The 144179-nt window shown below is 39.1% G+C and overlaps 1 protein-coding gene across 3 annotated transcripts; it reads left to right on the forward strand.

Moving 5' to 3' along the window:
• The first annotated feature begins 8292 nt into the window (after positions 1–8292).
• Positions 8293–97072, forward strand: GALNT1 (polypeptide N-acetylgalactosaminyltransferase 1). 3 transcript variants are annotated; one of them, XM_065830952.2, is made up of 13 exons: positions 8293–8883; positions 33080–33253; positions 51882–52113; positions 59402–59576; positions 73256–73422; positions 79051–79258; positions 80866–81036; positions 82448–82565; positions 83578–83758; positions 90726–90865; positions 91972–92070; positions 92811–92945; positions 95419–97072. In XM_065830952.2, the coding sequence occupies exons 3-13, from the start codon at positions 51975–51977 to the stop codon at positions 95563–95565; spliced, it is 1680 nt and encodes a 559-aa protein (XP_065687024.1). In that variant the 5' UTR covers positions 8293–8883; positions 33080–33253; positions 51882–51974; the 3' UTR covers positions 95566–97072. The 3 variants fall into 3 exon arrangements, with proteins under 3 accessions (XP_065687024.1, XP_071660492.1, XP_065687025.1); XM_071804391.1 differs by having other exon boundaries at positions 33085–33253; XM_065830953.2 differs by lacking the exon at positions 33080–33253.
• Positions 97073–144179: the final 47107 nt, after the last annotated feature.

Below are 144179 nucleotides of genomic sequence, written 5' to 3' on the forward strand. Positions count from 1 at the left end.
TGTAATAGGCATGAAAAGAGTCTTTATCCTAGATCCATGACATTACTCTCCAGGTAGAATTATTTACACGGTGCAAAGGAAGAGTTAAAAAATGCAGGCAAGCCACGAGGTGAGAAGAAGAACTAGATCAACAGTTCAGGTAGAGCTTCCTTATTTTGTCCATTCCAAGCAATGCTGCTCTGGCTGCAGCAGCTGCTGTAGCTCTAGGGCAGAAACAGCAGCTGCCAAGTACTACCTTGAGGTGCTGGATTTTTCTTCTGTAATCCCTCTCTGCTGGGCTCATGCTCAGCCACGGTGTTCTCAGTTCCAGTGCAGGATTTAGGAATCAGCCAGTAAGCATTAAAACAGGTCCAGATTGAGTGATTTTAACCACCTTGTCTAAAATCAGTGCATCCCTGGAAGAAAGGCAGTGAATGTAGTAATATCAAAGATCATTGCTACAGAGTAAGACAGACGAAAACTTGTTTGAATGCCCTCATTACTCAAATGTACCCTGGGTAAAATATTTTATGCTTGCATATACTTAGAGACCGTGGGTTAGAAGGATTTAAGAATAAGAACGGAGCTGTAAGAATGTTAGACAATTTCCTAATACTTGAAATTTGTTAACAAAGAAGTCTGAGTGACTATACTTGTGATAAATTTATACTTTGGATAAATTATTTGACCTCACGCAGATGTTGTCCACTGGTTCCAGAAATCAAAACCCCAGGGAAAGTATGTCCGGGCCAGATCATAAGGGAGAAACTGAATTAAGACATAGAGCTGATACTTGCCTTTTGCTTTTGCCAGCAGCTCACGTCTCCAAAGCTGACCTGCAGCAATTAAGCATTGCCAGCACATTTAAATTAAGCACGTACTTAAGGGGAGAGGTAACTGAGGATGATCTTCAGCATTATTGCCTCTGCAGACTTCTGCAAGTTGTAGAAGATAAGTGAACTGCAAATCACCTTTGTATTGAAAAGAGAAACTAAGCCCAAGTTCAGGTGGAAGTTGGACAGGTGCCACCATGTGTTTGCAGTAGCCCTTGTAATCTTTTCCTGGGTACCCACTTTGGGGGACGCGACGTCAGAGTGAGGAGCTGAAGCTAGACAGATCTTTGGTCTGACCCAAACCATTCATTCGTGCAGGCGTAGCTCAATTACAGTGTAATTTGCGTAAATGTAGTTAAATCATTGAATTGCAGTGGGTGTTGACCATTTTAAAACCTTAATTGGGCAATAAAACCGGGTGGAGTCCTTTGACTGGAAATAACATGTGGAAATGCTAATCAGTGCACACTTTACTGTAGGAATGCCAGACTAACAGGGGAAAACCTACCAAATACTTATTAAGGGCTTGTCCTACCTGAAAAGTGAGTGGTAAGTAATGTATTTTACCATATCAGTCCACATCCTTTACCTGCCAGTAATTTCTTCTGATGCTTGTAACTAAAAAGAAATGTTCCTGCTTTCTTTTGTTGCTGTGCTTCAAAAGCCATATATTTAACAAATAGTGCTTTTCTAACACAACTGTTTATTAAGTTCCAATCACTGCCTCCACTAGAAACCTGCTGAAGGCAAATGAACTATTCAGTTGTCACTGAAGGCATAATTTAGTGATGTAGCATCTCTCTAGACTGATGAATTCAGCCTTTTTGTTGTGGTTAATCTATGATGTGTGGAGCAGACAGTACCTGCATTTTGCAGAGCTGTCTGTGGGAAGCCCACTTCCTCTTCTGTATATGATAAACAGAGCCTATTTATTGTAGAAGCCATCAAGGTACGAAGTTGAAGCCCTCAAGTGCCACTTATACAGTCCCTATTCAGAAGATACCTCCGTCTTCAAACAATTGGTTTCCAAGTGGCCTCCGACATCCTCTATGAAATTGCCTTGTTTCACATTTGGCAAAAATTTATATTGCTGACCCACTGTGTTAACAGTGATGGTAAATAGTGAAGGATACATAGAAGCATCTGGGTGAGAAATCTGTGACAGGCTTTTATGTGAAAACATTCAATATCTGCTCTCACTTTAATCACTTATTGTTTTTAAGTCAGTGACAAAAACATCCTGCTGAAATTGGAACAGTGGGATCCCATCTGCAGGGAGAACAAATAGTGTTAGACAGGCCTTACTATCATGTAGACATGACAATATATCAGGCAAGCATAGTAGTTGCTAGTTTTACTGTTGTTTTTAAAACTTCTGGAGAAAAGTTGCTTTAACCAGGCTTATGAACTTCCAAATGGCTACATAAAATTATATCTTGTCCTTGTTTCTCCAGAACGTAAAGATACTCTGGTAAAAATAAAATAGAGACTTCATCTTTTAGAGGTTTACTATACCTTTATGTTGCTCTCAGGCCGTTTCTATTTTTCTTGGGAGAAAGCTCATTCATATTTCTTCCAGAATAGGACCAGTCACTTTCACTTTGTAAAGGCTAGAGCTGCTTGTGATAAATCATCAGTCCTTTCGGTTACGTGTATATTTGAATGAAGTGTAATAGTTGTTTTTCTTTCATGGTTTAAACATCCATGTTTTGTAGTTGGGGATGTTCTTGCTGGATTAAGTATTTCGTAACATATTGAAACATGTCGTTGCTGTGACAGAACTTAAAAATAAGTATCAAAACACATTATGACATATGGAATAACAACAGGCTGTGTAAGAATGATGAATATGCTCCAAGTTTAATGTACATGGAAGTGGAAGCACATTCATACCTGCCAAAGCCTTTTAACAATGTTTTGAAAACTGGTACTTACATTCTTTGAAATGTTTATATCTAGAAGCAACCTCCTCCTTTGGCAAACTTGGTTTAAATCATCTTGGACCTCTGACAACTGAAATAACGAATCTACCGATATGCTCTGATGTTGTCCTAAAGCTTGTTTTCAATAGGAGAGTTAACAGAAGTAAAAAATTAAGGACTGGGATTTGAGAAACTAGTGCCCAATGAGAAACTAACACTCTGAAAATGTTAGCCTCTAGTGGTTTGCTCCAGTAGGCTCAGTAGGAAAAATATACTGTTGGTTAAGATGAATTTTAAGAATATTGAGGAAAAAGGAAGTGCAAGGGATGCCAACAGCATTCTCTTTTACCAAACGCTTTCCATAATGATTCCTGGTCTCCTGCAACTCCTGACCCTTTTGTGGTACAATATCGCAGCATAGATGGCAGCAGCACAGTGTGGCTGCTATTTGGCTTGCACGTGATAGCAAATGGTTCAATAATGATTAGGTTGTCAAACTCAAATTATATCTTTGAGGCTAGGCTTACCCAGTAGTTTTGCCAGTCCAGTCTCATTGTTTTTCTGTCCTTAACTTTCTCCTCAGATGCAGGGCAGCATCTTACTGGCAGTCCAATACAGAGGCAGGAATGGGGTGAAGGAGACCTGTTCTCTCTCTTACGTCTCCCCAGCAAAGGAGCACAGTGCACAAGAGCCATGCACTCATGGGCTCTGGGAGTGTCCATGGGATGTGAGAGTGCTGAGGCCCCTGCACCCTGCGACATGAGAAGGTGCTCTCCCATCCCCTCCAGGGCACCAGTACAGATCCCAGCTGTTCCCTCCTCCCACCCTTACAAGTGAGGCAAGATCTGATCAGCTGGAGGGGTGGGATTGGGTTGATGAAAGAAAGACATATTCTTGTGGTGCTCTCTCTTTCTTACATGCCATTTGCCCAAAAGGGTATTTTTGTTGTTATCAAGAAAAATTCACCCAGTACAGCCACAGCTTTCTTGCAGCAAATCAGTGGCACGGGTGAGGAACACAGAGCTTACCTGCTCCTGTTTGCTTGGTTTAAGTAAACAAGAATTACCCATCTTTATTCACTGCATGTCAACAGAACAAAGGAGGACATAAAGCGTTTTGTTCTTGCCCAGGCTGGAGGGAAAATAAACAAACAAACAAACAAACAAACAAAGAAGTTGCATTTAATAGACAGAAGTCTTGGATTCTGGAGTAGAAGCTGTGCGTGACTACCTCTCAGATGACACGCTAATTCAGGAGAAGTGGTGAAAGGATATCTGTTGGCAAATTGCCTTTTTGGGTTATTGAGAGGAGCAAGTTGAAAAACAGAAGAGATGAGGATATGTAGGATCCCAGTTGACCATAAGAAATCAAATTGTACTCTTTAAAAGAAAACTGATTACCAGACATATTAAAGCTTTAATCTTATTTGCAGTTAGTAGCCCCAAAGAGAATGCTTTGTTGGAGACCTTCCAAGAACAGCTATTGCAGCCAGCTTGTAAAACAAAGACAATGTGATGGAAATAATGCAAATACGGTTCAACATTTGCTATAATAAAGTTAGTTTATGCGCCCTTTGTAACAACCTCAACAATAAGCACCAATTTCTTCATTGGCAATTAGCTCTGGTGGGACAAACACTTCCCCAACGTTGACATGAAGACAGTATTTACGTATTTCTTTTTAGAAAGTGGATTGTATCTGGCTAAATATGCTTTTTATTTCTAAGGTTTTCTTTTAAAAACACCATTTAAACACTGAATGAGTGTAAAATGACCTCCATTAAGGTACTGCTTGTTTGCATTCGGTTCAAATTGGATGCTGCTCCAGATTCCAGTGCAGCAAATTGCCAAACCCTGACACAGTGACCTGCTTCAGCTGGGGAACATTTTAATCCCCGTTCTGTGAGGATTCTTTGGCAAGGCTGCTCCTGGCTCTTGTCCTCACAACACTAAGCTGTGCTGCTGACGTGAATTATGGTTACGTGTACCCTGTCTGTGGGAACTGGCCCCTGGTGCCTCTGTTTACCTTGCAGGTAGCCTGGGCTTGAGTCCCTCATCTGCCCTGAGCCTGGTGGCTTTGGGATTTGCCTTGGTCAGTTTGCCTCCCCGCAGCTGTAGGTGGGCCACATGTAGGACGGAGACCTATGCAGGCAACTGTGCCCATTAGTGCCTTCTCCAGCACAAATTACCCAGGAGGTTCCCCTCTGCAGTGTACCAGCTGCTTGCCCCAGACCTGGTATTTTGTGGGGTTCTGGGCACATCAGAGGAGTGGCACAGCTTGGACACACATGTAACCAAACAAAGAAAAATACTCTTTTTTTTTTTTTTTTTCCTTTACTTTTAGACATTCTGCAGTGTGTATGTTATGATAACTTGAGTCTTACGAAATCAGGAGGACAGCATTGACTATACATTGACTATAATTACAAACCAGCACAAAGATTTTTAAAATGTATTTATTTGTTCTCATGACTTCAAGATACACATATTTTAAAAGATCACTGCAATAATAATTTTACAAAGTTGACTTAGTAGCATTCCACAATCCATAAACCTGAATCTCGATATACTTTTCTTAATACAAACACCATCAACCCAGTCCTTAAATTACAGACTACATTTTTGAATGTTCACTTACTCCAAAATTACATCTTTTTATTTACAAGGTTTAGTGAATTCATATAACTTCTTAAAGTGTCTTTGGCTGCATCTAGACATCTCATGCTGACTTCTTTTTCATGAAATTGATAACGTTTTTGTTAAGTAAGTTTCCTGGACTCAGTTGCAATGCAATAGAATAGATAATTGAGATGTCATAAAGCCATTCCACCAGAGGGATTTGGGATATATCCTACAGCATCATCAATCATAGCAAAACACGTTAAGCTCCTTGCATATGGTAAACTGCTTACATAAAACAGATCATTCTTGATAAAACTTTTTAGCATAAAATGAAGACGCTCATTTTTGGCACAAGAAAGCCCCATGCTTCTTATATTATCTGCCTGTGTATAAAAACACACATATTCAATCCCCAGCCTATAAATGCTAAATGGTTTTTTGCAGTGGTGTGCATTACCTCTCACAGGGAAGCTGTCTCTCATAGTACACGATCCCTGGTGAATGTATCAGCTGAGCAACACAGAAGAGCTCAGACATTTAAGTTGTTTGAGCACACAAGGAATCCCATTCAGCTCATTGAAGGTGAACATATGCACGAGTCCTGCACTGGGTAAAGAATGCCTCCTTGTCCTGCTGTTTATGTGTTGGCTACCTTGGTATTTTTATATGTATGTTTACTCTATCACCTGACTACAGTTTTAAGCATTTTTCAAAATGCTTTTTTTATTCAAACCATTTCAGTCGACATTAGTCAATGCCACTTTTAGTCTAATCCTCAGCTTACCCTGGCTAGATGTCTCCTCTCCTCAGGAATCTGTCACCCAATTTTGGTTGTCCCCAGCTGAGGGGAGAACAGGCAACTGGAGTCCAAGTGTAACCACTGAGCTGCTGCGTGCCCTCTCCTGCTTACAGAGGCTGCGCCTGAAATATCTTCTTTAAAGCTTGCAAAAGTAGGCAAGTATACGGCTGTCAAAATAAGCATATATCAAACTGCACAGAGAATTCTGTATGCTCTCTACCCAGCAAACTAAGTGCTCATCCTCAACAGCTCTGTGGGGCCAGAGAAAGATTCTGAACTCAGCAGTTTTACCTGAAGAAAAAGTATCACAAATAAATGATTGGGAAAACTAACTGCATTTAAGAAAGGCCTGAGTTGCTTTCAAGGGAGGTGAGAGTGAGTAGCACCTGCATATGTGGCAAAGAGAATACTAAAAAAAAAATCTTAGACAAAATAAAATACCACAGGGCTAATGGCAGCTGCAAGTGTGTGGTAGGTAAAGGACTAGAATCAGTCTGCCTGAACAGAGAAATCTTTTAAGAGACACATAAATGGAAGCACAAGCAAAATTCCCCACAAAGTTGTGGGCCATCAGTATGGCAGTGTTCAGCACTCACCGAACTTTGCTTTCCTGTTTAAATTCTATTTAGAATATCGGGTTTCTGCCAAGGAACTTGTTACATATGTTAATAATGAGTACAGCATGTTTTGGGGGTTCTGCAAACAAAAACCTCTTTAAAGTTATACATCACTTCAGAGACTAAGATCCACTCATCAAGGAAACTCAGTGTTTTCTTCACTGAAACTTTGCTAGTTATACTTTTAAAAGCGGGCATACGAACTTTGATCTATAAACTTTAAAAAGCTGGATTTAGGAGTAGGGAAAGATAAAACACTTCCCAGAATTCAAGCGTCAAAATAAATTTTTTTTTGGGGGGGGGGCTGAAGTAATTTTCTAGCTGCATTAAACAGTCTTAGTACACAGGCATTGTTACAGGGTGCATGTCTAACATTTTGATGCTGCAACGGGCCCAATATCCACGGCCTGCTGCCTTGCTCAGCAGCCACTGCTAGGAGGCTTGTTACAGCCTAATGACCCAATGCAACATTTCTTTCACACAGAATCACAAAATGTTAGGGATTGGAAGGGACCTTGAAAGATCATCTAGTCCAATCCCCCTGCCGGAGCAGGAACACCTAGATGAGGTTACACAGGAAGGCATCCAGGCAGGTTTTGGATGTCTCTGGATTAGTAGACTCCACAAGCCCCCTGGGCAGCCTGTTCCAGTGCTCTGTCACCCCCACTGTGAAGAAGTTTCTTCTCATACTTAAGTGGAGCCTTCTGTGTTCCAGTTTGTACCTATTGTCCCTTGTCTTATCGTTGGTTCTCACCAAGAAGAGCCTGGCTCCATTGTCCTGACACTCACCCTTTATATATTTATAAACGTTAAACGCTTCAACCATGGTTCCTCAAATCATGGCCAGCACATAGTGCTGGCAATACACAAGCCATGCCAAAGCCATCCGTGGCCCATCAAGGAGCTGGGAACTGCTGCTGCTGGCAGCACCCCATCAAAAGGTGTAGGAAGAGGAGTTTGGTAGGTCATGCAATTTTTGTTCGTCCTCGTGGACCAGACCTACTTTTAAGGCCGATGTCACTGCGGGTGTGGCAGGTGCCAGCGCAGCAGGCATGACACAGGAGAACGCCGCACCTGAAAACTGACTACAGACCCCGTAACGCCACACAGAGCCGCGACCCCTGCTTGCAGCCACGCGTTAAGCCCGCAGGGCCATACAGGAAGCCCAGGCGCCGCACACCCCACCCCAGTCACCGGGCTGGCGTGGGGGGCGCAGCCCAGCGGCGGTCGCGTTTGACTGGAAGCAGCCAAAACGAGCAGACTCCCGGGAAACAGACGCGTACCGAGGGGACAGGCGCCTGCGAGCTCTGCTGTACCGGGAGACGCAGCAGCTACAACACCACAGGTCCAACCGCTCCCCAACCCGGAGCCGTTGGACTCGCGCACTCCCCGCACATCCGGGGTAGCGGCGGGGTGGGACGAGACGCGCGAGCTCCGCCCAGGGGGCGCGGGCGCGCGGGGGACGTGTCCGCGCGCCGGGACGGTCACCGCCCCTTTCCCTGCGCCCGCCCCCTCCCCCCAACCTCCCGCGCCGCCGCCGCCCCCGCGCCGGTGATGGAGGCGCGGCGCTGAGGAGCGCTCGGGCGGCAGAGGCGAGCGCGGGAGAGTGGGGCCGCCGCCGGCGGTGGTTGTTGCGTGGAGGCCGGGGCATGCGGAGCGGGCGCTGCTGCGGGGCTGCAGCTGCGGGTTCCGAGGCGCTGAGGAAGGCAGCGGCGGTTCCTCCGCGGGGCTCAGTGTGACCGCGCCGCTGCGCCCGGAGCGCGGCTCCCGGCAGCCGCAGGAAGAGGGGGGCCGAGGCGGCCGTGGCGGCGCGGCGCTCGTTCCCCGGCCGCGGAGCGAGGCGGCGAGCGGAGGCGCCGGTTCCCCGCGGCTGTAGCGGCAGCCGCCGGCAGCCCGGCTGCGTGACGGTAACGACGGCCGCGCCTCAACTTGGTGCGAGGCAGCGGCCGCCGCGACGAGCGGGTGGTGCGCGGCTCGTCCCCGCCGCCGCCCCGAGGATCTACCCTGCGGGACTCTCCTACCCGGGCGCCCGGTGACAGGCGCGGCGGGGCCGGCGGCGCCCGGTGCTTCTCCCCAACCGCCGGCTGCCCCGCGGCGACAGAGAGGGCCGAGGTGAGTGCGGGCTCCGGGCGCCTCGGGTTCCGCTTCCCCCTCGCGCTGGGGCTCGGGGAAAGGGAAGCACCGAGTTCAGGCAGCGCCGGGCTTCTCCCCCCTCCGGCCACCGGCGGGGCAGCCACCGCTTCGGCCGATCGCCACTTCCTCCCGTGGGGCGGCCTCGCCGCGGTGCTGCTCGGGGGGCAGCCGCCGGGGAGGGTCGGGCGGGGGGAGCGGGCACACGCAGCCTTGCGAGCTGCCTGCCAGCGGCTCCCCGAGTTGCTCCGTGCCGTGGAAAGGGGCGGGCAAGGGAAGCTCTGGAGACGTCCTGTTGCTGCTCCTAGGCTGCTCGGTGTCCACAGGGGGGGAGCAGCGGGGCAGCATCCCCGGGCCTGCCGCTGCACTGCTGTCACTCCGAGTTCGATCAGTTAATGGTCATTACATAACCTGTGACTAATATTTTAGACTTTTATCTGCTGGAATCCGGATCAGCCTCATTTTATTCCCTTTTAATTCATAAAGCTGAAGAGGTTCGGGGAAACTGGGGTTCTCAGTCCAAGTAGTTGCCTAGAGCAATCTAGTTTCCATGTGACTTTACCCGTGTTAACAGGGTTACTACCTCCTTCCACTCCAAGAAAGCAGAAGTGAGTGTCGTTCATCTGTCCTTCCCCACCCCCCGTCCCCACAACCCCGTTTATTATTAAGTACGGCCAAGTTTCTTTAGGTCGTACTTGTTTTTAGCAGTCTTTAGAACCTGCCACTTTGTGAACTTGCAGGGTGAGATACTGAAATAGAAACTGATTTTTGTGCAGCAGCTGCTGAGAGAAATAACTTTTATGGTGATGAACAGGAGTGAACCAGCCTCTTTTGTCTATACAGATGATGTTGGCACTACATGAACTGTAAATGAACATAGCCGACAGCTGTTCAAACCAAAACTATGTAATAACCATGTATTTTATACACTGCTACTCTCAACTTGACTCCTTTGCAAAGGCAATGAAGATCATGCTCCTCTGAACATTTGGAACACCACAGATCTCGTTTTTCTTGTAAATACAAAAGATTGCTTATATTGGAGAAAGCATTTAACTTTCTAGTGCCAGCTTCGTTTTCTGTGACTTGGGATTTTGTCTGTGTCCTCCTGTGATGTTGGTCTTTTTAAGTGGTATTGCTAGCACTTGGAATGTGAATTTTCTGCGTTTTATCAGACTTACCTTATCTGTAAAATGTGAATGAACATCAGAGCTGAAGGTTCTTCAAATGATTGTCAATATGCAGATTGTGGAAGCATGGTCATCTTCAGAAAAATGATACAAACGGTACCTGGCAAGGACACTACATGCAAGCCACCCTTGAGATCAAGGTGATAGTGATAACACTTGGACTGGTATTGGATGCTGCCTGGCTTTTCAGAATTGTAAGCTACGTGAATGAGGATACCTTACTCCTCGTATAACTTGTTCCTGTAGGAATAGGGCAGTTCAAAGACACTAATGAAAGTAATGGAAATGTTTTAAAAATACAATGTGACAGTCTTTGCATATCCTAGTGGTGAGGTGGTACTGTTTCACTTTTACACAAAAATTCCACCCCCCCCCCCCCCCCCCACTCATCATCTCAAACTGGATTTATACAAACGAGTTCAGGAATAAGCTATACAGAGAAAGAACGGAGGTAATTTAGAATGAATTTCAATGCCATATTGCTGCTTTAGCAGAATAGTACCCTGCTGTCCGTCCTTTGTTGCATACATGTTGGTAAAATATATATTAGTTGTAAACTTATTAGGTATTATTCTTTCTTCTATCAGAGAAAGAGCATGCTGCTAGTCTTTTGAGATGAGAACAAAAAGTAGCTCCAGGGACACTCATCTAAAAATAGGATACTTCCAAATACTTAAATCACTTGAATGCAATTTACATTATGTTTAGTTCAAGAGACATGAGATTCTTGACAGAGTTTGCATTTTATATTTTTAGTGGTGTTTGTTTTGTGTTTTTTTTTTTTTTCGTGTGTGGTGTTTTGGTTTGTTTTTTTGTTTAGTGCATATGCTAAGTCTCAGACTGTCCACCTGAGACAAAAGTTTGATTCCCGGGTCCCAAATGGTATGTTCTTTGGCTCTGCAGTCCTCCCCAGTCTCTTTCTTTAGGTGTCTTCTATATGGAAGTTCAGGAACCATCTCTAGATGTAAGGTGACCTGTGTTGGGAACTTTCAGTGCTTACAAGGACTGGCTTACAAATTGAAATAGTTTTTTTTTTTTAATTTTTTGTAAGATTCATTTAAACACTTTTTAGCAGTTGGAGTGGTGCTTTTGAGAATGGTGCTGTTTCCTACCTATAAACCAATCATTTTATCAAGAATTTTGGAGTTATTTTATTTGTCTTAAATTACTAACCAAAGTCTGGAAGTCTGTAGTTCTGTCCGTTAGGCCAAGTTATAGTGCATGTTTTGCATTCTAGGATTGCTCTTAATGATTTTGATTTTTAAAGTCTGTTTGGAAAGTGGTACTTTTGGTGTGTGTCTCCTTCCCTTGCAGGGCCGACATGGTGATTTTCGCATTGAAATTGTGGCAGTGGAACTTAGTTAACTTAGTTGGAGTTCATCTAGATGAACAGCTTGTGGCAGATAAAAGAAATGTTACAGGTGGCAGATGTTGAATATTTTTGTTATGGTATGGGTCTCACAACAATATTTCGTAGAAGTACACTTGGGTCCTTAAATGTGATGTTCCTCATCCCAGTCCAGTTTTCTGTCCTTTGGCTATGAGCAGATTCTTTATTATAAAGATGTACTAAAAATTAGTATTTAATTATGTGTTGTATCAAGAAAGCATACCTCTGAACTATATGCTTCCCGCTTCCACTGAGCAGTATCTTATTTTTTGAAATTTAAATTATTTCCCTTCATTTTTCATTGTTTAGTCTACTTATGGCTAGGTATTTTTTTTTCATATCCTGCTTTGTGATTCTTTGTATTAGCAGTAATATCTTTATACAATTTACAATTGTAACAATTTGTACAATCTCTTTATACATGTTTCTTCGGACACTCTATCTAATACTGCAGCAGTCTTTTTGAGGTAATGGTTAACAAAGAAGCACTACTTTTCTACGATGATACCACAGTTTTACTTGTGCTTGCCACTGCTGCTTTTGAATCCTGATACTTTTAATTTTCAACAGCTATGCTCTCACATTGAACAGGTATCTTCCCTGAGTTCCACAGGGATGCTTGTAATCCTCTTGTTTATGGTAGGTCTACTTAATTTAGAAGGTTGCTGGCTATACTAAGAATTGCGTCTTTAGCTTTCAGTGACACTGCTTCTGCATTTATTAATATTGAATTTTATCTGCCAGTGTGTTACCTGTACATTGTGGTTGATTAGCTCCCAGTTGGTTACATTTTTTTGGTCTTCTGTGCTTGACTAACCTACATAACTGTTAACTTTTCTACTTTATTTTCTAGATCATTAATTAGTGCCTTTAAATGTTGCTTGCTATATGGATCCTTGAAGCATCCTGCTGTTAGCCTTTTGCTGTGTTGAAGTTTGACTAGGTATTCATAGTGCAAGCTTTGTGTTTCTTAGCTACTAATAAACCAAAATATTTAAAGCAAAATATAGCTGAAATCTGCAAAATATATCTGCAGGGTTGTAACCATGGCTTTTACTCAGCTTTTAGGACCAAATTTATTCTTGACAGTAGTATTCTAAATCTAACATCTCCAAATAAAATGTTTTAACTATATGCTTGTTGTAAAAGCATTTTGACACCATCTTCCACTAATTCTGGCAAAGCATTTTTTTCCTTCTACAGCGTTTCTAGCGGCCCTAGTCCATTATGTGAAATCAGCCCATCATAAAAATCAATGGAATTGATATACTTTTAGCTAATGTATTAAAGAGCTGGCTAACTGCTCTATTATTCACTTTTTGATTGCTTGAATATGGTTTTACACTATGAAATATCAAGATTCTTAGAGGGCATTTACTTTTGTCTAAATTAGAAGCTTGTGACTTTGAGTACTGCATAAATATCTTGTGCATGTACTGTTGTAGTAACTCCCAACCCATTGAGGCATTTTTATCGTCGCGTTCACATAAAGGTCTGGTTATAATCTGGTAAGGAGAAATAATTAGAATTCTAAAGCCCCAGACTATGCAGGTTACTCAGTGGTGGGCTGCAGTTTCTTGTAGGAAATATGATTTTGATTCCTTGTGTCTTTGGTTGAAGGGCAAATGGAACCAAGCACTCAACATACAAAGGTCTGTTCAGTTATTACAACCTTAGTTGTCACTGGAAACAAATGTGCTTGGAGACTTGGTTAGTTAAGAAAAGGTATCCTTGGCAAGGTGCTTGTCATATATTGTCTCTTGATATCACTTACCACTCTTGCTTGTTATTCAAGGCTTTATTTTCAAACATTAAAAAAAAAATCCAACTTTTTTATCTTCTCTTCTGCCTCTAAGTGGTAGGTAAGTATGATAGGGTACTTGGTTGTGAAGTGGCTTCAGGACTTTTTTTTTTTTTTTGCCAAGGTATTTGATTTTGGTGTTGGAGTGATCAGCTTCATTTCTGTGAAATTAAAAAGTTATCCTTGAGAGTCAGAGGTTTGTAATGGTGCCTTTTTACTGTAATCAGTGTTGAATGACTACTCTCATTGGTAGATTCAGCTGGTGTATTTTTCCTTTATTATCAGATCTTTTCAAGCATTTAGAAGAGATATATAGGTAGGGCTATTGAGCACTGTTTGTGCTGTGGACTGCTGTTTGCATAATCTGATAGTCCTTAAGGTGTTTGTGTGTGTTCTCCTGTGAGAAGCTACTACTAGTGAATAGCAGTATAAAGCAGTAGCAGTTTGCTGCTGTGTAAGTTTAGACTGTGGGACCAGCCGATGTACAGCTGCTGCGAAATTCATTCCTAATTAAAGAGGGAAGTGTTTTCATACTTTTTTTTTTTTTTCCTCTTGTGCCATGCTGGTATCAACTTTCAGAAACTTTACTCAGGCAGAAAACTTAACGCAAGAGATAAACCAGTTCAGTATTCTGCAAGAGCGTTAGCATCCTTTGGAGGCAGAACTTGTGAACTGCTCTTTCGTTCCATAAGGCTAGTCCTGCTTTTTGAAACTTTGTCCTGTCAATTTTAAGCCAGTGTAATATTGGAAATGTTTTGGAAAATCTGCTTTATTTTCACTAGTGCTGATATTGGTTAAGCTGAGAATCTCCAGGTGGTTGGGATTTTTTTATCTTTTTTTTTTGTTTGGGGTTTTTTGTTTGTTTGTTTTGGTGGAATTTCTCACTGTGGATAAACTCTTGCCACTTCTTGTATAAATAGCATTTCTTTGTAGTGGGCTATGGCACTATTTTCATGTTGAGTTCAAATATTTCTTCATGTAAGAGAATTCCTAATGTGTAAGTGAAGTCATGTGACAAAATTTGTCATCCCAGTTATGTGGAACAATTGAATTGGGATGATATTAGACATCCAAGTTTCCTGTGAAAACTTGTTATAGGCCAGCAAGAGGGTATGTCATACTTTTTGACAGTGCATTAGGATAGACTTCAGAGCTTCAGCTGGTGCTTCCTGTCAGCCACAGGAATTACGATCATATCACAGTGCGTAACTATCTCACATCAAGTTGTTCTACAGGAGACAGGAATGCTAGCCTCATTTTACAACCACAACATGATGAAGGCCAAAAGAGCCTGAAGAACTTGAATCCGGATCTGCTTATTTTTCTATAGCTACAAGTCATCGTTATCTTTTTCCATGCCATTTAAACCTACACTATGTATGCTAGCAATGCTTTAGTGCAAATTGTGAATGATAACCAGAATTGCACTAAAAATTAGAAGGGAAGTGATAACGCCAGGATTCATCTAGGGAGAGGGAAACAAGATGTGGTGTGGTTTGGTGTTTGTTTGTTTTTCTCAGGGTTCTGTGAGGAACAAACCAGGGGATGGGAATATTGGTAGTGAGTTGGAATCAGTTGTTACCGTGTAGAGAGATTTTGAAGTGCTCATTAAATATCTGAATGAAGAAGGTGATTGAAAAACAGAATGAAAAATACATCAAATGACCATGGACCTCCATAAAGAGAAAGAGGTCTTAGGCAGATGTCCTCACAACAGTGTTCTCAAATGAGTTTGACTAGAGTGGCCAGGATGAGGAAGAACTAAGAACAAGTATAAAGCAGTCACTCACATCAGCCAAAAGTGGATGACAAGAATATGAAGTTTCATGTGGTCAGTTCCCAACTATGCTAGGTATTGCAAACAGCAAAACCAACCCACAGCTACAGTAGGCTTCTGAATCTTCAGATGGCTCAAGTGGAAATGAGCTATACATGAAGAAGTGGGATTGGTTGGAGTTGTGCTGTCCCTCAGTGTGACATTCATCAGTTTGATTACCATTATGAATAATTTAGCCTTAACAATAACCTGGCCTCTTATGTGCATATCCTGTTCATGATGTTTCTGCATTAAATACATAGAAGAGAGAACATTCACTGATGGGGCATTTTTAAAGTATCTTTAAGGATTCGTTTATATTAAGGTTAAGCTAATGGATTTATTTAATTTTCAGTTCATTGTGTACTCAGGGTAATTGGGATTGATATACTTTTCAAACACAGAAGGTGAATCCTAATTCTAGATGCGAAATTCAGCTTTGACTGTTGTCTCTAGACAGTCCTCCTGTAAGAAATTACTTCAGTTTCTGCTGATTGGAATGCTACTTTGAATGTCCAGTTTGTGAGTTAATGACTGTTGTAAAGAAGTTAAGGATGTATTTCCACAGAAACCCTTTTTTTTAAAATTTTCTTTAAAGACAACTTTGCGGTTTTAAACTCTGTCTGTGGTATCATGTGTGTGAAGTGAATGTCTGCTATCTTTACATTTGGAAAATTGTTGAAGACAGCATACCAGAGCAGTGCTGTTCCAAAGAAGTACTTGGAATAACAGGTATACTTAGAATAGCCAAAAAAACCCACCCCTGCAAGCAGTATGTGACTTCGTTTCTCCCTCTTCCAGTATACTCCTGCACTTTTTCTTCAGGCCTCACTGATCAGAAGTTTAAGAAATATAGGTACTTAAATTAGTAATAGTTTAGGAAACCTATTTTGTTTTCAGTTTTCAAATTCTGAAGACAGTGCCAACAAGTACACTTGTAATACAAATGCTAAGCTTCCTAAAGTGCAGCAGAGGTAGTACAGTTTAAATACATCTATTTGAAATACATATTTCAAGAAAAATTATATGCACCCCTAAGGCCCTCTGTCTGCAAAGAGAGGTTTGTGTATAGAACAGGTTACAGATAGGATAGGAAAGTCCAGTAAGTTAAACTTGCATTTGCTTGGAACTTAGCATTAATATAAGTATCTGTCCTCTTTAAAGAACAGACTGGTAATGTTTTGGAAGTGTGGTCTAAGATAGCTGTGGGAAAACAACTCCAAGCTGCTCAGCGGTCCCTTTTCTTCAACTACTAACTGGACACTGAAGTGAGCAGCGAGAATAATGTGACAGGAAGGATGCACAGGAATTCTTTATTCTTTGTAAAAGCTCAAGTTTCTTGCTAAAGCAGAATGGAATAGGGCAGCTGCTGCTATGTTACATGGCATACTCATAAAAAATGAAAATATTTTGTGTGGTGTGGTTTTTTTTAGGTTTGTTTTTGTTTTTTTCTGCTTCAAATCTGTTTTAATCTGTGGCATCATGGGGTTTAGGAACATTGGAATAAAATATTTACATGGGAATAAAATCTTTTTGGAGTATCAGCCTTAAGGACTGCTCCAGTTGTGCAGAGTTCCGGAAGGAAATGGTCAATAATATAACCTTGAAAATACCTCTGATGTACCGAGAGCTTAAAAAGTATTGGTAGTATAGCTTTAGAAAAACTAATATTTGTTACAGGTTTTACAAGCTTTAAAATCTGTATTTGATGCTCAGCTGTGAAGGGATACATTGAATTGCTAGGAGCTGCATTAATATTTTATCAAGTCTAAAATAATGTGTATGTTGTTGAAATATACTACTTTGTACAAAATATTAAAGAATCAGGCAGCATTCCATACTGTGACTGTCCAGTAGCACTGGCAGACTCCTGCAGTGAATATTAAACAATCCATCAACTCTTGTAAAAATGTAGTTGGTATAAAGCAGAATCAAAGTTACTCTGACAAAAGCATCTGAAAAATCTTAACGTATATATGTTCAAAAGGTGTATGGTACAGTTGTTGAAAGCTTTTTTTTTTTTTTTTGTATTATACATTAAAGTACTATTTCATAATATTATTCTCATTATTCTGCTATGGTGTCATCTCTTAGAAAGAGAAAGTGTTTAAAAAACATTATGAACAATTCTGGGAGTCTAGTGAGTAACCAGAACTGGCTAAAACACTTTGTGTAAGCAAACCCGACACAAAACTTTTTTCTCTATCAAACCGTGCTTGTCAGGCTACGTATCTGATTTTGCACTGCAGTTCTAAATCATAAGAACTTTGTATCTGCAATAATTAACTTCAAAAAATGTAAGGTACCCAATACCCAAAATAAACCGAGCAATCTTGCATATTGAATTTAATTAGTTCTTTAAAAAAGAAGCCCTATAAAACCCAGAAACCAAGTCCTTCATTTCTAGAAGTTTCCTTTGTTCTGGTTCCTTCTGGTTCCTTCTAGTTCCTTTTAGGTTTTGCAGAGTTGTCAAATCACATCTTTTGTCTTTCCATGTCCAGGAAAACTAATCACTCTTCTGCAACCACTTAATGCTTGAAATCTGCTGCATGCAAGAAACCAATTGTCCCAATCTCAGCTGTGATGTGATTCACAGAAATACAATAATATGTAATTTTCTTGCTTTGGATTGTATCAAAGCTTTCTTTTGCAGTTTTAGGCTATCATGACTGTGCCCTTTTTCCCCAAAAAATTGTGCTTTCCCAAATACAGCAAGAACTTCTTAGGGCTCAAGAAGTATAGAAAAGCTATTGTTTGAGTGTTGTGTATATTTGAAAGATATCTAAGAACTCCTTTAAACTGCATTTTCCTCTTTGTCTAAAACTTAATAAAATAACTCAGCTTCTACTAGGAAAACAGTGCCTTTTTTTTTTATAGCATACTTCATGTTGTATGCACTACAGTCGAACAGCCCGGAGTTATGGTCAGTAGTTTGCACTGATCTACTAGTTTATATCACTAGTGTTTTTAAACAAAGAAACTACAATGGGATGGTTTTTAAAATGAGCTGGCTTGCTTTATTGTCACTTTTGTGCAGAAGAGCCCAGACTTAAATAGCATTCAAGTCAGGTACTGATTTCCTAATCAAATGTTTGACCTTGGGATCTTCATAGCTAAATTTTCAACTCCGAGGCTGTAAAAATATATGATACCAACTTTCTTCTAATCGAGCCATTTTTTGTTGAGGAGACTAGTGAAATTATGATTCACTAGTGCTTCCATCTGCAGGGATGAACTGTACCATCTATTTCTATGGAGCAGAAACAAGAACAATTTATTGATTTTTCTAAGAGATGATGTCTGCTTCTGTATCTGTCACTTATAACGTGCTGGCTGTTAGTTTAAAATATCTCTCATCGTTTACTGTTGTAACATACCCTCTTAACAGTTTGCCATAATTTGTGATTTCTTCATCTTTTCCATTTGTTTGGGTGTGTAATGACACGTTGGGTGTATCATTAATTTTTATTCAGAAGGCTGTGATAATGATTCAAGAATGGGAGTAGAGAAACGTATCTGAAATAAGAGGAAATAATAGAAATTGCTAGTAATTTGGATTTTTTGATCTCTAGTTTGACATATCTTAGAGACTTGGCTGTCTGAAATTCAACCTTTTTCAAAAAATAATCCCTTTTTTTAAGTGTAACTCAAGTATTTCAGAAAAAAAAAAAAAGAAAATTACCTCGAAGTCAGCTTACTGAGAATGTTCATTTTACCTTAACTGGTCCTTGGAGAGTATTCAGAAAAGACACGAGGTCTTGTATTTTCCTTTGCATGCGAGTTCTTGACATAATTTAATTTACCAGAGATATTTCAGTGTATTTTGAATAAATGAGTTCCTTTGTGTTGCAACAATGTACTAAGCTGTTAGATAAAAGGTAAACTATGATACGTCAGGAGAGGGAGACAATACTTTAAGAGAAGTGATGACTGGCATCTTTGAAGTAAATGGAAGTCTATTTATGGCCAGGCATATTGAAGAGGAAATGAACACAGTGGCCTAAGTGACATACAATGTGTTTAAAGTTTTCCAAATCTGAGTCCTCTGGTGTGGAAAAAAGGGGATTAGTTTGGTTCTTTTGTTGGCAACTGGAACTGCTACCACTCTCGGCATCATGAAACTTGTTGTGGGCTGAGCAGTCCTGTTCAGAGAGAAGGAGAAAGTTTAGCGAGTCTTACGCAAACAGTTGTTGAAGAATTATCTTCCTTTTCTGAAAGGGATTTGGTTTAGATGGAGGGGTGGTGGAAAAAAGTGTTTATTTGTAAAAGCTTGAATGCTTATGGAGGAACATTACTGCAAAACTTCCAAGCTTATGAAGCCAGCTCTATGTAGATCAGGGAAATTTTAAGGGACTTCTATCTTAAAAACTGCATGTATGTCTGAAAAACTTGGTATCTGCTGCCAGTGAAGTTTTATGGGAGAAATACTATGTTCAGCTTCAAAAATAAGGCTTTCCAGTTATAAATAAGCATATTTTTGTAGCTGTTAGATGAGACTTTAATACACAAAAAGTTTGAGAGACATTTGAAAGACATTTGGAAAAACTTGCTTTGGCTGCATCTGCATGGATAAAATGTCCAGTCTTCAAGTGATGCGAGGGCTATTTCCTGGCTGCACCAGCGCTGGTTGGGGTTCTGTTCTCTGCCTGCAGTCTCTGTTCTCATTGTACATCAGTGGGAACATCATGCCCTGTGGTAGTCCTTGTTGTAAAAGCTAATAGTGTTTTTATGTGAATGCATACCCCAGCTAGGCAACAAAAATTGCTTTGGCAGGAGAGGAAGAGTTGCTTTTTGACACAGTAATACCTCCTACTCCGTTCACCTTCAGTCCTCCATTGCTCTTCGCCTGTGTGCACTCCCCAAAATTTGTAGGCTATTTTTAGTCACACTCAGTGGGCAAAGTCCTCAAAATATTAAGTTAGCAGAAGTTTTGAGAAAATTTATGCTGAGGAAGAAGAAAGACAACTAAATAGTTGCCTGTTCTTTTTCTAGCCTGCCGATTCCCCAATGACCTGTGTTTTTGACTGACCAGATGGCGTACCTAAAGCTTGGAACAAACCCTAGCATGGGATATCTCTTGCTGCTTTGGTAATTAAGAGACACAGGGAAGATAGACTAGTATCATGTGGGCATGGAGGTTTTGGGAGTGGAGGAATGAAGAAGAGCTTGTAAGGGGCAGCAGCGTCAGGGTGCTGAGGTTATTGCTGTCCTGGGAGATCAATTCTGCTTTTCACAAGGCAGGATAACTTGTTTTAGCAAGGGCTGTGTGCAGGTGGACTGTAATTTATTTCTAAGCGTCAACATTCAGGTATTTTTTCAGTGTGCCACTGCTTCTGCTGCAGCTGGTCCTTTTAAAATATAAAAAAGTAGCCAGCTGCTGCTGTAGGGCAGTTTTTGGGAAAGTTAAACCATTTTGCTTGCATTAATGAGTAGTTGGTCATGTTTCTTGTCCCTGACACAAGGTTTCCAGAGTTTGCATATGAACATTTCAATACTGATTGTATTTTTTTTTTTTTAACTGGGAATAGTTTGAAATATGTTCACAGAAGAGATACTTAGCTTACAAAATTGGTGTTTCATAAGTATGCTATCTCCTGTTCTCTTGAAAAAATGAAGGGGAGAATAGGAGAGCAGACTGCAGACAAGATGAAGTGAAGATTAATGTATTGTTCATACATGTAAAGTACATAAGCTAATGTAGTTGGAGTGATAACCTATTTTATTTACTTTCTGAATAGCATGAGGAAAAGGAATGAAAGAAGCTCAATTCACTGTCTTCATGCTAATGTTTTCTGCACTAAAATTAAACCTTACTGCCTTGGGAAAACTGAGACTTTATTCTTAACTGTGCCAGCTACTTGCACAGAAGGGTGGTATGAGAAAATTAATAAAGCAACTGTCTGCTAAGATTTTCTTCAAATTCAATTGTTGGATATTTAGTTATGACCTAGTTTCTTTGGACATGTGTTCTACACTAATCAACTGTTAGAAGAGACCCCTTATACTACAAATATAGTAAACTGTTTATAATAATATTCTCTCACTTTCTTGAATGACTGCAGCTAAATGAAATGATTTTAAGGGCTTGACTGTTATTGAGGAGTGAAATGTTAGTCTAAGTATGGACGTATTTTTAGTGCTGTCACCTATGCTTTCACTCCAGTTTTTACCTGAATTATCTGCTTTTTTCTACATGTAATATCTAACTTTACAACAACTTTCTTGGCATAAAAAAAAGATACCAAAAGAGTTGGTTGCTTCAAGCTCTGAAATGAATAAATCCTAAGAAAAAGTATAGGTTGTCTTAAGGCGCATTGTAACTATTTTAAAATTTGTTGTTAATGGTATCTGAATTGTGTTTCTGTTGATCTACCTAATGGTGATTGCTCTCTTGTTGTTTCTTTTGTTTGGTTGTGGATTTTTTTTTTTTGTTTTTCTTTTAGCCTATTAATAGAAGTTTGCAAATTACATGTAATATAATCCATTCTGTTACACTTAAACATTTCTTCATTCTGGTAATGTTCATGGGTCACTGATGTTCTTTGCAAAGCATTATAAGTAAATGACAGGATCACAATATTGAAATATTGTACTGTTGGCTCCTCAGCTTGTAATTATTTCAGTAAGTAAGCTGTAAATGGTCAAAGGCTAGACATCTGGTTAAAAAAATAAAATGGTATCTGATAATCAGACATTGCTGTGTTGAAGGCTGTTTCAAAAGATGCAGATTGCCTCAAAGAGCCAATGTTTCAGACTGAGGAAAATTGGGACTGGGTGACATAAGTGATATTACCAAGCATCTTTTAGTGATTAAAAGTAGTTGAAGGTGGGTGAGAATTAGAGGTTTTGGTAGGTTTGAAATCAGAACTCTGGTACAAGATCCTGTTGATCAAACTAAAGCTGTGATCTCCAGCCTTCCGTGAACAACTGCCCTGGGCAATGTGAAGGAAGCAATGACATTTCCCTTTTCAACTTTTGGATTTACTGCAGCGACAAACGCCATTGGAGAGTCTCCTAGCCAATGCTTTGCCTAAAGGAATGTGTTGCAGGCTCCAAGTATAGCCAAAGAGCAGTTGGGCAACCAAAAAACTCATAGGAGACAGGAACAGAAAAAAAAACCAAAGTGTTTGCAAATCCAGAACTATTGAGAGAATATAGAAGTGTTGACTGGGGAGTATCTACCTATTGGCAGGTGAGAGTTTCAACTAGCATGATGAGCCTGTTTAGCCAGTTTCAGGTAGGAAACAATCAGTTTGATCTTCTCCCTTCTCATTCCTCTTGACTAGGGCAAGAGTAAAGTTTACTCTTGACATAGGACTTGGTTTCCTTTTCAGGCTTGCTTGTGCTTTCTGGAAATAGAAACAGAAAAATGGGAAAAACGTGTTAAATGCTAGAGACATTGATACAATTCAGGCAAAAGTGGGTAGCTATGATTAGCAGGAAAATATCAGTGGGATTTTTGTAAGAAATGGGAGGGGTTCTTATACCCCAGTAAAATGTAAAATAGGCACACCATCAGCTTTCATTTACAGCCTAAGGCACACTGTTATAGCCTTGGGGTATGTTGGAATGATTTTTGTGGAAGTAGGCAAGAGAGTTGATGTATTTGGATAAGACATAATGTCTTGAGCAAAAAATTACATGGTAGTAGTACAAACCAGACAGACAAGACAGTCATATAAGATGTTACATTTACATGTTGTCTAAATTCTTGTAGTTTTCTTTCACAAGCATGCTGAAGATGGCACTGAACTTTAAGTTTTTTGCAAACTTTTTTGCCATATTAATTCTTGATGAGTAAGCAGAATATTGTTGCTATGGTATGGAAAATCAAATTGAATTTTCCTTTCTGTATATAATTTTTCAATGACTATGGAAGGTTGTTAAGGCTTTTGCTGAAGGGATCTTATTTAAGTCATCTCTTTTTTTTATTTAGAGTTTATTTAGAACTTTGTTTCTGGAAGCATGGAATTTCTTTTTGGTGCAAATCTAAGAGCAATGCTGACAAATCAGTGGTTTGAACATACTTGGTCTGTAGAACACTTGAGCTTGCAAAGCAAGTAACTGTTCTCAGCATTTGCTCTTCTTTTGAAGCTGATGAAGCACTTGAGCTGCTACTTATAGTTGCTTCTTATTAATTTTATATCAAAGTAATTTGAAGCTAAATATTCATGTATCATACCATGGAAATCCAGCTTAGTTATTTTGAAAAATGGATTGTCTTCTGTTTTGGTGGGAGCCCCATGGGGAGATAATTGCAAACCCCAAGTTTTCAGTTGTGGAGGAAGGTCTTAGAAATACTTTTTCAGCTGGTATTGCTTCTCTAGTTTAGTTACTAATGATGAATTGGATTTGAGTCTTTAAAAACCATAGTACATTTCCTAACATATACAAAAACGTTAGTTGATACTTTCCACATGAGCCAGTGTTAAGAAGTGGTTTGCTAAGTGTGTGCCTTTATCAAACAGTTGAGCTAAAAGCAGAATGAGTTGGGATGCTTGTTTTGGCCTGTCATGAGGTGTGTGTAATAGTGTTGAGAGGTTCCTGTTTGCTTGTCTTGACGTCAAGATAAAGGTTTCAGGTTAAGTGGCTTAAGATAGTACTTCCAAAGATTTTTCCCATCTTTCTAAAGGAATAAGCATAATTCAATACTGATTGAATAAATGTAGTACATTCATATTTTTATCGCTTTTTATTTAACCGTATTTTTAAAAGATGCCTTTCATTTTCGTGCTTGCTGAAGTGTTCTATAGCATAGCCCACCTTAATCTCAAAATGTTCAGATTTTATTCTTCTGTAAGTCATAGTTCTCTCTATATCCTGACCTTTATCTCTAAATAGCAAGTATTTAGCCTACTTGTTCCACTATTTTATCTTTAGTAACTTTCTTGTTATGGATTGATTAGAAACTTCAGAAACATTCTGAGTGTTTTCCTGCTGCTACCTAACTTTTGGTGTACCATAGGATGAGTTTCTATATGGAAGATTCCTGTTTCATCTCTTTCTGGAACATTCAAACAAGAATTATTCCTCAACCTGAACCAGCCAGGTGTTTTAGGAAAGCAAGAGTTCATACAACTGATGTCTTTCCAGTTACTAGAAGTGCTAAATGGTTGAATTTATATCTGAATAGCTGGTGGAGATTTCCAGTAGTGAAAGTTTCTCAGACCCTGAAGCAGTCTGCCAGGTATCAGATTAATAATCCTTCTCCTCATGATGTTATTATGCAATCCACACTGTTCCTGGTCCACAGCAGCTGCTAAAGAGGTGTTTAAATTGAGATAGAAAACAGATACAGAATAACAGAAAAACAAACAATTAGAGAAGATAGAAGACATAATTACCATGTAACAGGCCTGTTGAGATTTAGCCTAACAACAATGGCCAGTCTCAAAATTAATGAATTAGGTGGTTAGCTTCATGAGCATGCCAGTTTGCCACTGCTGCTACAGTAAATAGTCTTTTCCTGGCCATTTTTTCCCTTCTTTAGGCATGTTTTATGATATAAATTGCAAAATTTTAGTACAGAAATGTACTGCAATACAGAAAACAGCTCTAACCTTAGGGACTAGAAGACATTATTATGTATTCCTTGAGCTGCACTGCTGATTTTTAGTGTAGTTGATTTTTTTTTTTTTCCTACTCAATTTTAGGCCTGATGTATACGTAACCTTGCATACCTTGTTCCCTGCATAGTGACGTATCTTCTGGGTTTGTGCTTGTAAAAAGAAAGGCTCTGCAGACAGCTGACTGGCTCAGCAATCAGTAAACTAAGTGGAACAGGGTGTTTCTAGGAAGAAACCTTAAGATTTGCGGTGTGATTTGGAAAACTGCATGCTGGATTGCTGCATTGCCAAAGACTGCATTAAAACAGGAGTGCTTTTTTTAGAAGAGCTAATTCATTAGTTTATTGTTGCAGTTTCCTCACCCGTGTTATGACAGTGTTAATAGCTCTCCGTATTCTTTTTCAACTACCTGTTACTGATTATACAGAAAGGGACAAGAAGGAATTTAGGATAGGTATTACTAACCAAATCCATTGTTTTGGAAACTTGATAACATTGTGCTTCCTGTGTTCCTTTGTGGTAAACAAAACTTCCTGGAAATAGGGACCATTATCTCACCTGAAGTCAGAAAATGTTTGCCTGCCTAATTCTACTTAGAAGAATGAATTTTTTTTTTTTTTTTTTTGTTGTGAAAGTGATCTTCCTACTCTTGCAAATGAGAAATTATAGTAATTTGTCAGCTCAGCCAAATTTCGGATACTGTTGGAAGCAGCAGAGCTTTGCCTGGAGGCAGATGAAGATACCAGAAACTAGAATTTCTGTGGGAGACTTAGCATTTGTGTATGAAGACATATGTTTGCTCAAGCAGCTTGTTGTTTTAGGGTACATACTCTGTTGACACTGACAGACAGTCTTACTGAAATGCTTTAAAACTGGCAGGAGGTAACAAACTATTCCCTCTTCACTTCTATGTTTCTTCCCGCACCACAACATTTTTGTTTTAAATAGAGCATTAATATTTTCAAAGAACTGAGTCCTCAGGCCATAGTTTTTTTTCCTAGGGGAGGTTCTACATGTTACTTATGTGCTTTAGGGTGTTTTTTTCTGAAGGTTTACTTTTATGTGCTGTAAGCTTACTGTTCCCTGAGTTAAAGTCCTCCTAATAAGCAGTGTGTTACTTTGGACTTCGGAGTTACGATATGCTTGTTCACCTCTTAAACAGCTGTCTCTAATATTTTAATTACATACTAAGGGACTAATGTTGTAATGTATGATAATATAGGGCTTCATAAAAGCTTGTAGACAAGAATACCATTTTCTCATTTTACTCTTTGATTAACATGTGCTAATTACATCTTGCAAGAGAATACCTCCTATTTGATTTGTGAGGTTTTTAATGGTTACATTTGGTTTCTAAGTTAGTAAACATATAAACAACCCTTTTAAGCTGTGCATACAGCCATAAATTATTTGGTTTAGAATAAAGACTCCAATATTTATTTTGCTATTAAGGTATAGAGCTGAATAGACAGTAGACTGTCTCTTATGCCAGAGTGCTGGAAGAAATAATTTCTCATTGTCTAAACAGACATAATTAGATGTGTGGAGTAGTGGTTTTACTTTGGGGACTTTCTACCACTTAGCACTTTGTTTATTATCTTCATGAGAAAATATTATATCAAGATATTTTGTAAATGTTGAGAAGCATTGTGTAAATTTGACATTTGCTTTTACAAATTTACTGGCTGATTTATTTCAAATACTGCCTGTTGTGAATGGGAGGTCCTAGGATCTTGCCTGAATACATCCCCCTCTCACTTTTCTCACTCCAAGTAATATGCTATAAGTACACACTATAATAATCTGTTTGATCTTCAAAAAGCCTAAGCCTTTGGTAAGAAGTAGAAGAATTCTGTAGCTCCCTTTATGTATAGGACAGAGTTGCTCTAAAGTTATTATACCAGTCGTCTGTTGCCACTTGCAGACTTGATTTCTTGGCCTCTGGAAGGCTGAAGTTGTGATTTTCTAAACACCATTAAAGTAGCATATTTGTCAATATTTTTGCATGCCTCTGATCATTTCTGAGGTAATGGGAAATATTTGTAGTTATCTCACTCTCTGTTCTATTAAAAATTACCAGTGGAAATGGAGAAACTAGATATGACCACACCTCGGGTACATTTTTTTTCTAAACTCTACTGTCCCATACCCTCCCCCTGTGAGCTTTCCTACTGCATGTGTGTGTTTGGTTTTTATCAGATCAGAAAATGAAAGATTACAGATTATTAGCTGAGTATTATACCTGTAAATAGAGCAGGCAGCTTTCCTGAAGGTCTCTGTTCACTGTTGAAGAAAGCATTGATCGTCATAGGGCATGCAATTTTACTGAACGTTTATGAGGGCAGCTGTGATTGCTTTTTAATGTAGCTATGCATTTAACTATTTTGTATTCATAATTAAATAGGAGTTTTTCCTCAGTAGATCTGGGAGCTTTTTGCCTGATGAGGCAGGGAAGACTAGAACAGGTTAAACAGGAAGGATCATGTTTCTCAGTTGAAGGGATACTATGTTTGTTTTCCAGTGTTAATGTCACCTATGCTTTTTCTAGTGAAGAACAGTACTCTGAAAGTGGACATTGAGTCATATTCATAACAACTGAATGAAGAAATCCACTTTGTGTGCATACCTATGTACATGTCTATATAGGTAGCTGAGGTTAATGCCAACTGGTATACTGGAGGGAGTTGATGATTTTGCCTAGTTGCTGCTGCTTGGTTTAAGGCTGTTGCCACACTCACATTTTTTGAGGAAGATGACTACTTGATCTCTTACACCAAGTGATAATTATCTGATGTCTCCTGAACTTGATGTGACTCATGGTGAAGAATTGCCAGTGAGGTCTAAAGTCAGTGCTTTGTATGCAGGAAATGTGTTACCTGTAATGTCAGGGGTGTGCATCTGCTGCTGGTCCCACCTGAGAGCTCGCAAGTAGGGGGAGAAAAGACAAGACTGTTGTTTGAAACTGTTGTGGAATAGGATAGGAAGGTGGAGATTTTGAGAACAAGTACAGCTCAGTCTAAGTTTTCGATAGCCTATTATAATAGAAATATTACAGAAAAACTAAATCACCCACTCTTTATAAACAAACAAAGCAAACAGAAAACTTGTAGTTGACACTTGATCTTATTTTCTTGACTTCTGTGTTCCTTCATAGTGAATGCTTTGTCCATTGAAAGGGCAGAGAGGTGTCCAATGCATTTTGCACTGTGGCTCACATCCTCCACACGAATTGCGCTGTTTGCTTTGCATACTTGTGAAACAATGAGGGTAGTGTTTCCTGGTGGCTGAAGAGAATGTGCAGAGCGTGTCTGCCAGCTCGTGGCAGTCAACACACAACTCTTTGTTGATAGTCCCTCTGAAGGCAAACATGCCCGGCCCATTGATGCTCTGTGCTCATACTTGAGGCTGGTGTACATTAGTGCTTTCGAAACAAACTGGTTTTGGTGATTGCTTTACTAATGTTTTTGAATCATGATAGATAGAAAGACTTCCAGCATCTCTACAGACCTGTAGTGCTGCTCCTGATTTGCAAATAATCTGTTTTTTGTCTTTCTGGAGAACAGTTGTGAGGTTATGAAAGGTACCTTTTATCTTTTTTTTTTTTTGAGTTGTGCAATTCTGTGTAGGTTGTATGAATTATGAAAAAACTATTTTTTATAGTCTAGAGAGATTTGGTGATGATGCTGAATATGATAGTAGACACTTTACTGATGAGAGCAGTAGCTTGTCTGGTAATTATTTTTTTTTCTTACGCTTTCTAGCAGTGTAGTACTCTCAAGCAAAGTGAAAACAAGCTTTGCTGTAGTCTTGATTTGAGAACAGGGGAGGAGGAAGCATTTTACAATTGACTTCTAAAAATAATATTTACTTTAAAAAAACCCCTATGGGTTCAATCACTCTTGGTCTCTTTCATACAGTGCTAGTTTTGGCTTGTGTTGGTTAGAATCAGTGTCCCCAGAAGACAGAAGGCCTGTGAGAGGAAGGCGCTGCTGCGTTGTTTGCATGGATGTATTTGCCAGAATTGTTGCTTGGTTGGTGAACAACCTATTGTCTATTTTCTGACAAACTGCATGCAGGAAAAAAAATCTTTGGATTGTCTCCATGAAGAAAGATTTATTCAAATTGTTATTTTCCTTGCTGTTTTTCTGTATAACAAAAAGCCATGGAGAACTACAGAATAAATCTCTGGTGGTGCATGGGTTGGGGTTTTTTTGGGGGGTGTGTGTTTGTTTGGGGTTTTGCTTGTTTTTTTAAATATATACTTGGTCATTTCAGGACCAACAGGTAGCAGATGTGTCTTTCTCAGTGTTATAAATCTGTTTTCTCTGGAAATTCATGACAGGCTAACAATTTTCTGTCCTTTTCATGTGTTCCTGTTCACTCACTTGCTCTGATGTTTTTGACCATGTGCAGGGTCATACCACTGGACTGAGCTGGTAGGAAAATTAAGCTGATGAAATAGAGTTGGCTGCATACTTCATGACAGCTGTGTGATTTTGTGTGTGTGGGGAGGTGTGTCACTGAATAAACAGAAATGGGAAGATAATGCATGACTAAAAAGGAAGAGGTGAAGTGGTAAGTGGGGTAGAGAGTGACAATAAGGAATAGGTTCTTCATTGTACGTAAGTAGCTCTGCATGATTGCTGTTATTAACATTAAATATGTCAGGAGGAAGTTCTCCGAATAATGGCAATGCAAATATTGAGGCTGTTCAGTCTAGACACTTACTTGAATATGAGACAATTATATTTTGCACTCTACAAACACTGTGGCTATGAGTCTGGGCAGCATATCAGAGTGGCTGGCTAAAATTGGTTTAGGTTTAAATAAAAGCTCAGGGTATTGGATTCCCCTGAAAAGGCAATTTTCAAAAAAAAACCTTTTTGTTGTTATGTGCCACTTACAAAAGCTGGGGCACCCACTGTGCAGAGGGTCTGGTGCATGTGACAACAGAACATTTATCTCGTGGTAATGGAGTACAAAATGGGGCAGTCAAAATTACTGGCAAGGGAGATATCTGTCTAGAATCATCCTGAGCTAGCATTAATCCTGTAAAATACTTGGAGTTGATGTGAGAACTTATTAACAGAAGCTGCCTGGATTCCAAATTCCCAAGTCGCAGCTCCAACAAGTTCATTTGAAGTCTTGTAGGCTATTTGGATGCACAGTTTAAAGCACAAGTACTCTTCCGCCTAAATAGTGTAGCAGTGTAACATGGTTTGGAGCACTGAAAGGTAATATCTAGTGGTAGCCTTAATCTAAGTATTCAAAACTGCTATTGCAGCAGATGCTTTCTTGTTTTTCTTTACCTACATGTTGTCTTATTGGTATCCAACTCTCCTAACCCATTTGCCTGTCTACGTCAGCAGTGTCCATAGATTATTACTTCTTTTTTCTGTGTTACATCAAGAAAAGAAAGGGCACAGTGCATCATCTTCACCTTGATTTCTTTTGCTTGTTTCTGGCCAAAATGGCTTTTGTTTTGAGTTGGAACCATGAGAAAATCACCAACCAGTTCTATGTGCATACTGTGTCTTAATTTTTGTTCTTGACAGGATGTAATGGAAAATCCAGCTAGAGTAGAAACATACAGAAGTGATGTAGTTACAGGTAAGACAGTCCTCTCTTTGAGCATGTAGTATAGGGGAACAAATTTGGAAGCCTTATTGTGGAGATCAGAAATGCGTAATCAGGCCAATCTAACTTCCTTTACAACAGGAAGCTTGTGGACTGGAGAAAGCCACACGTGATAATCTTGCAGAGCAAGCTAAGGAAACATGGCTTAGATAAAAAAAAGGCTATTTTAGGATCTGTGTAAAATCATTAGGTTAACAGTAGCCAGAGTTTTATTTTTCAGTAGTTCACCTTCAGCAAAGGAAAACATATTGTATGGGATTTTGTGAAGTTCTTTTAGGTTATTGTTCTTGTTCATGAACTGGGTAATGGCATACTAGATTATTATAAAATCTGAAGATACTAGGTGTTTGGGAATAAACATAGGTACACAAAGCTGGAATTGCAATTCAGAGGAGTCTTGAATGCTGGAAAGACGTCCTGAAAGAATAGGATGTGATTTAGAAGAATAAGTGAAATGCTTTACATTTAGGTCAAAATAACATAAAAATAAAAGATGGACAAAATCTGTTTAAGTTGTTCCTGCCACCTCATTCCTCACCCTGATCGAGGACAAGCCATGAATTATAAAATGGAAGTTAACAATGCAGCATTTTGCAGAAAGAAGTGTGTGTATGTATTGGCATGAATAAACAGTGGCATAATGTAGAGGATATGTGGAGTTGAACTTTCTGCTCTGTTCTGTGTTGTAAGGTTAAAATACTGTGTCAGTTTTGGCTATTGTACTTCAAGAAAGATGAAGGCACAGTTAATTTGCCTCGCGAGGGTAATGGTAATGGCTGGTGATTTAGAAAAATGGTATGTGCAGAAAGAATGATTGAATTGGCATTTTGTAACCCAAAGAAAAGATCAAGGGAAATGATAAGCTTTTAAGTGTGTGGGAGTTCACTACAAAATAGCAAACATCTGCCCTTGGTAGATGTGCCTTGCTTACTAATGGCAACATGTGTGTGTCCTGCTCTCATTGTTTGCATTTTGTTTGTGTGTTTTAAAAGACCTATTTTTGTCCAGTTTCTGAATAACACTGAACAAGGAGCCTGTTGTTTTAGGATCCTTTGAAGAAAAATATAAATTAGCAAAATAACTTAAAATCAGTTAATCACTTCATCTAACCAGATAGATGTATAGATAGATACTAGTTAAAATTCTTGAACAGATAGAAGAAAAGTTGCTCCCAGATTTGCCAGCCACTTATCCAGAAATGTACTAGTTTCCCCATCTGTAAAAATGGATTGTGTTCTCCACCTCCATAAAGCACTTGAGTTTTACTGAAGAAGGATGTGTGAGTCATTTGATTGGGTAAAGGCGATTGGATCTCTTCAGAATTGTCATGATCTCTTAAAATTTAACACTTTGAGAAAGGTAACAATTATGTAATTTATGTTGGATGTCCTGCTGGGTATGTCTTGAGTCATCCTGTGAATCTGTATTTTTCTTACCCCTTTGAAACGTCACTATTTTTTTAGATTTGGTAAAAATTGATATTATTGTGGGAGATCCTTAGCCAGCTCTTGTAAAATTCAGACTGTAAACCATTTCTGTGGATATAAAACTGGTTGCTATCCCTATTGTATTAGTATGCTTTATGAGTATTTTGGTAATCTATCTTCAAATGTAGAACAAAATTAGGAGTTGAGATACTTTTCCCTTTCTACAAAAAATGGGGAGCTGCCACAGTACTGGGATAATAATGTGTTTCAGAGTAAGTGGTTGACAAACATCTTTCCTATCACTGCCAATCTTGGCTTTCCTTACCATGTGTTTCCTCTGTACTGTCATGTTATGGTGTCATCATCTTATTTCTTTTTTCTCCCTTTTACATAACTTAATCTGGACAGACAATATATAAAGCTAACAGTTTAAACAGCTAGAGCGATAAACCTGAATAGTTTAGTAGGCTCATATATAATATGGCAAATACAACACATAAGCTCATAACATATGGCTAAATATTAAGTGTAGGCAAGTTACAATTGCATTAAAAATGAAAAAGTCTGCTTTTTTATCTGCTAAGATATTTTATTTACTTTTCAGCTGCTTAGAATTTTCTTCAGATGTTGCTGTATTAACTAGGTAAAGGAACAGATTTAAAGGAATTAATTCAATATTGCTAAAATTTTAACATATAACTCTTGGAAACCCTCAGGCATAGTTTTTCAGGTGTCACTTTTTTTTTAGAAGTGAAAAAAACATTACTTAAGCATCAGGTCTGTGTTAGTTTAATAACACCTTTTTATTACAAAAGCTGTCATAAATGCTAATGTTTAACTTGTGGGTGAGAGGAAAGAATGTGAAAAAACCTACATCTATGAACTAGAATATGTATGGGAAAATTTAGTCTGAAAGAATGATCATCTGGGGAGCTGCTCATGTGAACATGTGCTATTGAGAAGGCTGTTTTCTAGCCTTATCAAGAGCAATTCATTGTTGTTTGTGCTAAGTGCTCATGATTGGATAGAGGGCGACATATATAGAACTCAAAAATAGATAAATGCTTATTTGAGAGGACAGGCAGTCCTCCCACTTAAATCATATCATCTGAAAGGCTAAAAAATTTTGATGACTTGTTCCACCTCTCCACTCTACCCTACATATGTTGTTTTCCTCACAGGCTCAGTTCACTGCCTCTTCTCAGAAGCAGTCTTTTGGCTCCTTCTCCCTTGCATAGGATTTTGGATTTTGAACTCTTAAATGCTGGATAACTTTCCTTCTCTTCCTCTTTACCTCAAAATCTGCCAGAATTGAGTCTGGAACTTATCTGAATTTCTGTTCTTCTTCTAGGACAGCCTTAAGACCTTGTGGATGGAAGACCTCTTTTGCTTCTACGTTCATGTCAGAATGGCCTAGGCCAGTCTGTTACTCTATGGTTCCTACCACAGGCGCTCTACAGCAATGTATTGGGATTTTGCCACCAGTGCTAGTGGACTTGCAGATGGCTGTAAACCTGCAGAGGAGGTTAGTACAAAATGTGATCCAGGAGTTTTATGCTTTGATGAGGTCCATCTGCTTTGGATATATCTGAGAGCAAAGAGAGTGCTTAGAGTCTGCCTATATGCTACTACTTTGCATATTCCGTATGTTTCTGTTCCTTCAGGGTCCTGGGGGACCAATTCAGTTGTCTGCAGCTCATAAACAGGTGTCCATAAGAATCCCTTTAGATATGAGTAGAAGCCTAATTTATCAGCTACTGCACTTGTGTCTTGGTATTGAAAAGTACAATATCCAAGTGGGTAAAGTACCTCGTTTTTGGTTCTCCTAAACTTAACTTTACTCTCTTAGTATGATATCATCTTGAAAAGAGTGATCTAGGCCAATGAGCTGGAATTCAGATAAATTTTCCATCCAGCTGAACTAAAAAAAGCCTGTTTTTTATTATCTGTGTTGTTACAGTAAACACAGTTCCCTTAAAGTATCCTTGTCAGACAAGAGAGGACTTATTAAACTACCACTGTGTAGTCACTAGCTGCACAGTGAGGGGTTTAACAACTAATTTCTTCTTAAGCCTTCTTTCTGTGTATGTCTCCCACTTGCTACTGGTGTTTTAAGCTTGATTGAAAGAAGATGGACAGCCATAGTTTAGTGAAACAGACGGGCAAAGCCGTGGTACAAGTCTGTTTCCTTTGGCAGAAAAGATTAACCGCTTCAGTTGTAGTAATATTTAGTATGCCGCATATTGTCCTCCACTTTATAACCTTGGCATTGGCATTTTGTGCTTATTTTCCGCCTTGATTTTTTTTCTTTCCTGGAAACCTGTTAGCACCTCTCATAAGATTAGTTTTCACAGACTGAGTTCTGAAGAACTCATTGGGGCGAACTTTGAAGTTCAGGTTCAGTTAGGTACAAAGGAAAAAGCCTGGTTCGGGGTTAAGTGGATCCTTTTCCAGTCAGCTTCAGAATATCTTAACCTGGCACGTACTCTTAATTTCAGTGCTTAAAAAGTATAGCTTGAACAAGCATCAGTTTAGCGGGGAGGGAAAAATAGATCCAAAATTACTACCTAGTACCTTTAAATAATAGCTGAAGCTACTCAGAATTAAAAAATCAGGGTGAAAAAAAAAAAAAAGCTGAGACACCACTTCTGTGGTTGTAGACTCTTATCATGAGTTTAACAAAGGAACAGATTTGCATGAAAGTAGCCGCTGTTGGGTGTGATACCTGCCTGGTCTGGGTCTGCACTGGGGGACTAGTGTGGTTGAAAAAACACAATTGTTCTTGGTTATTCTTCAGTTGTATCAGTTCCCTGATTGAGTTTCTTCGTTGGTGTGTAAATTTTTGCTGGCAAAGCTGAAGGCTGGCATGTTGGAATGAGAGAGAAGATGGAATAGACAATACTCATGCAGTAGTGTGTTGGTGAATCTTTAACCATGATCTAACCGAGTAGTATTGCCTCTCAGGCATGTCTGCTCTCTGTTGTAAAGATTCTAGTATCTTCAGAGAAGTTGAATATCTTTCAGAAAAGTTACTGAAAAGTAATTTTAAATTAATTGAAGCACGAAAGAGGATTTAAAACTATCTGATTTAAATTAAGTTTTTAAAAAGTGATTGTATTACTCAAATGCTGTGGTCTCCAATTTACGTATAGCTGAGTTTGCAAATGTTCCATCATATTCCCTTTTCTAATGTTTTCTGACACATTAGCCTTTTGACCTGTTTCTCTTTTGGCTTGTAGTCAGGTATGAATTTTGAATTGTAAAAAAGCTTAAGTCGCTACCAGCTTCATACCTTCAAAAAATGTGTCAAATACATTAGCTGTTTTCCAGAAGTTGTAAGGCACTTTGTAAAAAAAAAAAAAAAAAGTGCAAAGTAATAAACACCTGACTATTTGAAGGAACTTGAGTAATTTAGTGATGCTTAATACATATCTGCTATATCTAATGCTATACTGATTGTTTTCACTATGCAACTATGCAGAAAATTGTTAGCATCAGTCTTACCGATACCTAGGAAAAAAGTGAACTCTTTCAATAAATAATCTTTCTGACTTAAATTGCATATCACACTCCAGATTTCTCTGGACTGCTGCACAGTGTAACAGATAACAAATTCTAAATTTTATTTACTTTTTTTCCCTTACTGATGCAATACTTATCTCTTGATATGGCTATTTCATTTAAATTTGCCAAACTTTTTTCATATTAGTATGGAAACTTACAAGTTAAACTAGATAGAAGACCTTTTTTGAAATCACTAGCTGTGAGACTATAGTATTGAAATTTAGCATGTGAGTGAATCTACCATTTTTCTTCTAGAGAATTAAGAAATACAATACAGCAACACTGAAAAAGTGTTTGTTACAGATTGCTGAAAATGTAGCATTTTCCTGTGAAAATGACTTTGTTTAAATACTTTCTATGATGTAGGTGAAAACTTTTTTTTTTTCCAATGTTATTGTTTGTTTTTTTTTTTTCTTTTTTCTAGTACTTTCACAAAAGAGCTCAAAATATGGTAGGTTTGTTCTTGTTTAAAAAAAGTGTATTTTTGAAGCTGTTGATAAAACACGATTGCTTTTTTCTATAGAACTCAGCTTGTTTCCATACTACTGCTTTTGATCAAATGTGAACATAAATGTCAATTTTTATTTTTTGATGAAGCTAGAAGTTGGGAGAAGTGCTCAGTGGTTCTCTTTAGCCTTCGGAAATCCAAACTGGAATTCCCTGCACAAATTTAAGGGAGTGGAGCATCTCCCTTATGAGGAAAGGCTGAGGGAGCTGGGTCTCTTTAGTTTGGAGAAGAGGTGACTGAGGGATGACCTTACTAATGTTTACAAATATATAAAGGGTGAGTGTCATGATGATGGAGCCAGGCTCTTCTTGGTGACAACCAATGATAGGACAAGGGGTAATGGGTTCAAACTGGGACACAAGGGATTCCACTTAAATTTGAGAAGAAACTTCTCAGTGAGGGTAACAGAACACTGGAATAAACTGCCCAGGGGGTTGTGGAATCTCCTGCTCTGCAGACGTTCAAAACCCACCTGGACACGTTCCTGTGTAACCTCATCTAAGTGTTCCTGCTCTGGCAGGGGGGATTGGACTAGATGATCTTTTGAGGTCCCTTCCAATCCCTAACATTCTGTGATTCTGTGATTACAGCAACTTGATACAAGTACGCAAGAACTGCTTTAAATTTATATCCACCTGTTTGATATAGACCTTTTTCCTTCTTGTTGTATCTCATTAATCCTGGTATGCCTTTTATAATGGTGTGTCCCAAGTGCAGAAGAAAGTTCATTCTGAAAAAACTATAAAACCAAGATGTTCTTTGTCACACTTGGCTGGATTTAAATGCAACATGTTCTTCAGCTCAATGTTCATATTTTGTGTTTTTAAGTTTCAGTAAACCAAGTCTACCTGGTGGATTAATTTTATTTTTTTGGTTAATTGGAAGTACTACTTTAGTGACCATGAAGATGTTTAAAATATTTACTGTAGTATTGGAGATGAGTCTGAGAAAAGGTGTACCCAGCATTTAGTTTGTTTGAGAATACTGACAAATTGGCTTCTAAGTATTTTTATAGAGTTACCTAATATATCTAGCTTGGGGCAGGAGGGAGAGGACAAAGTTGTTCACAAAGAAATTAAGAGACTGGATTTCTTGTCCTTTTTAGTCTTTTTTTTTTTTCCTATATATAATTGTAGTATTCTGCAATTGAAATTCATTCTGCTGCATATATTGCCTTGTTTTTCCCATCAAATTTCTGCCAGTCTTTCATTGACTATTCAATTGTGCTTTTTGGATTTTTTTTTTTTTTTTTTTGGTATACCGATCTAACTTTTTCATGTATTCATATTTTCTGGGGACTTCTACTGTAAAAATGGTTTCATCTGTTTGTATTAAGACTGGCACATGACCTGGGTGGGTCAAATTGAGTTTTTTCCCTACCACCTGATAGAATGTGGAAGCTCTGCCTGCTGATGACTTATAATAAGCTAGATGTATGTTTGTGGTCAACTACAATTTCTATGCTTAGGTCCATAATTTATAACTGTCTGCTTTTACAGTTACAGAAAGACATATTTGTTGGATAGGTGAATATTGTGTGCTTCAGGTTTTTTGAATGATATGGGCAGCTGAATATTTCTTAGACAGGTGGGGTTTTAACTATTACTTCTCCTCTTTCCTCTTCCTTTTCTTAAATAGTCTTGATTGCTGCAGCAACAGAAGATGACTTTTTTGGATTGTCTCTACTTCACCTGTTGTCTGCATTATTGTTTGCTTGGTAGCAACCTAGGAGATGTAGACATAACAGTGGGGGAACGAGGGTGCATCTGGTGCACAGAACAGAATTGGTTAGAGTTGCTGCCTGCCTGAGAGTTAAGGAGAGTTTGCTTGCTTGAATATCCAAGGGAAGAGTGCAGTGGAAAGGAAAAGGAGAGTAGGCTTCTGTTGTGAGAATTTCCCAAAATGTGAAACTAGCCTTTCAACATTTCAAAGTAGACAGTACTGATACCTCTGTAAATTCTCTTGTATTGTTAGTCATCACAGGTGCTTTGGCATATAAACCTCTAGCTCACCCGAAGTCTGAACTCCAGAGTTTAAGCTCTGGTCTTGTGGAAATATCAGTGTCAGTGCTGGAGACCAAGATTCCATGGGGACAAAGAAAGTATCCAATCCTTTAGTCTGGAAGTGGAGCCATTCCTGTATTGGGCTGTTTGCAAAATACTGTACCAAATTCTTCTTTCCTTGTTCTGTCTTGAAAATGATCCCAAATTCTTTTCTTCTGGTTTATCTCTCCAAAGAAAAACCCAAAATATAAGCATTGTCTACCTTAGAAATAGATTTTACATGGACAAATTTATGGATAGTTGAAGAAAATCTCATGATAGTTCTTTTTATACCATATATACACTCATATGGGTTGACAATGGCAATAAAGAACTTAAAGCATGGCATTTCTCAAGCTTATTTTGTCAGGGATATCTGGGAAGACAGAATTAAGAAAAACTAAAACAATTGAGTATAAGTAAGAGGGAAAATGAAAGATAGATGTGAAGAATCTTATCCTTAATGCAATACTCTGTGTGTTAATACAAAATAGTTGTTAGCAGCCAAAGTTACCTGCTGAGCAGACAGCTCTACGATGTGAAAACAAACTTCATGTGTGACTGTATGCCTAATAGCTATATGGCCTGTCTGTATAAATACAGCCATTTGCTTTCTGTGTAGAATTTATATTTGCTATATTTCATAGCAAAGGGACACAAGTTTTTGTGAGAAACATTGCAATAATTTTCATGAAGGTGTCATGAAATTAGACAATGCTAGCTTGTCTTTTTATTTGTTTTCATATCTGATCAGCCTTTTCTTTCTAGTGAAAAAGAAGCAAACATATATTCTGATTTTTTTGGGGGTGCTTTTCTTTTTTTGATAGAGATCAGATGTTTTCTCTATAATTAAGAAAGTATTTAGTCTTGAAAAACTGCTGAGCTACTTTTGGTTAGAATTTTTGTGTTTCCCTAGGCATGGTAGGTTGTGGTTTTTTGTTGTTGGGGTTTTGTGTGTGTGGTGGGTTTTTAGTTTTTAAATATATAGATATATATAAAAACAACAATCTGCAGCATCTTTGTTAAAGGACTGTCAAGCAAAACTTGTTAACAAAACCTTTGAGTTCTTTACCCTTTTTTTTTTTTTTACCTGAGACAGTATAGCCCACCATGTGTTAAATGATTGTCATCCTCATTTTGTCAAATTATATTTCCTAATTCTTTAAGTCTTCATGTTCAGTCACATGCATTATCCTATTCAGCAGTTTTTCACTTGATATCTGCCTGTATTTGATTTGTCAGCAGGTTCTGCAGTTATTCCAGGCAGAATTCAGCCAGCTTCTGTAGGATTAACACCATGTGGCCCCAGCACATACTATCAATTTTTCTTTACCTGTATTGTTTTCAGAGCTTTTCTTCTAAAACACTTATAATTTTTGTAATATTTTCCACATATATTGAAGGCAGAGAGAAAATGCTCTTTGAGTGTATTTATTTAGTATTTATTCAAGTTCCCATTCTGAATTTTTAATCTGCAACAGAAAGTTTTCAAGATTAGAGGTTTCTGCAGTTACTCACATAAGGAGTTTACTACTATTTGCCCTACGTTTCCGGAAGTCTCCTTTATAATCTTTTTTTTTTTTTTTTTTTTCGTAATTAGCCAGTTCTGTTTTTCTTTAATTCAAATTCTTGGCCATTAGTGATTCATCCTTAATGATGACTTATTTGCCTATGTAATTTTGTGCTGTCCTTAAAAGTGTTTGAGGAATTAATGAACAATTTTATTCCACTCTAACTTTTCACTTTGATACATATCTAAATAATAATTAGAAGCTTTATGGAGATTGGATGTTTTGGAACATTTGAGGCTTAGCTTGCACAATTTAACAGTTTCTCCTAACATGAGGAAATATCCAAAATGGTTTTATAAAAGATTTATTCACTTGACTGTTCATAGTCTGCTTAAGTCTTTGTCTGTGAAAAATATGTAACCAACTTGGTGATGGTGAATTCTTCTGACCTTTAAGTAGTCAAAAATTTCTCATTGAAATTTGTGATACTTTAATACTGACATCTGAGTTGCTAGTTTTCTTCGCTTCTATCTTAAGACCAGAGCAGAGAGTAAATTCCAAACCCCTTTGTCTGTATCTATCAGTGTTTTCAGGAAGAATCTGCTTATTTCTGCAAAATACTTCAAAAGCAAATGCAACCTGATGTTTGTAACTGTTGACATGTGCAGACTGAAGAAAGTATCATCTGCAGAAAATTCTATTGAGTATTTGACACATCTGTATGAAGAGTGATCTTTTGAGAAGTATAGTATTCAAAAAACTGAGTTTGCAGTTTGACATTTTAATGTAGAACTTTAAAAAAAAATGGAAGTAAATTTGATTTTCTGGACTATGCAGAAACATTATAAAGGAAGATGAAAAATATGAGCATTGAGAATATGGAACAGCTTACTTTGGTTTTACTTCCATGTAGTCTAATCTAGTGCATATGATTTTTTAAACAGATTGCTCGCAATAGTAAATCTATTTATCTTCAGCAGGAATTTTAACTTTAGAAGAAGTCATGTAGGTTGGTCTGTTCTGCTTATAGCTTATGCATCTTGCACCTGTCAGGTGATTTAAACTAGTCATTGGAATGTGTGACTTCTTGATTATTAGAAATTCTTGACTGATTGTATGCATTTAGTCTTAGTGAACATATGTCTTGTAAGGCCAAGTAATGCTGCTTTTGGCTGGAAGCCTTCATGCTGTGTTACATCATGTCACAAGCCTGAGTATCTAAAATACGTGGAAGTGTTTACAGGTTTTTGTTGCAGACAGCAAATAGTATAGTAATAGCCTAATCACTACTGTGGCACTATCCCCTTGTAATATAAATTTTAGTTAGTGCAGATTTTATTTCTTAAAAGAGCCTTGGAACCAGCATTTAGCTCTTATAGGGAAGCTTAAATTACTTGATTAAAAAAAAAAAAAAGTTTTGTCTGAGTAATGGTGAGCTTGCAAGATCTGTAGCTCACACAACAGAGTTGTTTTTCTTCAGGAAATGGAGATTTTTCATCTAGAACACCTGTACCAATGAGACCTGGATTTTCCTCTTCCAGTCCCGTAGTGCTGGGATTGAAAGACCAGCCAGCACACAGCTCTTCAGGTTTTTATTGAAGATCCAAGTCAGTTTATAGCTCTGGGATGCTGGTTGACAGGAGTGTTGCTGTCCTGAAAAGCTAAGTGCTGGGTCACCAACTGTGAATCTTCCAGAAAGAAAAACCAAAGAAAATCCCACTGCAGGTCTCTGTGAAGGATAGCAGAGGCTCAGCAGAGGCTCAAATATGTCTTACTGCTGCATCTTCGGGCATTAATTATCGTACGTTGGGGATTTATGAGCTTGGTGCATTGCTAGCACTGACATTAAAATCCTCTCTTGCTGCTGTTAATAACAAAAGCTCTTCACTCATGAATTGCTCATTGTTTTCATGCTGCCTCTGGTACTCACTGATGAAAATGCTGTCTGTATTCTCTCACTGGCTGTTACTCCAAGTCAAGTACACTCGGTAGCCCTCCTGGAGCGTGCAAGTGAAGTAGCTGTGGCTTGGAAGAGGAATGTTTGCTCCATGTCAGCATCTGAAGGTGTCAGTAGCCCAATTTAAGACTGCAGTTTTTTCGGGAAAAGAAATAACTGTCTGTGGGCTTATAAATCTGCTTTCCTGAAAGGATTGCCTATTGTGTAGTTGTCAGGAGAGGCAATATCTGCTGTTCAATGTAAGAAGGAAAAGGTTTGAATAATGGTGGTTTGAACTCACCTGCTGCTACTGTAATACCCGAGAACTGAATGCCTATGCAAAAACTTACTGCTGTTAGCTTCAAGGTGATATATATATATATGTATCTATCTATCTGTGTATTCATTTTGTTATATGTTGTAATTAAATTGAACTAATGATATACACCTAATTTTTGAATCAGTACTGTAAGATGATGTATAGGCCTTTTTGTGTAGGATTTACAATATTAAATAATATATACTGATTGTTCACTAGGCATAATAAAAGCATATTTAAAATCTCAAAGCAGTTGAGAGAACAGAAATGTGTGAAGGATCCCTGAATAAATCTGTCTGGTTTTAGATATTTTTAATTAAACCTGGAGAACAGACAGAAAAATGAAATTGTTGCCTCAGTCATTTGAAAGCTACTTAAAAGTCATGGATAGGAGTCAAGTGGATCTCATCTCTTGATATATCGACAGCAGTAGTCTTTGTACTCTTATTCTATTCTTGGTTTCCAAGTTTTAGCTATCCTCTTGAGCTCTTGTAATATTTACAGCGGTATTCTGATAGGGAGTGTTTTATCTCCCTCCTGGATCTATTTATTCTTTTTCATGTATAGCAAAAACTATTGCAAAAAGGAATGTAAATCCAAAATCTGTGGAGTAAATTGGTTTTAATATTTTGTTATTTGATTAAAATATTTTTCATCTGGTCCTTTGAAACCTTCCCCATTGCATTTTCTTCCTTCAAGCAAGATAGGGCTTTCTTAAAGTCAGTCTAAAAAGTATTGGTTATGGTTGGGGAAAAGAAGTAACTTAAGAAAGCCTTTCAAAGATTTTAATTTGAGGAGTTCTGTAAATAATCCTTTATTTTCTTTCCAAAGGCAATCCATTGGGAAAATTTGGGTTTAGGGGAATCTGTGAGTGTGGATTTTTTTTTTTTCCTTCTCCTAAAAGACCAACTTAAACACAACTCCCACACACCTGCCCAACTCAGAGCTGGTATGGAGGGGTTTTGTGACAAAGGTCTGGCATCTGCATTTGCTTCTGGGAGCAATTAATTTAGGCCTTTGTGTTGTTTGCTCCTATATAAGTTCCAGGCTGGAAGACTGGGAGTAGAAAGGATCACTTGGATCATTGTGTCCAGGCCCCTGCAGTGGACTCTTACAAATCCCCAGGGTTCTGCTTTGAAACATCTTGTTTGCTAATACATAGCTCTCCCTCTGCCCTTCCCTTGTGTCATACTGGTGTGTGATACAATGGTTTCTGGTTTTATACCTAGGGAAAATACTTAAATGATGCATTCAAAAATCTCATTGGCCTTTTATCCATGACTGGGTGACAGTGGCAGCTCAGAGTGTCACCCTTCTGAGCATTTGCTTTATTGAAACTCTTTGGCTGACAGCAAAGTTACATACTCCATTGCATACTATTGTGTGTATTCTGTTGTGTCATCTCGATCTTGTTATTCCAGTTCACAAAACCATCTTTATTTCTACCTTATCACTTGAGACCTGTTGCCATTAAAAAGTAATAAGATTGTCAATCTAGATCTTGCACCAAGATTACTAAAGAAAATAGTTGCCAGATTATCAAAAGTGCATTCTTGTCAGCCTACTAAGTTTTTTTCAGTAAGTCTTTACAGTCTTTCTTGCAATCATCTTGTTTTTCCACATTATTTTTTTGTATTAATTCTGATCTCACCTTAAATAAGGTTTCCATGTCAGAGCTATATTTAAAATGTTTTGCACTATCTGACAGCAGTAACTTTGAAGTCAGTTGTAGATTGAATGAAATTTACGCTGTTCTAATTTTATAAAAATGGTATTGCTTCTTATTCAGCTTCTGATCTACTTACATCTCTGATCATTTACTCAGTCTGTTCTAGAAACATTTGCAGTATTTATATACTATATACTGTATTAATTACTGAACTAATGTATACTATGTTAATGCAGTATTAACATAATTTATTGTATTAAACTAACTACATGTCTGGATGGCTTGCTGTCCTTCTGAATTCCATTTATGCCTGTTTCAGGTAGTATATGTAGTAAATTACTAGACCTGTCTACTATCGTGCTTTGAAAGTTCACATGGCAGGTCTTTCTGGACCTTACAGAAGGGATCGTACCGGCCATCCTGTTTTTACCAGAGTAGGTAATCTTAGTTGGTTTTATTTTGTCTCGGGTTTGATCATTTCTATTTCCTTGTCCCTCCTGCAGTTGTTTTTCACATATTTAATCTTTGTTAAATGGGGGTAAACTATATTTCTAGGATAATTAACGTTGGGCCCATACTAAGTAGTTATTAAACTGCAAATTATAATTTTTATTTGAATAGTGCTAATTAGGAAGAGAATCAGGAAGGATTGTGAAGTAGTGGGAACTCCTTGAAAGTGATGACCAAATGTTTGCGAGATTTCTTGGAAAGTTTTGAGGAGACTTTATCAAGATAATACATGCTGCTTACAAACTCGTTGGAGAAACTCTTAAGTACTCCAACTTGCAAAATGAACTACAATCATTTAACTTTTGGAAACAGTTTTTAAGATCTTTCTGAAAAATATAGGCACCAAAATAAGAATGTCCTTTGATTTTCTTGCAGTAGCTGGAAGAAGAGCTTGCTTTTTAAAGCATTTCTACACAGTTTGGAAATGTTATTTCCTTACTATAGATCTTAGAAGTAATTAGAATTAATCATAGAAGTGTAAAGGTTAAGTAAAGACTATTTAGGTAAGTAAATCAATAGAATCAGGGGTTCCAAGTGCACAGTGACTTAGTTCCGTACAGCTGTAAATAGTTCGACAAAACTGGGTGGAGTACATACCTGTTGTTCCATTGTTGGCATTGCTTTTCTGTGTGATGAGCCAGATGTTTGTCTCACAAGAGCTTCTACTTTTGTAAGTGTATTTATGCATTCTAGTTTAACTGTAGGAAAGCCTTTAGGAGCTCCTAACTTCTGTTTTTCTGTATTAAGTTCATCCTTGTCTTTTCAAGTATAGTCAGCTACTCCTATGTTTCTATTTTATTCTTCCTTCATTCCAAGTTCTACCAGTTTTAGAAACAAAATTGATAGGGTTTTTTTCAAATGGTCAATTTAAAACGTTGACTTCTGTATTGGAAATTCACTTCTGATGAATTGAAAGCGTAGTCTTTCTGCACAGAGCAAGAAAAATAGAAATGGATTTTACTGACCCACATTTCTCAGATTTTTCTGAAGAGTAGGTTTACATTTATTGAATTGTTCTCATACTGCTTCAAACTAGAATGAGCAGTTTTCTCTCATCATTTCTTCAGAACTTCCTGTTGCTGGATTATACTGAACAGGTGCCTTTTGAATACTGAAACCTTTGAAAATCTGTCACACAAGTGTAGCTCCATGAAGAGTACTACTCTTATGTTAACTTCCAAGCAGAAGAGAGTACTGGCATCCTTGAACTTGTGAATATTTTTTTGCCTGGTGAAGTTTACCAGATGTGTCTATGTTTCGGTGAAGATGATGTGCCATACACCTGTTTTCCACAGATTGACCTTCTGATTAGAATGTTTTTTAGAATGCTTTTTATAACATTAGAATTAGAATGCTTTTTATAACATTGAAACTAGGTAAGACTTTGTTTATCCTCAAACTGACCTATTTACTGAAGAGCTGATGGTGATGAGCTTCCTGGAAGCAAGTACTAAAAACAATTTAACAGAGCGTGGGCCAGTAAAAACACACAAAAAAAATACACCAGCAGAGTAGCAAAAGTGCTTCGGAAACCTGAGTTTAGTGCTGGCATCACTTCTGTTTTCGAATATAGACATACTCAACTGGATAAGCCTCATTAATAGTTCAGATGTGTGGAGTTTTAAGCAATGCTGATATTGACAGCTTGCATTTGCTTCATTTTTTAGGCATTTGCTCAAAAATCCATACATGTTCCTAATATGTTACTTTAGAGTATGCCAGCTTCTTCTCCCTCGTTACTAAATAGACTGAGAAGCTGAAAATTCAATTTCATGTAGGCCATCAATCTTTCTTTAGATGCTGTTCTGTTAATCACTTCCCATTTGGTTTAAATTGATATTAGTAGTTTAGAAATAGCAAATGTTGTGTCAGGATTTTGATGCGCCCTTTCTTTATGCCAACTTCAATCTATTTATATCGGAAGGTTTGGAAGAGAAACTTTACATCAGCTTTGTCTGTTTAGGTGCCACATCTGGTGTAGAATCCTGATTTAGCCGAATAACAGTGATGAAGTCCTTTGTCGAGTCTGTTAGGAAGTCATATTGAAGACTGATCACTAGCATAAACAAAAATGAAATTGGTCCAAAGATAAAAATGACTGAATGTGTTGTAATGGAAAAATGAAAAAAAATAAGTGTTCTTTCCAATGCCAACTGTGTTAGTAAAAGAGGTGGTAAAGTGAAACAATGTACTTTGTATGAGAAGTAATTTTAAAGATGACCTTTCCTATAGTGTCAAGTGTCTCATTGATTTTTGTCAGGGGGAAAAAAAATTGCTTGACCTTCAGAAGTAACAAGACTTGAACATACCCATTTTTCTTCCTTTCATTTTATTCTTGATAAGTTACAGCCTCCTACTCTTTCCAAGGTGTTTTTAATACTCCTTTTACTTCCATGGCGTAAAGGTTTTGTTCTCTATTATCCAATATTTTGAAGGGAGAAAAAAATACCTGGTTTTGCAAAAATCTTCAGTTTTATTACTTTGCTCAGTAGCAGAGGCAATTATTAAACTTATGCATTTTGGTATTATTGCTGTGGTTACTGGACTTGTTTATAGGTACAGTTGACTTTCTTTGCTCCAAGAACGTACTTCTGTTTCATGGGAAAGTTGCTATCAGACTCCAAAGGTTTCTTTCTGCAGAGCAGCTTCCTATCCTGTTGACACCCAGTCTATACAGATAATAAAGTTATTCCATGCTGAGTACAGGACTTTGTACTTGCATTTGTTGAACTTCTTCAGGCTTTCAGCCTGCCTGCTTTTGTAGCTGTTGGATGTCCCTTGGACTGGCCACCCAGGGCTTTCCCAGGGTATTGTCTCGATGTATAATCTGCATGTTCCACCCCCAGTTGGGTGTCACCAGCAGCTTTGCTGAACATGTGTTCAGTCCATCTGCCAGGTTCTCAGTAAAGACTAACCAGTATCAGCTCCAGTTTTGACCTCTGAAGGACACCACTGGTGAATGTCTTTCAGCTGGACTTTGTACTGCTGGTCAAAATGCATAGAGCCTGGTGGTCCAAGGTAAACAACGCTCACTGCTCTCTTCTTGTTCACCAAACCGGTCCTCACCTTAAAGCAATCTTCCAGGTTGGTCAAGTATGAAATGCCCTTGGTGAATCTGGAGAGTCTGTTCCCAGTTGCCTTTTTTTTGTGTGTGTGTGTCTGTAGGTTTCTGGAGGATTTATTCCATAATCTTCACAAGGGTTGAGGTGAGACTGACTAGCAGATGTCTCTCCAGATACTCTTTTTCCTTCTTGATGGTAGTTTTGGTTTGTTTTTTCTTCCCTAGTCCTGATGCAACACTTGGGATCACCACGACCTTTCAGAGATGATAGAGAATGACCCTGCAGTAAGATCAGTCTGTTCCTTCAGCACTCTCAGATGCCTCCCATCTGATGCCATGGAGTCGCACACATCTGAGTGTCTTAAGAGGTCCCTGACTCAATCTGTCTGTACTGCACATTGATGTTTACTCCCACAGACTCTGCCAGTAGATCAAAATCTGGGACACTCAAGAGTGAACCTTACCAGTAAAACAACGAAGGCAAAAAAAGTCACCAAGTATTGTAGCCTTTTCCACACCTGTTGTTACCAGGTCTACTGTCCCACTGCAGTGGATCTGTGTGATTCTCAGCCTTTCTTTTGCCAGAATCCTTATAGGTGCCTTTTTTTTTTTTTTCTTGTTCTTGTTTCTTCTGAACTTTAACACCAGGGTTCCATGCTCAGGAGATGTTTTTATATTCCTCCGAAGTAGTTGAGCTTCTACCTTCTGTGTATTTTGCAGAAGTACAAGAGCCTCTTCATAAAACTACTTGCCTCAGTTTGTCACACAGATTTTGCTCAGTAGCCCTCTTTCCCCAAAGCAGGTCTGCTGGTCCTAGAGGCCTGCCTTTGACACCAGCCAGGTGTTGGTAGGCTGTCTGCACCCCTGCCTGAATCTTCCCCTCCCACTGGAGCAATTAAGGAGAGCAGTATCGGGGTCCCATGCCTGCTGCCCTCTACCCTCGTGGGCTCTGCAGTCATTGCTTATGTGCTCAGGTTCATACCTGGCAGTATCATCAGTTCATACATGGGTGGATAGCCAAGGGTTGGCTGTCTAAGAGCTGAACTCGGGAAGACTCATCAGTCTTTCAGCAACATCCCAGGCAGTATAACTGTTTCAAAAATGCACATCTGCAGGCTTTCCTTCTGTTGTCACAAGTCACTGATTTCCTGGACCTGTCCATCACCCAGCTCCCATCTTGGGAGTCTCCATCCACCTATTCCTTGAGTGCAGTGCCTAGCTGTTTCTTCTTCCTTGCCTCATGGGGCTTAGATTTGTGGTGCTGCAATGTCTCTATGAAGACCCATTTACCTACTCTTCATTGTTGCTCATGGTGTGCCAGTCTGCCCACTTTGCCCTACAGCCCATTCAACTGAAGAACCAATGCTTCAAGCAGAGCACCCCTCTTGTGGGTGAGGCCACCACCACCCATCCAGCACCAGGAAGAGGTGCCTAGCATTTCTTGCAGCCAAAGCCCTGGATGGTGAAGTCTTCTTCCAGAGCTCTGAGTCAAGACTTTGGTATGCAGAGGGCAGTTGCTTCAGCAGAGTTTCTAGGCCCCTGTGCTTCACTGCTGTACTGCCTGAATTCTGCTGGTACGCACACAGTGGAAGTGCTGTCCTAAAACCAGTGGTAAAAATACAGTGTAATTCATGAGACGGTAAACTGCCCAAGGGAGTGAGAGCCTTTGTGTAAAGGTAGAGGAAAGGACCTTATTGGTGGTAACCACTGTGGGTTGAACTTTTGCATTGCTGTCTCTTAATCACTTTCAAAAACTGACAATGAATTCAAAGTGTTCACAAAGTGTCTCTTTGACATTTCACTAAACTCCCAAAGGAATTTTCTTTCATTAGAGGCAGATACAGTGCCAGCCTGTGCATTTTAAAACACTTGATATAGGTGGTATTTTTATGGACAGAAAGTCTAGATTACAGTTCTCCTGGTGTTTTGTTAATTTGAGGACCCCTAAGCACCGTGTTCCTGTGTGTTCTACTCTTTCTTTTATAGCCTAATATCTCACAAGTCTGAACTTCAAGAAATATGAGATTATTGACAGCTGGCTGATCACAAGCCAGCAGTGTGCCCAGGTGGCCAAAAAGGCCAACAGCGTCTTGGCTTGTGTCAGAAATAGTGTGGCCAGCAGGACTAGAGAAGTGATCATGCCACTGTACTTGGTATTGGTGAGGCTGCACCATGAATACAGTTATGGGGCCTTCATCAGAAGGACAGTGAGGTGCTGGAGAGAGTTCAGAGAAGGGCAATGAAGCTGGTGAGGGGCCTGGAGCACAAGTCTGATGAGGAGCAGCTGAGGGAACTGGGGCTGTTTAGCCTGGAGAAAAGGAGGCTGAGGGGAGACCTTATCGCTGTCTACAACTACCTGAAAGGAGGTTGAAGCATGGAGGTTGTTGGTCTCCTCTCCCAAGTAGCAAGTGATAGGATGAGAGGAAATGGCCTCAGGTTGCACCAGGAGAGGTTTAGATTGGATATTAGGAAAAAAATCTTCATGGAAAGGGTGGTCAGGCATTGGAATAGGCTGCCCAGGGAAGTGGTGCAGTCACCATCCTTAGAGGTGTTTAAAAAAGGCATTTAGACGAGGTTCTTAGGGACATGATTTAGTGCTAAATTTAAGTTAGGGTATGGCTGGACTCAATGATCCTGAACATCTCTTCCAACTGAAATGATTCTACAAGAATTTATTTAGTTTTCTTTTAAATTAACACTTGTTGAAGTCCAAGCAGAGGGTGGTGGTATGACCCGAATCTTTGCCGGATCATTTCTGTGGTGTCCTGAATTAGAACAAAAGAAGAAACCTATTGCATGGAGAGTTTAAGTGCAGTTGTACTGTGTCAGACAAATTTTGTCTGTTTACAGTACTTGTTTCTTCTAGTGGTTGATAGTGTATATCTAGGGAAGAGAATAGGGGAAATTGTAATAATACTTCCTTGTGGTCCGTGGAGTGACTTGGTGGTCACAGTCAGGGACTGCCTGAAGAAGTGAGGACTTAGTATTTAATAGCTAATGAATAGACCTGCAGCACTGCTGGTGTACTGTGGTAGGCTGTTCCCTTCCATAAATACACGGTGTGGGGAATACATTCCTTTTGTTTTTTAACCTGCTGGCTGATTTAGGTTACATCTTTTCCAGCCAGGAAGAATGCTGCTGTCTTCACTCACATCTTATAATGAAGCTGTCCCTTGTTGTCTTTATCCTTTTTGTCCTTTCTAAACTCTCTGTGTTCTTTCTGAAATGACAAGGGTGAATGTTCATAGAGTGCTCAAAATGAGAAGGCAGATACTGTGTAATGGCATAGTGATAGTTTGGTTTCTGTTCTTCTCTTAGTAGTCTGTAACAAATTATTTTTCTTTCACTGCTGCTGATCACCAAGCCGATGGTTTTATGGCACTTTATAGTGCAACTCCAGGATTCAGAGTTCAGGACCATCCTTGTGTCTATTGGAAACAAACAAACTACCCCTAGGTTTTTTCTTAATGTACCTCACTTAATGATTCTCTGTGGTAATTTCATCTGCTATTTTATCATTAAATTGCTAATTACAGATACTTATGCAGTTCTTCATTTTATATAGTTATGCCTGTATACGAAAACTATATAGATGCAAGCTGGGATCATCTTGAACAAAGCACTTTCTTGGCATTTGATGTGTACCTATGCAGGAAGCAGAGGGATACACATACACCCTTCCAGTCATGCGCAAGTGTGTGGATACAGGCTCCTATGTTGCTCTTCCATCCAAACTGATGCCACTTAATTGTATAGGAATGCATGGAGACATCAATGTCTCTTCTACTAATAAGTAGTAAAATGTATTCAGAAGAGGGAATATCATAGTACTTTCTCTTAAGAAGAGAGAAGGAAGACAGGAATCAAATTATGACAATGAAATACTAAAGAAAGGTAGTCTTAGAGATACAGGGTTCTTTTGTGAGGATTTTGCATAATCATGTCTTACAATTAAAGAAACAACATGTGTGTCAGTTTTAAAATTCTAGTGTGTTTTTGAAGTCTTATTTTCCTTTTTTTTTTTTTTTTTAATAAGTAGTTAAGAATATCTGTAATTCTGGTTTTAAATTAGTAAACTAGTCCCACTGGGAAATACTTTGGGAATGCTTTGAAACACATCAGTACTGGTGGGGAACCTGTTGTTGAAAGAAAAAAATACATATATATCATAGAGTAGTATAAGCAAGCAAGTGCAAAGGTGTTCTTGATTCTACCCTACGCAATTATCAGTCATGGAAATAAGCAGTCCTTGTAATAAAACTTCCTTGTAATTTGAGTAGGCCAAAAGAGAATTTCAAAGGTTAATGTTCTAAAATGTTAGAGTATACATGTTGAAAAACATATGAAAGTTTACTCTGTAATCAAACATTAAAGTATAAAAGGTACTTTAAGCATCAAAATGGTTAATTGATACCTTTAGCTTTAAATGCCTAGGAAGGGGTCACAGTGATTTGTTCATACTTTCTTCACGTTGCCTACTGTTTATCTACCAAAAGGGATGTTCATTTTTGGTTCACTGAAGCATTTTTCTTTGTGGCGAAGGTGTAATGTGCTATTGCACTTTATATAAAATACAGGCATTTGTAGATCAGCATTCCTAGTGATGGGCCCAGGAAGTCAGTGTGTGCTACATGACAGGAGCATGAGGAATATTAGCCATAGGCTTCATGCAGCACAGATTGATACCTTGCTTCCTGAGATTTCATTCACTGAGCTTGTTCTGATCTACAGAGGTTCCAGAGAATTTCTTTTAATTTCATTAGATGCGCATATCCTCTTCTCTAGCAGCTCAGCAGAGCACTCTGTTTTGGTCACTTGAAGTTTCCAATGATGATTGTTGACGTCGTAAAAGACTGGAGTAATGCTGCTTTAATATAACGTGTTCCCTAAATCTCTTTGGAGTGCATAAAGCGTTCATTTTGATACATACAGCATTTGGTAAATAAATCATTACCTCTAAAATGTAGTTAAAAATTCTTTTAGCTCCTGTCCTTAGGTAACTTTTTGTGACTTTTTTCTTTTTTTTTTTCCAGATATAGAAGAACGTGGTCTCTCAAACTGGATTAAAGAAACCTGTTGATATTTTTATTTATACTTTTTTATTTTTGTATTTGACTTGAAGTGCCATGAAAAAATTTGCATATTGCAAGGTGGTCCTTGCCACCTCTTTGGTTTGGGTCCTTCTGGATATGTTTCTATTGCTGTACTTCAGTGAATGCAACAGATGTGATGAGCTAAAAGAACGAGGCTTGCCTGCTGGAGATGGTGAGTTTTCTGCCTGAGTAAATCACACTCATTTAAAATTGCACTTCTTTTAAACATGTATTATTTTTTTTTCCCCCGACAATATAGCATTGCATCAGCATTAAGGTATTGCAGAATGTTCGATCTTTCTTTAAATGACTAGTGAATAAGCACGTTGCTTGAGTTCTATCTTGCAGACTTAAATGCTTACTTAAGGTATAGAATTTTAAGCATTGATGTATACGAAAAAAATAATGAAACTATACAGCAAGCAGTTCAGGAATGTAAGCTATGTTAATCTAAAACATGTTCTAAGTTTCCACCAGTAAAGAAACAAAGACACTGTCAGCATCATTAGACTTGGTGGTAAAACAAACCAGAGCAAACCAACAATCAAACTTACTTATCCCCCTGCCCCTGAAAAAAAGACACGAAACAACAAACAAACCAAAACACTCTCCCCAAACAAAGCAACTAACAAAGAAAAACCACAAACAAACTCCACAAAAAACAACCGAGCAAGCAAAACAATAAAACCTAAACCAAAATTTGGCCAGTTACTCTAGCAATAAGGGACAGTGAATGTTTCATTGAAAATAAATTTATGAAAATAACTAGAATAAACTTGGATATAAAAGTAACAAATATGAGAGTGTATGTATGTGTGTGTGTATGTATGTGCACATGCATATGCACATGCAAATGTATGTAACATTTTATTTGAAGGGAGAGCTGTGTTCCTCAGTACTAATGCTCTTCAGATAAGCTTTCAGTTTTGTTGCTGGCATTTTAGTTTTTGGGAACCAGTTTTATGAGCGGAGTGTGGTTTTTTAAAAGCCAGTACCGTTCATGTTGCCAACTCTGATTTAGGGAGGTCACTGTAGTTGATCACATGGGAGAAAGGGTTGGTGCAGGGAGAATTCTCATCCCTGCAATGTCTCAGTGTGGACATTTAGAACTGCAGGCAGCTGTCACATCCCGTTCATTTGTGAAACATGTAATTTTGTGGTATGGTGTCTCTCCCACTGGAAAGCCTGTGTCTGTATGTTTCACTGCTGCTATAGGAAACTTATGCTGTGATGCTCAATGTTAACTGTAATCAGCCAACAGTACTCGAGATTAATTAATGGATTCCATCACAAAAAACTTATTCACCTCTTTACATCTGGTATGGACAAGTTTGACCTGCCTGGGAAATTTCCTGAAAAGTTTTAAGAACAGCATTGCTTTGCTACAGGACAACACTGGGGAGATGTTGGGGCTAAAACCAGTCCGATAAATTTCCAGAAAGAAGAGCAATGTATAGGAATGTCAAATTTCTGTGCTTAGTACCTCGAAACTGTTGTTTCCGTAACTGCATTCAAACATTTTAGAGGGGTTTTAGTTACCTGAGCTTTGCAAAAGATACTTAATTTTTCAGTTGCTTGCATTTCATCCTTTGGGTTTCTTTTTCAATAAGTGGAAAAGAAAGTGATAAAAAATTGAGTTTATGCAGAAAGTATGTCTTCTATAGGAGCTCAGTTTTTTTTCTTTTTTTTGTCTTAAGAAATTGGGAAGTTTTCTTGAGGATAAAATGATGACTGTTATTGTGGTGTTAAAGAATGGATCCATTGTTTGGATTCCCACAAAGGTTTTAAGCAATACCAAGCCTATAACTTTTCTCAGACTTCTTTAGGACTGTCTTGCAAACAGGATTTTTTTTTTTTTTTTTTCTGTTGGCAAACAGCAATTGAAGTCAATATATATCAAACTTGATTTGATATATTGGTGATGTTGAAAGTTCAGATAACTACACATAAAGGCATTGGGGGATCCTTCAGGTGAGGGAAAATCTGCACTTTTTAAAGATTAGTACTTCAATTTTCCCTGTGGAACATTATTTTTACTTAATTTGGTAGCTGAGTACAGTCTTCATTTTGGCTTTTTGCTAGCCTGTGTGTGTATTAAAATCCTTAATAACTTTTTCGTATCTTATTGGCTTGTAAAAAATAAACAAACAAACAAACAAAACAACAACAAAAAACACAAAAGCAAACAAACAAAACCAACCACCCAAAAACCAAACCAACCATCAAAATCTTTGTATATAGTTTTGTACAGTTTTTTTTCTTTTTCTTTTACAGCTGACTTGTGGTAGGGTATCTGCTGAAATATGTCTGCTAGAAACCAGAGTTGTTGTTGACAGTGACACTTCCTTTTAACCTACTTGCATGCCTGATCTTTAATATTCTCATTTGTTCCAGCAGTGTACCGATTTGGAGTCTGTAGTGGCTTTTTTTCACCACTCAGAATGCCTAGAATCTCCTCAGATAACATTGAGGCTATTTTTTCTGTGAAGCTTTTATCAAAATCTGCTTTTTTACTTTTTTCCGCTATTAATTTCCATAATTGATTTCATTTTCTTGATTCAGCATAAATTATGTAAGTGTTCTGAATTTAATGTCCTTTTTGTCCATGTCACTCTGGTATATAGCTTCTCTTTGAAATTCATGGAAGAATTCCATGGCAGTTAATGAACCTACTGGACACACAATCAAATTTTTCTGAAGAGTTTGTAAGTTTGTTTTAGGCTGTTCATGCCTAGTTGGAAAAATTAGTCTTTAGATATTTTCAGCAGGATTTTGAGGATAGTTTTGGACAGTCTAGGCTTTCACGAAGTTAGAAGGATGCTTTCCTTGTTTTTTAATACAGAAAATGGGGGGAGTTTCTTCTTCAGAATAAGATTTAGACCCATGCTCTAAATTGCCTTTGAGAAAAAAAAAATCTTTCTCCTTGGTATTCATGGCATAAGATACTAGCATCTTAAATCACAAGCTTCAGCTTATGTGTCTAATGTTGTATTGTAAAGATTCAGCTGTCCTATTTTACCAGTGGTCCTGTCATGGTTTAACCTGAGCTAGCAATACAACCATGACAGCCGCTCACTCACTCCCCCACCCCTCCAATAGGGGAGAGAATCAAAAGGGAAGGGAGAAACTTGGACTGAGATAAACACAATTTAATAAAATAACAAAATACTAATACACTACTAGAAAATATATCTATAAAATAGAAATAAAAGATACTCACGGCAATTCCTCACGAACACGCTGAGCAACCAGTCCCAGGAAATGGCCCCTGATCCCACAGCCAATCCCAAAGAGAAAAAAAGAGAGGAAAAGGCAGAAAGGCTCAGAGACCTCTCCAAAATGGTAAAAGGCCAAACTAAACGTCCTGACTGAACTGCTCTGGCTCCAACAAAGAAGAGAAAAAAAAACCCAAAATGAAACAAAAACAATGCCCACAAGAGAAAGTGCCCGAGAGAGTGATCGGAAGACCCAACTCTCCTTATATCTGAAGCATGACGCTAATGGGATGGAATACTCTTATTGATCAGTCTGGATGTCAGTCAAGCTCTGCCCCATTCATGCGCCCCTTCCTCCATGCCTCACACCTGTGGGCAGAGTGCTCAGAGTGTCCTAGGCGCTCAGATCAGCACAATTAAAAACATCAACTCTGCTAGGGTGTTATCTTCTTGTTCTCAAACTAAGTCCAAATAATAAGCTTGCTAGTTATGAAAAAGAAAGGTTTCTAACTGCATGAATAAAATTAACGCATTTTCAGTCAAACCAGCACAGGTTCAAAAGTGGCACATCTAGGTGGTGCTTCCCTCTTTGTATTAGTAATTACTGATTGTTGATCAGTTAAATTCACAAAGGCTAATAGCTGACAAGGGAAGGCTGTTGCTGTAAGTTTAACAGCTTTTTAAGAGTTGGAAGAAAAATCACTGAACCTTGGTAAGCATTATCCATGTTATGAAGTAGTTTTTTTCCAACCCTGAAATTCATAGGATATCTAGTGGAGCACTACTGTTTCCAAACAGGGATTCAGAAATTAGATTTCACAGCCTGGAATAGAACTTACTGGTAAGTGTAGACAAGTTCTAGGCTTAAAGAAAAGGTTCAAGCTGTTTTTTAAGAGCTTTTCCTAGAAACAAACAAAACAAAACACAAAAAAGCAGGTAATACTGTGGGTTTACTAATAAAGATTTTTTTGTGTGTGTAGCTCTGTCTTATTTCTGTAAGAAATCCATATGTCAGCTCTGAGGTCTTGACTTAAATGAAGACCAAATGAGTACTTCCTTACTCTCAGTTAGAGGCTTCTTAAAGGTATGACTGCCAAGGAACTTCCAGGTTTGGCACTTGATGCAGTTTCTAAATAAACTTCCAAACTCCTCCTTTTCCTATATTTTTTTATTTTTTCCCTCCAAGGGGCATGCCACTTGTGGAATGATTAGAAGTCCTGCAAAAACAAACAACAACAACAACAAAAACAAAACAAAAAAACACACACACACAAAAAAAAACAAACAAACAACTTTAACACCTAGGACTGGTATTGCAAGAGTCTTGCGATTTCAGCTGCTTGCTGTTTACACTCTTTACTTGAGGCAATGACAAATTTAAACTAGGACCAGTCATTTTTGTCAAGTGCAAATCAAGGCCTGTGTTCTGAATTTTGAGCTTTTGTAAAGATGGAATATCGGGAAGTTGTGACTTGTTCTTGAATATTCATAGCTGCATAAAAAATTCCTAATAAAAATGAGTAGGTCCAAGATATAAAACACAGATCTAATTTTTGAAAATAGGAACTGTTCATCGTAAATCAATCTTGTTCTGTTAAGGCCGAGGTGTATGTAAGAGACAACATTTCTCTAAACTTCTACCGGTTCAAATAGCTTTCTTTTAATTGTGGTAGTTCCTCCAAACATGACTGGACTTGGTGTTTTGGTCAGTTTACCATTGTCGTGGCCCCTAAATACATGCAAGGGAAGAATCCATCCCTTTTTCTGGCTTTAGATGGTCTTAGATTTTGAAGTATCTGGTTTTCATCAGATGTATTTCCTGGTAAAAAGGAATTGTAGTCCATAGACATAAAGAGTTCCTGATTTTTAATGAAGATCTGGAAGAGATCAAGCCCTCTTTGAACTAATGGTTTACTGATACAAACAAGAAATGTCTGGAAAAACATTACGAGATTTCCTGTTGGATCAGGTGATGATTAAGTCATTCATTGAGTTCTGAAACTTGTAGCTGTAAATGAAATTTCTGTTTGTTAGAACTATGTCATCAGTGCATGTCTACAGCCCTTCAAAGGAAACATGTTTTTCATAGTTAACTGACAAAAGAACATTGCGGTTTGAATTTTTAACAATGCATGTTAGTCATTTTGGGAGGGTGTTGTTGGTTTGTGTTTATATGAAAACTACATGCTTTTGTGGGAAAACAGAAACCTGAGAGAAGATGGTTAATTCTTCTTGGAAAGTCATCTCTGTGCCTGCACCACAAACTTGCCTGTCTTTGCATTTAGTGAGTTCTGTAAAACATAGGTGGATTGAGTTAGCTGTTGCTGGATTTTTCTGCACAAGGGAGTACTTTATTTAGGTAAAACTTGTAGTCAAGTAGTATATATTTGCTAATGAAATTTAAAATTCACCTGATGAATCTGTGGAATTTGTGTGCCCACATACAGCTCATTGATACACTAAACTGGCATCTAACAGCAAGATCTGCAAATGGGAAATATAAGTTTTAAGTTAATTTAGCAATTCAGTTTAGCTGCTTTAGTCCAAGTTAAGAAACAACTGAAAGTATAAATGAAACAAGAAATAGCAGATATGATAGGATAAGACGTTGACTCTTGAGAATGCCGAAAAATACGGCGAATATTTTTTTAAGATATATTCAGATATCTGATATGCTAATATCTAAAAGCTATGTTGAACACTCATCATTTAATCATTTTCTAAGCCAACCTATATACTAATTGGTAGGCATTTAATGAAAATAGTTATGTTAGCTCATGTAATAAAATCAAGTAGAATATACAAAATTAAGCCCAAATAATTGTCTTATTGTATACCATAGCTTTATGTTGATTACCTCCCCAAAGGCACAAATTGTAGTTTAAAAGGTTATGCAATTGCAAATGAGCAAGCTTTGATGCGGCTTCAACCACACTTTCTTAGGAGGCAAAGATGCAAAGCAAACTGCTCAGGATCTGCTTGGACATACTTTATCTGTTCGAAGTGTATGGCTGGCTGGCAGCTTCTAGAATTCTATGGCTCAAATGGCAGTCAAGGGGAATTTGGTCAAAAGAGAGCTTGTCTGTGGTGGGAGGATTTTCTCTGTTAAATGTCACCGCATTAACGCAACTAGTGCAATTGCCTCAGGTACTTCAAAATGAAAGTTTCTCAAGGAACACATTGTGCTTGTAACCGATTAATGCTAAAAGCAAACTAGCAAAATGTTTCAGTTATTAGTATATATTTTAAGTCTTAGTGTTTCAGCAAGGATAGGAGGTTTGAGGGTTTTTTTAAAAAAGTATTCTTATTCTTCACGTGGCTCTTTGCTCTTGGCAAAAGCTTTAATTACACTGTGTTGTCCTCAATGCAAATTAAAGATAATTTGAAGCTAGGCTTTTTACTGAGAGCTTTTGGTGCTTTTATTTTAAAATACTTCCTGTTCCTCTGTTTAAATCTTAAATTATTATGTTTTAAATTAAAATTTTTACTAATTTTGATAAGTAATAATGTATTTCAAATTCAGTATTTGAGCATTTGAAACATTTAAATTCAGGAGAAAAGTAAGCAGGACTTTTCAAAGAAAATGTTAGAGGTTTTTTATGTTTTAGTTTTACACTTAAAAAACAAAACAAAAAATACAACCAAACAGAAAATAGTAATTGAAGGGTTGAGCCCCTTTTCTCTTCCCACTCTCCCTCATCAGTTTGATCAGTTATTTGATATTTAAATATGTCAAGTATTACTGTTTCTGTCTGGAGTACTAACATTAAACTAAACATAAACATGTTGACTTCAAATAATGTTACTAAACCCAATAGAAATTATCTATAAACTGTAAATGCCTGTGTCATTCTGTCAAAATAAAAATGTGGAAATAAATGTAAAGTTATAATTTTCCTTTACAGGTATTTTAGTAAAGATTAAATTCAACTTTTACTGAAAAGCTTGTGTGCGCAAGAGTGATCTGGGATATAAATGTCTGTTGTTCAGGAATTTTAACAGTAAAGACAATTAGGACCCAATGATGAATAGATATAAACCTTTACTGTTTTTGCAAATGAACTGTGGTGTCTAAGAGTTGAACTACTTCTGTTTAACTCCCAAATATGAAGATTTGTTTTCACTTCCAGAAGCTGCTGGGTTTAGAACTCTGTTTTAGTTAGGAACACTCCTATAGTATAAAATAAAGTATAGACAAACAAAAGCAAGTGTAAAAGTAGTTACCAACGTTTTATTTATTCTTAGTTCCAGAACCCATACAAAAACCACATGAAGGACCTGGAGAGATGGGGAAGCCTGTGGTCATTCCGAAAGAGGAGCAAGAAAAAATGAAAGAGATGTTTAAAATAAATCAATTTAATTTAATGGCAAGTGAAATAATTGCACTCAACAGATCTTTACCTGATGTCAGGTTAGAAGGGTAAGTGCTTTATGTTGTATTAAAAATGTACTCAAATGAAGAATGTGTAGAGAGTGATCCAAAACAAGAGTTCAGTTCTGTAAGATATTACTGTTGAAGTGAAAAAGTAGGAGGATTTCCAGTACATACAGTACTTATTTGGAAAATAAGATTGAACAGTAGAAACCAGTTTTCTCCAATGTTATTTAACTTTGAATCTGATTACAAGTATGAAGCCTGTTCGGGGAATAGAAATTAATCTGGTTGAAGGAAAACAAAGTTAAGTTAAGACTTGGCATTTCAGGAAAAAATTACTTATTTGAAAAATTCATGCACTGCTTGTAATGAGATAGACTAAAATTCTGCATTATATGAAATAGAAACGATTTGATGATGAGAAAGAAATACTTAAAAAATTTTCTTATCTAATGAAATGTGCAAGAACTCATTTAGATTGCATTATATTTTTTTTTTAATACCAATCTGGTTTGGTTTTGATCTTGCCTCTGAAATATTGATTCTTTCAGAGCTATTTGAGTCATAAGTAATTAAAAAGAAAATTGTAGCCTTGTTTTAAATAAAACTAAGATTGCTTTACCCTCCTGGGGCTACTCTGGCAGGGTAGCTGATGACTCCCCCTACTCCCAACCCCTCTTGTTTATGAGAGGGACACTCAAGTTAAGTAAAGCTCATGAAATAAGATTTTCCTAATCAATTACCTGCATTCTTCTGCAAGAATCAGATACTATAGAAACCTCATTTCTTTAGCAGCTTTGTTGTTGCTTCTGTATACACAAGGCCTAGCTGCTGTATTAATTTGTTTTTGTTTCCTACCTCAGAAAATAATATTAGAAGAACGAGATGAAACTCTGACAGCTTTTCATTTTTAATGAGTGATGAAAGAGCTGGTTTGTAGGTGTTATACCTTCATGTATAGTAATGAATGTGATTTTATGCAGCATGTGAGTTCCTGGTAGTGCTGGTGTTCTTAATAATTGAGCCATACGTTTTTCAACATATTATTTCATAAGTTTGAATTATGTAACTTTTAAATTGATTTTCAGATATATCATTAGTCAGATTTTATGGTCACTATGGTCACTACTTGCCTGTATCTCAATTTAGTGGAAGAATGCAAATCCTGAACTTGCAGGCTTTTCTTTCAAAACCGGTAGATGTTTTGAGGGGCATTGTATCCTTTTCTCTGACGTTATGGCTCTGATCGTGGTTGTAACTTGGCAATGGCATCTCTTGGTACTCTTGCAGATTCATATGTAGTGTCTGCGCCTGTTATCATACTCTCTATAGGATAAGAAATTGCTTCACTTGTAAAGTGCTGACTTCCACCACTTGAGAACTTGTAGTTAGCATTTTCAACTTCCTTTAGTTGTGAGAAAAATAGTAAGTTTTACAGGAGACTTTTGTCAAATCTGGGATGCTAACTTGGTGTGAATTTTGTGTGTGTGTATATATATATATATATTTTTTTTTTTTTCCTGGAAGAGCTGAATGGAAGGAATTAACAAAACTTAGGGGAATTTATATGTACAGTTGGTTATGTGGAAGGTAAATATTGAGTAACTTTCCATTATGACCCTAGAAGTATGGGAGAAACTAAGAAACATAATCGATTTATCAGCATTCTACCATTTTTACAGTGTAAGTACAAAGATAAGAAAATAAATTCGTGGATCTAAAAAATTGACTTACCTGTAAGCTTTATGAAGTCTAGACTTTGAATTCATCAAAAATAGGGTATTTCTTAAAAACTATGAAATGCATTATCTAAACATCACTCAAGCTTTTGCAGACAAATGAAATTACAATTATAAAATCAAGTTGAGCTATAGGAATTTTTTGTATTCCACTTGGCTATGCTCTGCAGTTATTGTGTTTTGCAGCAAGATATGTGTTATACATTTAGTGAAGTTGCATTTGTTTCTTTTTTTCAATTCGTATGGACACAAATGCTGTCATTATAGTATGTATGTGAAAGTGGAATCTTAGAATAAAATTTTAGGTAAGATCTCAGGACAGAGTTGGATTTTCTGGTTTTGTAAATTGCTGCCAATGGTTTTAACATGCATTTACTGTGTGCATTTTTAGTAGATTTTGGCAGAAAAAATGGTCCCCAAAAACCTCTTCCTTTTATCATCTTTTCGGTATGTACTCTATAAGGTCACGCTAATTAAGAATTTGGGGAGTGTTTTAACATTTCCCTGGAAAATTCGAGAACTGTACTGTGTTTACAGAGCAAGGGTATTTTAATCTGTATGTGTGGATTAATATTACTTTTCAAGAACACTGTAACCATTTTCAGAATTTTGAAAGCTGTAAATATGCTCTGATGTTTTATACATAAAATTATCTATCTGATCAGTCAAAATACATGGTTAGAAACGTTTTTGTTAGTGGGGTTGCTTCTGTTAGAACTTGTTCTACCTATATCCCTGCTAATATGGAAATAGTTTGGGGAGAAGAATGGGTGATTTTTTAGTCATTCATTACCACGTTTATATGCTTGCAATATAACTGCAAGTAGCGCTTTCAGTCAAGGCTTTGAAAACGAGGGATATGTTCAAAGGCACATTTAGCTGTTCAACCATGTAATTATTTTCTTCACAGGTTTAGTGGGTTGCTTTCTTTAATGTGGTGTGGGGGGAAGATGTGGCTATTTCAAGTCCTATAATTCTCCAGCATGTTGGTTTTCCCTACATACAGAAGTCTGTAAAAGTTTGGCCTAACAGTTAATCATTGAAAGGCTGGTGGAATTTGGTATGCCACGTGTATTTAATGGGGATGGCATAACCTGTCAACTGGAAAGCAGCTTTTGAAGTACATTATCCTTCACATGAATTTCTAGTTCTGCCCAACCCTTACCATCTGTGTGAAGCCAAGTGTGTTTGTGTATCTGCTTGGTCCTCAAGGTGCTGAGAACCTCCATGCGTTACGTGTTCCATCTTGCACTCCTGCCTCTGGGTGCTTATAGTTTCATCTCCAGATGACCCTCTCTGGGCATCATGTTTATGTTTTGGTCAATACGTTTTGTTTCCTTACTAGATGAACAAAAATGTGAGCTGTTTTAATAACTTCAAGGTACTTCTCCAGCTCAGAGAGCTCCTCAGGACATCTACAGAAGTTGAAATCTGTGTTCTGCCGAGCTGTGCCCCAGTCATATTAACAGGTTTATATTTATTTTTATTATTTGGCACAAAATTACCAAGGCACGTAGATGCCTTTAAAATAATTGACATATGCCTGAATTGCTAGTCATTTTGTGTCTGTAAGCAGCAACATTTTTCTACTTATTTTTCTTGTGATCCAAACTAAATTATTTGCTTAACAGAAAAAGCTAAACAAGAAGTAAATTTTTAGCCTGGATACTTCCCCAAATCTGGACTGGGGCATGTTAGTGTAACTAATGGATATAACTGACAGTGCCACAGCCTCTGGAGGGATGTTGTTGTGCGGGAACAAGCAGCTGGGGGTAGCAGAGCGGTTTTAAGTTGTTGACAGAGCGATTCTGGTAAGCATGTCTTATTCTGGTCTGTGGATCAGTCATCGAAGTGGGAGCTGATTCATAGTTTCCAGGAAAATATGCAGCTGTGGGCTTGACATGACAGCAAAAAGTAAAAAGATGGGTGATTAGGAACACTAGTGTCTTGCCTTGATTCTGCTGAAGATGAGGCATGCAATGAATAGAATAGGTGTCAATGACTAAAATAGGTGTTCAGCTGGGCCTGTGTGTCATAGACCAGTATTCATGCTGGAAAGTGGTGTGGTACAATGCGTGAAGTTTGTATGTGTCGTCTGATTTGGTTTTGCTCTGAATGCTGTTTGAGGTGCCTTGGAATCTGCTTTGCAAAATGAAGAGTGAGTCCTGTGTTCTAAGGCCTTCCAGGCTGTATTCATTATTTAAACATTTGTGGAATATATAAAATATGTAAGGAAACATTTGGGTCCCTGGTATGAGAGTTTAAACCCAATTCTGACTTTTTTTTATACAAGAAAAGAGCATGTTAAAACACTCTTCCAGGCTGGAAAGAATGGAGGCATAGCTGAGGCAGAATTATGTCATGCGTGTAAGCTCTGGTTCCCTCTGGAACTTATGATGCAACACTAGGAGGGTGTAATATATTGCAGGTTGTGGTTCCTTAGAAAGGTGATGGGCTTCCCCAAGCAGACCTGCAGCAAGGAGGAGTGTGGATCACTTTTGGGATGCCTTAGCAAGACTTTCCCCAAGGCTACAGGTTCTGTAGAACTTGGCATAATAGATCTTCCTTGTAATTCTGTTCCTTAGTTGGTATAATTTTGCCAGAATTAAGGGTATCAGACATCCTACTGTATCTCAGTTTTGCGTAACACTTGAGATCTTTTAACTGTCCCTTTCTCAAACTATCTGTATTCAGGAAGTAGGGGTGTTGGGTTTTGAGTGGTATCGCTACTGTTAGGATATAAGCAGAAGTTTTTAGCTGGGTGGCCATACATATTTGAGTGAACAGGATTTAAATTCATTCAAACCATGGCTTCAGCCACTTAATAGAAAAGTAAGTTGCAGATCTGTAACTAAGACCTTAATGTTTACCTAATACACTAATGTGGTTGGTTTAAATTGTCATTGAAGAGGTTTTTTTGTTGAATCAAACTACCCTTCTCAGTTCCTCCTGCCAAGCTAACTTTCACAATTGGGAAGAAGTAGACAGTTTTTTTTTCCTGGGGTTAAAAGCCATTATTCTAAGTTGAACTTACATGAATGTTGGTGGAGTTTATAGCAGTTATGCTGGGCTCCTTTCTGAGTACATCATTCATATGACTAATTCTGTCATCTCTTTGTTTAGAAAGAACCATATTTAGATTTGGGCACTGTTAATTATATGATACAACATAACGCTTTTCAGTTATGGGACTAAAATCTGTTTTTCATATGTGTGCCTTAAAAAGGTATTTTTAATTTTAAGCCTGAAATATGCATGTGAAGAATACACTGGAATCTAGATTTTTGACTTTTCAAAACAAATTTATTTCCTGTATACTCTAAGGTACTACAGTTGAATCATATTATGACATATTCATAAAATTTACACAATCCCTGTTTGAGGAAAATAGTTTGAGTAAACCTATTCGTACTAAAACTAGTAAAGGCACACATGCAAGAGCATGTTCTTGGAGCTGGAATGTGTGACATTTTCTGTTTGCTTTTTTTTTTAAATACTTGAAGTATTTACTTCTCTCTGAGGCTTGTGAAGGTGTGCTCTCTTTCAATTAATTCAGGAGAAGAGCTAAGGGGAGTAGTTTTATATTATACATAATCTGCTGTAAATGTGGCCTGCAGCCAAAGTAAGTCTTCTCACAGCTGTTGATCTGATAATTGTGTGGCCTTGGTCTTCACTGACTGGATGGAGGATTACACACCAAAAAGGAGAAAAATGTATATTTTGTTGAATCAGCAAACTGAAGCAACACACCCAGCAGCTGAATGATTACTAGATCTGATGCAAAAATGGGATGGGGCAAAACTGTAATGGTGAAAAGTGGGATTATTTTGACAGCAGCCCACAGTTGCACCAGTTTAAGTGGAACATGGTAGAGTGGGGCGGTAAACTTTCTTGCAGAAAGTATATATTAAAGTCCCCGTAAGGTCAAGGGTATTTAAATAGTTCCGTAAATTGTGATCTGTGTTGTGAACTTCAGGTATTTGTTTAGCTCAGGTCATAGCGATGTAAAAGATAATAAAAAAGAGCAAAATTGTCAACACAAGTAGTGGAACGCTTCAGAAGTTTATTTGATGTTTTGTTCCAAGCTAAAAATCCAGGCTGCTAAGTAACCCGGCATCTGTAAAGGAAATCTGCTGACAGCAGTGTAACTTTCAACAATGTAAGGCTGGAAGTCTGAAAGCATGTGAGGTATTAAAGACTTTACAATTCTTTCAAGCCGGAATATTTTTTCATCTGGGTTTTGTGGTGCATATAGCATGTTACTGGGCCACTGTAGAGCCAACATTTGGAAATGTTTGTGTTCATGTTGACTTAATGAGTCGACTGGAAGAAATGACCTATAAATTTTAAAAATCAGAATGCTTCCTATAAACCATTTTTTAAATATATAGACATATACACATGTATATATGCACACGTGTGTGTCTGTATATACACAGAAACACTTGGCAGTCTCATTCTTAGTTGTGTCTTCCATTTTGGATGAGCAACCATATCGTGAACTTTATTCAAATTGATAGGTCAAATATGGAAAATAATTTGACTGGAGAACTTAAGGTTCAGTTTCAGTCTTTGAGGACAGAATTGGTTTTGCTTCTTTAAAGACATGTGTTTCTGTGATCCCTTTCAGGATAAGGAAAACAGTCAATTGCAGCTTATTATCTTTCTGAAATTCTACTTGAATTCTGTAACCACAATGGTTTTAAGGACCATTTTGGATTTTGTTTCCAGGGTCTAAAGAAGATTTCTACTTGACTCATGAGATAATGCGACCTTTCTTATATCCAAATGTTTGAGATCAGAAGAAAGGAAAATTTCATACTCTTGATGTCAGGTAAATTATGTAATACTATTGAAGGCAGACATTAAGCAGGCTGAATGGAAATGCTCAAATAAAAAGGGATTTGCCTGCCTTCAGGTCAACAGTTCAGAAAGGTTAATTGCAGTTGTGATATGAATTACAGAAGTGAGGACCTCTTTCTAAACCAAATTGTTCTGATTTGATTGGAAGAAGCAACTTCAGGGGTAGCGTGAAGTTTTGTCACAACCTTATCTGCAGTGCTGTCTCTGTGCAACCCCAAGATAAAGCTGTGGTTGTGTGCAAAGTCTGTGTAGCGCAGAGTGGTTTGGCATGTTGTGATAGTCAGTGATTCCATCTTTCTCATAGTTATTGCTTTTAGCCCTTTCAACTGAGTTGTTTCTGTGTGAAAATGAGATCTTTATCCAACTTGATTGTCTTCAATTTGGGGGCTTGGAGTATTGCTAAAATTTATGTTGGAGGCAGATATATTAACGTCCTTGTTTGTAATGATATCTTGAGGCTGCTGCTCATATCCAGGAAAGACTAAGTCAGTGTTTACCAGAAACACACCACTTGACTTAAGTGCTGCTGGTTCTTGCTGTAGTGTTTTGACACTTTCTTTGCCACCCCTGCTACAGGGTGTTATCGTCTGATGAAAATGTAGTCAATCTGAGCAGCTCCAGGGTGACTCTGAGTCTTGTTTCAAAATGTTTTAATCCATGATTTAAGTAGAGAAGAGTTTTTGCATTGGGCATAGCTCTACCTCAGCTTTGTTAGATTAGGTTAACTGCAGACTATAACTTTTGACAAATGGACAGGTACACAACAGAGTACTGACATTTTATGGCACTGCAGTGATATTCAACAGATAGGCATAATTAAAGCCTGAGGTTTTGTGAGGGGAGTTCAGATTTTCTGATTTTCTTCTGTATTGATCTGGCATTAACTTTTGGTGACCTCAGTAGAAAACAAATGTGTATTCTCAAGTATAAGGGTAATGATGCTTACTTCCAGAAGTTCCAGTATAGTTTAATACTGAAGAGTATGCTGGTTGTACTGCGTCAGTAATATTAAACAGAATTATTACAGGGGCTATGCTGTGTAGCATTTCCTCAAAACTTCACCTCTAATGTGGTTTTCAGCAAGACTTGGATTATTTGTTTGTCAAATTTGAAGTTCTGGGATGCAGTTTATTTATAACTGCAGCTTTTAGTTATGACTGCTGTTTGTAGCATACAAAAGAAAAGATTTTACTAGATTTGTAAGATGACTAAATAAGTTTCCTCCCCTGCCTGAATCTGTTGCTAGTACAGCTTTCAAGAATGAATCAGCTCTGCACTATCACACTGCACATACGAGGTCCGGTCTGAGCTCCACTGGGATTTCCCAGCTGATCCGTTTAGTGCACTGGAGACGCTTGTGCTTCTGTTCCATCTCTGTCCTTTACCAGGGTGTTCTGAGTTGTGTGCACTGGGCTAGAAAACAAAGGTTGAGTACATGTTTTACTGCTGTTAATGTTTCTGAGCCGCTGACAATTATTGATCATTCCTTGTTCCTATGAAAGGCTGGTAGAATCTGGGAATAAAATTGATATCAAGTATAGCAAATGTGACTCAGGTAGCATTTAAGTTTATTGATTTTTATATTTAGGTATGCATGAGTGGCCTCATTTTGAAAATTTCATATTTTTAAAAAAATACTCTGTTACTTGTCCTCTCATTGCTCCTCTATGGAGATTAACCTGTTGGCAGCATCAGAAGAGGTCGAGATCTGCCCTGTAGTATTTAGAAATAGAGCATCTATTTCTAATGGAGACTATAAATAAGACATCATCTTTCTAGAAAATTACCTAATTTTTTTTTTTTTTTAATGTTTTGCCTCAGTGAATGAGAATTTTTGTCATTGTATCTCACTACATAAACATTGTGGTAGTGTGCAATTGATTTCCTACAAGACCTCTACCTTGTTTGTAACTTTTTTTGAGGGTATGATTCTTTGGCCTGTGAAATAAAAGTATGTAAGAGCTCTCAGGATATTAAATCCCATTTTATTACATTACTTTCAGAAATGATTTAGCATGAATTTGAAGGATATGCAAACAGATCACTGCTAACATCGTAAATATTTGTTTTCCAAGATACATTGATATTACACATGTAGCACTCAGTCTTGGGTTTTAGGAATAATTTCTAACTAAATTGATCCATGAATACAATTTCTTAGTATTGATAAAATGCCAAGTGCTATTCTGTAATGAGATGCCTGCACAGTTGCATTTTTTCAAGGTAATATTTGAGGTGTTTGTGAAAGCCCCAGTGGTAGACAGAAAGAGGTGGCATTAGGACACCAAAGGGCGGTGTCCCGAGCTCCTGGCGCCTCGATGTCTCTGGTGCCGATGGTTGGAGTGGGTGAGACTTGTTGTTCTCAGAGCTGGGCACCGAGAAGAGCAAAGATAGCTATCAGAAGAATTTAACCTTCTGAGGAATTCAAATGAAGGATCTTGTAAGATGACCTAATAGATTTGCTCTGTCCCTGCACGGAAGCTTCTTCTCATTCCTTTGCTGACATGAGAAGAGAGAGAGTCTTCCAGTTCTGCCAGGTGTCAAGGAGGTTTGAGAATATGTGGTTGTGCTGATATAGGAAGCTCAAGATGAAAAGTTGTCATCTTTCCTTGCCAGATGGTGCTGAAGCAGCATTTAAACTCTGAGATTTAACAGCTTAATTTTATTTGGACTGAATTGCCTTACTTGATGTCTCCTCTAGGTTATTTTTGTAATATCTCCTGTGAACTATTTGTACTGTGGGCTGAAAGAGAAAATAGGAAGGCAGTTTATTCAGAGGCTCTTCATGTGCATTTGCAGTAGCATCAGGTAGTTTTCAAGTGGCTATACATAATCCATTTAATAAAATTCTCCTTGAGAATTTTTTTTCTAACCATCTCCCTATCTAAAATGTGCAGAGCTTCTATATAAGATTAAATTAACATCTTCACAAAAAATCATGATAGTGGATAAGTGTAATCCAACTCATGGTTGCTATTGACCTTCCATTTAAAAAACTTTTGTGATGGATATTAAACTTTGAAATCAGGCTACAGGGTGTTAGGGACAACAACTTGTATTTATTTTGATGTCACTGTTCTTATCCTAACATGTGTGTATAACAGTGCTAAATATGTCCTCCTTCCTTTGCTTGTAGTCCGTTAAACTTGAATTCAAGTTCTGAAGGATTTGAATCTGTTACACTGCCTTGTGTTCTTGGGGAGATAATGGCCTATGAGTAACCATGTAGTAATAAGGGATCAGGCTGAAGTATTTTGAATATATCGTGTACAATTGCAAAAAGGTGGCATTCTGTGAAAATGTGTATGAGCATCTTACAGAGCTTGGAGCAGCATCATGTCTTTACAGTCCTGTGGCTACTTTGTAAAACAACTTTTAAAGGTATAGCTTGTAAACCTAGGGGTTTTTTTCTGAAATCTGTTGGGGCATTAAAGATCTTGGATGACTTTGATTTTATTTCCTAATTACATGAAAGGAAGAAATCAAATATTAGGGAAGAATACAAGACTAATGCAGTTGAAGCTGGGGATTTCAGTGCATGAGAGGGAGACTTGCCATCAAATAAAGAACATTTCTCTTTTCGGCATTGAAATGTGTACCTCAAGAAATGTAGACTAATGAGACTTTATGTCCTGATCATATTTTAGCAGTCTGGCCTGTTCTTTTTCTGTGTGTTCAGGTAATAGGGCAGTAAGTCTCTGCTTGCATTTAAAATGTCTGACATTTTGGGGGAGTTTCCACAATATAAATAATATATGGAGTGACATTAGCCAAGAGTTTGCATGATGAATGCCATAGATTAAGGAAAGGATGGTGCATTCCATGTGAAGTAGAAATTCTCAGCTGCTGTTTGGAGCCTTCATTAAGTTACTGGAGATAGTATGCCTTCCTAATATTATGCACTCAATTTTAAAACTGTTTGAGGCATGATTCAACAAAAGGAACATAATGTATTAGTGGTAAATTAAAATTCAAATTATCCGTAATTCATACCCTGTGTGTCATACCCCTCGTGGTTATATTCCACTACTAATGTTGCATAACTGTTGGTTGAAACTAATGCTGTGTTTTAAATTGCATAGTAATCCCTTTCTGGGGTAATTTGTCTTCACATGACAGACAAAAAGGATTCTTAATTTAAATGTTTTTAGTACGGATAAAACACAAGGTTTACATAGAAGGCTAATGATCAGATCACAGGTGTCAACTGTTCTGTTCTATTTTTTTTATGTTCTGCAACAATATGTTCCTGGAGGGGAAGGAGTGTATGTCAGTGTTTTCAAAATTAGAAACAGGGTTTTTTATTTTTATGTATTCATAACAATGTGTACAAATACAGCTAAAAGGTGTATATGAAAAGGCAGATAAAAAGAGTATTAAAATTTGGGTATAGTACTATTAATTCTTTCCTTTAGCCTGCCTGAATAAATGAATCTTTCCAGAATAACTTCACACCAAACACTTTATTAAGAATAACATTCAGAAATTTCCAAGCCAGTGTAGTTATGGAACACCCTCGTGTTCAGCGTGGCAGCCTTTTTACATGTTGATAAACAAGCCAGTCCAGGGTTCCTCTTAAATTGTTATCCCAGAAAAGGTTGATCTCTGGGGGTGAGAACAGGCAAGTCTTGTTATGGAGAGGAGAATGTTCACTTTCTGCAGGACAGGACAGTGGAAATGCCTTGTAATGGGGAGAAGTATCCCAAAAAATCCTGTAAGCTGCCTTCTTAGTGCTGAAATTTTCCTCTTCGAAGACAGATCTTAGATGTTTTGATATATATATATGCTTGGAGCAGTGTAGTGATTTATAAACATGGTAGTCCCTGAGCTCTTGGCTGGCTTTTATTATACCAATTCATTGATTTGAGCTTAGTAAAATCTTCTGTAAAACCATTAAAAAACAAAAACAAACAAAAAAACCACTGCAACAACAACCAAAAAAATGGAGATGAGAGATTTCATATTACAGTAGTAGATCTTGTGGGCACCCCAGCAAGATATTCCTGGTGAATGACACATTGTTATTGCTTTTCACAGAGAACTGCTAGTAGGCTTCTCAACTTTTTTACAAATATTCTGCCAAAAAGTAGAGGAACAATTGATGGATTTGCATTACTACTGTAGCTGACAGTCTACAATCAGACACTTATTTTCTGATCTAAGGAACAGTGCAGCAGAAGGAATAAAACACTGAGAATTTGTTTTTAAAGTGGCAAAATAGGCTGAACAAGTGACAAACATGGGGGGGAAATTATTTGGCTTGTGTATTGAACTTTTCATCTGAAAATCATAGCATCTTCGAAAAGCTGTTTCATTTTCAAAGTGATACCGCAGAAAAAACTTTATCAGTTGGCACAGGTTTTTTTATACACGAATTAAATAAAAAAAGCACAGGGATATATGTCTGCTTTCCCTAAGGAATTTATGATGCTCACTTCAGCATGGTGAATAATTTAATTTGGCCATAATTGTAGGTAAATATAATATTGAAGATGGTGCCTGATGCTACAAAGATACCATTCCTTCAGTTCTCAGAAATGAAACATGATTCCACAGAAGCTCTTCCAGATATTTCTTGAATTATACCGGGATTTACTGACCTTCTGAGGGATCTTGGTGCACACTGGGTTTTTTGTCACCATCTCCGAGCTGAAATGCCTGTGTGCTATCAGAGCTACTCTCACTGAGAAGAGCTCTGGCTCATCAAGTTATGCAGCAAATGAAATATTCATGCTGGGAGCCTGGTTTTGGCTGATGCTCCTGGTGTCACTGCTTGGGGTGGGATTAGATGCTGACACTGTGAATCCTGTATTTGTGAGGCTGCTCCTTCAGACTTGTTCTTAAGTATTTAGAGTGGAGGGAATGCATTATGCACTTCTCAAACCCTCAGACAGCACTGCTGTTAGGATGATAGCCATGCATACTTGTTAATGTATTTAGTAGAATTTAGATCAGATTACACTACAATGAATTGACTCAGTGGTTTGGGATCTAATAAAAACTTGTTGTTCAGAATGAAGGTCCATTGAATGTATCACTTTTTCCACTTCAGTGTTTCCTGGTGTCTGAGATCTGCATGTATCTCTTTACCTTTGATTCTTAAAGGGTTTAGTCCCATCGAATCTTATGTAAATTTCTGTGTGTGATTTTTGAATGCGCAGGAGGAGCAGGTCTGTGCAGAGAACACTTAAGTTTGTATGGTTATTTTTTAGAGCAGAATTCTATTTTCAGAATCGCTCAGAGTACTCTATGTACAGCATATTGATTTTACTAGGAAATACTGAGAATATTACCTTTGTTAAGGTATTGCGGAGTGTAAAATGTTGGCTGCATGTGGAGTTCCATTGCATAAATGTTCTATTGAGAGAGCTAAGCCTATAGTCTTCCACTCTAATTTCGATATGTGAATATAATTCTCTTTTTATTTGATGAACCTTTATAGTACTTCCAACATACATACAATGAGAAGAAAGAAAACCCTCTTTGTATAATAAAACCACATTGTATTATGAAATATACTTAACTCACCAGTATTACAGGTAGCCTGCTTATAGTCTTGGCTGTTTCCAAACATGAACTCTTTATCTCTGTTAGTTATTACTTAGTTTTATTCATTATATACTTTAAATTGCATTTACTTCTTAGTTTGGCTGCTGTTTCTTATCTTCTCTCTCTCTCTCTCTCTCTCTCCATTGCCCCTCTGTCTGCATTACAGTATTGAAGTTTTCCCCTTGCCCTCAGAGGGAGTGGAAGCCTAAATTAGGGGCTTGGATTAGTGTATCTGGAGATGCTACTCTTCACAAATCAGGGGCAGTAGAAATAAATAATCTGTTGTCATCTCTGTCTGTTAGCAGTGTGGATGTTTCTTTCATTTGTAGAATAGGTTATTGAATCGAGGTTCTCCTTTCTTTGTGGTAGGATGGAATGCATAGATGTATATGTAAAAGTCAGGGTGTTTTTTTTGATACAAATATAAATCTGCAGCTTTTGCTCTTTTGTCATGCTTTGCCTATGATTGGTATATTATCAATGTTAGTGTTGATACCCAGAAATAAACCTCAAAATTGCAGTTCTAACTGAAGGCTTCACCTTTACAAATATATACCTTATTTTTGTTTATAGGTGTAAAACGAAGGTGTATGCAGACAACCTTCCCACGACAAGCGTTGTCATTGTTTTTCACAATGAAGCTTGGAGCACGCTTCTACGAACTGTTCATAGTGTGATAAACCGGTCACCACGACACATGCTGGAAGAAATCGTCCTCGTCGATGATGCCAGTGAAAGAGGTAATGATAATGTCAATGCCTTAGCTTGCTGCTCTTTTTATTTCAAAAATTGAGACTGACTTTCTACTGCCTTAGTGCTCCTCAGCGAAACAGTAGCTGAGGCAAGGGAAAGCAGAGTGAGCAGTGCTCATTTTGGAATACAGGTGGGTCATTCTCCACTGAAAACTGCTGTAAGATTATCTGTCTGACTACTTTTCTGTTGACAGTGCAGAGTTTGTGTTTGCTAGTGACTTTATCCTATTACAGCTTTCATGTTGTGCGTTTAGAATTTTAACACATTCCTAAAGCTTGAGGGCATTTAATACTTGAATCACCTGGTGGCTAATAGCAAAGACAGCTCTGTTCCTCCAACACATCCAAATTTACTGTCACTACCACCATCAAGCTTGATGTTCAGAGGGTTTGATTATTCAGTTCATAGGAGGTTCAAATTCAGTTTCTATGCTGTAAGAGAAGATTCTGCTTTTTAATAACAAGTACTCCAGCTGAAAATTCTGTATTACAGAATGAAACTGTCAATGTGTAATGAGATTGATAGGCAAAACTTAAAGATTTTTTTTTTCTTAAAATAAGTTTATTTACATTTTACTCTTTTTTTAAAAAAACTACAATATCACAGAAATAAAAATAATGTTCTAGATAATACTTGATATTTCATTTCAGTTGATATTTGGCTTGTTGCTCTCTTGATCTTCCTTGGTGGCGTGGATTATAAAGTATAACTTGAGGGATATATTTTTTTCTCGTGTTTGTAAATGGAGATGAGATGGTAATATGGGGCTGTTTTCATCCAAAACTTTTCTATATTTTTATATTGAATCACCCTTTTTTCTATATTTCTGCATGGAAAATTTTCCATTAGAACTAATAGCTAGTAGGCCACTACAGAAGAGTCATGGGAGCCATGAGTTGTTGGCTGTTATCTGTATCCACAGGAATTCTCATGCTTTATAGAATCATGGAATCATTTCAGTTGGAAGAGACCCTCAGGATCATCGAGTCAAACCATAACCTAACCTAACTCTGGCACTAAACCATGTCCCTAAGAACCACGTCTAAACACCTTTTAAACCCCTCCAGGGATGGTGACCCTACCACTTCCCTGGACAGCCTGTTCCACAGCCTGACAATCCTTCTGTCACATAAGGGTTTTTACACCCAGCATCCTGACATCTCTGCCTAATGCTTCTGATTCGAGTGGTGCAAAATCCATACTCTACTGCTTATGGTAGTTCCATCTTCAGAGCAAGATGGCAGACTGTTGTCCAAACAGGATCTATGTATGAAGAGAGAAACCAGATTTCAGATAATATGGTCTAAGTAACATTATAGTGCATGGTTTACAATGGTTTTAACAGGAAGTTTGATCATAGCTAGTAGCCATTATAATGGTTAACGGGAGTTTTTGTAGCTGAAGAACTTTAGGAGTAGATTTTTGCACTTCATATCTAATGTGGTAGAAAGTATAATGAGTTTTTTCTTCAGGTTGCATGTGTGTATGATGCCTTAGTATATTAACTGATCTATTCCAAGCTGTGTTGGTCCAGATAGAGTACAGCTGGTTGTGGAATAGCTGAGCAGACTAAAGAAAGATCATATCAGCTAAACTGAGCTCTGACCAACCTGTTTTTTGAGGGAGGCCTAGCTCATGCACTCAGGTTGTATTTGCACTTCTATCAGTCTGTATTCCTTTCCTCTTTTGGGCACCCTCACTTGCTTATGCTTTCTTACCTGATGCCAACTTTAGCTGCTTCAGCCAATTTCAGTACAATTTGGAAGAAGGGACAGAGGCCTTAAATACAATTACTCTCTGGCAGCAGAGGAGGAATGCCCATGCAAAGGGCAAGGCTGCTACCTCAATGTGTTCCAGATTGGATGAGAGGTGTGATTAACTTTTGCTTTTAGAAAGACAAAAGAACAAGTGTTCACTGTTTTCACTTACGGGGAATTTGTAATTACACCCCTCAATTTTGTATCACTCAGGCATCTTTTATTTGTAGTTATTTTCAACAATTATTGAAACCTTTGTTTTGTTTTCCAAAAACTTGTTATGCTTCCAACAAGCATGCTTTTACATTAAACAAAACAAAAGGGTATGATGCCTGAAAATTTGAAGGATTTAGCATGTGCCACTTAAGCATTCTGTTTGTGTTGAGCTAAAATAGCTGACTTTTCCAGAAAAAGAAACTGTGCAGCCTGAGTAGTGTATTTTGAATTCTAGCACCAGAGTCAATTTAATTGGAATAAAGTAAGCATTCAGTGTGCCTGAAGCACTCTTTGTACCTGCTAGTGTCATTCTCTTAGAAGAATGAATTTGCATAATATCACACACTTATTTACACCAAAAAGAAAAGCTTTGGAGAAACAAGACACATCTGTAACATCGATCTCTAGTTACTCATTGGAATAGCATGTTTAGTTTTTATGTATTGAACTTTGGTAACTATTTAAAAAAAGAAGTGAACAGGAGAGATCAGGATTTGTCAGTATTTAAAACTAGGTCAACATTGAATGGACAAGCATGGTAGGCAGATTGCATCAGGATACACTTAGTTATACAGGTACAGATCAAAGCAATGTAACCAAAACTAAATTCCTGCCAAGAACATCTTGTAAAAGCGTTCACACTTCTTAAAACTGTGTTTGCGTGCTTATATGTGATAAATCTGTGTTTTACTGTAGTTAAATAGAAAAAGTTTGAAACTTAATTTTTCATTTATATTCATATAAATGTGACTCTGGTATAGAATTGGCAAGTTACTTTTCAACTTATGCACCTACTTGGCTTGAACTCAATGCATTTGTAATTTTGGCTTTCTTAGTTCTGCTACTGCCACAGAAGATGCTCTTTAAACTGTCCATAATCCTAGGTAAAGTTTTGCACCCTTCTGATACAGAAAAAGTTTGAAAGGAATATCCAGCAGAAAAAGCTAAGTGAAACTAAAGTTATACCTCTGAAAAGACATGAATTGTTGTTCCCAAGTAGAAGTGTTTGTGTGTTGGGTTTGTTTGCTTGCTTGTTTGTTTTTAATATTATCAAACCTTATGCTCTGAAGTGTATGAAGCAATGCTAGAAATGTACTCAGCTGTCAGCCTTAGTCACTCATAAGGAACTGACTGTAATGCATAAAACTTTTCATTTGAGAGTTTAATAGAGGATTTAGTATAAATATGATCAATAGGTTTCTATAGAAAATCTCTACAGCTTGATTTTGGCATTTCTTGTAGGCCAAAGTATGTTGCATACATTGAAGGACTATTCAGTGCTCTGGAAAGAGAGAAAATATGCTACTTAGATTTGAATGTTTAACCCTAACTGCTGGTAGCAAAGGAACACCAGGAATCTTTATGCTGGAGTTATTTTCCATGCTTTTGTTGGGATGAGACATCAAGCTTTACCTTTTTGCTTATTTTGCTGAAGTTCTAGTCATTTTTTAAGGGCACAGTTACTGAATATCTGGCACAATGTTTTGTTTCTGGAAATACTCCCTTCTGAAGTTTGGAACAGGGGGGTTGTTCATAAGAATATTCTTATGGACGTGATTAAACATGGAAGGACTGTTCTTAACCCTATTCCCTCCATAGTGAAAACACTGCACATATCTGTGATTGTTTCTTAGAGGAAAAAAAAAAAAAAGTTGAAAAGTACTCGAAAAGATAAATTGAAATTTGTAATACTTTGCAGAGAAAATGTAGGTAGGACTAAAAATTTTTATATGCAGTATGTTGACCAGGACTTTCTGCAACGTAACTTCCTGGTTTATCCTAGTTCGTGACTGGCTGCAGCCATATTATTGAAATCATTCTTCCTCTCCTCCTTCTGGCAGAGTTTTATCATCCTGTTAATGTAACTGTGCATTCAGGGGCTGATGTCCCAGCCCATATTCATTCAGCTTTAAGGGGTTAGAAATACTTTAAAAGCTTATCATTGCTACACCTTAAATGTGCAGATGAAAATCCTGATTTGTGTGGCTAGCTCATGAGATGGTTAGCATAGAGAGAAATGTTTCCCTGTTTTATCCTCTTTGTATATATCATGGAAGCCATATACATTAAAACTATAACAATTGCCACAATACTGTTTTGTTTGTGTGTTTTGCTGTTTTTTGGGGTTTTTTTTGTTTGTTTGTTTGTTTTTTTAGATTAGTGGCTTTGGAAAACTACACTGTAAAGAGATTAAATTATATTTGCTACAGACTCAGCTAAATGATCTCTGTTTGTGCTCAACTCCCAAAGGCCTGCAAAATGTTTAGACATGTACAGTTGGTTTGTAGTAATAAACATTTATTAATTTGAGTCTCTGTTAATATGCAAAGTAAGAATTAACTTCGAGTTTCTCTGGAGACAAACATTTAGGATCTATCAACGTCTTAGGCTCTTTTAGTGCAGTTCAGCTTTCAAGATATGTCAGAACTTATTTCTGTGGGTTTTGGTGACAGTCCAACAATGTGCAGAAAAAAATGAGGAGGCGATTAGAACTCATTCATCCGAGCAGTGCTAAGGAATGGTAATCACCCTCAGGTCAGCTCTGCCTCTTGAGATTTACAAAACAGCCACTAAGAGTTCATGCTGTGCTTCCCCCCATTCCAGTGTCACACTTGTTCTTGTATGAGTTACTTACCATCTTATGCTAAATCCTACTACAGACTTTGCACTGTTGTAGTACAACTCCCATGTGCTTTGAGTGTATAATCTAATATATTCTGTAGCTGTGTTTTAAGGCTATTTTGCCTTTTTTACAAGTTTGAAATCTGCAAGTTATTGCAGAAATCTGTTTCTGTGACTGTCAATTGCATTCTTCCTCAATTCTTAGTTCTTCTTTCAGTATCATCCATCATAGTCTCATTTTTCATGATGGGTAAAAACTGTGTCTGGCAATGGGAAATTTGTTAATTTGGCAGCTCTTTGTAATGCAAGTAATTCTGAGTCTTCAGGCAAATGATAGTCAGTTATAGCTGTTCTATTTTAAATAACTTATTCCTCAGCTACACTGAAGTTCGTTGGTGTTGCAAATATTCATTTATGTATGGCTGATTTTTGTCTTTGTTTTTAGGTGATATAGTGATAATTTAATAGAAAAAAAAATATTAGCCAGATCTAGAGAAAGCACAATTGAAAAATCAATTTGATCATGTTTTAAACTGCTTGCAAAGAAATCATCTGTAAGTTATGTTCCTGTAGGAGGTAATTTCTTATGTTCAGCGAGTCGGGTCACTTTCTGTATTTTCTTGGTAGGAAACTGTTATGTCCAAGAGCACTTATTTGTATGTTTTTGAAAGCAAGTGTCACATCTCCTCCATGATAAAAACTTGCCTATCCCACCTGGTTTCTGTGTAAGCATTCTACACTCTCTTAATTTTTGTGTTTTCCATAATGAAGTGGAGGAAGAATTTCCTGCTCAAGTAAATGAAACACATGGTGATGTGGAAGGGCATATTGTGAAGTGTAGAATAAGCAGCAGAGGAAACTTAACTGAGAAAGTAGGAAAAGGATAGAAAAGAAATGAGAAAATGTCTCTTGTTTCAAGTCCCTTCATATAAAAAACAGAAAAAAACAGCCAAACAAACAAACAAACAAAAAAACCTGAACTATGTAACTGACACTTTCCCTGGTTTTGATTCTTTGCAGACTTCTTGAAAAGACCACTGGAGAATTATGTGAAAAAGTTAAAAGTACCTGTTCATGTGATTCGAATGGAACAGCGTTCTGGTTTGATTAGGGCCAGATTAAAGGGGGCTGCTGCTTCTAAAGGCCAGGTCATCACCTTCTTAGATGCTCATTGTGAATGTACAGTAGGCTGGCTTGAACCTCTGCTGGCAAGGATCAAAGCTGACAGGTAATTATCCATCTATTGGTCCATGTTGTTTTACTTTGTTATTAAGAAATGTTTCAGGTATTACAATATAGCCTTCAAGCAAATACCTTCTTTCTGAAGGGCTGGATAAATTATGTACTTCTCGTTTGTATAAGGATAAAATGCTTATTCAGTGGAACTTTTAACAAGTAAAACTTGGTTTAGCATGAAGCTTGTATTAGGATGCATGGGATAATGTGTTAAATAGCAGGAGATCTGAGCATGAATGGAGTTGAGAGAACAGTGGAATTTGAGTTGTTCTGTCTTCAGCCTGGCCTGCTCCTTCATAAATTTGGGAAGATATTCTTGAGAAAGAAATGGAAACCCCAATCTCATGTAACACAAACACTGTGAGCAAGAGTTGTCAGGCTTACTGTGTTACAGGTTCTCATTGTGATTTCTTTATTTAGTAGCATATTTCTATTGTGGAAGTCTGTGCTGTGACTTCGTCTTCTGGGATGTATTTTCTAAAGTTAAAATATTACTGGAGTCATACTCATCTACACTGCAGTATCATAGTTTTCCATTTCTATCAAAAGTCTCTATTCACAACACTTGTATCTGTGATAGTGTGGTGGAAATTGTATTGAGGGGAAAAAAAGTGGGAGAATGGTCTGCTTTATGAACCATTCATACATCTGAGTAGGAACTCTGTAGTTGCACACCAGTCTGTTAGTGACCAGCATATTACATAGGTTAGATTTTAAGTATTACAGAGTGTTACAATCTCAGTTTTCTTATGTTTATAGATAAAAATAACTTTTAAAATGTAATGTTACAAAATATAGCATTACATGGTGGAAAAGCTGCAAGTAATAAAAAAATCATTGTTCAGAACTGTCCAAAGACATAATACTAACCTTTAAGCTACCATTTAATATATACATTTTTGTGGGACTACAATATATAAATTGTTACAATTTTTGCAAATGGCCCAACTGAATGAGTCCTTTGAATTTAGTTGAAACCCTTTAATCTTTTTACAGAGCTTTCCTGCTTGAGGACAGTTATTTAAGTGTCTTTAAGATTATTAGAATTAGTTGCTGTGGGTATATGCATTCATAATATCAGGACAGTGACAAGGAGGCCTCTTTCTATCAATTTTGATGCAGTAGTTATACTTTAGTAACAGTGACTGTCATTTCTTAGTACTGAGGGCATATAAGAACACTTTCACAGAGCTAACGACAGAGTTTTAATTTCACGTTACTTTGACCACTTAACTAGAAACGAAAGCTCTTGTTTTCTATACAATCACTATGAAGCATTGGGAAAGCTATGATCATTTTTTCCATCTACAGAGGGATGAATATTTATTACTGATAATAATGCAGATACTATTTAAAAAAAAAAAGCTTTTATTGCCAAATTGCATCAGAAGAACAATTTTTTATTTAGATGAACTAACTCTAATTAGCAAGACAGAATTTGAATACGTTTCATGGTATTAATCTATTAAGTACTGTTGTTAAGAGATTACATTGAAAACTTAAATTGTATATGTTAGAATAAAATGAAAATGAAAACCAAAAACACTAAAAACCTTTTTTGACACTGACTAGTAGGTTTTGGTTCTTTCTTCTTTCTAGGAGAACAGTAGTGTGTCCCATCATTGATGTAATTAGCGATGACACCTTCGAATATATGGCAGGTTCTGACATGACCTATGGTGGATTCAACTGGAAGTTGAATTTTCGTTGGTATCCTGTTCCTCAGAGAGAGATGGATCGGCGGAAAGGAGATAGAACCCTTCCTGTTAGGTAGTGAGAAATTATTAAATTGGTAAAAATGTTCACCTGATGTTTACTCATATCTTTTCTATGTTAATCTTGTAATTAATGAACAATGTTGTAGCATCATTTTTGTCTTATTTGAAGGAACAGCATAAAAGTTTTTACATGGATTGGTTGCTGGTAACTTTTGGTGGCTGTGAAACAAGCAATCAGCTCGTCACTTTAGAAATATTTTTATGTCAATTACTGCCAATTTACTGGCTTTTACTGCTTTATATGCTGATGCAGTGGTTTTTACTGAAGCTTATATTTATCTTTTATTGACCTTTTGTCTTTTATTTCAACAAAGTAAACCATATTTTTACAAGATGTGTTGGTTTTTGGCACATGTGTGTATATTTGTGTGTGTGCATACACACAGAAACTCAGTGTCTTCAAAGTGCGTTGGATAGGAGGCAAATTTATACTTGCATGTCATGTAGATGTTACGACAAAGGTAATGAGAAACACAGATCCATTGTTAAACACTACATGTTACACGCAAGTTAAGACTTATATTTTCTGGCTTTACTGTTCTGAAAATATTTACTGACCATAATATTGAGGGTATAGCCCTTACTCTTATTTGTTTTTTGTTTAAGAAATCCAGAGATCTTGTCAGAATATGGCTAATTTTATTTCCCTCTGCCCCCTAGTTTCTTTTTTAGGGGGAAAAAAGCCACAGAGTTTTCTAGTTAGATTGTGACCTAGCTTATATTTGTGTATTTCAGAAAAGGTTCAAAGCTTTTCAGGAAAAAGACTAGTGTTAGAAAATAATTTATGCTAAAAATGTAAATCACTTGCATACTTGAACTATGAAGTTATACCATCAGCCTAATATATAATTTACCTATTGCGTATTTGTTGACTAAAAGGAAATTTGGGAGATGTTGCTAATGTTAGGAGAAACTAGCAGTTTAAATTTTTATACCAGTAAGGAATTTGTGAAGAAAATCTGGATGTAACCCTGACTGTACAATGTTCTTATATGAAGCAATAACAGTGAATGCAAGCAGGACACCCAGAACCTTTTCAGAAATGGTTGCCAGAAGCATAGATTTTGTGTAACAAACTAGTTTCTTTCTTATGAGTTACCAGCATTGGAGGCAGAAGTCTCTCTCAAGAATGACAGCAGCTTTCTAGGGGCTCTTTCTCTATCCAGACTCCAGTTTGAAGTGAGAAAATAAGCAGAACTGTCACAGACTGTTTCCATCTCTGGAAAATTTTGAGCTAGCAAGTACATCAGTGGTAACTGAGTTTGGATGGAAGCCTACTGAACAGGAACATGCTAGGAACTTGAGAAATAAAAAGCCATTTTGTCAGTGTAACTGTGAAGTGTACTTAAGTATATGTTTTCATAGTGACTGATGCCACTTTTTTCTTCCTACCTCCCCTTCAGGACACCTACAATGGCAGGAGGTCTTTTTTCAATAGACAGAGATTACTTTCAGGAAATTGGAACATATGATGCTGGAATGGATATTTGGGGCGGAGAGAACTTGGAAATTTCCTTCAGGGTAGGTAAAACTCTTTTCTTTTTCATGTTTTGTTACTCAGGGCAGCACATCTTGAGTTCTGTAAAATACAGATATGCTGTCCACATCAGCGTCATCTCCTGTTGCTGTTGGCACTTTGCTTCCTGTCAAGTTCCTCCAATGGAGATATGCAGAGACTGTATCTGTCAGTGAAAAGTGCACGGTGAATAGTTGGCAGAGCTTTGTGATTAAAAGATTAGGATGCTCATTCTGAAGAATGAATGTGTGTGTCTGTGTTAAAAGGAGTTCAGTTAGAAAAGCTGACTGGGGAGCATAAGTTAAGGGTGATGTCATCAGTGCACGGTTTAATGTGTCAGTGAAATGTGAGCACCTCTGTTAAAAACTCTCTCTTCTTACTGTTTTCTAGCTTAATGATTGCATGTGTTCATTTGGATGTGGGCCTAACCAGCATTATTCTCAATTTTGTTCCTATCAAACAGTGCTACTTTCATTTGTTTTGCTGATCAGCTCAAAGTATATGCGTGGATACTTCTGAAGTAGTTCAGCTTTCTAAATCTGTCATTTTTAGAGGTCCAAAATAAAACTGAAAATATTTTTAGAAGCTTTATTTGAGAAGTGTGTGTGTTCGGTTGGTTGGTTGTTTTTCGTTGTTTTGGGTTTGTTTGGTTTTTATATGGAGATTCTATTTTGTAATGGACTTTTTTTGACAGACCGGCCACCTGTTACTTGCCTGTGATTCTTGTGAGATTTTTCCTTCCCTGTCAGCTTGCCCAGTTCTCTAAAGTAGTCTCTTGCTGATGCATTGTTGCTATGAGGCCTGACATACTCTTTCTTATGCTACCTTACTCGGGTTTGTGAACATCTTTATCTGTTGAGCAGGAAACAGCCGTACATTTTTCTTCCATGCAGTATGTATTTGTTCAAGAACTCAACAAATGTTGTTTTTCCAACTTGAACAGAAGCAAGTGAGTAACATTTTAAAACTTTTTAAAATTACTTTAAAACTATGCAGTAATTGTTCTATCGCTTTCAGATCTGGCAGTGTGGTGGCACTTTGGAAATTGTAACTTGTTCACATGTTGGGCATGTGTTCAGAAAAGCAACACCGTACACTTTTCCAGGAGGTACAGGGCAGATTATCAACAAAAATAACAGGCGGCTTGCAGAAGTCTGGATGGATGAATTCAAAAACTTCTTTTACATCATTTCCCCAGGTGAGTATGGCTTCAGTTATGAGAAATACGTATTAAGAATTAAAATGTTGTTACTACTCAGGAAGAAAATGAGTATTTAAATACAAATGTTATTGCTTTGAAGATTGTAAGACAAAGCTCACTTAAGATGTAAAAAGAAGGTCTTAATTGAAAAATAATTTTCTTAGCCAGAGATGTGCCCTGAAGTCTTTTTTCTTTGAAAAACAAAACAAAAACCAAAACCAACACCAACCAAACAAAAGCTACACACATAATTTATGAACGAGCTTTCTGTGCAATAGAATTAAAGCTCAGTGAAATGTCAAAGAGCTCTGCCATAGTGCTTGAAAACTAGCCATCCAAATACATCTCATAATGTGCTGGAGTTTGGCCTCTGGCTTCGTATTGTAGGCATTCCAGGTTGAATGTATCAGAAGTGATTTAAGTGAAACCTTGTTGTAGGAGTGGCAAATTTAACATTTTCTGGCTCGGTAGAGTTTGCATTTCACTATCCAGAGTACAGGGGCAAGTTGCCAATATACTTGACTGTGATGATATTTATTATGTTTCTTAAGATGGATGTTAACAAAACAAGAGGATGTAAAATATGAGAGCAAATTTCCTATGAACTCAAACTTTAAAAAAAAAAAAAAAAGCCTGGGAAATACTGAATTATTACTTTCCACTACAGGATATTTTTGTTGTTGTTATTTAAAAAGACAAAGAGAGACAAACTTTGGGTAGCAACAGACATCATCTCTAAATATAATACTTGAGACATTAGAGACATTCGATTTTAGATACTGAGTGGTAGTTCTGTATGCCACATCTGCTATTCCATCTTTAAAACTAGCATTTCCTTAAGACCTGCTTATTAAACCTGCGTTGATATTGAAATTTAAAAGCTGTAATACAATGTGTTATGAGGGTGAACAGTGTCAAATTTTAGATAACAGGTTTTCAGAGTGCTTGTGAGACCAGGTGACCATGCTGAGTTATGGTGGTTTTTTGTCGTAAGAGAATGCATTACTCGAATTAAATCAGAAGCTAACACCTTATGGTTACTGCCCTGGGTTTTTACTAATGAAGCATTATGAATTCAAACATGACATATATAGATAGTCAGAAAATTGTATATAAATAGGTGCAGTCACTTTCTGGTTAAGATTGCTTTTATGCATCCATGCCAAGCTAGATTTTAAAAAGTACTAAGGAGCTGGAACAGCTAACTGTAAAAATAACCTAGTTCTTAAAAACAACTGTAAATTGCTGAACACCATGATAGAGCTCCTCTTAGAACATCTGTACCTGCTGACTGGCACACGAGCTCTTTAGTGCGCCGCTATCTGTATTGACACTACACTGAAGTTTGTGGCTAGAGATTGAATGTTTCAATAATAGAATCATATAGTACCTGAATTATTTGGCTTATTCTGAAATTGGTGAGTTCCCTGGGGCTGTGAAGAGGGTTGTTAGTACCGAGAGGTCACTCTTAGCTGTTATGTTCAGAGAAAGAACACATCGGTGTACTCAGTGCCACTCATGTCTCTCACCCCACAAATCCACGTAAGTTGTGAGAGCCAGTGGGTGCTAACTAGCAAGGATTACTGTTTTGGGAAGTTCACACTTTATGTTGTTATTCTGGTATCTCCAACCTTACCTGACTGTTGCAGCTCCTGACTTTGCCTGTTGACAGTAAATAACATCAGTGTAAGTTTTGGTGAGTCTCTCCAGCGAGGAGTTGTCTTAGGAGCTCAGTGAATCTCTACTGCTTAGGCTCATTTAGCCATACTCTGCTTTTCCAGGTATCCTTCTAATATAAAAATGTAAATGTTTAGTTCTTACAGAATGATGGTGTAGTGACCCTGTGGCAGAGTACAGTACACAGCCTGTGAAAGATTTTGCTAGTACAATGTGTACTTTCAGTATTACTGTGATAGTGTCACAAGTTCTTGCAAGAAGTGAGGTGAGAATTTTAAAGCTGATGCTGGTTTGCAAGCCTGCATGGAGATGAGTGAAGAAAACAGGCAATCCTCTCTGAACCTGGCTTTTTTTCTTGTTGACATGGATGAGAAAATTGGATTTTGAAGGAGGTAATACACTGACAGGCATCACTGAGCCTAGGTAACGAGAAATTTGTTTCCTCCTTTATATCCTTTCTCTTCTGCTCTCCTAAGATAGTGAATTGCAGAGGGATTGGTCCAGGAAAGCAAACCTAAGATTCTCAGGTAGCTTTCCCACTTCATGTAATCTGTGTTGTCTGGAAAAGAAAAAAGGCTTACTGCTTGAATGATAGAAACTCAAGAGACTTTCTATTATTGATGTAATGTAGTTAAACGGAAAACTGCCCTCTTGAAAAGTAAGCCTGTAATCCTTTTTTCTTTAATAAGTACAGCCTGGTAGAAATTGTTACTTGCCTGTTTTAAGCTTTCATGCATTTTAGAAGCCGTCTCTTTGGTTAGGTGCAGCTGCAGATGGAGGCTGGGCAGGAAAGTGTTGCAGCAGCTGCTGTTCAGCCAAAATCAGGCCTGTCTCATTGCACACTACAGCTACTCTCCATGTCAGAAATGGCACAAGCTGTAGACTTTTTTCCTCAGCTGACAGTTTTCCTCACAGTAGGCATCACAGCAGGGTGCTTTGTCACAGAGCAGTTCCTCTTGGGCTTTCAGAAAACAGATCCAGCATGTGCAGGTGAATAATCTGATTCTTGCCTCCAGTTGTTCTGTTCTGTGGATTCTGCCACTTCTTTATTTCTAGCACTGTCCTCTAATCACTTTCTTCAGTCTAAAATACTAGGGCTGGATTGTCCAAGCTGAGGCTTCACAGGCTGGTGGTGGCAGTCTAAGAGATTGCTGTGAGGAGAGTGCCTTGCTTTTCATGGCAGGTGATGGGGCTTTACCTCCCCTCACTTGTTGATTATTCATCTGTGTCAACTGATTTGACTTGCAGAACTTGTCAGGAGTGTTCGCCCTGTGGGCTGGCTCTCTGCTGATTAGGTTAGCACCTCTGTCAGCACAGGAGGTGCAGCAGGAGTCTGAAGCTGAGCAAGGAAAAGCTGCACCTTTCTGCACCAGCAGCTGCAAAAGATTAGGCTGGCTCACCACAGCTACCTCCTCCTAAGCTTCTCCTAACTACTAATAAATGGTGAAACTGACAGGTGTAGAATTCATTGGTATCCTTAATGTAAAGATGAAGCATGGATACTTTGAGGCTGTGTGGTTTCCCTATGCTGCATGTGAGTCTGGCTTCCAGCTCCTACCTGCACCCCCCGTGCTCCTTGTTCAGGGTGCATCCTCATCATTCAGCAGCCTCTCGTCTCCCAGCTGGTGAGCTGAAGACATCCCAAAAATGAGCTTGAGTAGAACCTCATCTAGCTTGGGTGGAAAGAATTTCATTGTTGACCAAAAGCTTGCCTCAGAAGGTACCTTCTGTTGCACTGTGGCTAAGTGAACAGGAAGAAGTCCTAAAAAGGCAGAATTACCTGAGCAAGAACCATCTAGGCAGAGGCATAAACATGCTATCCTGAAAACTGGATCAGTAGGCCTCATTTCTAATTGCTGCATGCACTTGGCTCTAGACAAGCATGGCAAGTCCAGGTTCAATATGTACAGACTGGAAATGGATAACATTTTTATTTATGGTTGATGGGACAGAGAAGGGACTGAGTCCACATCTTGCAATGTAGCCAAGCCAGTGAGTGATACCATGTGTTCTTGTTTTCAGCTACTATTCCCTAATAACACTAATTTGGAATGCAAATAATTTAGCTATTCTAATTCATTTAAAATGATTATTGCTTATTTAGTTTCATAGTATAAATAAAAACAAGTTCCATGATTTTTAACGAGACTAGTTTTAGATGAACCAGTTTTCATATTGCGCTTTTGATAATGATGGAGCAGTTTATATTCGTGATGAAAAACATCATGTTGTGGGTTTGTTTTTTTTTTTTTCCAAAGCAGTTTAACATAAATATATTGTCACACATTGAACATGATAAGCAAATCTTCATCTCTTTTGAAATTTTGAGGATGATAGAACTGTTGCGACATGGCTGATGGGAAGCTTAAGTATAAGTATAATTAAGCTGAAGGAGGGGTATACTGATGTGCATCATTGTATGTATGCTTTTGTAAAGGTATAAGGAAAGACCATTATATGTTATTAATCAGAGTCGTCTGGTACTGCATACCAAACTTCTTCAAGAATAGTGGTATCACAAGCAAGTGCTGAGTTGAATCTTACAAATCACACCAAATTGTACAAATGTTTGTTTTGGTGTGATAAGATGATTTGATGTAGGGTTTCTTGCTTTATCTGTATTTATTTTTGAGTACATCTTTAAGCATACATGTGGAAAAAAAAAAACACGTGATTGTCACACAGAAAACAGCAAGCTGTGCAATAAACATCCATGCTTCTAAGAACACCTAGTGGACATTATTGTCTTCCTCATGATGCACATACCTGTAAAGTCTGGCATAATTGTCTCTTGGGAGGAAGATTTGATCTAATTTTTGTTCTGTATTCTTGTTTTGTGGGAGTTTGTTGGTTGGTTTGTTTGTGTTTACCTTTAAAAACAAGTACAGAAACACTGGAAGTTATATGTCACTGTGTGTATATACATTTTACCCATCTGTGGAGGAAATAATGATTTAGACATGTACTTTATTTTTGAGATACTTTACATTTTGCAGTTTTCCTGATGTGCTTCCATTTTTTTTTCTCCAAAAGATCTGTTCCCCATGAGTAACTGCCACTGCACTCTATAGTGCAAATGTATATGGACACTCAAGCTGATTTCAAGTGATATAGATAAGGTACCAGAGACCTAGGAAACTGAGTAATTCTGTGTTGTTAGAGGACACCCTTAAGGCAACTAAACCAGTTCTACTGTTCAGTCTGTCTGCTGACATGATGGTAACTGTGGTCCACATGCCAGTATAGGGGTTCATACAGACCTAACTTCAGAGAGGATTTTAAAAAAAATCTTTCAGACTAAAAATGGTTAAATGGAATATAATACACACCTTTTATTTCATTGTAACAGAGGGAAAATCAGCTGGCACTCTGTCTGTGGTGACATTTAAAACTACTTTGAGAAACAGCAGGCTTGTATGCTATTAAGTATCACATTGCATTTAATTCTTTAGAGTTGTGGCTTCAGTTCTTTCTTGTTGCCATTCAGTGATGTGACAAAGCCTTAACAGTGTTTTCTGAAGGTCCACGTAGCAACTGATGAATGAGTTTTGAGTATCATTAAGGTTGTTGTAAGGATGGCATGATAACTGTTTCATCCATCAGCTGCTTTTTCATCATGGAATAATGACGCACTCCATACTTAGCTGTGGCTGGTACAGCCTTTCTCTTCTTGCTTCATCGTCTCTTGAGAGAGTGCTCCTTTTAGGCTAGAGGAAATATTTGCTTTGCTGATTATAAGCCAGTATTCTGGGGTGGATTTTTTGTTTGTTTTTCTTGTATTTTTTGCTTCTGGGATTTTTTTTGTGACTGGGAAAGCCCAGACTGAAGTTTTGTGGGGTTCTCTTCCAGAAGATGTTAAAATTTCATTCACCTATTCAGAATTTCATTAAAAAACAACCTTATTTTACTTTCATTTCCTTACCATTATAGTTCTCCAGCATATTTTTTAAGAAGTCTTTAGTTTAAAAAAAGGCAGTTTAGAAGCCTGGCTATTGTGTTATTTCTTTTTTTTTTCTTTCTCTCTAGAATATTGAAATTGCTTATGTCTTTATTGATATTTACGAACATTTAACTGAAATTATGCAGTTATCTGTCTTAATTGAGTAGAAATACACCATCTGCTGGCAGGTTGATTTAATAACACAGCATGCCGACTTAAAAATGTCTCAAACTCAATTTCAAAAGGTCAACAATTTTAGAGGTAATTTACAGTCCTGAAACTGGAGGGATTTCTGAAAATTGTATGTAGCTGGAGGTCTATAGGTGTAGTGGCCTGTTGAGCCGTATTTGTGGTCTGTGTGGGGAATTTAAATTGTTTAGACTTATTTTTGTTCTTTTTTCATTTGGGTTTTTGTTTGTTTGGGGTGCCTTTTTGTAGTTTGTTACTTTTGGCCTTTGTGGTGTGGAAAATGAGGATAGAATGTGATGTCTGAAAACAAGAAGTTATCCTACCCTTAATTAATGTTATTGGAATATTAATGCTTAATTCTGGTGAGGCAAAAATGGCTACTGATCATGCACACCTTCTTCACCCCGTTTGCAGATGGACTTGCACAAGTTAATTTTCAGAAGGAATTAAAACAACCACAAAGTAGTGGGAAGGTACAGGAAGAATGAGCTCTTTGATAAATGAAGAGCAAACGAGAAAAAATGCAAGTAAAATACCACAAAAAGTGATAACAGTACTAATGGTGAACATACTTCCTGCAAAAGCTGCAGTTATATTGAACAAATACTGAATTATTAAAGGATTAGTTCCCTGTATGAAAGCTGCTTCCTGACTGTTTCTTTGTGCAGTTAGATGATGAAGAGTCCAGCAGGTGCTACCTGGCGTACAGAATTAAATTAAAATGGAATTCTCCATACTCCAGAGGAGGAGACTGTTATGTTACGCTGCATAGATGTGCACCCCACTTGCTACTGGGGATAGAATGGCATTTGTGACTATTAACAGTTTCAGCCTTTCTCCTGTGATAACTTAGTAAGCAATTGCGTTTAAATTGTTCCACAAACCACAGGTAAGAAATTGTCGTGTGTGGCACTGATGTGGTGATTCCATCTTTTGTATTATCTGGAAAAAGAAGTAACAAGTAGTGACTGATGTGTCCTCTCTGAGAATATAAACAGCATAATTATATACTTTTAAAAAAAATTATTTTTGCATAGAGATGACTTCCTAAAGAAAAAGTCTTTTGTGCAAAGTGTATTATACAGATCACTTTTGTATTAAGTGGAATTATGTAAAATTTGCTAGCAGCCATTAAATAAAACTTATTTGGTCTTACAGGAGTTACTAAAGTTGATTATGGGGACATATCATCACGAGTTGGACTGCGACGCAAGCTCCAGTGCAGGCCTTTCTCCTGGTACCTGGAGAACGTTTATCCTGATTCCCAAATTCCACGCCATTATTTTTCTCTAGGGGAGGTAAGATTTTACGCTATGTATATATCTACCCTACATAAAGTGTGTTCCACAGTAAGTTGTTTGTATTCGCAACTGACTAGTGCAAATAATTTATCTCCAGCAAAGTTCAAGTATCTTGCACCTGTGTTCCTGTCATCTGTAAAACAATACATCTGTTTTCTCAATGGGGCATAAAACTGAACTTTGGCATACAGTACTGTAATTTGAATGTTTTCCCTTTTTACTGCAGTATTAAAAATCACATAAAGGGCTTTAGAGATACTCCTTCAGAAATGTGTAGTTATTGATAACTTTCTTTATAACATTCTCTCTGCAGAGTATGGGCAAATTTTTGCTTAAAAAAAATAGATAGGGCCAAGCAAGGACTTTACCTAAAAACTGCTCTGAACTTCACTCCCAGAACCCTCTTCAGTGACCAGCAAATTCCAGTGATTCCTAAGCCTTGCTGGGCATTTCTCTGTTTTTCTTTAAAGCTTCTTAACTCACTACAGTGGTAGTACAGATGATGCTGTTCTGAATAAGTAGGTACCTACTGTCCCCTACAAGTCATATTGAACCTCTTGTAGGGTGGTTTTTACTGTTTATTTTTTAAAGAAAAGTTTTTAACAAAATGGAGCAGGCATTCGTGCCACTGCATGAATATCAGGAAACTGATATTTGTGCCTACTTACCCTATAGGAATGCAGGGTTTAAGGCTGTAACTCAAGTGAGGAAATGGAACCCAGTCACCCATGGTTTCAAAGGGAATTAAACCCACCGTGCCTAGGAGAATGCTTTAAAACTTCTGACTGTTGGGGCTGGAGGCTCGATTGTGTCTGTTCTTGTAGACGAGTCTTTGAGTAAAAAGAGTCCCCAAGTTGGAAAGTTCCCAAAAAAAAAAGCAAAGAAACAAATATGATTCTGTAACCTGGTAGCTTGAACACTTGCTTGGGAGTTTGAGTCACAGATAGTGGTCTCTCATTGTAGTATGGTTCCTATGTTTTATGCTTTGTTCACATAACCTCTGGGTATATAGCAGAGAGAACAGGTGCTGGTGTGGTCTGAGATGGGCAATGCTCTCCTCTAAAAACATCAACCTTTTGTAATGTGCTCTTCTTCACTCCCAGATAAGAAACGTGGAGACAAATCAATGTTTGGATAACATGGCAAGAAAAGAAAACGAGAAAGTTGGAATCTTTAACTGCCATGGAATGGGTGGCAATCAGGTGACTTTTTTTTTTAATGATCTTAATGTATTGAATAATTTGGAACACTACTTCTCATCAGAACAATTTTCTGATTATTTCAGTAGTTATCTTTAAAATATGCTGAAGTTGTAAAGTCTGGGAAACCCTCATTGAAGAAGATCCCTGTAAGAGGAAATGCATGAGACAATTTGTTGGTGGTTTGTCATTTATAGGTTTCTGAAGCCTGATTGCAGTAGATTTGGAGTCAACTTCAAAGCAAAAAATGAAATGAGGGGAGGACAAGACTGTTACAAGATATGCTTCACCTCCTGTACATTCTCTGAAACTGTGTCCTGATTAGACCTCCTGATTGGCATCATTACTTTAAAAAAAAATAAAATAAAAGGACACCTGTACCTGAAAAACTGGTTTTAATGGACATCTTTCTGAGTGTCAGTTCTGGAGTTTATTTTACATCTCGTTTTTCATTCTACTTTGTTAATAATTCTTGATTGTGTACCAGAAAACAATCAAAGTTTACCTGTGTTGGGGATCCTCCTGTTTCTATGCAGGAAGCAGTTTGCAAATAGAAAATGGCAGTTTTATCTGAAGAGCTTGTTCATATATTATTTATACCCTAGAAAAACCCAAACAATTCTTTCTATGCATGCTGAAGGGGAGAAAAAAAAGTTAGTGGACAAGCATTCCACCTTCCCCCATCCTAGGAATCTTTTAGTTGAAGATTTTACTTGAGTTCTTCTCATTCTTTTTCTGCCTAGGTTTTCTCATATACTGCCAACAAAGAAATACGAACCGATGATTTGTGTTTAGATGTGTCCAAACTTAATGGCCCAGTAACAATGCTCAAGTGCCACCATCTAAAAGGAAATCAGCTTTGGGAATATGATCCAGTGGTAAGTCTTCTAATGACACGTGACATTAAAGAGACAACTCGTGTTTTTACGTGAGCCTGCAGAGCAACATATACCAGTGTGGGACCACTATTTAACATGTCAAAACAGGAAAAAAAAGTCAGGACTGCATTCCCTCTGTCATTAATTCATGGTGTAGTCACTCAGTGACCATATGTATTGTTTTAATTATCTGGTAAGTTTTGGGGGAGGTTTTATAAGAATATTTTCATTGTGTTTTGGATTCTCTGGAGAAAGGTTGTCTGTCAGGGTAGTGTTATGTTACAAGGAGATCAACAATAGAAAAGTATTCCAGGATTCTACTGGGCAGTAAAAGCTAATGCTAACAATGTCTTACCTTGCACAAAGTTAAAAGGAAATAGTTTTTTAATTAAAAACAATCAGCATCCCAAAATGATAAGGAAGATTTTACAATTCTAATCATGGTATATTTAAGGCTTAAACCAGCTTTATTTTAATCATTCTCTTTCTTGTATATAATGTTCAAATTTATTTTGAAATCCATGTGTTAACAGCCAGATCTAGAAATGATTGACTGGTGATCCATTCATCCTTAATTTGATTTGCAAGCTTGAAGTGCAATTTTGTGATTGAGTGATGCAGTCAAGAACTCTGACTTATGGGTTCTCTAGTTAGAAAGAAATAGTTCTCAAGCTTCTTAATTTAGGATCAGTCATTGCAAAAGGCAGTAACAAGACAATTTGTGGAAGCACAGTCTTGCCAGTCTAATCACAGTGACTATTTTATAACAAGAACATGTAGATATTTACCTACTAAAAAAAAAAAAATTTCATTGATTTAAAAAAAGAGGGAGTATTTGTAACTAAATAGGCTTGCTACAGGTTTTAGTACCTGAGGTGTTAATGAAACCCACAGCCTTTAAGACTATAAAGAAAGATGAATGAATGATGTGGTGGGTTTTTTTTTTATTATGATGGCAATTAATGTGGAAGACAGTGAATCTCTGCTAGGATGTCTGCACATTGCTAGCAGCTGCTGATAGGAGACTGAAGAAAGATGCTGAAGGATTTCAGGATTAAATGTTATTTGAAATTATTAAATTTGAGTCTCAGGAACCATTCATTCTTGTTTTTAATATACTTACTTTACCTGACTTAAGTAAATAGCATGAGCTGTATTACTACATGCAGTGACTCACCAAACAGCAAGTGCTTTTTATTTTATTTTTGCCTTATCGGTGGTAAGAACATTGCATCTTTAGACACCTAATTGCTTTAGTGTGGAATCCTCAGCCATTAATTTGGTTGTACGTGATTTTTCTCTTTATTTTGTCAATGGAAAAATGTAGATATAATCTTCAGATCTTTACTTAAAGCTGCCTAATAAAGCTCAAAAATAAGTTAGAGAATACTTAGCTGGAACTCCTGCCCACAAAGTTGAGTGATTTTTCTCTAGTTTCTTTTCCTTCTGCCTCTCTTCTGAAGGCACCTAAGAAAATGTCTGCCAGGAAGAAAAAGAAAGGAGCAGGGGGGAAAGCTTTGTGTTATTTATTTGTCTGCTTAAGTCTGTTCCAACTGCCTCCTTCATTCTTCAGCTGCTGTATGAGTGTAGGAGATTGTGCTCATTTTTATTTGGTGTGGGTGTGTTTGTGGTAGGATTTTTTTTGGTTTGTGTTTGTTTTGGTTTAGGTTTTTTTCATTTTGCTGCTTGTGTACATAAAGCCTGCCTGTTCTGCCGCTTTTCAGTCAGTCCAGTGTCCCGGTTATGCTGCTGAGTGAGAGAAGAAATACTGATAGTAATGCCAGTCAGTACCGTAGACAAGTTGATGCACTGATGAGTATCCATAGTACAGTGGCAGGAAATGCAACTTCCAAAGATCTTGTCTCTGTGAGGATAGTGTTGAGGTAGATGGAGTGGTGTATGGAAGGTTGCATAAGTAAGATTAGTAGGTACTGGAAAATATATATATATACACACACACATATATATATATATATATGTGAATTTGTACACATCTTTTTTTTTAAGAGAACATAGTACTATAAGAACATAGTGTAAGGTCAATTTTATGTCCTCAAGTAAGACAAAAAGCATTTTTTGAATACATATTCAATATGTTTATTCTAATCTGATCAAAACTACTATTATAACTAATAGTTGAAGTTGTATATCTTACCAAACCTTAATTTCTGACTCCTCAAAGAATCCCTAGCTGTATAGTCCTTTTTAAAGGATGGTGGATATTTCTTGATAAAGAACATAATTTGAAAGTTCAGACTGCTCTGTTTTTTATGAAGCAGTGTGTTTAGTATCTACATCACCAAATAGCGTATGTAAGTTTTCTCTAGAATTGGGATCTGGAGTCGGTAACCAAGGGGTTTCGTCTAGTTCCTGTTTACCTATGGAAGAACTTAAATGGCCACTAGAGACTCTTTGGTTAGCTTATGCCTGGTGATTTTTGTAAAACTAATTTCTTTTTTATTTTTTCTTCAAGAAATTAACCCTGTTGCATGTGAACAGTAACCAGTGCCTGGACAAAGCAACCGAAGAGGACAGCCAGGTACCCAGCATCAGAGACTGCAACGGCAGCCGCTCCCAGCAGTGGCTGCTTCGCAACGTCACCCTTCCAGAAATATTCTGAGAGGTTCTAAAGAAAAGCAAGGATTGACTGGGCTACCTCGGCTGATACTTTGGCTACACTGTTAAGCAGCAACAGAAGAAACTTCTGTTCAGCAGAATCCACAGTTCGTCAGCTGTTAGAACTCCCGCAGCTTCTCAGTAGCTGTGAACCAGCCTTCCTGTGTAAGGATGTGAAACTACCACACATACCAGTGAAACTGCGCCCACTGATGTTTACAAGATTGAAGGAGTTTCTTCCAGCAAATAATGTAGAGAACGTTTGAACAGCGGAAACATAATCAATGAAATAGTCTCTCTGAAGAGCTGCATATCATTGTAGTTTGCTTGCACATCGGTAACCTCTGCTGAAAGTGCTGTTGTAATGAAGAAAGTTCCATGAATTTTTTTTTTCCTGGTTAGTGGTAACCAGACTACTAAATATAGATCCACAAATAAATGAAAGAGAGAGCTGGAAACCAGATTCAGTAACGTGAAATAAGAATTCTGTGGTTTAAGGAAAAAAAAAAGTAAACAGGGTTTAATGGAAACTAAATCAGAACTATGAAAAGTACAATTTGTTATAGTGAAGTATCAAATTTATATGTAGATTTTATACCTCACTGGGGGAAAATAACCAAGTCAAAATGCAATGTTTCTCTTTTTCAATTGTGTGATAGTCCATAAATGCTATTTTTTTCTGGTGGGTCTAAAATTATTTTGGGTGCAAACAAAGTGAGCTTAAGAATAAACTTAGCTCTTGAATGTCGGATCAACTTTTTTCATTTTTTTCATTTTAATTTCTTGGCTGTTGGCAACGTATCTTTTTATTACTGTCTGAAAACTGGAGGTTAACATGCTCTCTAACTTTTTTTCTGTTCAGACCTGCCGTTTCAGTTTATACTTGGGTCAGTCAGCTTATGGACTTTCATGGCCAAACAAAAGATTTAAATACACTTGGAAATTATTAAGTTAACTTGATGGAATACGTGTAGCGCCCAAGACTCATACTACTGTACTACGGTTTTGTTTTCATAGCAATAAGTCTTTTGTTCCTTGTTTGATTTCAGTCATCAGAAAGCCAGAAGAAAAGATACATGATTTGGATTGCAGGAGACTGGCAAAACTGAAGGTTTTCTGGAATCCTTTTTCACTTCATATTCAGATGTGCTTCATTGTCAAGTGCATATTTAGATTAGACTCTGAATTGTAATGTTGATCTGCTGCTTTTTTCTAATAAAACCTAAAGAAAAATAGCTAAATTGGCATGGTTTTTAAAGCTGACGTAGCCAAAAGCAATATGGCTGTGTCATTACATCGGTCTGCATTTTTTAACTGAATTGCTTTGTTTTGTTAAGAAAAATCTGTGTGGGCTGATCTTTAAAATGACCCACTGAACGTTCAGAGTATACTTTAACTTTTCTTTTGGAAAGAGAAATGAGATTTGCTTAATGAAGAGGATATTTTTATGATAAATGTCATTGTTTGGCCAACTGTCCTGTAAAGCAAATTAAACCTAGACTCATGCAAAAGTTGTGTGGAATTATATTTGGCTGTTATGGCTGTTTTAGATTTGCTATTCCAAGTTGCTTTAGTCAGTGTTTTCTCCGTTACTTCTGCAGCAGTAGACAAGAGTTTTCATACACAAAGTGGGGGAAATGTTAACAAATTGAAGTGTTATGTTGCTACTTTACATAGGGTGAGAAAATGTGGGGTTGCTATCCGATAAAGCATCCAAATTTCTAACTGTCTTTCATTGAGCCTTCTTTTTGGATAGCCCTGCAAATCTTATGAGGTTGAAGTGAATTTATGAAAGCAATGGCACGGTACATTTATCACCAAGATATTGAAGTGTGTCAAGATGACAGTCTATCTTAGTGGTTATGTGGTAAGACTTAGTCCTCTGGTACGGTCAGTGAAGAGGATGGGATGGGTGACAATGCCATCATTTAAAATTGATACATTTCCTTTCTCGTTACATACTCTGTGGTCCCCCTGGATTTTGTACCATTTCTGAAGTACAGTTTGTGGTTGTCTGACATTGCATCTTAGCCACCAAAATACTGTTTTCAGTTTTCTGCTGTGTACCAGTGAATGATGTTTTGGTAATGGTTTGGATTTCATTTATCTTAGCAAACTAACACTTTCTGGGACAGGGGGGCATGTGGTGTGTAAAAATGAGGTTATCTATTAATTCAGAAACAATTTTGCACACTCAAGATACATCCTTTTAAAAACATTGCCAGCAAAGAGGCTCTGGATTAGAGCTGGGTAACCTTTTATGGAATAAAAAGCAGGAGGATCAGAAGTGCTGTGTAGAAGTCCTGTAAGTTTTCAAAATTTCTTATATTAGTGTTTCAGATTTCATAAGTGTGTGGCACATCATTGAACACACAAAACCAAATAGATTTTCACTTTTAACTCTTATGATTACTGCTGTGATATCCTGTTCACAGAACTTAAGTGCCGTGGCCTATAATGCAAGTAAACCTGTAAGCAGGTCTCAGCATTACGATAGTTTTGACCCTTGTTAATTCAACAAGTCATTTTATATGTTGGTCACAGGAAACTGCAGTATAAATCGTCACACAACTGAAAACCCACATATCAAGTTGTCAAAGTAGCAATCTGATTTCCAGCCGATCCCTTACCGATTTTTAACCTGCAAAAGTCACCCTCTTCTGCTGAAGGCAGGGAGGGGAAGCAGCAGACTGCAGACCTGTCTGCAGCCCCAAGGTTTTTGGCTCAAAACCCCTTAGCTCAGCCCATCCCATGTGGGGTAACTGGTGGTGGTTGCTTGCCATGGGCTGCGCTCAGCTTGCCCATGTCAGCACAGCTGCTGTGCCACATTGGTGAGCAACACAGGGCTTCTGCAAACATTCCCAGTCGCTCTAGTAAATTGTACTATGCACCTTCAAATGTGGCCACAGAATAGCTTCCCTCGCGCAGTTTTCTTCTGGCTTCTCCTACCATAAATGTGGTGGCTGTCATCAGAGCTCCCTACTGAAGGTGAGCTTCCTCGGCCTCTCTGCTTAGCTGTTGTCTCCCAGTGGTGGTCCTCCACTTACAGGCACACTTCTTTTAGGTCTCAGCTTTGAATAGGAATATTGACTCTGTCCTTTCAGAGTTACAGGCATACTCAATTCCTTTCCATCTGATCTGTCTTCCCATACTTATATTTTCGGTTGGCATTTTTAGAACCTGTGTAGCTCTTTTTATTTAACTGTTCTAAGAAAGACTTTTTCTTACTGTATGACATACCCGTGTTGTTAGGCATATGAATAATTTCTAGTAGAAATCCCGCTCTCCTCTCCAGTGCCTCTGCATTTATGACTGCTTTGTTCAGATCAAATGTAAGAGGAAAAAAGAAAGGACCATTGCTATCTTATTTGACATTGATAGCACACACAAACAGAGTAAGTAAAAAAAAAAAATCAGTAGTTGTGTTTTGAAGACAATCAGTAAACTCTTTTTGTCATTTTTCTGTCCTGCGCTCAGTTTGTTCAGCATAAATTTCCTATGCGTGCTCTAAAGACAGTGTTCTGTTCTCCATCTCTTCTCATTTGCTTGCACGAAGACTTTTATTGAGAAATACCAGTGCCTTTTAACTGAGTTGAAGTGTATTACATATTATGGTGCAAATTTAGGATAACTAGGTTGTGCCAGGTCTAATCAGGTCATCTTGAGCCTGTTTAGATACTGGAAGGCACAAAACAGTTATCTGTGTGTACACGCAACTGTGAATGTTTTTCTCTCAGTCTGCCAGTTTATCAGTATGAAATGAAGTTGTATTTTAGTAGCTTTATTTTTATGGTAGTACTATACAAAAGGGTTTAGCAGTCACTTTTAATCACAGCAATGGTCCTAATCTGAGTTATGTACTGTAAGCAACAGAGAGAATCTCTGTCACGAGTTAGCAGAAGTAAGATAATGCTTGTAATTCTTACTGTGCAGAATGCTTCTTACTTGCTCTATTTTTTCAAGTAATGTAATGCATTTGAGAGATGAGCAAAACCTTATTCTGCTATATCTCCCCTTCAAGGCAAGTAAGGAGATGCAAATATGCCTCAGAAGATTAACTGATAAATAGTTACTCGAACCTTTCCTTCACTACATTAACAATTCCTCCGAGTAAATAGTTCCCAAGTTTGTGCCTTGCTCTAATTACTGAAAATTGTTCAAATAAACATAGTTATGATATTATGAGAATGTGATGCATATGGTATTAAAGTACTTTGAATAACAAAATAACACTTTCTGTGTAATAAAAGTTGGGCACATAGCTAGTAGGTTATCTAGAGACTAGAAATTATGACATTGAGATGAAAACTATGTTGTTCACTTTGTTTTGAATCTTGGAGAATGCATTTGTAGCATTCTGTTTGCATTTCATGCAGGGTCAACTGATCCTTACCATGCCAAGCCATTCAGCTAGGTGATGCTACTCCATCTCAAAACCAAACTCAGATTAAAACAAGCTGCTACTTCTGAAAATAAACCGAGTAATTGTTACAGCACTGGTTCATGGCATAGACAGTATCCTCTCTCTGAAATGATCATTCCCGGTTTCCTTGCCTCTGAAGTAGCTACTAAGACACACAGAAGAACTTTCAATTTTAAATGCATCATCTTTCTTTCAGTAGATGAATGTCTTTAGGAGTTTTCAAATAACCTTGATATTACTCATGCTTTGGATTCTTCTAAAAAGCTTTTTGGTCTTCCCTCTTACGGAGTTCCGTCTCATTTTTATCACCTTTCTCCGAGTCTTCTTTTTTATGCTTTCAAAGATTGGATTATGGTGTTTAAGGTACTGATGAGTTCATATATTGACATTAGAGGTGTGCATTATTTCTGTTGTCCATTATGCATTCTCATAGTGCATTAAGTAAATGTTCTCGTGTAGTGATCCTCACTGCCATTTTAGTCTTATGAACATTTAGCTCTTAGAAGTAATTCTTTGTTCAATTTTGTATTAAGTTGAATTTATAGATTTTTACTTTCTTATGTACTGTTTAATCACTTAGCTTTGTTTATTTTGCTATCTTAAAACAACTTGGCTTGCTTTCTCAGTAGTTAATGATACCGGTTCAGTCACAAGGTTTGGACACTCCCACTTTTGCCATTCTTTTGGGTCGGAATGGACCTCTGCAGGTCGTCTGGTCCAAACCCCTGCAAAAACAGGGTTGACTTCCAAGGTAGGTGAGGTTGCTCAGGGTCTCATCTAGTCAAATTCTGAGTATCTTGAAGAATACACCCTTCTGGCGAGCCTGGTTGTTTGTCACCTCTCATGGTGAAGATTTTTTTTTTTCTAATACCTAATTGGGGTTTCCTTTCCTGTAGCTTGTGTGTTGCCTCTCATCCTTTCACTGTGCTTTTCAAAGTTGATCATAAATCTTTACTCTTCAGATACTGTCTGCCATGTCACTTCTGTTTCTAACACTAACCAGTTGGCCATGTATAGTTTATATACTGACAGTGAACAGCTAATAGAAAGGAGGTTAAAACAGTGTTTTGAGATACTTCACTACGGCTTCCTCTAAATTCTACAAATATGCCTTTCCTACAAACTTTCCTTTGGCAAAGGAAAGCACCTATCCTGTGACATGGTCCAAGAAAAACTGTTCACTCCATACCCAGTCCACAGGAACTGGGAAAGGAGCCCAGCCCTTCATTGCTGTGGCAACTTCAGCATTGGAAATATTCAGACCAAAGGATCTCAGAAAAAGTTTTGTAGTAGCCTTGGCTGCTGCTGAGGAGATCTGGCTTGTTTCAGAGCAGAAACCTTGTTTCAGGTTCAGTGAAAACAAAAAGAATTTTCTAGCTTCTGTTTTCTGTCATGGTTTTGATGTATGTAAATTGTTTAATCAAGGTATCCAGGTCTCTAATGGGTCTTTTTGGTCTGAAAATGTTTTCAGGTAGCTAACCGGATTAGTAGGGTGGTAGTTTCAGATGTGTGCCAGTTAGAGGGACACAGTTCAAATGACCAGTTCCTGGTGAGTATTCTAGGATCTCGGGGATGTAACAGCTGTCACTGTAGATGATTATTGCCACGGTATGGTAAGTGATGGCTTGTTGAATGTACCAATGTACCCTTTGATTGCAATTTTTCCTGTAGTCTTTTAAATTAGGGAAATGCTGGGAGTGGAGAGCGTCATTTCCATTGCAAGTGTAAAGAATCCCTCCCCATGTGAAATGAAAAAAGAAATGCATCCTTGAGATGGTGAGATCAAGTTGCATATTTAATTCCATTCAGATGTGTCTATACTAATATGGTGAAGGAACAAGAGACAAATAAGACAAATACCAAAACCAAAACTTTTCTGTGTTATTCACAGATGCTGAAAACCACAGGAACCAACTCCATATTGCCTATATTCATGGTTTGCTTGGATGCAGTAGCTCTCAAAAATTACCCTTTGTAGTCAAAGCCAGTCATTCTTCTGATCTGGCCTGGGCCTTTTGTGAATACCTAAAATAAAAAGCAAAGAATTATTTAATTACAGATTGTGCATTTGTACGTATTTATGTCAAGTAGTTTAGAGAAAGCACATTAAACCACTTCAACCAGTTACAACTGAAGTTTGGCCTCACAGCAGGAGCATGTACACCCTGTCACTCGAGAGGCTGTTTTACTGCTGTGTTATCTGTCAAAGGCATGGCCAGCCCTGCCTGTCAGGTTTGCTGCGTAAGTTGTAGTCAGTGCCATCTCAAGTCTGCTCAGTGAGGTCTCTGGTGCGATGAAATGCTTCATTGTTCTCTTTCCTTTGCCTGGTTCTGGACCGCTAGGAGGCATTCTGTGCCATTTCCATTTATCTGCCTTGTATTCTTGCCTTGAAAAGTGCATTTCATCCCTGTGTAATAGCACTGAAACAAATCTTGAAGGAAATTGTATCTCCCTCTGAGTCATGGGGTTTGTAGAAACCAGACCCCAGAGGTCTGGGTTTTTGTTCTGGCGAAGGACTTGCCAGAGACTGGATCTCTTCATAGTGTCACAGTCAGTCCCCTAAGACAGGCTTTGTTTCTCTGGTTCTTCAGTCCAATTGGATCAGTGGTCTTTAGCCTCATGAAAGTTTAAGAGGCCATTTCAGTATAATCCATTAACTCGGTTCCTGCAGTCAAGTTTATGACAAATGTTAGGGGTGATCTTAAGTAATCACTGACATCACTAAAAAGAAATCAATTGTTTTCTTCAGGTTCCCAAAAATCCTACCCCACCAGCACTTGGTCAATAGAGAAAGGATTATTTCTTTTTTTTTGCTTGGTGACGACAGTAACTAGAGAGAACTCTTCAACTGTGCTCAGACACGGACATTTTAGAGCTACCAATTCAGTCCAGCACACCTGATCTGCTCTGTAGTTGGTGTTGGAAGCCACTTACCTGTGAGCACCTCTCTGCTCCTGCCACTGCAGTGCTGCCAACAAGCAACACATAATGGACTGGTGGCAGTGTCCACCGTCCCTTCAACTAATCCCTCAAAAGGTGCCTCAAGATTGCAGATCTGGCGTGCAGCAGCTTGGATTGATGGGTGGTTTCGTTTCGAAGATCACAAGCTGCTGAGTGAAATGTTTTGGGTTTTGGTGGTTGGACTGATTTAATACTTGGTAAGGTGGGAGCCTCTGACCCATTTTTGCTGGGATAGTTAGTTAGAAATGCTTCCATATGAAGCGTTTGCTTAGAGGGGGAGGGAGAAGAGGACACATTATTCTGAACAGTGAGCAGGCAGTGCCTTTTGCATGGTGTTTAATCAGTATCTGCTGGGATGCTACATGTAGCTGATACCACACTGTAACCAGCTGGTATAATATCCACAACACAGCAAAAAGCTGTGTTTTGGTGTAGAAGCAGTTGACCAAGGATACTGATGTACTGAGCCTTAGATTTGCTTGTGGCTCATTTACTGCATACTCTGAATATTCTGGTGCATGGGCTTAATTGGTCCCAGTTCCTGTATCTTGTGTAGGAAATATCAGAGGAATGCGTAATGGACTTTCTTCGGGAAATGGGGCCATTTGAGTCTGCCTGTTAATTGTGTGTTTGACTTGGACATCAACAAGACATATTAATTGCTCTCGTCCTGTCAATGATGTGTGGGAAATTAAAAAGAAAAAAAATAAACAAAAAAGATCCATTAGATGCAATTCTGGCTGTAGGACCGGAAAGGCTGATGTAAAAGTTTCCTTCATTTTTCAGAGAGATGGCAGAGTTAGACGCATAGGAATGATGGTAATAATCAGTGTGATTTGTTGGGGACTGCAGTGACAGTGGGAACGTCCTTATCACTCTCTCAAAGCTGTTCCGTGATGTTGTGCCTTTTCCCCGATGGAGAACTTTGGAGCACTGTGCCTAACAACTCTCCTTTGCTTGATCTTGGGTGAGGATGTGAGACGGCTCTCCCAAGAGCCTGCATCTCTTCTGCCTTGCAAGATATTCTCTTCAATGGCAAAAGGAATTACACAGCACATGCCTATGTATGATTTTCAGAGTGTTGTTCTTACAGTCCTTACTATTGCTGGTTAGGCCAAGGGGAACTGTCCTTCAGTTTTGCAGACAGCACGTTGTAAGCGGTTTTGGTTTTGTTTTGTGGGTTTTGAATTTTATTTTTTTTTTTTGCTTGTTTGTTTAGGGTCCTTTGCTGTGTTCACATTCCATAATATTACAGCTCCATAAGGAAGACAGATGAATCCTGCCTGTCCCCTGATGGAATTTGTCTGTGAAGATGTCTGCAAGAAGAACAGATTCTGCCAGAAATACAGAATAGATAAAAACATGGATAATAACACGCATACCCTGCACCAACCTTTACCCAAGCTTTTCTGAGATACAGTAGTTCAGCTTAAATTTCTTCCTGTAGAAATCTCAGGTCCACTTTAATTGTGACACAAAGGTACCCAGGTTTGTCATTAAACTTCTCACTTTGAAAGCTTTGCCTTTGTCAATGGTATGAAGCTCTTTAGACAAGACCAGCCTAGGTTGTTTGTAGTATTATTTGACAAAGGTAGAGGAAAGGTCACCTCTGTGTATACACAGTGTCTGCCTCCTTTGCCAAGTACTTCACTACAGTTGGGGTTACGTGAAGTGTTCTTCCTGCTGCTTCTCAAGTAGATAATGTGAGCAACTGGGGCTAATGTGTCAGTAAAGTGTTTGTGAAATTGCTGTTGGTGAGAAGAAACCCTCTGATAAGTAATCATGGAGGTGTTTGGTACTTCATGTTAACACTATAGATGACTCCATGCATCATTCTTTTGATAACAGAATAGTTAAAAGCCCAGAACTGGAATGAATTCATTTGTGTGCTCCTTTTCCTCCCTACTTTCCCTTTCTGTAAGAGCCTTTATTATCTTTACTTTACTTTGTGCCTACCAGTCAAGTGGCTGTGAAGGAGCTTAGATGGTGCTAGGCACATCCGTGCCCCAAATATGAAGAGCAGAAGAGTTACTTTCCCTACTATGGTTACCAGAAATATAGAATTGTGATGTATGTACAACCAAGATGCAAATGTGCAAGTAGACTGCAACTTGGGGAACTCCAGTTACAGGCAATCTCATGCAAACTTGTGTATGGTTGTGGGGTTTTTGTTGTGTTGTGTTTTGTTTGTATGGTTGATTGGTTTGGTTGTGTCTGTTTGGGGGTTTGTTTTGTTTTGGGGGTTTTTGTTGGTTTTGTTTTGGTTTTTTTGGTTGGTTTGGGGTTTTTTGATTGTTTTATGGTTTTTTTGTTTGTGTTTTTTTTTAAAAAAACTGATGAAGTGGGGCTCGACTTCTGCCTATCTTGATTATTCAGAGCATGAAGCTTATTGAAAACTAAACTGTTGCAAAAGGCTAATGAAGTGATTGTTCCTGCATCCTGTGAATGTAGCTTGATGACTGCAAATTTCAGTTTAGTTTTTTTTTTAGCGTGTGCCTGGAATAGGAATGTTAACTAGCTAAAATAGATTTAATACAGCTGTATATAATCCAGGAGAGAAGGAATAGGAGCTTGTTCTCTACTCGATGGGGGTTGGATTAAAAGGTGATGGGTTAAATGTGGCCTGGAACAGACTTTTTCCTTGCTAGCACAACAACAATAAACAAGCAAACAAAAAAAACACCAACAAAAAAAGAGACAGCCCTGCTAGTGACCATACTATGTTTTGATAATTTCTCACAGTTAGGGAGAGAGTAAAATAATTCAATGAATATTTGAATATGTTGCTTCTCTGAATGTCTCAAAGATTAATTTCCAATTCTCCTCTACTTACTGAAAGCAGGATTTTTTTTCTTTAAAAGTACAAGATAGTGTATCATCTTAACCAGTTTTTGCTGTATATGCAACCACTGTAAATGTTTAAGGAAATGTTTAGGGTCAACACAGGGGCAAGCTGTGCTTTCCCAGGAGTCATTCTGTTGGTTCGAGTAACCTACAATAAATACATATAGCTGAGTAGTAGGAAAGACAATTTTTTTTGCTCTTCTAACTTAAAAGAAAAATATAGCATCTGGATCTCTACTGGAAAAAGAGACATCTTCACAAGTCTTAGCTAAACTTATTACTTTACAATTCTTCCTCTGAAACAGGTGACTGAGCTCACGTTCTTCTTACGGGCAGGTAACTAATTCCTGTCACCTCCGTGAGGAACTACCAGCCCAGTGAGAAAGCCCAGCTCTTCATGTTGCCACCATAGAGATGCAGAGGGCAGTTTTGCTTTGGGATGCAGCCAGGGATTTGGGCTCCAGAGTGTTGTGGGAGGCACAGAGGCAGGTTATGGACAGATAAGAGCAGAGCTCTGTTAAAATACGATGACAACTAGAATCAAACATGAAACATCGTGAACTGAAGAAGCATCCTTCTGAAGATTTGCTTATCATGACTTGTCACTCTTATGGCATCACTCGTGTCTGCTTCACAGGAGGAACTTCTGGATAACCTGAAAGAGGTGCTGAGGTTGATGGAATGTTTTCCCTAGGGTCAAAGCAGCACCAGTCCCAGAACTGACATTTCAGTAATGGGGACTTTCTCTGAAGCGCAACAGTGGTGGTTGGGTCAGAATGGCTGTTGCAGTTGCTCCATGCCTTGTTCAGTTTTTATTTGCAAAAGAACCTGCAAAAAAAAATCCTCCCTTTCCCCCCTCATGCATAGAATAGATTAATTTTCAAAGAAAAGGAGGCTTTGCTTAACAGTTAAAGGAAAAACAACTTAGATTTCCCTTTTTGTGGAAAGGGAAGATACAGTTATAGAGAAGCAGAGAATCTAAGATGATACTGTGTTTAATCTTAAATATCTCCACTGAGCTGCTGAGAAAGCCTAGCAAAGTAGGATTCTGCAGCTGTCAGCATGACTATCTAGTTGGAGGGAAGAAAACATAAAGCAATTTTTAAAGAAAAGAAAAAAATCAAAGCCAAACCCACAAATTTCTGTGGCTGAACATTTTGAAGTGTTTACCCTTAAAGAAGAATAAACAACACATCATTTGTGAAGAATTGGCAAATATTTGAAAGGTGATGATAGCTAAAAGAGCTGACTTCTTCCTTTTTGGGCCTAGTCCCATTTTCTTGGCATTGCAACATGCCTTTTCAATTTTTTAAAATTTTTCTTTAATCCCCCTTCACTCTTGTCTTGAATGCCAAAAATGTAGCTCTGTGGTTATATCAGAGGTGTAACCTTGGGGCAGAGGAGGAGGTAAGCAAGTGTGGTTTTTTGCTGCTCTTGCATTGCTCTGCACTTTCCTTGTTTGTAATTATTCTTGCAATTCTGCCTCCCACTGTTTATGCTGTTACAGACAGTTGCTTCATGTGGCTTTTTACTCACCAAATCAGAGCAACCACCCACCCTTCCCCTTCTGATCTCAAACCAGTGACCAAAGACACCTTTAAATTTCAAAACCTTCCCTCCCATTGGTATATCTCTCTGACATTATCTCCTCTCTGCTTTCCCTCCCCGTTGCAAAAGTATCCCATATCTAAAGCTGGAGCCCTGTTCAGAGGGGCGATCGGATCTATGGCTTCATTCGACTGCCTTTTTGACTGAATCACTGTGGCAGATGCAGCTAAACCAGCACTAACACCGGCCCTGGTGTGCGGCGGCTGCCGCTGGCTGCCCAGCTCCTGCCGTCCCCACCGCCTCCCACGAGGGACCCCCCCCGTTCACCTTGGATCGCTTGGCTGCTCTTGGCCTAAGTGGCTTCTGCCGAACCAACCTGAAAGGTGCAACCTTTTTCAAAGTGACAGCTTGAAGCTGGTGGCAGAGACAAAACAGGTTGATGCCAGTGTTGGTTCTGGATGGTGTAAAAATTGCCTGCGAGCATTTTGATTTTTGACAACGTTTTAAAGGAAGGGGGGCGGGGCGGGGCGGGGGGGAAGCTTTCTTTTGGTTTTGTGCTATGAAGGGTGCTGGTGATCTCACTGGTGGCTGTTACCATCAGCATGGTTTTTGTCCAGCTTAGTAGTACCCGTGAAAAGCAAACTTGGACCAGCCGAAACAAGGTCTCTTTCTTCAGCAACCTCTTTGCTTGTGAGTTGCGTTGTGAGTTTCTCCCAAGATAAGCAGTCTTGTTTTTCACTGTGTAACTAAAACCTTTCAGAAAACTTCTGAGTATTACAAGCAAAATCTTTTGCATGGCAGCAAGTGATCAAATCTTAGAGAAAACCATTTTGCAATTGTTTTAAACAGATCTGAAGTGTTTGTATGGGACTGATTTCTTTTTTGTTTGGCATTCCGTTTTTTGTTCTTAAAGCCAGGAACATCAGTTACTATGAGCACAACTGTGCAAGGCCAGAGGCAGCTATAAAAACATGTGAAAGAAATTAAAACATCTCTACCTAATAATGTTGTGAGTTCTGTGATCTGAAATTTTAGGATCTTGTAGGGTTAGTGGTAATTATCAGCTGCCCTGTGAAACTTTGTCATAGCTGGCTTAAAATGCTGGCGTAAGTGTGGAATCACCTCTGTCTACATTACTCAGCTCCAGTCCTTTTCTAGAAAGTGGAGGAATACGAAGAATGAGGAAGCAAATCTTTCCAGCTCATGTCAGACAGCTTTCTGGATGCCACTGAAACTGGCCACAGCTGACCGTGTAAAACCAACCGGCTATTGGCACCACATTTTGATTCACAACACAATGGTTAAAATTTTCAAGGCAGTTATCCGTGACGTTTATCTAGTTTGCAGATTTTGCTTCAACAGACAGCAAGTGCACTAACTCAAAAGGAGAAGTGGCTCCAGTTATTAGTTTGCACTGCTGATAAATGGTCTCTCCTGTGCTTGTCTGGATAAGTAAATTGAAAGTATCTGTGATGTTTGTTTTTGCTGTTGTTTGTTTATTTTTGTTTTGTGGGGTGGGTTGTTGTTTTGGTTGTGGTTTGGGTTTGGTTGGTTGGTTGTTTTTCCTCTTTCCCAGGGTGTCTAGGAATGCAAGAACTACAGCTTCCCTGTGATTTTAAAAAAGTCGTCTGCTTCTTTGCTTTTCTGCTTAACTACATATGGCTGAACTTTCAGTCCTGAAGATCAGGATGCGTGCAAGTATTGCACTTTAACCCTAAGACTTGTTTGTTCTAAAACTGAAATTTGCAGAATCTTATGTGATTTCCACCCTGCTTTTCAGGATGAAAAATGTGATTGTTCCTGGGAATTTTCCTTTCTGTGCTTATATTTTATTGTACCTCAAGAACCAGCCTAGACTTGACTTGATCTTTCTTACTGCTTAGTTGAAGACAAGTAAGTCTTCAATTATTTCTAATAAACTGAGAATACTGAAATGAGAGAGGAGGAGAGGATTTGGATAAAATAACATGGTCTGCTTTTAACTTACAAATAAAAATACTGCTCTGAACCTGTAATTGAAGATTAAATAAACCTCTTAGGTTTTCTACTATGATACAGTAGGACTTCTTGCCTGATGCACAGGTTGACCAGACAAGTTTCTCTGGGCTATAAATGCACCATGTACTAAGGAGTTAAAGAGACCAAACTGGTTTAGACCATGAGTTTGACTTTTTAAGTTAGATCAGGCCTTTTTTTGCATAAAATTCCTGAACCAGACACCAGAGTTCAAAGGGGAAAAGTGAGGGGGAAGGAACAAAGCATGTGCCGTGCTACCAGTCAACTGCACCTTTGAGGCTGCACTGAGAAGCATGAGTCTTCGTCTTCAGTCTCCTCTTCTCAATGCAAATATGTGGATTTAGTGTTTTGGTTTGTTTGTTTGTGGGGTTTTTATTGTTTGGTTTGTTTTTTGTTTTTTTTTTTAAGTAAGCTGTTTAAAATAATTACATTTCAGAGTCCATTACTCAGTATTTTTTTTACTCTTGTTTGCTTCACATAATGATTGTCATCTGTTTGAAATTAAGGCTTCATATGGAAAGATTCTGGAGTGCAATGGCAATGTTCTTATTTAGAGAGTTTTCTATTTTTTTTTTTTTTTAATATTATACATCTAGATCTGGCTAAAATGAAAGAGTGTTTACAGGAGTTTTTGGGTTATTTCAGCCTCAAGAGCCACTCAAAGAGTAGCGAACTTCCCAGTAAAAGCCTGACCTGCAGCTACCAAATAAACTTGCATTATTGTTCCTCTGTTAGAGCAGCGCTTTCACTGAACTTTTCTTTCATCTATTTGCATTGTGCTGATACCAGCAGATTTCTCCCTGTGAGCCTCCTGAGCTCTGTCAGGTGGTGTTTCCATCAGACTGCAGACGGTTTTGCATGAGGGGTTCGGTGGGGGAGTACATCAGTATTATCTCCTTTGTACAGGCAGGATGTGTTAGCTGGCCCTTTTCTCCCTCCTTGCCCTGTCTCCTGTGCTTTCTTATAAGGAAGAAAATATTGTAGAACTGAAAGGGAAGGTGTAAGCAAAATTACCTCTGGGCTTTGAAGGAGAAGGGTAGGCAGGCTGCTGGGGATGGTGGTCCTCATAGCGCATCCATCTTTTCTCAGCTAAACCCAACTTTGCTGACCGCTCTTGTACAACACAAGCTCCTGAGCTTGCATTTGGATTTACCATCCGTGTTCATATAAGTTGTGAGCTGCTTTGTGTGGCTGCCTGAGCTTGCAACTGAAACGTCTTTGTCTGTTTATTGTAGCACTCTTCTGAGCTGAGGCACTCTTTTAGTTTTCTTTGGCTGTTGCCTGAAGCCTTTTGGGGGAGCAGAAGTCCCGTCCTTGGCTTCTGTTAGAGTCCTTCTGCCCCGACACTGGGGGTGGCATTACCTCTTATCTCCCAATGCAGGTTATTCTGGAGTGGCAAGCTGGTATGATGACTGTTGTCTGAAGTCATTGATGTGGGCAGATGTGGGCTTGTGTTGCAGAAAGTGGAGGTGGAACTTAGAATAAAAAATCAGAGCGCTTTCTATGGAGTTTTATCTACCTCTTATATAACCATAAAAACTGATATCGATTTTCAGCATCACAGCCACCCCCTTCTTGATATGAAACCACTTTGTTTACAGAAACCTGTGTTATATTGTAGATCTGCTCTAAATGCAGCTGTAGTAGAACCAGTTTAACCTAACATCCATTGTCAGTTGCTGCTTTGTTACTTAATACAGTTCCTGTTATATGAAATTTGCCTTGGTTTGTGTTTGCTCTGGCTCTTTGCTGAGGTGCCAGTCATCACTGTTTGTGCTTCCTGATATTTGTTTTTTAACCAAACCAAGTGGTCATCGTAGCAGGAAAGTATTTGGAGGGTGAAGCTTTGTAAAATGTAATTTTGTGGTTGTCTTAACCAGGTCTTCAGGGTTCACATATATTAACACTTGGAATTTTGCTTCTGTGCTGCAGTGGTGAGCAAGTACTCCCTTTCCTTATTTGGTAAAAGCAAGGAAGTGTTTTCCTGAACACTGCTACAAATATATTCTTCTTAATATTGATGGTGGCTCACTCACCAAGCGTGTGCAGTTTCCTTTCTCCTCTTGCAGGGCAGACTCCTCACAATACACCCTGGACTCCCTGACAAGTTTTCAGTTCTTGGAACTTGTTTTTCCAAGTAATACTGTTGTTTCTGGCAACTGACTTGTAACTGTCGAACAGTGTACAGTTGAAAGTTAATAATCTCATTTACTTTTCAGTGTGCTTTGCAGCAGGCTGTGGACAGATTGTCAATTCCCCTTAGCTAGCAGTGCTTGAGGTGATCATTTCTGTCCACCGCGTGTTTGCTAAAAGTGATGCAATCCCTTGCATGCTTCCCCCTCCCCCACTACCATGTGGTAATACTGTCTTGACCTGTGAAGCTCATCACAGCTTGCTTGACTGGTTTTAAGCTCAGCAAGAATTCCTCTTGCAGGATTTTGCCTCTGCAGTTGGGACTGTCTGCTTCCAGAGTCTGAGCTTCATTTTAGGCTGTGTGCAACCTGCAGAAATTGAATTGAGGTATCCAAGGATAAGTACAGGCCGCCTGGTGGTCTCTCTAGGGCCACTGCTCTGGGTGCCCACTGCAGTCTGATTTCTTTCGGGTCCTGACAGTGTCAGTGGGGCTGGTCAAGATCAGCCCTGGATCAATCACAAGCTCAAAAGCATGTTGTACTGCTCATCTTATCATCACAGACCGTTCCTATTCTCTTCCTCTTCCTAACACATCTGACATGATTTATTTTGCAAGATCCAAACCCATTTTTGTGTGTACTAAAGCCTAATGGGTAGATATGGTGGCAAATGGCTGGAGAACACTTTTCGAGTATAATCTTCTTCTGTGTGCATATGAAATATGCCTATATGCACATATAAAAATAACAAAGTATTTTCATGTATCTATATGGTAATTTTGTGGATCATGTTTTTCCTTCAGGAAAAAAAAAAAAATTGCATCACCGTCCATATTTATTGGTGGGAATTGTATGCTTGTAAGTAAAGTTATTTTAAGGGTGTAGATAAATGGCCTGCAAAATGAAGTATATCCAAACAGGAAAACTGCTGTGTATTCACTGAATGCATTTATTATGTTTAGTTGCCATCTTTATTAATCCATTTATATATGTTGCACTGATCAAATGGGCACCTTCGTGTTTCATTGCTGCTCCGCGATATGCAAGTGAACACACATGCACATGAGCAGATTGAGCATAATCTTTTTGTCATTTACTTTGCTATTTTACTGTTAACCAACACTGTGTGTAGCTGATTCATCTGTAGATTCGAGCAGTGACATTTTATGAGTCTGGCAGAGGGAGGTGCGTGGCTTTGAAGAGCCAGCTGGCTGGGCTGTGACCAGCAGCTGAGTGCTGCAGAGTCCAGCTGGGCACCACCGCAGCATCCAGGCCAGGATGCAAACAACCCTCTGCTTGTGGGCTGGGCTGCTTCTCTGATCAATGTGTGTCTTCCAGCAGCTGGAACTCACCCATCACAGACCTTTATCTCTAGAGTGTATATATTCACCAAGCTTGATGGTATTTTTTTTGTCTATCCACATAGATCTAAGTTTTTTCAATAAGATAATGGATTAGTAAATTGTGATCTATTGTACCTAAGGAATACAAGGCAGGAACTTAATTTCTCAAAGTTTGAATTAAGACAGTGGTGAGGTCGGAGAGACCATCGCTGTTTGGAGAAGAAACCTTTATTTTATGTAATCACACTGAAGAGAAAAAAGGGTGAGGGAGGTTGATGGGTCCTTTGGGGTCGAGCAACAATAAAGGGTTTTATAGATGAACAGACCTATTTGCATCATTGGAGTCCTAATTTGTGTTCTCTGAGCTTCATTTTAGTTTGTGTGCAACTTGCAGTAAATGAATTGATTACCAAGGGATAGATATGAGTGTCCTGGCAGTCTCTCTAGGTAGTCCCTGGCAATAAAGGGCCTGATGAGCCTCATTGCTCTGATGCCATTTACGCTGCCCTTGTTCTCCCTCTCCATGCTCTGGCATTTGCAGCTCCTACCATGCAGTTCATTTGTTGGTGGGATATAAGTAGCAAGGAGGTGAGAGCACCCAGGAGTGAAGGCAGGGGGATGGCCTGCAGGCTTAAAACTTGGCTTGTCCTGGAACTTGTATCACTTTCCTTTGTTTTGTTTTCTATTTCTGTGTAACTAATGCCAAGTCAGGAATGGTGTTATAACTTTGCCAGAATTATATACGGTCCTTCAAAAATCAGGCAAAGCAAAATCCTGGATCAAATCAGGTTTGTTCATATATCGGTTTCTCAGTGTTTGTTCTCTTTGCTTATGTGTCTAAGTTCAGATGTTTATTGGTTTGAACTGAAATCAAGTCTTTGCTGCCTTTTCTGACTGATTATAACAATATCACAACCTCAGAAGATATGCTGCCTATTGGAGGTAGGCACTGGACCTGGATGGGCTTTTCCTCCTTGTTGTGCTCTGGAGCTGCAGTTGCTGCCTCTGGTTACGTGTCAGAGACAAGTGCACGTGTTGTACATTGCACTGCCTTTATTAGGGTTTTGTTACCAGGACCTAGCAGGAAGACTTGCAGCTCAAGAAGCAGTTGTTGAAAGATGTTGGGGATGAAATTCAAATGAGAGAATCACCTGGTGTCTTAATATTGTGTGACTGCAGGAATGTGGAAAGAGGAAGAATCTGTAATTAAATGCTTTCAGAAGTCTTAATGAAATCAGATATTTAATCCTGGAGGTAGAGCTTCTTTTAACTAGATAAGGTGTATTGGCCTCTCATGAAGAGAATGAGCTCAGGTCTGGTGTCACATTAAATGAAAGTCTCCAGAGATGGCAAGAGTTTTGAATAATAACAACACTCAAAGTTATCAATAGGTTTTTAGAAAGTACAGTTTTATTATTAAAACACAATTTGATTATATTGCCTCCATCAAGGCAAGGTCCATGAGTAGGAGTTATATGCGTGTCAAACATGTCAACAAGTGAAGTGTGTCTCAAATACATATCCTCTGCTTTGTGCAGACTCTATGTACGAATGTATGTGATGGTCAATGTGCATTTCTGTTTAGCTAATGTGCACGTTTTCTTTCATTTCCTCCTACTCAAACAGCCTCCATGATTCTTAGAATGTTGGCAGCAGAAGTTATAGGGAAAAAATGTAATTTATTTTTCTATTGTTCTTCCTGTCCTCCTCTCTCAGGCCTTAATCTACATTTTGCAAATTCTTCCCCCTGCTCAGGTATTCCTTCAGTGGACTTGAAGTGCACATTTGTGTAGCCAAGTATTTGGGCAAGTCCGTCAGAGGGTAAGAGGCATAAAAGGGAGAAGAAAGCTTAGCAAATGGGGAAATACAGCACTTGTAGGAACAGAAAAAGAGTTAACATATGGGGAGCAGGTATAGTGCCATACTTTGAGTTGTGTTTTTTTTAAGCAGGCCAGGCTTGAAGTTCATGTCTTCTGAAGCAGTACTGTGCAGCATGCTGGAAGTAATAAAATATCCATATGATTGCATGAAGAGAACATATAACACCTAATTGCCCTGATATGGTGTGATGGAGAGATGGGAAGTTTCGTAAAGTTTGAAGGTAGCTCAGTTTCATGGCGGAAGGAGGAGATGTGTTCCAAAGCTGACCTTCAGCCAGAAACTTCCAAAGGCACAAAGGCAGATGGGATCTCTTGTCTGAGCAAGAAGGGAGCAGAGGTTAGAAATGAGCACCAGACATGAACTCATATTTTTGTAAATGAAGTGGAGAGGGTAACCAAAAGCTGTGAGGAGTTGATGTTATCACACAGGCTTCTAAAAAACAGTTGTTAAGCAGAGCTGATCTGTTTAAGGAAGTATTATAAAATTATGAAGAGACTCTTGGCTTCTGAGTGGAAAATGTCTGTTATCACAGATGTAACTTTTTTGATTTAGCAATTCTCACTCTTTTACTGCCATCCTTCACCCCCAACAAAACCCATGGATCCAAATTTTCATCAAAGGAGTAGAAAGTTAAGGCTCAGCTTTTCCGCTGATGATGATTTGAAATAGGGAGTGTTCAGGATGCCCTAATGCACAACCACATCAAAAGGCCATGATTACATGAACAGATCCTTCCTATCTAGGTTTCTGTGTAAGTATGTACATCAGAATTTATCTAGGATGACAGTGGGTAGCAACCTGTTTTGATCTGTTCTTTCATTCTCCTAAGAAATTCCTCAGAAAGTATCTTGGCTGCTGAGTAAAGAGGGATTTTGTGTAATCTGAACCTAAAGAGGAATGATGATATTTCTCCCACACAAATGCATTGTTGTGGTAAGGAGGTGAGGTGGTTTGCAGCCAATCATTAATACTAACTTATGCAAAAAAAAAAAAAAGTGTTGGAAGGAAGCAAAAAGTTGTGGGGTTTGGTGTTGGTTTTTTTTTTTTTTGTTCATTTTTGAAGGTCATAAGTTCATGTGGAGTAAAAGGTTTCTGTACGTCTTGGTAAAAAGTTACAGCTTCTGGAACTAAACATCAATACAATTTTACAGGTACCCACTACCTATGATTAGTGTTTCAGATATCTGAGAAGTAACTATTTCTATCTCTAATTCCCAAAACTAAAGTTAATCTACAGGACTCTAAAGAGACTTGGTGGTACAAGACATTAACTGGGACACACCAGTCAGTTTAGCAGAATCGTGGGAGTGATCACTTGTGTTGCAACAAGAAACAGGCTTTATAAATGGATTAAGTGTGTAACTTTAGCTCTGATTCTTGAAGGAATGCAAATGAACATTATATCTCAAGCTCTCTCTCAGATCTCCTTACCAACATAGGTTGGTGGCGCATCATAGGCTAACATGCACAAATTAGACCTAGAAAATTCCTGCAACTCTCACAGGTTCTGGGATAGCAAAGCCAGAGCCAGTAGTTTCCAATTAACTGAACTGAATTATAGAAGACTCAGAGTTGCCTACCAAGTGTCTGAGACTGACACACCTTAGTGAGCAGAGTATAATATACTGTGGTCCTTAGTTATTGCCTTACCAAGAAGTTCTTGGAGGTTTTACCTGAGGTGATTCTTGGTGTCCTCTTGCTGCTAGATGACCATTTTCCCATCAGAAACCTGGGACTTCTGTCTCACCGGTAGTTGCAAAGGTCAATGTTTCCCTTGTGTGTTATCTTTGATGTTATCAGCTGACATACAGGGCATGATTTAGGCTCTTTTCTGTGACCAGTATTACCCTTCCTACTGAAAACTGGCATAGGAGAGATTTAGTAAACCATCATAAAAGACCTCTTCCTTCAGTTTTGAGTTGACCCTCTCACAGAGAACGAGCAAACCAGATGAATAAGCTATCACATAGTCTGGGATTTTGGAAGAGCTGAGTATGCAAATTTTTTTCCTTGTAGTCTGGATTTCCCACTGTTTAAAAATATGTGCTATAAAGACACTGAGGTTAGGGGATAGTTTGCAGATATTTTTAAAAGGGAATGTTGCTCTTGAGGGTGTCCTTATGCTGCACTCCCAAACAATCCTCTAAATCAGGGGTGCCAAACTCATTTTCACCAGGGGCCACATCAGCCTTACAGTTGCCTTCAAAGGCCTGAATATAATTTTAAGACTGTATAACTGTAGGACTAGTTACATTTCTGCAGTCCCAAAATTACATTCAGACCTTTGAAGGCAACTGCAAGGCTGATGTGGCCCCTGGTGAAAATGAGTTTGACAGCCGTGCTCTAAATCAAGAAAAGAAAAAGCACAGATAAACCTTGATGCAGCCCAGGAAATCCCTGTTTGTTCATGGCTCTTGCACAAATGAGTCGTTTTGTCTGTCTCTGTCCTAAAATTTGAAGGTCAATATGCTGTGTCTTTAGGATGTTAACAGAAAAATGTACAGCTTCGCAGTATTCAATTACAATGAAGTGCACTGTATCAACAACATATTTCTTGTACTTTGGTAAGCAAAATGTGATAATATTTGCATTCAGATTTTGCTTAGGATATGATGAGGTCCACTCTGGCCATGTATGATGGAACTGGATTATCCAGTCAAAAGTGTAGCAGTCCACTGAAGTTTCTGGTCCATTACAGCCTTTAGCTACAGGGTTACCAACAAGTCCTATTCATGATATATGAGAGCTTATGCTGGTTCTGTGGTATGCGCCTCATTTGAAAGTGATTGCAAAATTCACGTAGCTTTTAATGGCCACTGGAGGGGCTGTTTAAGGAGATTATGCAAGCTGTGCCGTTTGTGTTGGTCTGTGACCTTCGTAGTTCTTCAACACATAGAATCACTGTCATAAAAATTATACAGAATACAGCTTTGTCCAGTCCTTTCAGAAATGATTTATATATTGTCTCAGTTGAATTCATTTTTAACTGGCTGATACTATTAATATCTGCAGTCTCCTGTGGCAGCAAGTCCTAGAAGTTCGCTACCTTCTGTGTAAGGAATTGGTTGCTTTTAACATTTTTTAAGCTGGTTTCTAGCCAGTTTCCTTGAGTGTCCTCTAGTTCCTGCAATATGGGATCTGGTGAACAAAGGTTTGGCATATAGCATGGCCATCAGCTTTGATATTGTGTCATTATATTGATATATCATTATGTGATAGCCCTCAGCTTTATCCTTTGCAGGTTGAGAGTCCCAGTCTCTTATAATCTCTCCTTGTTGGGCAGCTGCACTGTCCCATTTATCACTTTAGTTACCCTTCTCTGTACTTTCTTTAATTTCACTATGTTCTTCTTGAGATGCAGAGACCTAAGCCACACATAATTTTCAAGATGTAGGCTGTCAACTTCTTACGTGGTGGCAAAGCTTTCCTTTCTGTCTTGTTCTCATTACTCTTCCTGATGATGCCCAACATATGTTGGTGTTTCTTTCTGCTTCTATATGCTGAGTTAGAATTGCTGAGACCTGCCAATGATCACTCCAAGATCTCTTTTCTGAGTTGTAACTGCCTCTTCTAAGCTCCACATCGTGTAAGCACAGGTAGACTATTTTTCTCTAGGTGCATCTCATTGCTTCTATCAACACCAAAGCTCACTTATCGCTTTTCTGCCTGCTCAGCTTGTCAGCTCTTTCTAAAATTCTTTGCCATCGACATACAAAACAGGAGCTCATTGTTGTGCAAAAACATGGCTATTTCACTGTTCACTCACATATCTGAGAAAGATGCTGCACAGAAACAGTCTCAGCATTGATTCCTGGGAGACCTCTCTACTTGACTCTGCCTTCAGAACTGACCACTAAGGCCTGCCCTTTTCTTCACATCTCTTAATCTGTTTTTAGTTTTTAGAGCCCTTTTTCTAATCACGAGTGAGCTCTGTTTCTTTAGTAACCTCTGATACAGACCATCACATTTGGAAGTCTGTGCTGGCTACATTCCGCAGATCCTCCCTGCTGAGGAAGAGAGGGAGTGACGTGCCGCTTCCCATGTGGTGCCTGGCAGGAGCGGTCAGTGCTGCTGTCTGCGAGGAGCCTAGAGGCTCCCTCATGGAAAAGGAGGTCTGTACAACCCCTTAGATCATCAGAACATCAACATGATGTTTTGTTCTGCCAAGCTGAAGTGTGGTCAAAGCAGCCAGCTCACATTTGAAACAGCATCAACAGAACAACTCACTGTAGGAAACACACAGCGGTAAACTTGCCTTGACTTGATTGATCAGAGCTTGTAAACACAAGGAACTCTGCTGATGAAGTGTGCAGATTAAAGGAATTGCAAAATGTTAGTACTGGATGTTGAGAAACTTGCCACATATGTCTGTGCAGCAGCTGTGCTTGAGAAACAAAGTGGGCTGTGAAGGACCTCAGCCCTGATGGCTGGATACTGTACCCAGGTTTGTCATAGAGGTCAAGCATAAATAACTCTGGCCAGTAGACAGGGGAGCTAGGATCTAAAGCCATGATGTATGAGAGGTCCCAGGCCCTATCTGGCCTGACAGCCATAAGATTAACCAGCTTCATAATGTACCTTTAGGAAATTAAAAGGATTTTCTTTTTTTTTTTTTTTTTTTAATAATCGACCTAAATTCACTTGCAATAAATCTGCAAATCTACCTGTTTCTTAAGCTTGGCCTGCTCAAGTGTAATAAGGGCTGCACCACTAATTGCAGAGCTAGCTGTAAACTAATGAGGTCAATTATCTAATCCACCTCATGTGACTGCAGGGACCACCCCGACACAGTAGCCAGCTTTGTTCCTTTCCCTGATACCTACACAACAGCTGAGCTTGAAAGCCTGGCTTGGGTATCTTCACATTGCACACAGTCTGCGGTATGATGCTGTGTACGTTCGTGTATATCCAGAAAGCAGATCATAATTGTGTTTTGAATCATATGTCATTATGCAAATATGTCAGAAAATGTATACTGTTTAAAGCAAAATGTTTGGTTTATATTGTGATTTGGGAGATGTATGTGTTGTCTCTGTGTGCATTCTAATGCCAAGTGCTAGAATGTGCTAGTGTATATATGAGATTCCCTTTAAACTGTGTGTTACTCAAGAAATAGCAGGTGATTGGGCAAAACATGATATGTAAAGAAGAATTAAGCTTCTACTTGCAGCTGCTATAATGCTGAGAATCACAGGCTTGGCAGTGACTAGAAGAACATACAGACACCAGACTGAGATTTTCATTGCCAAAACTTAAAATCAGTATCATTGCACATGAAGAGCTTTTTTCCTTTAAAGGGGAGTTGAAATCTGTAATTGTGAACTCCCTTTATAAATTAGACTTTAGAGGGCATCCTGAGAATCGCAGGGCAGCAAGTTTGACTCCCAGCAATGGTAAGATGGTAGAGCTATTATTAAGGAGTAAGAGCACTGGGCAGGTAGATACAAATGCAGGTGGCAGTCAGCATGGCTTTTTTAAAGGGAAATCATACGTGCCTAGTCTCCCAAAGCCCCATGGGGCGGTCACTAAGTGATGTGGATAAGGTGCCCAGAAGAGAGGATGTGTGTGGATTTCCTAACAGGCAAGGGTTCACACCAAAGGCTACTAAAGAAACTAAGTTGCTGTGGGATGGGAGGAAAGGTTTTGTTTGTTTTTTTAATGGACAGAAAGCTGGTTAAAGGATGAGATGCTCTGATATGCACTCCATTCAGATATCAGATGCTTTGAAAACAGAATAGTCCAGTTCAACTCCACAATGAAAATCCTCGTTTTAGCTTCTCTGTGAGACAAAACACTTAATGAATATTGTGTGGAACAGGCTTCTGGGTGAGCAACCACTGTGTTCAATGTCACCAATAATGACTCTGTTGCCTGTTCCTTCCAGAGCTTAAAAGCATATATTTATAGTCAGCAGGAAATGGATGGCCCATGGGCATGCAGAATCCAAGTGAGCTAAAAGAATGGGTATAGTCCGTTGGCCCCTCAGAACTGATACTGATCAGACCACCCAGCTCAGCCTGTTTGTGAAAGAGAGGGACGAAACACTTGCAACTGAGCTACTGGTTAAAAAGATGACATAAGGAAGAGAACATCACAATTTCCTTTCCTTTATTTCTTCTTCCTCTGTATCCTCAAAAAAACTGCCTAACCATTATTTAGACTCTCATTCCTTCAAGTGACATTAATAAAAATATTTCTGAGGTAGGAAAAGGTGTGTGAAACTTCAGCCCTGAGGAAAGACATTATGTGCAAGCGGAAATTACTTTTTGTGTTGGAAATGTTTGTTCAGCCTTAATGTTATTCACTGGTCCCATGAAACAAAGCAGGGAGAAAGAGCAAAGCTGGGCGATTCCAATGCAAGCTTTGCCTATAGTTTTTTTTTTTCTTTTTTTTTTTTCTCCTGAGTTGAATTTGATCCATTTTCTTTTATTTGCTCTAGAATAACAATGATCCTCTGCTCCTCCAGCAGTAAACACTGCAAGCTGCAAACATCAGGCTTCTGCAAGCAAACTTTCAAAAATCCCTTTGCAGGCTAAATGTCAGACGGTTGTTCAATTAATTCTTTTAAAAAGTGAATTCACATGCAGCAGTGACCTTTAGCTGTGCTGCATGCACACTGCTTTTCATCATCTCATTTAGTGTTCCATGTGGTGGCCTAATCTGGGGGACTGGTGTTGCGAATGGCAGCGGAAGAGATGCCTGCAATGGGGAGAGGTGCTTCTTTCCCACTGCTTTGCCGGGGCAGGGAAGGGAGGGTCTGTGAGAGCCCCAGGATTTGGAGGCAGTGATCTCTGCTCTTTCCCCAGGCTCAGACCTCAACACCTGAGACCTGCTGGGGCCACCTTGACCTTCGTCAGAATCACCTGGGCTTGTGGAGAGGGGTGAAATGGCTGATCCCACCTGGCATCTTGTCCTCGTTCTCACTGCTGGCATCCTCTGTCACCAGCAAATGAGACACAGCTGGGACTTGTACACTGGAAGGAGACAAAAAACTGATGTGGTCTGGAGTCCTGTAAATGAGACTGTGCTGTTCTGACCTCTCCATCTGGCATATTTTGTTGTCTCATCTGGTGTTGCCTCAATATTCAAATGAGAAAATGACAATTCCTCTTCACAGGTGGGCTGAGAACAACTTTATTGACATGAGGTGTACGCATGCGTCCCAAGGGAGCAAGCAGCTAGCTGAGGAGCACTGCAGTTTTCCAAGGCCACTCACAGAGGTGCAGGTACGTGAGTCCTGAGAAAATGTACCCAGCAGGAGCAAGAACATTCACCTGAAAAAAAATCTTACGGACTGAAATAAACGTAAAACACCAGTGATGGTGTCTGAAGTAATTGCAGAGATCTTTGGGGTTCTTGCTTGCTCTGAAAGAAAATCTTTACCATGCACTACATCTGCTCTCCTGAACTCACAAACTTAAAATTGTACCTCATTGGAAGGAGTAATTCTTTTTTCTTCTTTTTAACTCCTGAGGTTGCTTCAACAGGTGATAAGATTAAAACAATTTTGATATACTCTCAGAGATATGTGGAAACCAGCAACAGGGCTGAGTCAGAAGTTCTCTGACACACATGCAAGGAAATGGTGGAGCTCTGAGCTACTACCAGGTGCTGACTGAGGACTCAGCAACTTGGTATCATTTAAGTCCATTTGAGTTTTGGTTTTCTTTTTCCATCAGACAGTGATTTTTTGTCTAGGTGCCTTACTTGAGAAAATAGTATTTACTATTATGAAAACATCTTCTGTTTTATAGAGGATTATTGTATTTTCTAAGAAAAGCTCAAATGTGAAGTTTGATATAAAAAAATTTCAATTTCTCTTCCCAATTTCCTTTCCACTATTCCAATGCTCTGTATTGTTTATGTTAAAGGCACAGTTCCTAGTACTTACTGTGCAAGAAAAACAATTATAAGCAGCACATCCAGATGCATATGCCTTTGATCTTCATTTAGCCCAAGTGCTCAACTTTTCCTTGTTTCTGGCATGTATATTTGCATATTGTTTAATTCACTTTAAAAACCCCTACCAAAATAGTTTAAATATTCATAGAATGGTTTGGGTTGGAAGGTACCTTAAGGATCATCTAGTTCCAAACCCCTTCCATGGGCAGGGACACCTTCCACTAGACCAGGTTGCTCAAAGCTTCATCCAGCCTGGTCTTGAACAATACCAGGGAGGGAGCATCCACAACTTCCCTGGGCAACCCCATCCAGTGCCTCACCACCCACATAGTGAATAATTTGTTCCTTATATCTCATCCAAATCTACCCTGTTTCAGGTTAATGCCATTACACCTTGTCCTATCACTACATGCCCTGTAATAAGTCCCTATCCATCTTTCTTGTAGGTTCCCTTTGGGTACTGGAAAGCTGCTATAAGGTCTCCCTGGAGCCTTCTCTTCATCAGGCTGAACAATTCAAGCTCTCTCAGCCTGTCCTCATGGGAGAGATGCTTCAGGCCTCTGATCATCTTTATGGCTCTCCTCTGGACTCACTCCAACAGGTCCGTGTCCTTCTTATGTTGGGGGCCCCAGGGCTGAATGCAGTACTCCGGGTGGGCTCTTACGAGAACCCGGTAGAGGGGTAGAATCACGTTCCTTGAGCTGTTAATCATGGTTCTTTTGATGCAGCCCAGGATATGGTTGACTTTCTGGGCTGTAATTTGAAACTGAAATTCCCCTATTTCACACCACTTGCACTGAAGAGAAAAAGGAAAACCACATACAGGTGCTTTAGCTGAAAATTCAGATTCTTTCTTCCTTGCCTTCCCATGGTAGTGAAAAAAGCAAAACTTATAGCAGGAGAACAGTTGGCAAAAGGTCTTTCAGTTGTTGATCAGCTACACATTGTATGTATGCATATGTATGTATGTACTACTAGCGGTAACTCTATGATTTTGAAGGCTCCTCAGTACAGGACCCTTCAATGTTCATTTGTAACTTATTCCCTTTTAAGACTGGAGTAACCCGATTCTGATTCTGGTTTGCTATTGTGCTTAATGATATGCTAAAAAGTCAATATTTTCATTTATATTAGATTTGTGTGTGATGGCTCAGGACTTCAGTCTGGTCTCCTCTGGAGTAAAAGGAGACCTGTGCAGGGGTGTCAAACTCATATTCACTGGGGACCACATCAGCCTCACGGTTGCCTTCAAATGGCTGAATGTAATTTTAGGACTGCATACATGTAACTACTCCTAAATTTATACAGACCTAAAATTATATTTGGCCCTGTGAAGGCAACTGTGAGGCTGATGTGGTCCCTGGTGAAAATGAGTTTGACACCCTTGTATTAGCATCACGACCATAATTTTGGCTTGCAAGTTAGGTTCTTTGCACTATAATAATTGTTGGGTTTCTTGCAGATGACCATAAAGAAGGGTAACTGAGGAGTGCATGGGAGATAAGGACCTCAAAGCAGATGTCCATGAGAAAACTTCAAGCTTTCATACAGTCATTTGCAACTTGCTATGCCTAATGACAGCATCCACTGCTTTTGTGGTTGTGCAAAATTGTCAAGGGGTCAAAGTAACTGTTTTACCAGCTATTAAGGATGATGATGGAGGAGCTTTGTTCCCAGTACTTCCTCTGAATATTATTTAATTGAAGAGCAGGGAAGATCCTTGCAGTAAGAGACACTTAATATGCAAAGCATCAGTGCCTGGGTCCATTTCCTGTCATTAGCCTTCCTGAAAGCACTTTCTGCAACTAATGTGGCCCTTTTACACAGAGTGGGATCAGGCAGTTTGTACCCCTGGGGTAGAAGCACCTGGTTTCTGAAGTGATGCTGCAGCACCTGCTGCCAGCATGACAAAGGGGAGCCAAGGTGGCAAGGTTGAGGGGGATGTGGGGCCCATCTCCTCAGTGGTCTGGCAGAAGGGGAAACAAAACCACATAAGCAGTAACAACAAGCCAAATGGCCTATGGAAAATGCTTGGTTTACGTCGACCTTTGCGGAAACAGGGCACCTTTCCTAGAAGTTGATACCAGCAGGAAGCCAAAATGCACCTCAGCCTTAAAGGCATGATCAGGCTCCCCCCTAGTCCCTGCAGGTGCATTCCTCTGGGTATCTGGCTGCCAAAGCACAATAGCAATAAAAACCAAGCTCCTCTTGTCTGCCACACATTTAACCTAGAGATTAGTACAGTATTTTGATTTTCAGTGGTCTCAGTGTGACATTTAAAGCTTACATTGCCCTCAGGAGAGTACATAGACCCTGAGTTAGTGCCCCAGTGCACCTCTTCCTGATGTTTTGGTACTGCAGAACCTGAAACACATTATAGTGTAATCCTTAGGCTAAGTTTTCTCCTGAATTGGACTGCTCCTCAGTTTACCTTCAGAAACAGTGGTAAGATCATTCACTTCAGTGCAAAGAGACAACGTTCCCTCTTTTTCCTTGCTGAAGTTGACAGAAAGGCATGGCTCTACCACGGCTTGAAAGGGAAAGGTCTTTTGTCTGGGTTACTCCTCTTGGGTGCTACAGGTGCAGTGCTGGAGTGCTGCTGGTTGTTCATCTAAGTCTTTCAGTCAATGCCAGTAAAAGCACTTTTCTTCAGGTCAAAACACATTCAAATTAAAATTCAGCTTCATTAGCTGGTCACTGGGGTTGTGCTTATGCATAAAGATTTAGTGCTGATGATATGGGAAAAAAAAAGACTCTGGACAGAATAAAGCTAATTGTATGTCTGCAGTGCTTTGCTTACCTTGTGATACTTCTCTTAAAACCATCCTCAGCAACGAGGCTCTGAAAATGGCAGCTCAGTCTGGAAGCAGGGAGTGATACTTGTTTAGGTTAACCATGCAGACTTGTATAAGAAAGGCAAGAAGCCAGATATGACATCATGATAAACTGAATGTAATAAGGGTTTCCACTGGTATTAATATTAGATGATAATGTCCAAGCACAGCTGGTAATTAGACAGGACAGCTGCTGAGGCCAGTCATTAGTAATGTTGATCTATTAACTTGAAAAACAGAAAAAAGTATTGCAGATGTTTCTGTGTCACTTTTGTTTTGGCTGCAATGGACACAATAGCTCTTCTCCTCCATCGTGGGTAAAATGTTCCAACCCCCGCACAACAGTCCTGGATTGTTTTAGTTGCCACAGGATGTTCTTATTTCTTGTTGTGTTTGGCCTAGGGCTGTAGATCACAAATAACAGGCTATATAATTCTGACTTTTATTACATTAATGTATTTTAAGAGCAGGAAATCTATAGGCTCTTGGCTCAGCGCAGCAGAAGCAAAGCATGGTGGGAACTCTGTGGTCACGAACATTCTCAGAAATATGCCTCTTGCTGCAAAGGTGACCTCAGGATAACCTTTTCTCAGCTTCTGGGCTGAGGGAAGAAGGACATCTCAACCTCTCAGCTCAGGTGGGAGCTGGGACATGGGTTCTGGGTGGAGGCATTTGTTCCCTGAGTATAGTGAGTGAGGGAAGGGTGAAAAAATTGGTGTTAACCTCAGTGCTGAGACCAGCTTGCAGATACATGATCCTGTTTGTGCAGGATCGCTGCAATGCTCTTCATTGTGTAGCAGCAACGGTGTGGCCAAGACAGCAGCTGAGGGCTCCTAACTTCCCAGCCTGATGCCTTTCCTGCTGGGCCCAGGTGACCACATAAGCTCTACCCACAAGCACTCCAGAAAAAAAATACATCACTCAAGTGTGGGGTAGCCTGGCTTAGCCCCAGTGAGCTCCTGACCTGTGCTCTGCTTCTTAGCAAGTATCTGTATTCACCAGCATTTCACGTGGAAGTACGAAGAAGGGAGATAAAGTGTGAGCCTTCATCCTGCTTAAGTGGGCTGGGAAACTGCCTTGAGTATGAAATAACAATGAGGTAGCTGAAAATTTTCTCTGTCCTGCATGCTCTGCATTAGGACTCTAGTTTCTGCTCATGTTAACATATGTGGTACTGCTTTTTGGATGTCAGTGGGGATCAGAGTGGCTTGACTGCAGCTGATCTTCAATGGTCTGCAGAAGTGAGGCCATGAGGGACAGCGCCCTTGGGAGACTTTTTCCTGGTGTCCTGTTTTAATGAGATAAGGTGGAGGGACTATGTGTAGCAGTAATATCCATCTTTACTTCCTTGGTCTCTTTCCAGGTATTAAGGTATCTTAAACCTTAGATGCTTCAGGAAGCTCTCCTGCAGCCCCACCAAGCGTTGATGGCATCACGATATGCAGAATTAGTCTTCAAGTGCAGTGGAAAAATCCTTCAGACTTGTGGCTGGCCACCACAAAAATGTGTGTTCGGTCGGTATAGCTGCTGGTGAACTCGATAACGATCATGAGCTTCTTCTTGTGTCCTTTTCCATTCTGCTTTTGCATAGCTCATGTCTTCAGGCTATTTTAATTTGAAGAGACAGAGGGGAGAGAAACCAGATAGATAAGCACTTGGTCTGCAGAGCCAGGACTGCAGCATCCATTTAGGATGGCCTCTAGGCTCACAAACTCTATATTGCTCTGTCTGGGGAAAAAAACCCCTTCCCTGTGTGAACAGTCTAACCTGAGAGAGGACTGCCGATGGCATTCAATGGGCTGTGTTATATCTATAAAGTTGCCAGTGAGTACAAATATTTGCAGGAGAGATGCTCAACAAACATCCATCTTTTCAAAGGCATAAAAATAATGCATTGCTCCTTTTTTATTGTGTCTGAATATACTAAGCCAAATTCACTGCTCTCCTTCAATTGTGAAAGTGTGCTGGAGGGTCTTGGATATAAGAGTCATGTTATTGCTCTTGACCCTTCTTGTTCTTAAGTACCCTGCCTGATCAGGAGTGCCTCAGGTAAGTAATGCTGAACTGCTGGGGCAATTATTAATATATTGCTAGGATACTTTTTAGCCTTTCTTTTAGCCATTGCCTGCTGAGAGAATAATGCTAAATCAGATCATAATAGAAATGTTGCAAAATGGAAGTTGAGATAAGAGAGACCTGCTTTAGTAAAAGTGTAAGTGGAGAGGGAGAGATGTGGGAGAGGGAGATTTCAGTGATATATCTCGTGGTTCAGCTTCTAAAGTGGAGAGGTAGTGGAGGCTAATGCAGTGAAATGAGCTGTAACAAAGCCACACCAGGAATTCTTCGGCTTTTCACAAGAATTTTAGAAGAACTGTAATTGGGAAATGATGTGAATATCAAACAAAATGTCACTTGACTGGAAGCCTTGCAAAGAGGAGGAAATAAAAGAAAATGATGAAAAAACTACATTACTCAGACACACTCTGAAAGAGTTCCTTGCTCCCTGCTTAGACCCTTTGGCACGCTATTGTGCAGCATTGTGTGTTTCTGTGTGGGATGGTTCTCCTCGAAATAAATTAAAATGATGGGAAATCTGGCTTGTTACATTAAATAACATCACATGCTTTTCTGTCAGGAAGGAAAGAAAAATGAAGAAGTACTCTGCTGAGTTCCAAGAAAATAACTGCTGAGGAAATGAGTGCGGCAGCTTGGGTCCCATCCCTGGAAAGTAACAGCTGTGCCAGCATGGGGAAACATGCTCTGTATTGGGCAGGGTTGTAGGTAGACTGGAATTCATTTGGCACGCTGTTTGCTGGTGACCTGCAGACTCAGTTGTCCACATCACTGATCTCTCCAGCTGTCCACAATGATTTTTCAGTTCACTTTTTTTTTTCTCCTAAATTTTCTACTCTTTTTTTTTTTTTTTCTAAAACTTGAAACGTATTTAAAAATGTCAGGACTATTGACCACCATTTCTGCTCTTGTTCACTGATGTCCACTCCAAATTCCCTGTCTGCCATTCTTTGGACATAAGTCATTGGGAAGCCACCTTGTCACTGTCTTCTCTCTCACCATTGCCCTTCACAGCCAGAGGGCACTACTGGATTGGGTCCTCTGGGCCCCTTGATGTTCCTCTCGGCACTTGCAGGAATATTGACCTTTGGACAATCTGCAGGTTCCCCATCTCTTTAATTTAGTGTAAGCCTTCATCTAAAAACACCAAGAGACCACCTGTTGCAGGTAGGAACACAAGGACTACAAGGAACATTGAACCCACTGTATGTTTGTGTAGGGGTGGAGGAGTGGGACCAGATTTGCTTTGAGGCTTACCCAACTGAAAAATCCTCCTTTCTCATGAAGGGAGATGACAACAGCTTTCTGTCATGAAAAGGGCTCTGATTTCATTTAGACAGAATTTCTCAGTAGCTTCACTCTGTTCTTTCTTATCTCGAATCTACTACAGCCAGGAACCTAAAAAAGAAGGTAAAATGAGTTTTGCTTGGTTTCATTGTTGAGACTGTTTTTGGGAAAAAGTGTCTCAATCCACCACAGTAAAATAGTGAGTTGTCAGAAATATACATATATACACATTATATAAAAATATGTATAGTATAATATAACATATATAATTCTATATGTATCTGTTAGTAATGTAGATATTTTAGTCACGATCTAAACATGTTACATACCTTCATGATGAAACAGGTATGCCAATTTTTATTCATAAACTGTAGTGATGTTGATAAAAATTTCCCAGCTCATTTCTTAAAATAGTGCTTCATATACAGAAAGACAAATCCTGCCCTGAAGCAGCACAACTAAACAACAAAACACTAAGTCCTCTTGCATTCTTCCCTCACCTCCACATCTTCACTACAGGGCTGGGATACACTTGCCAACTTTAAAAGAAGAAAGAAAAATAAATCCACTCTCCTGCTGTAAATTCCAGAGGCTGAGGTCCTATAGTATGGTTTAAGATTTCTGGCTACTATCTCCTAATTCTGTGTGTTTGAGCTTTTCTAAAATATTTTGTTTGTTTTAAATTTTGCATAGTGCTGTTTATACTCAGTGAATCATCATCTGTAAAGGCATCCCCTTCATCAGGATGTGTTGGGGCACAGTTACCATAAAACCACACAAGCACAGGACCATGGGTGGGTGAGGCTCTGTTCTCAGCTGCTGATGTCAGTTTATGTAGCAGCCAGTGTCTCACCTGGAGCAAGTGTGGTAGAGCACTTTGCTTGGTTGAGCCCAGACCGTAACTCAGCTGCCATGTCAAAGTGCAGCCAGGCAGGGGTCCCTGCAGCCCTTGAGCACAGAGGGAGGGTGAAGAGATTATGGGAGGTGATTTGTGCTGTTATTGCTGTGGGCACTTTGATCCCAAAGAGTGAAACCCAGTCTAAGGGTGCTGAATAATAGAATAATAAGTTCAGGTGTAAAAGACGCAGATACGTAATTTATTCAGGGCAGCTGGTATTGGGGGGGGGGGAAGAAAGGAAAAAAAAAAGTAAAAAAGCAATGGTGCAGATCAGCATTAACAGCCAGCTTCATGAATCTTCAGAACATTTTGGCATCTGCGTGCTTCTCCCAGCCCTCTCTCCATTCACAAGGAAATGTGAAACAATGCAGATGATTTGTGGACTGTTCTTATTACTGCTATAGAGAATGACTGCTGCTTTTGAGTCTGGGCAGGAGCAGGTCTTTTATCTCCTCCGTATCTGAGCAGGTCTCGTATCTCCTCCAGCTGCACAACTCTGTTTTCATCTCCCGGCTTAAGGAGCTCACAGACACTTTTATCTTGTGCTTTTGTTTTCAGTCTCAATTATTAAAGGTTCTAATAGTTAACTTTTGTTTGGATGAGACCTTATTAGTCAAAGGCTTCCTGCCCTAGTGAAGGTTTAATGGTATTTTAAAGCTCTTCTTCCTAGAGCAGAGCTTTGTGAATGGTTAACCATAGTTTCCTCTGGACTTTCTAGCATGTTGCTAATCACTGCTACTCTTCCTTGCAGGGATATCTGCTTTTTGGCTGATCTGAGATGCAAGGGGCAAAATCAAACTAAAATATCTACTCTGTGTTTAAGCTAAATAACAGTGCTGCTGCTATTTTGAATTCGGTAGCATTCCCTGAAATAATTTCCTTGGAAATGTTGTGGCAGTTTTTACTTTCCAACAAATACAAACTGTTCTTGCTGCTTTGGAGTGACTGGATGGAAGAGTCTGCATGCTGTGGTGTGCTTTTGATTTCCTTTCAACTTTTTTCCTGCATTTTTTCCTAATAAAAACACATTGTAGAACATTATAAAATCACTTGAAAAGCACTGTGGGGTTTGTCACGGTTTAGCCCCAGATGGCAACTGAGTATGACACAGCTACTCGCTTACTCCATTGGTGGGATGGGGGTGAGAATGGGAAGGGTAAAAGTGAGAAAACTCATGGGCTGAGATAAAGATGTTTTAATAGGTAAAACAAAAGTTGTGCACGGAAGCAAAACAAAGCAAGGAATTCATTCACTGCTTCGCATGGGCAGGCAGGTGTTCAGCCATCTCCAGACCAGCTGGGCTCCATCACACGTAATGGTTACTTGGGAAGACAAATGCCATCACTCCAAACGTGCTCTCCCTTCCTCCTTCTTACTTCAGCTCTATATACTAAGCATGGTATCACATGGTATGGAATATCCCTTTGACCAGTTTGGGTCAGCTGTGTCACCTCCCATGTTCTTGTGCACCTGCAGCCTTCTCCCTGAGAAGTCCTTGACTTAGTATAAACATTGCTTGGCAACAACCGAAGCATCAATGTATTATCAGCCTTCTTCTCATACTAGATCCAAAGCACACCACTATGCCAGGTATTAGGAAGAAAATTAACTCTATCCCAAATGAATCCAGGAGAGGGTATTTTTTTTCCTTGGTGCACTATACAAAGTTATACCATCAAATATTACTCTTTGTTGCGATTCCTTCTTAGCTGGCTGTCCAGCAATACATTTGAGGGCTTGGCAAACAATAACAAGTAACTCTTGATGTCATCATAATGTTCAGTAAAACTTGTATTAGGATAAAGTAATTTTCAGCTAGGTTCAACTTCAATGTAAAGTGAAAAAAAAAAAAAGGATGCGTGACCAGACTGTTCCTGATGATTTTGTTCCTATAGCATCATACCTGCTGGGGGTAGCAACTTGTCAGTGTTAAGTGCTACGGTAATGGCTCCCTCTAGCAATACATTATGTGCTATTACAAACCAAGGAACAGAGTTTATAATAATGCATTGAAGCTTCACACAGCCCTGGTGATTAATTCAGCAATTTCATGTTCTTGTTAAAACGCCCAGTATGACGGTGATGGAGAGTTGCCTTCTGCCCACCCCAGGGAGGTGGGTTTCACCTGTGGAGGAGGACAGGAAACCTATTTTGGGCAGAGCAGGGGTAGTGGTCTGGTTCTGGGGGGGGGTGGTGGAGAGCAGTGAGGTGCTGAAAGGTGGGTGCAGGAGGCTGCTTTTTGGCATCTGGACAGCTTCACTTAGTAGGTGTCTTGGAGAAGGAAGCATATAAATGGGGTGCAGGGAGGAACTTTTTTGCAGTTAGTGCCTCATCTTTTGCAGTGAGGCCTTGAGAAGGGAAGAAATGGGCCTCTAGTTGCATTATGGTGTCTGCTCCTGCCCTCTGCTCTTTTTGGTAATCTGAAAACCTACCTCTTTCCAGTAATGGTGTGGTCAGACGCCTCTATGCATTATGCCGGGCACCTTGCTGTAGGAGACAAAGGCGTGCCTGTGAACACCCATAGAAAGACACTGAAAATAGCTGGACGTGTCCCAGGGCAAACAGATGAAGTGAACTTGCAGGCATGGGGCAAATGTTAAAAGAGGATTTACTGTATTTATCCAAGGTATGAAAAGAGCCATTTTTCCCAAACAAAGAGGTAACCTGAGGAAGCTGCAGCTGACAAGGAGGAGCAAATTGAACAGACTCTCCCTTTATTTACGTCACACCAAAACGTGCCAGGAGCTTTGCAAGCAAATAAAAGGTAGGGCCCTGATGCGAATAACCAACAATTTAAGACTAGAGCAAACAGTGTGTGTTTGCAGGTAGCAGCTGCAGGTTAGAGAGAGGGTAGAGGAGATTAAAAATGAGATTAAAGAGGAGATAATCTGCACTCCCCAGGGGGTAAACACGCAGACTAGCTGCATCAGGTAGTTTGGCTATGTCAGTTTGGCTATGTGACAGTTATCTGGGTTACTGTGTGTTTTTTGGATGGGTACTGCCTTTGCTGCTGGAGCAATCTGACCCTTGAGCACCCCTGCTTACAGGGTGCTTGGGAGATGAGGCAACTCTGTGTGCTGCTTTGAGCTTCTTGATGAGAAAATACTGTAGACACTGCCCCTCCAGGAGCCTGGAGCAGTGCAGAAAACTTCAAGATCTCAGCCCTGAGTCTCTGACCTAGAAATGCTTCCCATCACCGAATTTTTGGAAGAATGTTTGCTCTAAACCAGAGGTTGTGTTAACCCCATTTCACCTTGTTTATCAAGAAATCCAAAGTGATGGCGCTAAAGCTGCAAAATATAATTAATTTACAAACATGCCAGCAATTCTTCAGCCAGGATCCTTGCCTGGGTTTTACCCCTATTTCTACCTACTAGCTTTTTTCCTTGTGTGGTTTTTTTTTTTTTTGTTTGTTGATTTTTTAATGACCTTTGATTGCAATATTTGATTTTGTGGCTGTGACCAATCTTCTTGTGATTTTAGCTAGTGTCTCAAGTGATCCCTGGAGACAGGTCATGCAAGCAGATCACAAGCAGGACAACGATGTCTGTGTTCAGCTGACCTGACATAATGATACGAACACTAACCTGTAATGCATGTTCAATATCCTATAGCAGAGAGATTTTTGTGTTGGTGCAGTTAAATCAATAAACATGGTTAGTTAGGCTGGTACAGATATTTTTAATTCCAGTCCCACAGCTCCAATGTCTAATCAGAACTACAAACTATTCAGAGGAGTTTTCTTTGCAAATAAGGTTATGTGTAATCAATAGCTTGGTGTATGTGTGTGCACAAATACTCATTTAGTAATTCTGGCCTGTGAATGCATTCATTAACCTGACTGCCTGGTGTTACCCCAGCCTCCCTTCCCTATTCACAAACAGGAAAAAGGAATGCATTCATTGATTACAGTGCTTTAATTTATTTGCCTGGTTCTAATCTCTGTGCAAGATAAGACTGCTGATAACTGTCAAATTGCATGCTTTGGAGAACTGAAAAGGCCTTTTTCTCTCTATTTCCTATGTTATATGATAACGCAAGATACAGCGTAACATTCTCCTTCTCCCTGCAAAGCATCAGTTAATGGTTAAAGCTTTTAGTGTCACTGCTTTGTGTTAGTATGACCCATCATTCATGCACAGAGAAATTAAATATTTAAAACTGGCAGAACAAAATTGAACTTTGAGTAAACAAACAGAATGAATTACCTACCACCCATCTCTTTGGGAAAGGCTGGCTCTTATTAAATAAAAACATACTGGCCCTGTCTGATGTATGTCATTGTGATGTTGAAGGTTTATTTAATTACTGTGTTTTTAATTCTGTCTTCTGTGAGTTATTGCTTTATTCTCCCCACACACACCCCTTAGTCCAATATTGCCTCTCAGTGACAGATTGCTTGATGTGCCTATTGTTTACTCGTGAGAGTAGGAGAATGTTTGCAGCAAAACTGTCCTTCGGCTTGTCTTGGAGGTGGCTTCTGTTATGAAATACTACAGGAACTGTAGGCTAAGCAGCTGCTGTCTTTCACCTGAAATAGCTTTTATTTGCTTCTATTTCAGCAGAGGGGGAGACAGAGCACTGTTGATGCTACAGGCACGTGCTAATCCAGTAATTCGCTGGGCTTCTGTGCTAGTTTGGTGCCCTCTCCAGGGACCATGGCATTGCCAGGCCAACCCACAGCTGATGCTGTAAGAGGATAAACAGGGAAGGAGATGAAGTGCAAGAGAGGAAGAAAGGTGTCAGCAAGGAGAAGGAGAGGTAGATATGGGAATGTACTGGCAGAGAGAGGAACAAGCAGCAGTGAAGGCAACAAGTAGGGAAGGAGGAATAGTCCTCCACAACCTCGATACTTCCAACAGTACAGATTAACCTTGGCACCCACATGGCTCCAGGCACGTGAAGATGAATGTGTGAAGGCAATGTTGTGGTCTGTCCTTTCTTGAGGTGCGTTTAATGCTTGTTTCATTGTGCCAGCTGAAGACCTTCCCTCTTCCACCCTGCCTGCACCAGATAACAGCTCCAAACTGGCTGTGAGGAGCACTTATGTGCCTTGGCTTATTCCTGCTGAAACCCTTTCCTGACTTGGCCACAGATGGTCATTGTCCCTCACTTCCCTTGAAGCTGGGGTCTTCCTAAAGCAGGGCTGAAAATGGGTCCCAGCGGCTCTTAGTATGGGTCTGTGTGGGCCTTGGTGCACAGTGAGGTAACAACACTGTTCACCCACCTACATTTCTGTCCACTTTTTGTAGATACTTTCCATAATTAGCCTTGTGTTTTGCTCACAAGGATCTAAAATGAAGGTGATGGGCCAGACAGATGATTCTCCTCTTCCTCTGAAACGGTTTATGTCCAACCCAGCTTTGGTCAGTCATGAATGAAACTTGTGACCCTACTGTTGTTCTTCCTCTCTGGAAGCATCAGTGGGGCTGGCTGTTTCTGGATAGCAGAACAGTGCTGCACATCATGCTGGTAGGACCTGAGAGCCTTTTATCAGTGAGGTTCTATCTGGAAAGTTAGTGACATGTCCTCCTTAACCTTGCACCCCAGGGAAGAGACTTACTGCTCTGAACTGATGAGGAAAATGCTGAAGAAGCTAAAATACCTGCAGGACATTTTAACTTATCCTCCTGGATCATGAGCTGCACAGGGTTTGCACAAATTGTGGGGTTTTGTTCCTGATTGATTTCAGTACTTGGATAAGAGCACCTACATGAAGAGAAGTGCTAAGCTACTGTGATTTGAGGGACTTATTTGTCAAACCTCTGTGTCCTGGGTATTTCTCATCAACCTTAAAGTCACATCAACAGCCCTAAATTTATTCTCAGGCTTTTTTGAAAAGGGGAAAAAAAAAATAAAAGAAGAAATAATGTCTCCCTGCCAGCACTTTCTGTTTTCAGCAAGGGTGTATGATTTTCAATGTAATGATGTCTATGGTATGTGACATGCTCGTTCACTGGGGAAATGCAGCTTTCTCTTGAACACTGGCAGAAAGGAAGGGAGAAAGAGAGGAGGAGTGTTGCAAAACACCATTTACATATCTGGGGGATGAGCTCATCCTTTTCTTTGCAAATGGGGATTGAAAGGGTTTGTTAAAAAAAATAATTTATTTAGTCATTTCTGAAAGGTAATGAAAGCACTACTCTCTCCTGGTAAGAGTCTTAGAGGAAGAAGAGAAGGCTGCATTGCTAATATTCTGCAAGCATTTAAACATCTTCCTGCTTCATAAATGCTGTTTTTTCTTTTAAAGCAAAATCTGCAAAAAATCACATATTGCTGAGCTTATAGACTCCCGGCCCAGGTGTGTGACTTCTGGTCAGCAATCTCCACTGCCAGTTAAAGGATAGATACTACCTGCATTTGGGAACCAGTGCCACCCATCATCACCTAGACAATTATGTTAGGAAGAAAAACGTTTAGTCTATGAAGTAGCCCCACTATTTCCCTCTAATTATAGCAATTCTATGTTGGACAGATGGCCAACTCTCTGCACTATGTCAAGGAAGCTCTGCTTATTTGTCTGTGTGCTGAGCTTTATTACAGCACTTCCAGACATATTTATTTTAAGTTAACCTAGACTAATCTGGAGCTACATCAGAACAAGACACATCTTCACAGCATCACCTGCTCACTTGCACTGTCTGGAAAAACCTTCCTGCCGCTCCTCAAGCAGACTTTGCTTGATGTTGTACTCCCATCTAGTGCTTTTTTTTAAAACTGCGGGTGCTCTGCTTCTGACACAGGACTAGGCTAGGCTGGGCAAATGTCACCTTTAACTCAGGGGTTCACCAATTTTCTTTCCAGCTGGCTATGAAGACCCCCAGCTCTTTATCCCTGCCTCCTCCTGGGTGGAGGAGCAAGATGGAAGGAGATCCCTGCAGACTTTTGCTTCTGTCTCTTATGGACAGACAGTTCTTTCATTATATTTTTCTTGTCATAGGAACCATGAAAGTTATGCTTATTTGAAGTGGTCTTCTTAAGTACATTCTTGTTGGTGCTGATGGTAATGGGAAGGCTGCTATATGAAATACAGCTTGTTTGGTTTTTTGGTTTTGTTTGGGTGGTGGTTTTTTAGATTTTTGTTTTGGTTTTGGTTTCAGTGGTGCCTTCTCAGTGTATGTAAACCCTGGTAAGAACTAGTGACAAAAAGTAATTTGTGAGGAAACTCACCCTGTTCCTGGCCCTGTATCACTTGCAAAATCCTAGACAGGTTCTTTGAAGTGTTATGAAAACCGGTGAACCTCCAGGCCCATGGAGCCCAAAATGGAGGTTGAGGGTCTCAACTGTCTTAACGACACATGGTTACCGGTGTTTAAAGCTTCACAGCAGATTTTCTCCAGCTGTCCTGTGGAGGCTCTGAGATGCTTCAGCCCTGAAAAACAGCAGGACACTCTCTGAGGGTGGTTTGTTACACCGTGGGGCAAGTGTTCAGAGGCTGAGGTGCACCTGCAGACCCACTCGACCTGGACATACACCCTCTGCACCTGCATGGCTCCAGACAGCTGGGGAACCCTGCACTGAGTGGGGCTGGCTGTGGGCTCCAGCAGCACCAGTGGCTGCTGGGCCCTGGGGAAGCTCATCTGTCTGCCTGTGGCTCTAGTTCAGCACTTATGCATATAAAAAAACCCAAACCAAACTCCCCCAGAGAGTACTTGCTGGCCAAAGTTGAGTCTTCCTCTTCGGGATGGTGTGCTGGGCCCAGGTTGTCCTGCATGGCAGCACACTGTGCCAACAACAGTAGTAGCCCGATACCTCCCTGGGGAGGGTCCAGAAGGGAGGTGGTCATTCCTGGGCAGCGAGGCACTCCAACGGTCCCAGCTGTATGTCAGTGGAGATCAGTCCCCCTTTCCTTCCCTCCTGCCCTGCACTGGTGGGGAAGGGAGAGGCTCAGTGCAGGGGCCTGGTTTGGCTGCCCTGCTCATTCTTCAGATGCTGATCTCCTGCACTCCCCAGTCATGCAGGAGGACTTTATCCCTAGCTGGGCAAGGTCGACAGCACCAATCTGTGACCTGTGGTGGTGCTTCACCACCTTCCTCAGTTTGCAGAGTGCACACATTTTGCACAGGAGGTGCAGGTTTCTGTTTAAACTTACTGGTTTTCCTCAGATACTTTTCACAGCCCCTCTCAGAAGTAATCTCTGGAGGGTTGCACCTGCAGCAACCAGGCTGGCAAAGGCTTCCCACAGCACATGTCCCAGCTGACAAATTCTTCCTTAGGAGTGGCCCCTCGCCAGTCAGTGTGCATTTCAATGGATGGGTGCCATTGCTCTGCAGAGGCTAAATGGTGTCACTGAGGAAGACCGTGATCTAGAGGGACCAACTTCAATGACTTCACGAAGAAACTCAGTCTCCTAAATGTGTCAATGACTGAGGAATCATAGACATTCCCAAAAGTTTAATCCCATGACTTTTGTTTTTCTTTCCTGTTGCATTGCTCCCAGGCTGTGATTTTTTTTTGTTGTCATTGACTTTAGACTTCTTTATTCCTTCTAATTGAAATCTTGACCCAGCTATCTTTTTAAACTAATTTATACAGTGACTATTTTAGGGGCATGATGAAGAAGTGTGGGGAATCTTACGCTTGTGATTGAGTATTTATAGGTGTAATACAGGCTTCAAGCCAGCTTTGAGTGCTTGATAGCCCATGTCTGACGGAGGAAATAAGAGCTCAGGTAAGATGACTGACTCTCATTAAAATTCAATGAAGGTCATTAGTTTGCTTTTACCTCATGAATTTTCTGTGGGTGGTATATGACCCAGAATGCTACGATAGTGTAAATATGAAATTCCAGTGCAGGGGTTTTGGAGGTGTGCAAGGCAAGAAAATAGGCTCTTTGGTCCTTATTGCAACTGTTTGTTTGCTCTCTTGATACAACCATTAGTACATTAATTAAAAGAACATTAGAGGAGATGATAATGTGGTAGGAAAACTGGCAATTAAGCCAGGCTCCTCCAAGGGAGGTGCTGTGTTTCAATGCAAAGTAGCTTTCAGTGGTTAGTGCTGATCTGGTGGAGGTCCTGCACAAATCCCACCCTGACTGTACTGCTAAAGTATTGATAACGCTCTAGCCTGGATCCCTCTCTGTCCTCTCTATTTCTTCTAATCTCCAGCAGGACTTCACAAAGCAGGATGAACATGGGATAATATGGTGTCTCCACTTTTCTCTGACATCTCTTCTCATGGCCACTGATACTGCCCCATTACTGAGGTTTCAGTCATACTGAACACAAATGGTTCCTCATTTTATACTCATCACTGAAACTCACTGAGATGTTCTGCTTTTCCTCCCAAGTTTCTGCACTCTGTGTCTTTCTCTCCCTCTCTCTGCACCCCGTGTGGTTCACAATACCACTAGTTCCAGCTTTGATTGCTCCAGCCTCTGTGTTTCCTGCTTAGCTGGCATTTATTTGTTCAGTGCTTTGGCCACATCTGGCACCATCAAACACCCCTGCTGCTACCAAAAATCTGAGTTCGCTTCCATCTCTGTATGCTGACACTCCAGGGTCCCTAGCTTTTCTCCTCGTCTCTCTTCTGCTGCTGCTTCATTGAGTAATCAAGTCACTTTCCCTAAATGCTCCATGTTTTCCTTCTCCATATCCTTTCAGAATTCCCATTTATTTTGTTCTCCAGTGGGGTGAACCCTTTTTTTATCCCCTTTTGTCCCAGTGAATATCTAGACAAAGCTGTTTTGCTCTCTGCACAGTATGATGTGACTTGCTTTATTTTGCTTTTACCCTTCTTTCCCTCTTTTCATGGTCAGTTTAACCATATCCATGAAACCTCAGCTGTATTACAACTAGGAGCAGAGACCATATTGCTTAAAAGATATAGAGCTCTCTGTTTGTTCAGTAGTCACAAAGATAAGTTTTGCAAAAAGGTGATAAGACTGCAGAGTCAGTGTTCTTCCAACAGCAGAAAAAGCACAAAAGCATGCAAAATGTTAAACAGTGTTTATAGGCAGATAGATATCAAATACGATACACTGTTTAATATTCTGGTGGGATGGACTTTGATAAACTGGCATGCCATTCTGCAGGTTTTATTTTTAACAGATGGGAAAGAAAAACAACATTTGGTCTAGAGCCTCTGTCTGTCTGAATGAGGTTTTGCTCATTTTGGGGGCTGCAGCTATTCTAAACATGGCAACCTGATTTAATTAGCTAACTGGGATCCAGCTTTGTAAGTAAGGTTTGTTGTTGTCTTGTTGATTTTTATTTATTTATTTATTTGTTTTTGTGCCTAATTGCACTCCAGCAAAATGGACAGTACTCAGAGCTCCCAGACTGTTCTGGCCAAGTTTCCGTCTGAAATGTGCAAACAGAACAGCTGATGAAATAATAGACATGTTCATGCTGGAAGCCTTTCTCTTTCCTTTTTCAGGGCAAATTGAATATCTATTGATTCATATTTTCTACCAGATGGGGAGCACAGCAGTAGTTCCTCTGTGTTTTCAAAAGCAGTAGCTTTCACAGAGTTTGCTTTGTTTGGTAGGTTATTTTCCCTCTGATTTGAATCTGTCTCTAATGTGCACTTTTGGGCTATTGATTGCACCAGCAGACAAGCTCTGATTATGGCTGTTGCATGGCGGCCAAGGTCCTGCAATGCACGGGGAGACTGTTTTAGTCTCTTCCCCTTGAAAGTGCAAGACTTCTTAGGGTTGGGTTAAAAAGCATGAGGTCCATTAAGCAAAGAAGAAAAGCCTGGTGCATAGGAGAGATGCAAAGGCAGCCAGACTAGACAGTGATGCTGTGTCCTCTGTGCATATTTAGATGTGGAACTGGCAAAGGCCCTGTGCCAAGTTCAACCAAAATGTTTGAGGACTGCCTTGCTGAAAAAGGTCTGTTGTCTCAAATGCAAGTTCCAATTATAGCACAAACCCAGCATTAGGGGATTGTGTTTTCAAGCATGTTGTGCTGAGCTAAGCTTATAGGAGAGGAGACAAGAGAATTAACCTAGGTTTATCAATTTTACATGACATTAATATTTGTAATATCAGCACTTCCCCAACTAAGCTGTGTGGATACCCACATAGAGTGTTGAATCGAAGCAACGATTCTGGGTACTCAGCTGGCCAGATCTCCCAAGGCTTATGTGATATGTCTCTGATCAACTGTCCTTTCTGTTGGCTGGTTTTAATCTCATTTGAAAGGGACATAAAAGTCCCCAAAAAGCAAAGTCCCTGCTGATGGTCCAAGGGAAGCCAATGAGAAAAATACACAAAAGTGTCAGATCTTCCTGACTCTGTTTGGCAATTGGCAGTGCCTCAGTCTGCATGTTGGCTGGCCAACTTGCTTACAAGTGTTTACAAATTGGCTGCTACAGGTTTTTTCCCTTTCTTGTTTCTGTCAAAGACAAATGAGAGTAGGCAGTAGGAGTTATTGCATCTAGGAGGAGAAGAAAGTTTGAGGCATGTCACAAATCCACAGGAAAGAAAGTTTCATTATTTCTGCAGATCACAGAACAATTTTAGTATTTATTTGCTTTTTTCTTAAAAAAAAAAAATCTGAATTGTTCTGTTTGTTTTTCTGGTTAATTTATTCAGTGTTAAAAGTTGTTAGAAAAGTCAAGCAAAGCGGGAGAACTTTTTTTCACTAGTTTTCTCTTCTGCATGTTTCAGACGGCACCACCCTCTCCCATGAAACGTTCCCAATAGAGAAAGTAAACCAACAGGTTGATGGTTGAGGAAGAGGTCTTCTGCAGGGATTGGAGCTATGTTATATGAAGAGTAGTGAGAGTTACAACAGTGCTGAATCTGGAGAGAAAGTCACAGCAACACCATGTGGTTGATCATCTAGTAATTAAAGCTGTAGCTATGCTGCCCACCATTGTGGTTTCTTTAGTGCACTTGAAAATTATTGTTGCATATATTTAATGTACATAAGCGTTTGCCTTCTTTCCTGAGCATGGGAGACACTTAGTGCTCGGACTTGTGGTTGACAGCAAATGCAACTCAAATCCGCTGCTGGCTTCTGTGTATGGGTGCCTTCCTTCTTGTTACACATCATGTCATATACTCACTGCTAAGTGGCAGAGGTGCCCCCTTAGCTCCGGTACCAAACCCTTTCTGTTCAGAGCAACTTCATGCAGGCTAAGGGGTCATGCACATGCCAATACATTTCTGCATAGCCAGGTTCCTGATTTTCTGTCTCTGTAAAAACCTGAGGATCTCCTCCTACCTGTGCACAAACCAGGATGGGAAAAATGTTTTGGGCTCAAATACTAACTCCTAGGAGTTAGAATAGAGCAATATAATATAACTGTAACTTGGTCCTTTGTATGCACAGTAACATAGACTTTAATTAAAATATCATGGTCTGCTATTTTTTCTGCAGATGGCTGCCTCAGTAGGTGCCCAAGAGAACAGCAGAAGAAACTAATGAAACGGAACCAGTCTGTGTAGGGAAGGTGTTTTTTGTCTGGAGGACTTTGGCTTTGCTTGGAAATGCATAATGGATGAGGCAGAATACTGCATAAAGTCATAAAATGGTCTCAGAGGGGAGGCCTGACGCCTTTGTGGAGATCTAGGTTCTGTATCTTGCTCAGCCACAAACTTGGTTTCTATCCCTTAACCTGAAGAGTTGACCACAAAGTGCATGATTCTTGTTTTCTACATGTCCAAGGTAAGGCCGATGGGCTTTTTTTTTTTCCTTTTTTTTTCAAATAGAGGAGCTAACTGCAGAGGAAGATGGTGGGAGCTTTGTCTAGATGATGAGCTATTAAAAAGCTCAGCACTCTGGAAAATGATGGTATCAACCTCATTATTAAAAATTTGCAGATACTTCTGGTAGGCCTATACTTAAGTTTCCCCATCTCTTGGTCCTCTGTTTGTAAAATGAGGGAAGTAATTCCTAGGTATCCTAACCACGCGTATACCTTCTTTCCTGAGCATGGGAGACACTTACTGCTCGGACTTGTGGTTGACAGCAAATGCAACTCAAATCTGCTGCTGGCTTCTGTGTATTATTGGTAATTATTGATGTATTTTTGATGTATAAGATGCTACAGTGAGAACAGGTGGGAAGAAAACACCAATTGCATTTGAGGCAGGATTTAGATGATGTAAAGTAAATAAGGATAAAGGATACATATTATAGTAGCAGAGTAAAAATAAATAGAAATATTTAGCTGCTCACTGAGGAAGACAGAGGCTTTGTATAAAAATATAGTCTGCAATCATGTAATTAAAGGCTGTATTTTAACTTGACGCCAAAGTAAAGAAGCTGTGTGGGTGGTTTTAGCTCTGATATTTCTTAGTCACTGAGTTTCTGCTTTAATAGGTGACTTTTCAGATGTAGTTGTGTATGTAATGGCATGGTAATAACTTCTATAACATAAGCTTAACACCGCCTTAAAAGCACACATCTTACTTTAAAACAGACACAGCTCACTAGACAAAATGATGCCCTCCTCTTCCTGACACTCATCTCCTCTTTAATCCCATTTCTCTTGTCACCTCTGTGCTCTCTGGAACAGCGCACGTGGGCCAGCATCGTGCGTTTGCCCCACGTTTATCTGACACCTGTGACCTGGCACTTGTGGTCCCCTCTCCCCTGCTTTTGGACCTGCAGAGCTCCGGAGCCAGCTGCAGTGTAAGGGACAACTGGCAGTTTCATAGCTGATGCTTTGGTTGGCAGCACTGCTCTCCCCCCAGCTTTTGAAGCCTTTGTGATACCCAGGGATTATTTCACTGGGGTGGGTTTGCTGAGCATGAAACCTATTGAGTCAGCACCAAAGGAGGGAAATTTTTTTTTTTTTTAATTTTGTGTAGCTTTCACTGTAAGTGTTACCTTTGTCCAGCTGTGGTTTATTACGATGATAAGTGATTTATCTTTATTTCTCTTGCAGGGAATAAAGGGTGATGAGAAAGCAAGGATGACCACCCCACTACTGTATTTTTTGAGGCCATGGAGTTGTGTGCATCTGTAGGAGGGAGTGATGCTGAATGTAGGAAACCTGAAGCCAGAGTATATTTTACAGCAAGGCAGTTTTAATGCAGGATTGTAAGAAATGTTTGCATTTTAAAATGTTTTATCTTACATTTAAAGGATAGCATTCCTGGCAGGGAAAAATATATAAGGGCATTAAATGGCTTTCTTTGCAAGCAGTTAAACAATGAAACTAGTCTGAGGAATTTAAATAATTGTAACAGATGTTTATTGCTTAGTGCAGTTTACTGCATCCTATTATTCCCTTTACATACAGGAGAGAAGAACACATGGCACACTATACCGTAAAAGAAATCCTTTACTGCCTTGTGAGCAATGTGGCTGCTTCTCTGACTTCTTAATTGAATTACCTTGGGAACGAATCAGTAATAAATAGAACTTGGAGAGCAGACAAGTGACTAAGTGCCTGAAGGAGCAGGAGCAACTGGTGTGCAAAGACGTGGGGCTGGCTGTAAATACCTTTGAGCAGACAAACTGCAGTGGGATTGCTCTAAGAGGGATGCTTGGCTCACTCTCATTAAGAATTTTGG

This window comes from Patagioenas fasciata, chromosome 2 (genome assembly GCF_037038585.1).
Source record: "Patagioenas fasciata isolate bPatFas1 chromosome 2, bPatFas1.hap1, whole genome shotgun sequence".
NCBI classification, from domain to species: domain Eukaryota; kingdom Metazoa; phylum Chordata; class Aves; order Columbiformes; family Columbidae; genus Patagioenas; species Patagioenas fasciata.

Excerpts from the sequence above, each read along its gene's own strand:
- GALNT1 (XM_065830952.2), top strand. The coding sequence starts at position 51,975 with ATGAAAAAATTTGCATATTGCAAGGTGGTCCTTGCCACCTCTTTGGTT. Across the intron at positions 81,037-82,447 it reads GATAGAACCCTTCCTGTTAG|GACACCTACAATGGCAGGAG; the intron begins GTAGTGAGAAAT and ends CCTCCCCTTCAG. Across the intron at positions 82,566-83,577 it reads ACTTGGAAATTTCCTTCAGG|ATCTGGCAGTGTGGTGGCAC; the intron begins GTAGGTAAAACT and ends TATCGCTTTCAG.